Below are 144,179 nucleotides of genomic sequence, written 5' to 3'. Positions count from 1 at the left end.
TTCATGATGTTCCTGAGGTGCTGTGAGTCAGTCTGGCAGTTCTGCATTTAGTGTATAGTACTTTATAGTCAAAGCTACCAGGTTCAACTTGGAGGGAAATTTCAATTGGATCGGTCATACACCAACTCAGATGCGTCATCACACTTGGAAGTAGTGCAGAGACCTTTTCTTTCAGCTGTCTGTGAGCCAGATACTTCATAATAATCAGCCTCAAAGACACACAGAGCCTGATGGACAACCGGTAAACTGCATGCTGCAAGCAGCACAATGTCAGATGCTAAAAGAGAGGTGCCTTCCTCCTTCAACAAGTCCTTGTGTTTTAGCTAGCACTCTAGCATTAGCTGGATAGCTTGCTATTATTGGCTTTGTTCTGTGCCCTGATGTTGCAGAATGAACACAATTATACTGCAACACAGATAATTTGCAAACACAGCACTACAGGATCACTAACTCAATAATTAATAAAGCACAAAATTGCTAATGCTAGTTAGCTAACTGGCTAACATAAACCTCTTAGCTAAAAGACAAGGACTTGTTAAAGGAGAGAGGTTTTGGTCTTTCACCAGACACTGAATAAATGTCTCATCTCATCTCATTATCTGTAGCTGCTTTATCCTGTTCTACAGGGTCGCAGGCAAGCTGGAGCCTATCCCAGATGACTATGGGTGAAAGGCGGGGTACACCCTGGACAAGTCGCCAGGTCATCACAGGGCTGACATATAGACACAGACAACCATTCACACTCACATTCACACCTACAGTCACCAGTTAACCTAACCTGCATGTCTTTGGACTGTGGGGGAAACTGGAGCACCCAGAGGAAACCCACGCGGAGAACATGCAAACTCCGCACAGAAAGGCCCTCACCGGCCACGGGGCTCGAACCCGGACCTTCTTACTGTGAGGCGACAGCGCTAACCACTACACCACCGTGCCGCCCCTGAGTAAATGTAACAAATCATATTGATGTGCACAACAAAATGTTTAGTCTCATAACATTTCTCTAACATTTGGGAGACCTCGATAACAGCCACAGGTATAATAGCTTTAGGGTTGAGTCATATTCCAAACAATAAATACTAATAAGTGGTGTTAGTCCAGTAAATGGTGTCTATAACATTTTATGACATCCTATTTAATGTGTAGACCCTGAATTCTCACTGATTATGCATTACTTGTCTTTCAAAGTGATACAGCTGATGTTACTAAGTGTTCTACCACAAACAACATTTTTTAAAAATCTTGCAAACACCATGTAGCTTTAATGATGTTCCAGGAAGCTTTTTTTTTTCATGAAAAGAAATCGCATTGGCTAGACATGCACTAGCATTCATTTTGTCTGAACATTCTCGTCAGTGAAGTTCTCACCTGAAGTAATCCAGGTCATTCCAGCCATTGAGACTGAGTCCCAATGTATAGCGCTGCAGTCCCAGACTACTGAGCAGCTCTCGTACTGTCTCTGGAGCTCCATGCAAGACTGACACCTAAACACAACACATTATCACCTGTTCATACCAATATTATATATTATATATAAATAAAAGAATGTTATAGCACACTACACCAGAGGCACCGGGAGGAATTTTGGGCCCCAGAAAGCCTTTGTTAGAATGTCATAATCGCACCATTTCTTTCACCATGCTGTCGTCTCTGCAGCAAGCTGTGACTATGAATCTAAGCACCATGCATATCACTATATTGTGTCCAACATTCTATGTAAACCAGCCAATTTCAACTCTAGCCTTATTAGTCTGGATGTTAATTTAAACATTAACTAGGTTAATGTTAAAATGTGCTACAGTAATATCACTTGCTGTCATATTCAACAAAAAAAAAAGAAAGATTACATATAAATATCTGAAGAAGTCGTCTAACAAGAAGCCTTTCTGTTTCACTAAGCTCAACTTCTCCCTCGATTGTGATGTCACCTGGTGAATTTAATGGGGTTTGGGGGGGTTAATGTTGAATAAAAATGAAAACATTTTTTGGCTTAGAAAAAAAAAATAATAATAATAATTTGTCTTAAAAAGTATACAAGAACAGGGACCCCACTATGATGCTTGGCAAGCACCGGACACCAATCGTTGGTATCAGAGGCTCAAAGGTATGCTGAAGAGCTAGGCTTAGAGCTTAAGCTGACATTCCCCAATCCAACAGTCAGAAATGAAGAAGGAAAAGAAATCCCGTTTGTGAAGACACATAGCTACTTGAAGTACACTCAGTTGGGGCAGTTACAAGAGGTGGTGCGTAAGGAACGCTGGCAAGGAAAGTTAATAACTGCAAGATGGGACAACGATAGCATGAGTATCAAGAGCTGCTTTGCATGGCTGAAGGAGTGGGCGATCTGCCTTACTTATGTAGTAGCTGGTATGATGGAGTTGTACAAACAACTTTTACCAACTAAGGTGTATTATTCACAGAAGACCCAGACAGCATCGACTGGAAATGTTAACTGCAGGCTTTGTGGTAAGGCCCCAGTGTGTATCTCATCTGCTCGCTGGATGTCCTGCACTGGCACAGAACAAGTACCTTACAAGACACAACAACGCACTCAAGGTGATGTATTTTGAAATGCTTAAAAGATCTCCAGTTGGTGGAGTCGGTGCCACTGTGGTACTCACCAGAGAAACCCAAACCTGAGTATTGCTTAGCCGATGTGGAAGCATACTGGGACATCCCAACTTTTGGTGAACATCAGGAGTTGCCAGCGAACAGGATAGATGTAAAGATTGTGAATCATGCAACGAAGTCAGTCATCACCGTGGAGATGAGCTGCCCATGGATCGAGAACAGGATAAGGAAAGATGAAGAAAAGACCCTGAAGTATGGACCGTTGTGCTGGGAGTTAAAGGAAAGGTATCCAGGATGTGATGTCCAACAATACAACATCGTAATGGATGTGTTAGGAGGATGGTCAATGGACATGGAGGACTTTGTATGAGAGCTACTGAGAGCGAAGACAAAGGTTGTTCTAAGGAATATGCAGAAGTCTATAATATCCAGCACATTGAACATTGCTAGAACGTTTAAGATCATGTCATAAGCCATTCAAGTGAGATAAGCATGAGTTCGCAAATCACAAGCATAGTACATAGGGAGTCAAAGATAATGGTTTGTCTTATTTTGTTATTGTTTTTAAGCTTCTCTTTTTGAGATGCAATTTGGCCTTTTGTGAAAATTCATTATAAATATAGTATAACCCCGATTCCAAAAAGTTGGGACAAAGTACAAATTGTAAATAAAAACGGAATGCAATAATTTACAAATCTCAAAAACTGATATTGTATTCACAATAGAAGATAGACAACATATCAAATGTCGAAAGTGAGACATTTTGAAATTTTATGCCAAATATTGGCTCATTTGAAATTTCATGACAGCAACACATCTCAAAAAAGTTGGGACAGGGGCAATAAGAGGCTGGAAAAGTTAAAGGTACAAAAAAGGAACAGCTGGAGGACCAAATTGCAACTCATTAGGTCAATTGGCAATAGGTCATTAACATGACTGGGTATAAAAAGAGCATCTTGGAGTGGCAGCAGCTCTCAGAAGTAAAGATGGGAAGAGGATCACCAATCCCCCTAATTCTGCACCGACAAATAGTGGAGCAATATCAGAAAGGAGTTCGACAGTGTAAAATTGCAAAGAGTTTGAACATATCATCTACAGTGCATAATATCATCAAAAGATTCAGAGAATCTGGAAGAATCTCTGTGCGCAAGAGTCAAGGCCGGAAAACCATACTGGGTGCCCGTGATCTTCGGGCCCTTAGACGGCACTGCATCACATACAGGCATGCTTCTGTATTGGAAATCACAAAATGGGCTAAGGAATATTTCCAGACAACATTATCTGTGAACACAATTCACCGTGCCATCCGCCGTTGCCAGCTAAAACTCTATAGTTCAAAGAAGAAGCCGTATCTAAACATGATCCAGAAGCGCGGACATCTTCTCTGAGCCAAGGCTCATTTAAAATGGACTGTGGGAAAGTGGAAAACTGTTCTGTGGTCAGACGAATCAAAATTTGAAGTTCTTTATGCAAATCAGGGACGCCGTGTCATTCGGACTAAAGAGGAGAAGGACGACCCAAGTTGTTATCGGCACTCAGTTCAGAAGCCTGCATCTCTGATGGTATGGGGTTGCATTAGTGCGTGTGGCATGGGCAGCTTACACATCTGGAAAGACGCCATCAATGCTGAAAGGTATATCCAGGTTCTAGAGCAACATATGCTCCCATCCAGACAACGTCTCTTTCAGGGAAGACCTTGTATTTTCCAACATGACAATGCCAAACCACATACTGCATCAATTACAGCATCATGGCTGTGTAGAAGAAGGGTCCGGGTACTGAACTGGCCAGCCTGCAGTCCAGATCTTTCACCCATAGAAAACATTTGGCGCATCATAAAACAGAAGATACGACAAAAAAGACCTAAGACAGTTGAGCAACTAGAATCCTACATTAGACAAGAATGGGTTAACATTCCTATCCCTAAACTTGAGCAACTTGTCTCCTCAGTCCCCAGACGTCAGACTGTTGTAAAGAGAAAAGGGGATGTCTCACAGTGGTAAACATGGCCTTGTCCCAACTTTTTTGAGATGCCTAATTTTTCTCTTTAAATGATACATTTTCTCAGTTTAAACATTTGATATGTCATCTATGTTGTATTCTGAATAAAATATGGAATTTTGAAACTTCCACATTGCATTCTGTTTTTATTTACAATTTGTACTTTGTCCCAACTTTTTTGGACTTGGGGTTGTAGGTTAAGTTTTAGATTTTGACATTTTGGATTGTAAATTTGATATAGTCCAATAGGTTACGCTGGTCGCCCCGTTGGAGAGTTTTTGTATGCATTCTGAAGTTGAATAAACTGAATAATAATAATAATAATAATAATAATAATGAGAAGAATATACAAGCAATAACTGATCATGATATACTGATTATTATTATTGTTTCATTAAGATGTTTGTTAGCAAACCTAGGTCTTACACATATCATAGAAATATCATAGAAATGTCTTATTAGTTTTATTTTTATATTTTTGTCATATTGTCAAATAGATTCTCTTCCCTACAAGAGCCCATTTCATGCTTATTTTTATCCTGTTACCTTTGTTTATCATATATTATCCATATTCATATTGTTTATTCTTTTACTTCAATAATATTCTATGTAAAAGGACTAGACTCCATTGTGCACTCTCATCTTTGGATAAAGGAGTTACTCTTTTGTTATGAAGTTGCAATTATTGTCAGAGACCTAAAAGGACCTGAAGGTCCTGCTAGTCAGGTAGCAGATCTTGGATCCAGATGCTAGATCCTATGATTTTTTGAGAGGATGATGAGATCCAGATGATGGCAGTAACATTTACTTTGAGTGTAAAAGCTGATGTGCATAGAAAGAGGTATCTGTGTCTTTGGCTACCTGTTGTTGCACTTTGTCCTATATCCACTGAATGTAATTTAATGCACTTAGAAAACTATAAGTAGCTGCAATAAGTAAGTGCAACATGCAGTCTGTAATTTTTAATAAGTAGGCTTCTCTTTTAAGTTTTCTTATACATAAGGTTTCTTTCAACTCACCTCTTTTTCCCAACAGGAACCCTCTGGAGCTAAGGTATAATCATACCCATAATGCCTTGGTAGAGCAGACCTTTGGTTTGAGTGGTATTTCTTGCATGTTGGCAGGAAATCCACCTCACTCAATGATTTGGCAATCTGTAGAGCAGTGAGTGAGTTATCTCCTGAAGCTGCAGGTGTTTGATCCACCACCCAGGGAACTGATGCTTTGGCAAGGGGAACTCTGGTGGACATGTATGGGTATAGCTTTGGTCCATTACGCACTGGTATTGGTCGCTCCTGGTGAAACCTGGAATAGTCCTTCTTAACTGTCCCATGCACATCCTGTGTGAAGACTGAACTCTTCATATTGGCATTCCCTAATTTTGTGGTAGGCAATATTGATTCCTGAGTTATACTAGGCCTTTGAATTTGTGCCTGAAATGAAGGACATGAAGTCTTGGTTTTCTGGTTTTGGGAAGGATTTGATAGGTCTGGTCCAGGGAAAAGTTGGTATGAGGAAATTGGATGAGGGGTAATATGAGTGGGGCGGTCACAAGGGGGTGTGTAAGGTGGCAAGGATCCAGGAATTTCAATTTCTGCAAAATCAGACCTGCGGGCAGCTCTGCAGTCATGGCTATGTGCACCTGTTACTTTAGGAAGTTGAATCACAGAGTCTTTGGCCCACACTACATTGGGTTCTCTGGGGGAGAGGTCTTCTACCTGGCGCAACACAGGAATGCCCTCAAAAATGAAGTAGGCTGGATTTGTGTAGCTACTAGGAGCCACTGTGTGGGAGGATGATGATGATGATGATGATGATGATGATACACTGGAAGAGATCCAAATAAAATGAACTGAAACATGAATAAATGTTCAGTTGAATATGCCAAGTCGCAGAATGTCCAATCAAAGTCATAAAAAGGCTTATGATAAACAGTTTCACTTCCAATTAACAGCAAAGAAAAAGGTATATATTACTCACGGATTGTGGGATGCTCGCATGGGTGGGGGAGACCAGGGGTTCCTAACTAATCCCTTTTCATCCTTCTCAATACAGATCAATTCTATAGGGGGCAAAGAAAGACAAATTTCATGCCAGAGAGATTTATAAATAATATAGATATCTGGGGAAAGCCTGAGAATGGCACATTTCCTATAAGCTTCATGAGGTCACATGATGAATTTGTGCAAGTTCTGTCATCAGGAAATCAAAAGAGGAAACCATAAGAGATGAAAAAGAAAGAAGAGCAAGATCAGTAAAGGAACCAAAAGCAAAAGAGCCACAGATGATACAGTGTGACAAAGTCAAATATGAAAAAATTACAGAGAACTGAAAAGAATTCATGGAGAGTTAAGGCTTACCGTAGCTCCTTGCTCGTGACCGATACTTGTTCAGTGGTATATAGACCTTGATTTGGCCACGGATGGAACCCATCTCTTCACCCCTGTGGGTCAGGCATGTTTCAAATGACTCTGAGTTATTGGCCACTATAGACTGCAGAGCCACACAGCATTCACCTGGAATAACACGTGTCACGTGCAATTCATTATCACACATCTTCATTTTCAGTGAAGGTCATTATAAATGCAGAGATGCCTACTAGTACGGATTGGCCGTATTTTGTACGGAAAAGTTACGTAAATACAATGTTACGGCAAACAGTGTTATTCTGAATGGAATTATTATAAAGTCTTAAAAAATTCCAGTGAGTTGTTTTTAAGTGTCCAAGCGACTTTTCAATCCATGCGCGATTCACAGCTATTTATTTTTATGACAACCACACATGCTGTGTGTGACATGCGCAGACATAGACATATAAACATAGACGCCGCATTCTGCGTAGAATCATACGTCATCCTCGCCGCCATATTGGATGGGGCAAAGTGGAGACTCTTCAACTGTCTCTGGTATAGCGTCTAGACAGTAGCCGAGAATAAAGAAGCCTCATTCATGTGCTGCGTTTAACTGTACCAACAGGTTTACCGTCCAAACGAGATCACATGGGATTACCTTTCACAGGTGAGACTGGAAAAATACTTTTCAATACTGTTCCTTCAGTCTTCAGTTTCCCAGCTCATCTCCACCGGGTAGGTGTAGAGTTATAAGCAGTGAGAATTAGAGAATACAGTGCCGCACTATGATGAACGTTTTTGAACGTATGATGAATGTTTTTAACCTTTCTGAATGTGAAGGAATCAGTGATGAATTTTGTTTTGGTATGACGTTAGAACCTGGCCGAACTCAGTTTGGCAGTCATTCAGCTCACTTTATTCAACGAGAGTAGGTCTGTGTGGTGACTCAATAAATAAAACAGTACATTTTTATTTTCATTCACTATTTCCAGTTTTTCCACCATTTCCATCATTTATCATATTCAGTCTTGTAGGTTGGTTATTGTGGCCTCAGGTTTTGGTAGCTTGCTACGGTATGCTGACTGATTAGCTTACCTGAGCTATCTATCGCGTATCTGTCACTAGTTTGCAGTGTACAGGGTATTTCGCACACTATTTATAACCATCACATTAAAAGTTATATATGTGTTGTTTTGATGCCTGTTTGTTTCCCAAATATATACAGCGGTGCTTGAAAGTTTGTGAACCCTTTAGAATTTTCTATATTTCTGCATAAATATGACCTAAAACAACATCAGATTTTCACACAAGTCCTAAAAGTAGATAAAGAGAACCCAGTTAAACAAAGGAGACAAAAATATTATACTTGGTCATTTATTTATTGAGGAAAATGATCCAATATTACATATCTGTGAGTGGCAAAAGTATGTGAACCTCTAGGATTAGCAGTTAATTTGAAGGTGAAATTAGAGTCAGGTGTTTTCAATCAATGGGATGACAATCAGGTGTGAGTGGGCACCCTGTTTTATTTAAAGAACAGGGATCTGTCAAAGTCTGATCTTCACAACACATGTTTGTGGAAGTGTATCATGGCACGAACAAAGGAGATTTCTGAGGACCTCAGAAAAAGCGTTGTTGATGCTCATCAGGCTGGAAAAGGTTACAAAACCATCTCTAAAGAGTTTGGACTCCACCAATCCACAGTCAGACAGATTGTGTACAAATGGAGGAAATTCAAGACCATTGTTACCCTCCCAGGAGTGGTTGACCAACAAAGATCACTCCGAGAGCAAGGCATGTAATAGTTGGCGAGGTCACAAAGGACCCCACGGTAACTTCTAAGCAACTGAAGGCCTCTCTCATATTGGCTAATGTTAATGTTCATGAGTCCACCATCAGGAGAACACTGAACAACAATGGTGTGCATGACAGGGTTGGAAGGAGAAAGCCACTGCTCTCTAAAAAGAACATTGCTGCTCATCTGCAGTTTGCTAAAGATCACGTGGACAAGCCAGAAGGCTATTGGAAAAATGTTTTGTGGACGGATGAGACCAAAATATAACTTTTTGGTTTAAATGAGAAGCGTTATGTTTGGAGAAAGGAAAACACTGCATTCCAGCATAAGAACCTTATCCCATCTGTGAAACATGGTGGTGGTAGTATCATGGTTTGGGCCTGTTTTGCTGCATCTGGGCCAGGACGGCTTGCCATCATTGATGGAACAATGAATTCTGAATTATACCAGCGAATTCTAAAAGAAAATGGTCAGGACATCTGTCCATGAACTGAATCTCAAGAAAAGGTGGGTCATGCAGCAAGACAACGACCCTAAGCACACAAGTCGTTCTACCAAAGAATGGTTAAAGAAGAATAAAGTTCATGTTTTGGAATGGCCAATTCAAAGTCCTGACCTTAATCCAATCGAAATGTTGTGGAAGAACCTGAAGCGAGCAGTTCATGTGAGGAAACCCACCAAAATCCCAGAGTTGAAGCGGTTCTGTATGGAGGAATGGGCTAAAATTCCTCCAAGCCGGTGTGCAGGACTGATCAACAGTTACCAGAAACGTTTATTTGCAGTTATTGCTGCACAAGGGGATCACACCAGATACTGAAAGCAAAGGTTCACATACTTTTGCCACTCACAGATATGTAATATTGGATCATTTTCTTCAATAAATAAATGACCAAGTATAATATTTTTGTCTCATTTGTTTAACTGGGTTCTCTTTATCTACTTTTAGGACTTGTGTGAAAATCTGATGATGTTTTAGGTCATATTTATGCAGAAATATAGAAAATTCTAAAGGGTTCACAAACTTTCAAGCACCACTGTACGTGTGTGTCTTAATGGGTGAATAAAAGGCATCGAGTTAAATATTATTGTAGAAAGGGGCTTTATGAAGTTCAGTCCATTTACTTGCATTGGTTTACGGGGAAGTTTTGCCACATCCAATATGGCGAACACTCTGACGTATCCCAGCAACGGGGCCACCAGCTCAATGCGGCATCTATTGCTGCTTTTCCACTACCAACGCGGCTGAGTTGGGCTGAGCTGTGCCGTGCTGAGTTGGGCTGAGTCGAGCTGAGTGGGGCTGTTGGAGTTGCATTTCGACTATAACCGCGCTGAACCGTGCTGGCTGGAAGTGGGTGGACACATTGGGTGGAGTTAGCGAAAGTGGGTGGACGTCATGTGATGTCGCAAACAGTGACATCAGTGACCTTTTAAGCGGTAGTCTGACGACCCGGAGAGTAAACAATAAACATGGAGTCGTTAGTGTTGCTGGTCTTGGTGCTGTGGCTTGTTGTCACCGACAACACCAACAGATACTGGCAAGAGCGTATAGATGAGGCGAGGCGCATAAGGCTTCAGAAATTCTCGTAATTCGTAATTCTTCTTCCTCCAGGTTTACGGTGTTTACAGATCCCAGCGTGCTCGCGGGGCGTGTGTGGGCATGTGAGGACATGCCTCCTCACCAATCAGTGCACAGGGGAGTGTCTCCTCACGCCCCTAGCCTCACTCGGCTCGGTTTGGCTCGCTTCAGCCCTACTCCAAAACCGTGCGAGTTTTGGGTGCTGAGTAGGGCTGAAGCGAGCTGAGTCGCGCCGCTCTGAGGTAGTCGAAACGCGAGCCATGTCGGGCTGAAGTGAGCTGAAAAAGGGTAGTGGAAAAGGGCCATATGTTTATATGTCTATGTGCACAGATACCGCACATGCTGTGTGTGACATGCACAGATACCGCACATTTGTTCGGGCTATTTTCACAGGTCTCAGGTGTTCCTCCCACGATATACGGTAGAATGGCCGTGCATTACACCCAGTCAAAAGGGCAATGGATGCGCGCACTGCAAACTGTGTAGAACTGACATTAACATCACTCATGGTGGTCGCGATGACTGCACGCGGCATGTCAACTACAAAAAACATATGGAGTATGCTGAAATGGCGAGTCAGGCGGAAAGTAAATCTGGGGGTATCCAGCAGTTTTTTACGAAATCTGTGGATGAAAAGACACGGAACGTGACACGTGCTGAAGCGGTGATAGTTGACCTATGCTTGAAGTTGAACTTGCCAATTAGTGCCATGAAATGTGAGTTAAACTTATTCAGGTTCTTTTTACATGTATGATTTTTATTCACTGAAATATCAAACACTGGCTGTACTTCTTTAATTCAAAGTCTTTTCAGTATTGCAAGTACAAATGTACATGTAGTATGATCAAAAACAGAATTTTATGATTAGTGTTGTTGGGACTGTGGCAAAAAATTGATCATTCCACTGTTTTAAATACAATTATAAATGTCATTTTATTCAGTGTCTCTTCTGAAGCATTATGCTGAAGTATTTATATATATTGGGACATTGTTATCTTAATGTCGGACTCTGTTTGGCATGAAATAAGAAATTTTTAAAAAATTTTATTAGAATCCATTAACAAGTAAAACATTTTGCCAGGGAATATAAAATATTTTTGAGGAGTTACATTCAATACCAATGATTGGTAGTCAACCGTAATGTCTGCAAACAGGGAACACTATTGTATTTAGAAAAATGTGATATATTGTATGCTCTAGAAATTTGTTGAGTGGAAATTCAGTTGAGATGGCTGCTCATGTTTTGTTTATTCAATTCACACAAAACAGTACTTTTTAAGAATTTAAATGTTAAACATATTGGTATATACACCTCTTATAATGGAAATGCGCATAAATTAATGTTACTGAAAGTCATTCCAAAATACTGAAAAATGTTTTCAAGAATACTGAAATTTAAAATGTGGGGTAGGCATCTCTGTAAATGAGAAAAGAAAGAGTTTACAACATACCATATGACTCAAAGCCATCACATGACTTCACTGAGAGCAGCAAGTGTTGATCCCGCATATACTCCATATCTGAGACAATAGGCTGAAGCTGGAGAGAAAGAATCGTTGTTCACCAGATTGCTTTTTTTTTTTAAACCAGTAATACAGACCGAGACTATCTTTAGGATTTGATCATAGATATATAACAATACTATATATACACACATATACATCTTTATATTTCCAAGACTGTAAACTGTCACCAGTGTACTTTTTCATTCTTCAGACACAACATGTTATTTAATTATTCAGATCTAAACAGTCACATCACTGGTGTATCTTGGAACCTTGGGAAGTTGTTTGAAAGACCAGCTCATTTTGAGGAACCCCGGCACTTCACAGCTCTGGGAGTCATTCTCTGCAGAACGGCGTGTCTCTACACAGGAAGAGGACAAAAATAAAAAATGGAACTCCTATATGTATGTTAGGAACCATGAACAATTCAGGAGAAGAGAGTAAGACAAGCAGGCATTAGGGTTCCTCTTAAACTGGTGAAAATGATGAAGAAAAAGCACCTTCGAGACATCGAGAGTGGAACTCGATGAAGAACTTGGCCTTGCTGGCCGTCTTCACTATGGCCTCAATGGTCCCTAGTTCAATCCAGGACCGGTCTGAACATGAATCTAACTCCAAAGCAAAAAACGATATATGTCATCCACAAGAGAGTATTAAAAATGCATCATAGCATTTAAAAAAAAAAAAGTTTCTTTTCCAGAACCACTACATGCTGTAAAGACTAACACCATGAGTCATAACAACAAACAAGTTAGAAGAGAAAGTAGCCATTTCAAACAATTTACAGACCTGGTTTAGGGAACTGTGCAGCCACACCAACTTGAAACGTAGCAAAAACAGGAGAGTGATCACTGGTAAAAATGTCATCGGTACAACCTGCAGGAAATGACTAAAGTTGAACAAATCCACAATGAAAAATGTCATGACTTAACACATTTATGCGTCTGGCAATGTGTACTACAAGTTTACACATTAACAACACAACACTAATTTAATGCCATTCCTGCTATATAAAGTATTTATATTCTGTTTCAGACAACCGTAGCTGAATTCTTTATATACCCTAAACCATGAACTCAAAGCCATTTATTGTATTGTTAACAGAGTTTGTAGATATGGCCAGTTGCAACTGCAAGTCAAACAGGATATGACTCTGATGGTGGACCACAGACCAGTGTTGTGGTATCTACAAATACATTCTAGAAAACTTTTTAGTCCTTGTGCTTATCTTTGAGAAAGGTTTCTGAATTCAGTTTAGCTTGTTCTCATTTAAGTGAAAACTGTCACAGATAGAGAAGTCATTGCATATCTGTTCCATCAATACATGATTATTTGACATATATTTTCAATTTTGGCAGCTTCAGTTGGATGCTAGTGATGTCAAAGATATAAAAATAAATAAAAACTGCACAAAGGTCATATTCAGTGTTAGCTTAAGGTATTGTGAATATTATACTTGTACCTTTCCTGTATTAATGATCCATATTTACACTATTCATCAAAATGAGTTGGCGTTGTGTCAAGTTATTTAAGTTTCATTTGTTTTGGGAGAATTACTAACATACAGTAGTTTGCAGATGCTGTATTGTGTATTTTAGAAAATGCCCCCAAGAAATTATGGTTTGCTTGACAGGAGCCATTAGAATTGTGATAATACATGTATCTATTATTAATAATAATAATAATAATAATAATAATACACAGTATGTGTATCTAATGTATTTTAACACACCATATGAAGTACAGGTGTTGTAAGTCTCTGGATAGGATTTCCATAAGACACGATCACACCATGAAGGCCCATTCACACGCACCTGAGGACAGACAGAACTTAAATTAATTATGTGTATGTATTTGTGTGTATATATATTGTGATGAAGAAGATTACTCCTCATGCTACCGCTCTGCAGTGAGTTAACAATGCACTGCTCTCTACCCTCCAGCAGCTTCATATCTCTCTCTCTCTCTCTCTCTGTCTCATTCAGAACTTTTCTGCTCATGACCCTCACACTGACGCTTCTCTTCTGCCTTAGTTCCTGCTTTCATGAAGAGGTTTCGCCGATCAATGAGAGCACCTACAGCCTGCTAGCTCCGCACCACCTGACCAACATGTCCTACTGGCTGAGTTTCCCATGACCTGCATCCCTTACTACAGCGAAGCACTCTCCTGCACACTCTCCTTCTCCCCTCTTCCTCACTTCTCCTAAGAATTTAAACAAAAGAGCACTTGTTTCCTTCAGCTCTTTGGTTTGTTGTCTGTGTTCTGCCCACTGCAGCCATGACTTGCCACAGTGGTGGAGAATGCAGGCATGAGCATCAGCCCAAACCACACCTCTACTGCTCACATGGAACCCATGCTCCAACACCTCCTGAAGACCAGATAGCATCAGTAGCAGATCACGCAGAAACTGCTACACCACCGAGGTGTACAGAGGGCTTGGCCTTGCCATATCTCCCTGATCCCCTCCAAGAAGCCCACAGTCTGCTCAGCAAGCTTGGCCCCCATGTCAATGTTGAATCTTATCTCTACATCTTTAATCAGACCACACTGCAGGAGAACTGGGCTGAAAAGGAATGGGCCCAGATACTGGTGCTCCTGCTCACAGGAGAAACCCAGTAGGCTGATCACTCTCCCCAGCATCAGCTGACAATTACCAGAACCTCAAGGAGGAAATCTAACCTGGTGTGGTCCGTTTCCCTTCTTTCTATCAGCTTTCTATCAGTGAAGCTTCAACCCCAGCATCACCCCTGGGAGCCAGCTGAACACCCTGCTCTGCACTAAAAGACGGTGGGTCCAACCTGATCTTCTCTCAGCCACCCAGGAAATGGAGTGGGTGGCATGGACCACTTCCTCTGGGGCCTTCCCCCTGAAGAGGCTTGGGTAGTGGGTATGAGTGCTCTAATCAGTCCAGACAAAATGATGGAGGCTTTAGAGTGTGCCCATGCCATGCTGGGAGAGCAGACATCTAGCCACGAGGAAAGGTGGCCCAGAGACCAGACAATGCTCTCCACAGCCAACCTGGTTCAATGACGATGCTCTCTACGGCCAACCTGGTTCAATGCTCCCCAGGGCCCCTCAAACCCCGGACAATGAAGGCCCACTCAGCTGAACAAGCCTATGCCTACTGACCCTGAACCAGCACCCTAAATCCAGTCAGAAAACCCTGGCTAGCTGGTTATGCTGTCCAGGGACCTCCAAACACCAAAAGCCCCCAAGTCACAATGCAGCTGGTGAAAGCCTTCCTGGATGCAGGAAGTAGTGTGTATACACACACACACACACATACATACACATATATATATATATATATATATATATATATATATATATATATATATATATATATATATAAAATCTCTAGCCGCTTTATCTTGTTCTATAGGGTTGCAGGCAAGCTGGAGCCTATCCCAGCTGACTACGGGCGAAAGGCGGGGTACACCCTGGAGAAGTCGCCAGGTCATCACAGGGCTGACACATAGACAGAGACAACCATTCACACTCACATTCACACCTACGCTCAATTTAGAGTCACCAGTTAACCTAACCTGCATGTCTTTGGACTGTGGGGGAAACCGGAGCACCCGGAGGAAACCCACGCAGACACGGGGAGAACATGCAAACTCCACACAGAAAGGCCCTCGCCGGCCATGGGGCTCGAACCCGGACCTTCTTGCTGTGAGGCGATAGCGCTAACCACTACACCACCGTGCCGCCCCAGTTTTTTATTTTATATATATATATATATATATATATATATATATATATATATATATATATATATATATATATATATATATATAAAGACACACACACGTAGTCGTCGACTTACGACCTATGCGACTTATGACCAATCGACTTTACAACCGTCTAGTTATGACTGGCAAGTGTTTCCCAGCTGAGCTAGCTGAGTGTACGACAGTTTCCGCCCCAGCTCCCAGCAGTGCCTCTCGCCGCGTACAACAGTTTCCGTCCCAGCTCCAGGCACATGCACAGTCTCTCTCGCGCTCCCTCGTGCACTCCGTCATACAGTTTCCGCCCCAGCTTCTGGTTTATGAAACGAGCAAATCCTCCCGCCAGACCGAGCGCTGCAACAGCTGATGATGACGTAGACGACCCACAGCCAAGCACCAGTGATGCCAGCGGTCACTAAATTTTGTATTTTGCTATGTTTTACATTTGTATTTTGGTATGTTTCAAACTAAAATGTTTTCTATTTTTCACACCTGTATTTCGTATTTTTTGTTTTGCACATATTAAACGAATTGTACTGTACGCAGTGCAGTATGCAGTGTTTGACTTAAACCAAATAATGAGCCAAGGTAATGAAATAAGAAAATGTTGATAAAATAAGACTTTAAGATGATTACAATATCATTACACATCACAATATACTTACGTTCATTTAACATAGGCCGACTTACGACCAGATCGGTTTACGACCGGTCAGTCATAACCAAACGCAGTCGTAAGTCAACAACTACCTATGTGTGTGTATATATAAATAAAGCAGCCATGCCAAAAAAAAAAAAGTCACGCACTCTAATATTTGGTTGGACCGCCTTTAGCTTTGATTACAGCATGCATTTGCCGTGGCATTGTTTCGATAAACTTATGCAATGTCACAATATTTATTTCAGTCCAGAGTTGTATTAATTTTTCACCGAGATCTTGTGTTGAGGATGGGAGAGTCAAACCATTGTGTAAAGTCTTTTCCAGCAGATCTGAAAGATTCTCAATGGGGTTAAAGTCAGGACTCTGTGGTGGCCAGTTCATGTGTGAAAATGATTCGCCATGCTTCTTGAATCACTCGTTCACAATCTGACGCCCTAATTTTATACCCGTGCCATCAGGGAAGAAAAAAATCCATTGATGTGTTAACCCGGTCATTCAGTACAATCAGGTCATCAGCTGACTTCATTTTATTATCACATAACGTTGCTGAGCCTCGACCTGACCAACTGAAGCAATAACAGATCATAGCACTGCCTCCAGAGGCTTGTACAGTGGCCACTATGCATGATGGATGTATTGCTTCTTATGCTTCCCTTCTTACCCTGACACACCCATCACTCAGGAATAGGGTAAATCTGGACTTATCAAACCACAACATTTATTTCAGACCTTTTTCCATTGCTCCAGAGTCCAATCCTCATGCTCCCTAGCAAAATAAAGCCTTTTCTCCTGATTATTCTCACTAACAAGTGGTTTTCTTACAGCCACACAGCTGTTTAGTACCAATCCTGTGAGTTCTCATCACACTGAGTGTGGAAATGCTCTTAATTTCACTGTTAAGCATAGCTGTGAGTTCTACTGTCGATTATTTATTTATTTAACCATTCAACTTCAACAAAAGCATTTAAGTGATCTCTGATCATGGTCAGTCAGGATCTTTTTCCAACCACATTTTTTTCACGAAGTTGATGGTTCACCATTATTCTTCCAGGTTTTAATAATGTGTTGGACAGTTCTTAACCCAATTCCAGTAATTTCAGCAGTTTCCTTAGTTGTTTGCTTTGCTTGATGCAGGTCAATCATTTGACCCTTCTGAAACAGTAACATCTTTTCCTTGAGCACGGGATACGTCTTCCGACATGGCTGTTTCAGAAATGAGAGGCTGCTCACTGCATCAGTTAGGGTTAAAAGAATTGTTGCCAGCTGAAACAATTAATCACGACAGTAATTATCCAATCAAAGGCTCTTATGTATTTGCTTATTTAAATCAAAATGGTGACTTTTTTGATCGGGCAGTGTGTGTGTGTATGCACGGTGGTGTAGTGGTTAGCACTGTTGCCTCACAGCAAGAAGGTTCTGGGTTTGAGCCCAGTGGCCGACAGGGGCCTTTCTGTGTGGAGTTTGCACGTTCTCCCCATGTCTGCGTGGGTTTCCTCCGGGTGCTCCGGTTTCCCCCACAGTCCAAAGACATGCAGGTTAGGTTAATTGGTGGCTCTGAATTGACTGTAGGTGTGAATGTGAGTGTGAATGGTTGTTTGTCTCCATGTGTCAGCCCTGCGATGACCTGGCGACTTGTCCAGGGTGTACCCTGCCTCTCGCCCATAGTCAGCTGTAGAACAGGATAAGCGGCTACAGATAATGGAGATGTGTGTGTGTGCATGTGTGTGTATTTATTAGCCTCTTGTTAGAGCAGTTAGAACAGTTGTACTATCTGAAATTCTCATTATATTAGGACAATTCATCTATTCATCTGTTATTAACATCAAACAGCATACAGCACCTGGTGTTATAAAATGGTGCTATCATTTTACCACATTATTCAAGCCAATTTTACAGGTCACAGCTGACCTAACATGAGCCTTGGCCTCTCTTCGAGGAATGAATATGTCAAATATTTTCCTATTTAAATCATTGACAATGTTTCATGCTAGTGAAGGTGCAATAATGTAACAGTTATACAGGATGTTGGTTAAGGTCTGGCTGCAGTGCAGATTGCTTATGGGAAAGACGTGTACCACATGGCCACAGTCAGTAAAGGTTAAAATAGAAAAACATGTGGGGTGAAAAAGAAGTGGTTAGTAAGCTGAACTACCTGTTATTACTCTGTCCTGCTTCAAAGTAGGTCATATCTACAGTAAAAGGTATTCATGCTGTACCTAATATTCCATTTGGGTTAGGAAAGTTTCTATAAAATATGTTAACATGCAGTATATAACCATACGGTATATGTTAACATATCTAAATACCTAAACAAGCTCTGCAATATCTGAACATTGTAGTTAGTTGCAACATGTGTGCTAAAATGTAATTGGTGGCTCAAAATGCATTAGTAGATGTGAGTTAAACTTAAAGTAGCTGTAATAAAGAGAGCTCTACCCCACTGGTCTTGTATTTCTGCCATAGGTAGCAGTCTCTGGAGCCTCGCTCATACCGGTAGGTGGGTGGAAATGTGATCTTCTCTTCCTCTAAACAGTGAGCAAGAGAAAAAATAAAAAAATAAAAAAAAATATATATATATATATATATACATACACATACTGACAGAAAAAATATATAATGTCAGATCCCAAATACAATCATCAGCATTATTAATAAAACCAACTGAGTACAAAGCATGTGCATATTAGTTTATATTCCAGTTGGCTGTTGTTTACACCAATTCATGTGGGTTTTTTTTTCCTAGGTTATATCACATTTAAAAACAGGTTGCATGAACAAACCAACCACTGTCTTGTCTCGTTTTCCATCACAGATTATGATTTTGTATGATGTTAACACCTTTAATGCTTTAATGAAGATGAAGTCTTATTATTCAGCTATTCATCTTTCTGGAAGTATGTTTTACATACCTACAGTGAAGTGAATATAAAATGGAATGTATTGGCATTAATGGCATTAAGAGGAGTTTTGGTAGTCAGATGTTGCTTGAAATAATTCAAGTAATTTAACTGCCATTGTATATAATTTGGCAAAAAGGGGTCTGAGACTTTCTGAAGTTGTTGCAAATTTGGATCTTGATACTCAACGTGCATGAAACAGTCAAGCATAAATGTTATCTAGGCTGCGGCATGAACAATGGAGATCCATACTGAAGTTAAAGAAGGCTTTTCTCTTATGGCGCTCTCTGGTCAGCTGGTCTGAATACATCAGCTCATCAAACTCACGCTTTGACACATGCTTTAAAATGTCCTGCAGAAGAAAGAGACACCATCAATCAGGCATGAGAGGCCTTGATGTCTGAAATATAGTAAAGAAACTTAGTAAAAGAAAAGTAAAGTTTGCAATGGCCAGACCAAACCAGATACAGTGGTGCTTGAAAGTTTGTGAACCCTTTAGAATTTTCTATATTTCTGCATGGGCGGCACGGTGGTGTAGTGGTTAGCGCTGTCGCCTCACAGCAAGAAGGTCCTGGGTTCGAGCCCCGGGGCCGGCGAGGGCCTTTCTGTGTGGAGTTTGCATGTTCTCCCCGTGTCCGCGTGGGTTTCCTCCGGGTGCTCCGGTTTCCCCCACAGTCCAAAGACATGCAGGTTAGGTTAACTGGTGACTCTAAATTGATCGTAAGTGTGAATGTGAGTGTGAATGGTTGTCTATGTCTATGTGTCAGCCCTGTGATGACCTGGTGACTTGTCCAGGGTGTACCCTGCCTTTCGCCCGTAGTCAGCTGGGATAGGCTCCAGCTTGCCTGCGACCCTGTAGAAGGATAAAGCGGCTAGAGATAATGAGATTTCTGCATAAATATGACCTAAAACATCATCAGATTTTCACACAAGTCCTAAAAGTAGATAAAGAGAACCCAGTTAAACAAAGGAGACAAAAATATTATACTTGGTCATTTATTTATTGAGGAAAATGATCCAATATTACATATCTGTGAGTGGCAAAAGTATGTGAACCTTTGCTTTCAGTATCTGGTGTGACCCCCTTGTGCAGCAAAAACTGCAACTAAATGTTTCCAGTAACTGTTGATCAGTCCTGCACACCGGCTTGGAGGAATTTTTGCCCATTCCTCCGTACAGAACAGCTTCAACTCTGGGATGTTGGTGGGTTTCCTCACATGAACTGCTCACTTCGGGTCCTTCCACAACATTTCGATTGGATTAAGGTCAGGACTTTGACTTGGCCATTCCAAAACATTAACTTTATTCTTCTTTAACCATTCTTTGGTAGAACGACCTGTGTGCTTAGGGTTGTTGTCTTGTTGCATGACCCACCTGCTCTTGAGATTCAGTTCATGGACAAATGTCCTGACATTTTCCTTTATAGTTCCCTGGTATAATTCAGAATTCATTGATCCATCAATGATGGCAAGCCGTCCTGGCCCAGATGCAGCAAAACAGGCCCAAACCATGATATTACTACCACCATGTTTCACAGATGGGAAATGGCCAAAGTCCAATGAGACGGAGGAGTGGAGAAGGTTGGATGAACATCTGAGTGGACTGCTCCAGAATGCTCTGCGTGGATCAGTAGAATCGAGGCTGAACCTGTTTGGCGAGATTTTATATGAAGAATGTAACAGCAGGCTTGGCGAAGTTGTCAGCCGGAAAGCTGGCAAAAGGGCCAAGGGGAGGAGGGAGAAGGAAACCGAGGACCTGGTGGTAGATAGAAGGTGTCTCCGGAAGCATTGGAGGAAAGCAGAAGATGCAGAGAAAGAGGGTCTAAAGGCCCTCTGGGGAGACATCAGAAGAAAGCTGGCTGCCCTACGAAGGGCCGAGCGCATCCGACGATGGAGGAAAAGGAAGGAGAAGGAGAGGGCGAACTTCTTCAAGAATCCATTCCGGCATGCACGAGGCCTTCTGGAGGAAAAAACCAGTGGAGTGTTGGAGGTATCCAAGGAGGACCTAGAGAAACACATTCAGGCCCAGTATAGTGACCCAGCCAGGAGTGAACAGCTGAGCTCGCCAGGCTATGTGCCCAAGCCAGCTGAACCAACAACAGAATTCGATGTGTCTCCCCCTAAACTCAGCGAAGTAAGGCAAGTTGTCCACAAGGCAAGGTCATCATCAGCACCAGGGCCAAATGGAGTCCCATATAAACTTTATAAGAACTGCCCACAAGTGCTGAAACTCCTGTGGACACTGATGAAAACTGCCTGGACTAAACAGACCATCCCCGCTGAGTGGCAGAGGGCGGTAGCAGTCCCAATTCCTAAAGAGCAAAACTCTAGAACCCTCGATCAGTTTAGAAGTATAGCCTTGCTGAATGTTGAGGGGAAGATCTTCTTTTCAGTAATGGCGAGAAGAATGACCGCATACCTCATGGCCAATGGATATATAGACACCAGCTGTCAGAAGGCAGGGATTCCCGGTTTCCCAGGGTGTGTGGAACACGCCTCAATGATATGGGATCAAATCCAGACAGCAAAGAGGGAGAAGAAGGACCTGCATGTAGTGTGGCTAGACATAGCGAATGCATATGGCTCAGTGCCCCACCAACTCATTGCATTTGCATTGGACTTCTTCTATATCCCCACTAACATCAAGGCCATGATAGCAAGCTACTTTCAGAATATGCACATGTGCTTCAGACTGCAAAATTCTACCACCAAGTGGCAGCAACTGGAGGTAGGCATTGCCATGGGGTGTTCCATCTCCCCCATCCTCTTTGTGGCTGCGTTTGAGGTCATTCTAACAGGAGCAAGGCAGGTGGTGGGGGGAGTCAGACTGCCGCAGGGCTGACGGCTTCCCCCATTACGAAGTTACATGGACGACATCACATGCCTTCTACAAACGGCTCCATGCATGTCGAGGCTGCTCAGACGGTTGGACGAGCTGATTAGCTGGGCCAGAATGAAGTTTAAACCGGGCAAGTCTAGGAGCCTCTCTATGCGCAAGGGAGAACGTAACGACAGGGCTGTGTTCACCATAGGAGGAGAAAACATCACCCTCATTGCTGACCAACCAATCCGCAGTCTGGGAAGACAATATACATCCAGTCTCTCAGACAAGTCGATGGGGAGGACAATTCTGCAGCAGCTATCAGCAGGCCTGGAGAAGATCGACACCAGCCAGTTGCCCGGAAAGTACAAGGTGTGGTGTTACCACTTTATCTTGTACCCAAGAGTAATGTGGCCGCTGAAGCTCTGCGAGGTCACCTCCTCAGCTGTAACTCGGATGGAGACAAAAGCCAATGCCTTCATCCGTAAATGGCTGGGGCTCCCAAAGTGCTTTTCAGCAACAGGTCTGTATGGATGGAATGCACTCCAACTGCCCCTGAAGTCCATCACCCTTGGATATAGGCAGGAGAAGGCAAGGCTTGTAATGGAGTTGAGGGAGTCTTCCGATGCAGCGGTGAAGGACCAGTGGGCACGGGTTAAGACGGGGAGGAAGTGGAAGGTGGAGGAGGAGGTGCAGAGGGTAGTAAGCAGGATACAACACCAGGAAGTGGTTGGCATGGTCCAGCTAGGGAGGGCAGGCCTTGGATGGAGGGAGCCACCCCGTGTGTGGTCCAGAGCAAGTAAGAAGGAGAGGAAGGACCTGGTGGCTGCTGAGATGGCCAGGATGGAGCAGGAGGAGCTCAAAGTCAAGTCCTGTCAGGATGCAGGACAGCTCTGACACAGGGGAGGTTGAGATGGCGTCACGATCAGATCCTCCGAAAGCTGGCCGAGATCGTGGAAACAGCAAGGCATGAGGCGAGCAGAGAAGAGACAGCGGGAGCCCAACATCGCATCCACTTCCTCAGGCAGGGAGAACTGCCAGCCGGATTAGGAAGGATACTACCATCAAAGCTCCTCAATCAAGGTGCAGAGTGGAGGCTGGCAGTGGACGTGGGCAGGCAACTTCAATTTCCCCAAGAGATCTGCAGCACCTCCCTACGACCTGACATGGTATTGTGGACCACAGTGGAGAGAAAAGCACTGTTGGTAGAGTTGACTGTGCCATGGGAAGAGGGGTTGGCAGCTGCCCATGAGAGGAAGAGGGCAAAGTACTCTGACCTACTGGTAGAGTGCAGGGAAGCCGGATGGAGTACGAGGCTATACCCTGTGGAGGTAGGGGTAAGAGGCTTTGTGGCAGACTCGACAACCCGGCTGCTGAGAGACTTAGGCCTGCGTGGCACCAGTTTGCAGAGGGCCATTAGGGGGCTATCTGAGGAGGCAGAGAAGGCAAGTTTTTGGCTCTGGCTGAGACGGAGGGATGTAGCGTGGGGAGCAGGTACGATTTAAGAATGCTAGCTGCAGGGGGTGGCAGGGAGACGTCCCTGTTCACTGCCCCGCCACCAGGAGATGTTTTGGGGTAAGGGGCGAAACATCTATGAGCGGTGGTCCCCAGCTGACGACCCTGCAGCTAGCAAACAAGGCACCGGTGGAGGTGCTGCATGCCAAAAGGGAGTGCAGGAGAACACCTACCTGTATAAAGAAATGTTTCACAGATGGGATAAGGTTCTTATGCTGGAATGCAGGGTTTTCCTTTCTCCAATTATAACGCTTCTCATTTAAACCAAAAGTTCTATTTTGGTCTCACCCGTCCACAAAACATTTTTCCAATAGCCTTCTGGCTTGTCCACATGATCTTTAGCAAACTGCAGACAAGCAGCAACATTCTTTTTGGAGAGCAGTGGCTTTCTCCTTGCAACCCTGCCATGCACACCACTGTTGTTCAGTGTTCTCCTGATGGTGGATTCATGAACATTAGCCAATGTGAGAGAGGCCTTCAGTTGCTTAGACGTTACCCTGGCGTCGTTTGTGACCTCGCCGACTATTACACACCTTGCTCTTGGAGTAATCTTTGTTGGTCGACCACTCCTGGGGAGGGTAACAATGGTCTTGAATTTCCTCCATTTGTACACAATCTGTCTGACTGTGGATTGGTGGAGTCCAAACTCTTTAGAGATGGTTTTGTAACCTTTCCCAGCCTGATGAGCATCAACAACGCTTTTTCTGAGGTCCTCAGAAATCTCCTTTGTTCGTGCCATGATACACTTCCACAAACGTGTTGTGAAGATCAGACTTCGATAGATCCCTGTTCTTTGAATAAAACAGGGTGCCCACTCACACCTGATTGTCATCCCATTGATTGAAAACACCTGACTCTAATTTCACCTTCAAATTAACTGCTAATTCTAGAGGTTCACATACTTTTGCCACTCATAGATATGTAATACTGGATCATTTTCCTCAATAAATAAATGACCAAGTATAATATTTTTGTCTCATTTGTTTAACTGGGTTCTCTTTATCTACTTTTAGAACTTGTGTGAAAATCTGATGATGTTTTAGGTCATATTTATGCAGAAATATAGAAAATTCTAAAGGGTTCACAAACTTTCAAGCACCACTGTATTCATATATTTAAACCAATAGAATGCTTAGCATAGAAATGACAATAATCTAATGAAAAATAAGCAGTGGAATGCAAAAAGGATAACCACTGAAGGCCTCAGTGACCTCAACATCAAGATCCAGGCGGTAGTTCAAGTCACCAGACCAAAAGAGATGAGTAAAGCGCAGGCTGACGTCAAAGGCAGCAAGCTGCCGGTCACCCAGCGATAGCAGTCTGAGGATATCTTGAAAATTCTGGTTCCTCCTGGAAGGGGGTGAAGAAATAACCAGCAGTCAATCTCAAATATAACTACATTCTGTTAATACATTTAGAATACAAATGTGCAGGGCTAGAAGGTTGTGTTGCAGCAGGGAAAACATGATGCAGTCAATCAGAGCTGAAGTTTGTCATCACTTGACTTTGTCGTTGTTAAATAAGCAGGAAAGGAAGTTGGATAAAATCTACTGTCATGAGTTATGGTGTTAATCAATTACGTGGCTGTGGATGCATACCGAAGTGCTTTCTCACTGCCAGAGGTCAAGTGACAGTTCACAAAGCCCATGGATGTCCCGTTAAAGAGGAAGGAGATACTTACAGCGCCTTTGTTTCCTGTAACCATTCAGAAAAAATGCTGATCTGCATATATAAACTTAAGTTTCAGAACTTTCAGTTCACTTTGGTATATTTTATATTTGTTTGAGAGCAGACATAAATACATGATATACATGACTACATTCTATACTTAGACTGATCTCGATACACTGGTTGGGTAAAACTTTGTTTAGTAACAGCACTAACGTGTCTGTTGGATTTGAAGTCAATATCATTGGCATTTGAGACAGTAACTCTGAAATATCTTAGCCACTCTTGCTCTCTTGAGGGTTGTCTCATAGCCTGAGCTTAATCATTTGCTTCTCTAGATGACTTGTTGGATATTTGGTTGTAGGCCATGAAGAGAGAGAGAGAGATTCAAGTTTTATACCAAGTGTATTCCCCAATCCTGTCTTCACACTTGCTGTGTTTACTTGGCTGATACGTCCCTCATGCTCTGGTTTTACAAACACAGCCAGTCTGATGTTCCACAGAGACTGCAGTGCCACCTACAGGACATTTACAGGCAGCACAGGATCAAAACAAAGAAGAATCATGTTCGAACAATAATAATAAGTAGTCGTAGTATATAGTAGTATATATTAGTACGTCAACATGTATGTCAAAATGTCAACATTTTGATTTTACCATGTCAGCAAATGTCAGTCTCTAACCTGTTTGAAGTCAATATGGGTGGCATTTTTCAGTGTGGCTCTGATATGCTCAGTCCACTCCTTCTCTCCTTGAGGGTTGTCCTGAGTGCCAAATGCATAGATATCATGAGGCAGGCAAGCAATGGAGTCATCAGGAGTCAGTCCTAAACCACAGCATGTCACCCAGGACTGTAGTGTAGGGGGAGGGGGAGAACCACCTACGAAAATGTAACATCATAATAAACTAACTGGTTTTCACTTTTATGTGGTTACGTTGTCTTACAGTTGTCTTCCATGAATAAGGGAAAATGGCCTTGTTCTCTAAATCTGTATAAACATCATGCAACAAGGTATGACATCATTTACATATCTGCCACAGTAGTATGGTCTCAGACATCAAATTTAGATTAGATAAAACTTTATTGATCCCTTTGGGAGGGTTCCCTCAGGGAAATTAAGATTCCAGCAGCATCATTACAGATAAACAGAGAAAATAAATAGAGGAAACTTCTAGATAAATTAAAATAAATTAAGTATTTACATATACAAATATATAAAAAGAACAAGACACGGGGAAGAGAGGAAGGGGGGGAAGGAAAAAAAAACTAGATAGAACTCGACGCCAATGGCGTCGATGGGGATGCCTCCGCCCGGTAGATTACACGCCTTATTAAGTTGTGATTTGGGGATGGACATTTGACCTCACAGTCATCTTGACCTGGTGAAATTACTTGCATCAGCCTTGGAGACATTGTGTTCACAAGGCAGACATTTGACCTCACAGTGACCTTGACCTTAGACCTTTTGATCTCAAAATCTAATTAGTTTATCTTTATCCCCAAATGCACAAATGGTGAAAGTTTGGTGAAATTCCTTTCATCTGTCTTGGAGATATTGTGTTCACAAGGTTTTCGGACAGACATTTGACCTCACAGTGACCTTGACCTTAGACCTTTTGATCTCAAAATCTAATCCGTTCATGTTTGTCCCAAAGCGCACAAATGGTGAAAGTTTGGTGAAATTCCTTTTATCAGCCTTTGAGATATCACATTCACAAGGTTTCGGGACGGACGCACGCACGCACGGACAACCCGAAAACATAATGCCTCCTGCACCTTACGGTGGCGGAGGCATAAAAAAAAAAAGGGGGGGGATTTGTAACAATTTGTTCAATTTATAATTAAAAAAAAAAAGTAAGGTAAGTGTTATGGGTGGGGACAGGGTTCGTAACTTCTGACTTTGTATGAATTCTGTATGAACAAACTCCAACCAGAATTGCCATACAGACACAGCATGGCCATTACATCTTTTACACAATAGAATTCTGCATCAGCTAAATCCGCACATAGTGATAACCACACAGCTATATTTTATTCATAAGCACTGTATAAAAATATATTTACAAAAAGTATGCAATAGATTTCAAACCATAAATTCACAGCTTTACCCATGTTCCACGTGCCCACAAACACAGAGATGGCATCAGGCTCATTCTGTTGTGAGTATGTGTTCTTCATCAGCTGCAAAAGCTGGCAGAAAGCCTCTCTTTTCTGCAGGGAGGATGATTACATGTTAATATTATGCTCAAAACATCCATCCATCCATCCATCCATCCATCCATCCATCCATTATCAGTAGCCGCTTATCCTGTGCAGGGTCGCAGGCAAGCTGGAGCCTATCCCAGCTGACTATGGGTGAGAGGCGGGGTACACTGGACAAGTTGCCAGGTTATCGCAGGGCTGACACAGAGAGACAAACAACCATTCACACTCACATTCACACCCACGGTCAATTTAGATGCTCAAAACAAATTGTAATTCTGTTTATTGATTCTCTTTTCTTAAACTATGATTGTTCATTCTGTTTTCTCTTTCTTCTGTTTTCTGTACTATAATAGGATTTTGTGCCCTCTGCACCATGGCAAGTTGTGTTTGTGTGTTTTAAAAAAATGAGTGGTTACTGAGGGAACAACACTTTATACATTAGAGCTAGCTTTTTTCATAGAGGTGGCCCAATATTAAATGCAACTGTAAACTGTTTTTTTTTTAAATACATGTAGATCATGTAGATTTTGTAATACATGTAGATTTTGTAATACATGTAGATTAATGAAAAAAGTTATTGTGGACAAATTTCTGTGGCATCTACACAGAATGTCATATTTTATTCTCTCCAATATTTTTTGACTAACCTTTAAGCTCTCAAACAGTAGCTCTCTTGGAGGCTTGTGATGACTGTCCACTACCATCCTCAGTTTAGCTGGGCTGCTCTGAAACTTTACCAGCTGCACAACTGACATTCAAACATACATTAAAACAAAATGGTATCAGTACAGTTTTGTAATATAGTATAATTTAGTAGTATAATATAGGATGGTTTGAGACTCGACTATATCATAAGGTTATTTATTTATTGTGCAGGGATGTGGGTAAACTTACTCCTGTCATGTGTGATTGTCTCTATGCCAAATGAGCCAATCTTCTTGTCAAAGAGCAGCAAACCATTGTCCACGTCCACTGATACCATCTGCCTTCCATACCTGACCACCTTCACCTAAATATGTACAAATACACACCTGCATTTATAATATATACTCATGAGTATAGCAGATGGGTAGCCATGCTTCATGCTGTTAGACAGTAGTAGTAGTAGCGGTGGTGGTTACCAATGTCATATGATGTGAACTTCACTATGGTTGGCTATTTTGAATCATAACAGTACACCCACTACAATGAAGGTCACTGTAAATTAGAAAGATCTCTGGGAAATAACATCCCACAACATTTCTAGGAAATTTGAAAGTTCTTTTCATCCCTGTCCAACAGAGAGAACTGTCAATGAGTGGATGAGGAACAAACCAGTTTAGCTAGTTAACACAGAAATGTACTATTCCTGCATATAAACAAATAGGCATTTCTTTTGTTTGTTATTATTAGTTTCCATTCATACCATTAATAATATTTAATTTGTAATGCTAGAATGCTATGTAGCGTAATCTTATGTTAGCTATGACCTTTGAGCTTGCAAGGCTCCTTAGGCCATACACAGATACAGGTAGACACACCGTTACATTCTGTGGATACAGATTAGTATTTTGCCCCCACTCTAGCTTGCCACCCCATTAAAGCCATTATGTATAACCTGGCCAACCCATTGTAAAAGGTCTGGATATGCCCTGGATAGCCTGCATGGCTATCCCTAGGCTGACACTTGCACGACTTTTGGCCACGATTTTGTCGTGGCAAGTCGTGCCATTTTGGGGCACGAACTGGGAGGCTCCCGCACTGTTCACGACTAGTTCACGCATAGTTCACGACGAGTTCACGAATGCGTGCCCGTCCACATTCACGAACTGGCACGACGAGTTCACGCATAGTTTGCGCATAGTTTACGCACTTCCCGCATTGGCACGACGAGTTTGCGCAATTCAGACGGTGCCGTGCCGACTTGGGCACGCCTGTGTCATGCACAACCTCATCCTCATCAGATACCCACACGCAATTTCAGAAGTGGACCGCGAAGATCCGGACACACATGATCTGATCCCTGGTGGATGGAGGACTGACCGACACCTGGAGGGGCTGCTGCCTCTAACCGGCCATCATACCCAGAAGGATGTAAAGGATCAGCGAGACTACCTGTCACATTACTCCATGTCCCCTGCTGGTGCTGTCCCTTGGCAAGAAAGAATGGTAGTAGCTTCATGAGCTGCATCCATAGTTGTTCCATTTTTGAAATAAAAGAAACGAAACTCCCCCCCCCAAAAAAAAAAAGTCATGAAGGAATAGAAAATAAAAGACATTAAAGAAAAAAGCAAGAAAAAAATTGCGAATGGCGAGAAGTGTCCGGGAAGCCCTATATATACCCCCGCACCGACGCGAGCGCCACTGTCGCGCAGTAGCCGTGAACTGCTCGTGAACTCGTCGTGAACTGCTCGTGCCATGCGCAAACTGTTCGTGAAGTGCATAAACTAGTCGTGAACTGCTCGTGCCATCAATGCGTGACCGTGTCAGTGGGAAGGCACGGCCACGCTGCGACGCACACCAATTCGTGAACATGTCGTGAACTACTCATGAACTCGACGTGAGCTGTTCGTGAACTATTCGTGGCAGTTCGTGACAGTCGTGGCATGGCGCGCACTTCCACGCACTGGCACGCATCCTCCCGCATCGTCCCGACGAGTTCACGACGAGATCACGAACAGTTTGCGCATAGTTCACGACCCGGTCGCGAAATTTTGTCGTGACCAAAATTTTGAACATTTCAAAATTCTCGTCCCGACATGGCACACAGTCACGACGGGTTTACGCACACTTCACACCAGTTTACGACTAGTTTGCGCACTGGCACGACTCGAGTCGTGCCAATGCATGCCACGGAATCGTGCAAGTGTCAGCCTACCCCATGTTAGGGGATGAGGAACAATGATTTACCTGAAAGCTGTGAACAGGGACGACCTTGACAGGAGATTTTACAGGTGATACAGACTCCGGTACAGACACTGGCTGCACAGAAAGGTTGTGATTGGTCACAGCCTCTTGGAGGGCTGTGAGAACCTGTGAAAGTCATGGCACAGTTGAAATATAACAAAACAAAAGGAAATAAAGTAATAAACAGCTCTTATGAAGAATAAGTAATGCAACATGTGTGAATCATGACTGATGAATTTGTAGTGCTTTTGTATACCCTCTTCTCTAGAGAAGATAGCAGGTTGCACAGAGCTGTTATTTTGTAGAGCAGAGTATCAAGGTTCTCCTCTGGACACTTTCCCATATTCTGAAAAATGCAAAACAGGGTAGATAAATATTGGACATGATGAAAAGTATAGCTATTAGAGAGCAAAATAATTTTCTTTTAAAGCTACCAGTATGGGATTTTGTTTAAAACGGGGAAAAATTATGATTATTGAACCAGGGAAGACCAATATAATATGTAATGTGTGTGATATAATGTTCATGAGCTTCTGCGAGTTATCCTGACTATCAGGATAATCATCCTGACAATTAGCCTGGCAATGCTTGGGCATTGCTGCTTGATCAGGCTCACAGTAAGAGCTAACCAGCTGACAGTAGCATAAAGACAAGCTGTTGTTGAGAGGTGCTGCTGTTTTATCTGGTACTCAGTAACTTTGACAATCACATTGAGGCAAATAATAAAGATGTTTTATTACCTCTGCCAACTTTGTTGGAGGAGGTTATGTTTTCGCCTCCGTTTGTTTGTCTTTTCCCAACATAACTCAAAAAGTAATGAACGAATTTAGATTAAATTGTGAGGAAAGGTGAACAATTAATTAGATTTTGATGCAAATCTGAATATATGGCTTGGCAAAGGTACACACTATCAAGTGTCCTTCGAGTTTATTCTCATAGTATTTCTGGAACAACACATGAGCTTTATTTCGGCTTGTAGTTCTACATCAGAAGAAGAATTGCAAACTATGTGAGAGTTCTGCCCATAGTAGTGAAAATCAAATTCAGGCAATAACTACTTTACTTGCAGTCAGTTGTAGCACATTTTATACTAACTTGGGCGGCACGGTGGTGTAAGTGGTTAGCACGGTCGCCTCACAGCAAGAAGGTTCTGGGTTCGAGCCCAGCGGCTGGTGGGGGCCTTTCGGTGTGGAGTTTGCATGTTCTCCCCGTGTCTGCGTGGGTTTCCTCCGGGTGCTCCGGTTTCCCCCACAGTCCAAAAGACATGCGGTTAGGTTAATATGGGACGGCCTTGGGCTGAGGTGCCCTTGAGCGAGGCACCTAACCCCCAGCATGGCTGCCCACTGCTCTGGGTATGCGTGTGTGCTCATTGCTCACGTGTGTGTGTGTGTTCACTGCTTCAGATGGGTTAAATGCAGAGAGGAATTTCACAAGTGTGTGATGAATAAAGTTGTGTTGCTGCTGCTGCTAATGATATGGGCAATAGAGAAAATGTTTCAGAAAACACACAGATCTTCTACATGACACTCGTGAAGCTACCCAGTGTGAATAAAAAAAAGTGCCGCAAATTAAGGCTCGTCTTGCATTCTGTGTCGCTTCTGATATAAAATATTCTCAGCTGTGCACAGTGCATTAAAGTGAAAGGTCATGTTAGTGAAGGTAGTGATTTCCATGTGCAAATACACCTGTTAAACTAGGGAAATAAGTGACAAGGTCAATCAGGTGTTGATGTGGACTGGGTATTCATTGAGGATAGGACTTGGGCAGGGGTGCCCTTTGGTCTTATAAATGAACTTATATTAAAAATACAAAAAAGATGCAATTTTGCAATTTAAGGAATGTGCCAAAACTAAATACTTTAAATCCTCTATATTGTTTCAAGTCTAAATCTAAATAATTATTTTACATATAGTCACATGGTTTACCTGGATTTTAGCACAGGTCAAGGGACAACTGGGATGGTCAAAAACTTTAGCCAGGGTCTCCAGACTGGACATCGTCTGATCAATCTCACTGTAAATGCCAGAATTAAAGACAGACATTTTCCTCTTCTGTTTAATTGTATAGTATAGCAGTATTTTCTAAAACAGTTCTGGGGTCTGAAGCATGGTTGGTTGGTTGGTAGGTAGATAGGTATCTATCTATCTGTCTGTCTGTCTGTGGTAGCAATCACAACCATCCCTTATCAAAGCTATTATATTGAATATTAATTTCTCATGTCCATCAGGCCATGTATCTGGACACTTAAGTTGAATTTGTTTAATCCAAACCTCAATAACTCAACAAACAGGTAGGCCTATAAATAATGTCAGCTTGGCCCTAATGTATTCTCAACTATTTGTGCAAAATTGAACAACTGACCAGTCACACGCATATGTGCATGTTGAATATCCTATTCCAGGTGTAGTGTCCCTCCCCCCTTGCTATGATACTATCCTCCTCTCTTTTGGAAAGGCTACTAGATTCCACTTGATTTTGGAGCATGGCTGTGGAGATTTGCCCATTCAGCCACAAGAGCATTAGTGAGTTCAGGAACTAAGATCAGATGAGGAGGCCTGGCATGCAGTCAGCATTCCAGTTCATCCCAAAAGTTAATGCTGCTACAGCATACAAAGACATACAATTGTGTGCTTCCAGACTTGTAGTTAAAGTCTGAGGAAGGCCTACATAAGGGTGTGATGGTTAGGTGTCCAGATACAGTATGTGGCCAAAAGTATCTGTACAGTGGTGCTTGAGAGTTTGTGAACCCTTTAGAATTTTCTATATTTCTGCATAAATATGACCTAAAACATCATCAGATTTTCACACAAGTCCTAAAAGTAGATAAAGAGAACCCAGTTAAACAAAGGAGACAAAAATATTATACTTGGTCATTTATTTATTGAGGAAAATGATCCAGTATTGCATATCTGTGAGTGGCAAAAGTATGTGAACCTCTAGAATTAGCAGTTAATTTGAAGGTGAAACTAGAGTCAGGTGTTTTCAATCAATGGGATGACAATCAGGTGTGAGTGGGCACCCTGTTTTATTTAAAGAACAGGGCTCTATCAAAGTCTGATCTTCACAACACATGGTTTGTGGAAGTGTATCATGGCACGAACAAAGGAGATTTCTGAGGACCTCAGAAAAAATGTTGTTGATGCTCATCAGGCTGGAAAAGGTTACAAAACCATTTCTAAAGAGTTTGGACTCCACCAATCCACAGTCAGACAGATTGTGTACAAATGGAGGAAATTCAAGACCATTGTTACCCTCCCCAGGAGTGGTCGACCAACAAAGATCACTCCAACAACAAGGCGTGTAATAGTCGGCTAGGTCACAAAGGACCACAGGGTAACTTCTAAGCAATTGAAAGCCTCTCTCACATTGGCTAATGTTAATGTTCATGAGTCCACCATCAGGAGAACACTGAGCAACAATGGTGTGCATGGCAGGGTTGCAAGGAGAAAGCCACTGCTCTCCAAAAAGAACGTTGCTGCTTGTCTGCAGTTTGCTAAAGATCATGTGGACAAGCCAGAAGGTTATTGGAAAAATGTTTTGTGGACAGATGAGACCAAAATATAACTTTTTGGTTTAAATGAGAAGCGTTATGTTTGGAGAAAGGAAAACACTGCATTCCAGCACAGGAACCTTATCCCATCTGTGAAACATGGTGGTGGTAGTATCATGGTTTGGGCCTGTTTTGCTGCGTCTGGGCCAGGACGGCTTGCCATCATTGATGGAACAATGAATTCTGAATTATACCAGCAAATTCTAAAGGAAAATGTCAGGACATCTGTCTATGAACTGAGGCCAAGTTTACATTAGACCGTATCTGTCTCGTTTTCTTCGCGGATGCACTGTCCATTTACATTAAAACGCCTGGAAACGGGAATCCGCCAGGGTCCATGTATTCAATCCAGATCGTGTCTGATCCGGTGCTGTGTAAACATTGAGAATACGCGGATATGCGGATACGCTGTGCTGAGCTCTAGCTGGCGTCGTCATTGGACAACGTCACTGTGACATCCACCTTCCTGATTCGCTGGCGTTGGTCATGTGACGCGACTGCTGAAAAACGGCGCGGACTTCCGCCTTGTATCACCTTTCATTAAAGAATATAAAAGTATGAAAATACTGCAAATACTGATGCAAATACTGCCCATTGTGTAGTTATGATTGTCTTTAGACTTGCCATCCTTCCACTTGCAAGTGGTAAGTGACTTGCGCACAGCGGCTCAGTCCCGAATCACTGCTCGTGCACTACACTCGCGCGCTCTGTGAGCTGCGCAGGGCCGGAGTGCACACCCTCCAGAGGGCACTCGCTGTTCAGGGCGGAGTGATTTGGAGTGCAGCCGCTGAGGAGGAAGCGATGAGCCGCACTGACACATTTCAACTTACGTGCTGAATTAGTCATGTGATTAGCGTATCCGTGTATTGGGGTTGCTGTGTGCACGCGAATCGTGTATTGGCGTTGCTGTGTGCACGCTAATCGTTTTTAAAAACGTTAATCTGATGATCCGCTGATACGGTCTAATGTAAACCCCACCTGAATCTCAAGAGTAGGTGGGTCATGCAACAAGACAACGACCCTAAGCACACAAGTTGTTCTACCAAAGAATGGTTAAAGAAGAATAAAGTTAATGTTTTGGAATTGCCAAGTCAAAGTCCTGACCTTAATCCAATCGAAATGTTGTGGAAGGACCTGAAGCGAGCAGTTCATGTGAGGAAACCCACCAACATCCCAGAGTTGAAGCTGTTCTGTACGGAGGAATGGGCTAAAATTCCTCCAAGCCGGTGTGCAGGACTGATCAACAGTTACCGGAAACATTTAGTTGCAGTTATTGCTGCACAAGGGGGTCACACCAGATACTGAAAACAAAGGTTCACATACTTTTGCCACTCACAGATATGTAATATTGGATCATTTTCCTCAATAAATAAATGACCAAGTATAATATTTTTGTCTCATTTGTTTAACTGCGTTCTCTTTATCTACTTTTAGGACTTGTGTGAAAATCTGATGATGTTTTAGGTCACATTTATGCAGAAATATAGAAAATTCTAAAGGGTTCACATACTTTCAAGCACCACCGTAGAATGTTTAGCAATATAAAGCACTGTGGCTCTCATAACGATACAAATTATTTACATATGAATAATGAGCCTAATATTTAAATAGTGGTCAGTGGAATTTATCTTACAGCTAAAGGAGGCCTTGGCTGCAAAATGTTTGAGAACCCCTTCTCAAGAACATATAAGCATATATGCATGCACACACACACGCCATTTTCACCAACTACCATGATGAAGTCTAAATTTCTGTTGGATAAAAACTGGACTGGTACCTGTGCAGTTTATGGCAGGTGGTGCAGAGGATTCGTTGGAGAAAGTGTAGTCCTGAGCCTCCTTTCTTTAAACTCTCCAGATCCAGAGTCACATCACCACGCAAGTACTCACCAAGCAGAGCCACCATCTCAGAAGCCACACTACTATACACACACACACAAAAAAGTTATACCATTTGTAATGGTATAGCATACATGTAAATGTTATAGCATTCATTTCTAACTATGGTGTAGAACATTTCCCTGTATCTCTGTAATATCTTTTTCACACTTGGATTTGAAACTGGAACTCAAGTCCAGTTGACTAGAATGATATAATGTAGAAAGTTGCCTGTGTAATATATAAAGTCGTATATGTTCACCTGGTTGTGGTGATGCCCTGCAACCTTTGCAGCAGTAGCTGAGATGCTGGTGTTTGAGTTGCAGGAGGTGACTGGGCTGTAGGGGGCGCCTGGGCTGCAGGAGAGGAAGCCACAGGGTTCCACACTGAGCCTGGCTTCTCATCATCCCCGTCTACAACATGAGCCCATAACATTATGAAAACCACAATGATAGATTTGGGAATACAGTTCTGTTTATGCATTTAAGACATCTTCCCTCTATGAACTTTCAGTAGCTAAATTTTCCAAATATAAATGTTCCAGAGGACTGTGAACCAGACTAGTAAAGATTTTAATACCAGTCTAAAGTTACCAGGATGAATAAATAAATACAGTATATTTGAGGATTTAATATACTTTAGATGACCACCTGTCTTTTTATTCCTGAGTGACAAGTGTACTGCAATCAAATTATATTTATTATTTCTATTTATATAACCTGTTACATACTGTTGTCCTGTTATATAACATCACTGAGGACACTCCTATTTTAAGCACAGTCTGGCTTCACTGTGTATTGGGATTATTGTAGCATTACAAAAAGACAGAAGTGGTTACATGTAAATGCAGAGGATTTTAATCTTGATTGCACACATGACTGACAAAATCAAGAATGTGCATGTGTATCTTACCAGAGCTCTCATCCACTAGTTCTGTCTCTCGTACTACTGGATAAAGTAAAGGGATCACCAGGCCTTTATGAGGTTGCTGGTATCCTAAAACTAAATCACCAAGAGTTCGAAAACAGTTCACTTGCACTCCTTGTGTGGTCTGTTAAAAAAAAAAGCCCACACGTGCACACACACACACACACACACACACAAAGAGAGAAAGAGATCAAATTGGTGTCCCCCAAAGATATATAAACTCATCATGATCAGCACCTACTCTATCCATACCACTGAGTTTACACCTCTGCAATAATATGAAGGAGAGCAGTACCATGGAAACTTCACAGCGTTCACCGAAGTAGACACTACCTCAGATTTACTTTGCAATACTTTTGCCACTATTCTAAAAATGAAGACAGACCCCAGATGTAAGAATAGACAAAAATCAACCATATGCAGCTTCAATCAATTTCTTTCAGATTCCAAAATTCAAATTCAGGTGTGGAATTATATAAAAAAAAAATCCGTTGCTAAAAATATTGTATGTGCTGGAACACATATCTGCATGCCAGTGTGTATGTTGAGTGCATTCGTTGTTTGCTGCTGGAGCTTCGGATAACTTCTACAGCAAGCTGAGTTTTCTGTGTTTTGCCAGTTGTTTTTTGTGATTGAAATATAGTGTTTTTCTGCTGCTTGTACCTGTCGAATACTCTGCTTATCTGCTGCTTGTTAGGAGCATGCTACTCCTTGTTTACCTTGTTTACACATCTGGTTTGCTACTAGACAGGATTCGACCATCAGTTTCGATTGCGTGAGCAATCAGGTGTTTTTCATTTGCTAATTAGCTGGGCTTGTGTGGTTTCAAGCAGCTCCTTCCCAAAATCTCTCCCCCCTCCTACATCTTTCCATAACCTACTCATCATGTGTCTCAACTCCATTCCTGTTTGTTCTCTCAGCCGCAAGAGGTGCTTCTTTAGAAGAACTTTATTTAAGGGTGACACTAAATATCATTATAGATAATTTACACAGCTTCTGACGTTATGGCTCCTCGCGAGGACGTTGCCTCTCCAAACTCATCAACCCTTCAGCTACCTCCACTGATACCTTCTGGATTACGGCTGGACTATGGAACTGCCAGTTTGCCATACGGAAGGCTGACTTCATCTCTGCCCATGCCTCCCTCCTGACCCTCCACATCCTTGCATTGATAGAGACCTGGATTTCACCTGACAACACCACAACACTGCAGCCCTCTCCACCTCCTTCTCTCACACCCCTCGCCCGTCTGGTCGTGGTGGCACGATTTCTCAGTCATGGAAGTTCTCACGTCTTCCACTCTCCCACCTCTCCATCTCCTCCTTTGACTTTCATTCTGTTTCAGTCTCTTATCTTGTTAGCCTTTTTGTCATTGTTATCACCCTCCTGGCCCTGTGAGATGTTTATTTGATGAACTGGACATCCTACTCAGCTTCCTCCCAGAAGATGGCAACCCACTGATGCTCCTAGGAGACTTCAATCTCCACCTAGAAGTCTCCCACTCTGTTGCCTTCCTTCCCCTACTCCACTCCTTTGATCTCCCTGCTGAACTCTCCTCCAACCCATAAGCCTGGCAACCTTCTAGACCTAGTCTTCCTCCAAAACTGCTCTGTCTCAGATCACACAGTTACCCCTCTCCATTCGCCTGACCACCACTTCATTTCATTCTCCTGCCCTCTTCCTCTCCACCTATCATCCCCCCCTCCTACTCCCACTGTTACAGTCCATCAGAACCTCTGCTCCCTCTCTCTCTCCTCTCTTGTGCCTTGGTCACTGTCTCCTTCCCGCTTGAATCCTTTGCCAGTCTCCCCACTGAAGCTGCTGCATTCTCCCTGCTCTCCTCATCACTGGACACATTATCTCCTTTTGTCTCCAGGCCAGCAAGCTCTTCCTCTCCTAGTCCCTGAATGTCCGAAACACTTTGCGCCCACAGAATCAGTCTCCATAGAGCAGAGAGGAAGTGGAGAAAATCCAGGGCCCCTGCCAACCTGTCTCACTACCAGCCCCTCCTTACTGAGTTCTCAGCCTCACTCAAATCAGCCAAGATGAAGTTTTAGCACTCCAAAATTCACACCTCCATCTCAAACCCTCGTCAGCTGTTTTCTGTTTTCTCTTCTCTCCTCAACTCTCCACCACCTGCACCTCAGTCCTCCATCACTGCAGAGAACTTTGTGGTCTTTTTTGAGAAGGTCATGACCATCCACAGCTCCTTCACCATACCTGCCTCACCCTCCCACCCCCTCCCTGTCTCTTCCCCCTTGCTCTCTGCTTTTCCCCCCTCTTTCCACTTCTGATGTCTCCCAGATCCTGCTTTCTCACCATCTGACCACCTGTGCCCTTGACCCCATCCCCTCATCTCTCCTCCAGACCATCACTCCTGACATCCTCCCATTCATCACCTCCCTCATCAACTCCTCCTTGTCCTCCAGATACTTTCCCTTCAACTTCAAACGGGCCCACATCACCCCTCTGCTGAAAAAAAACACCTTAGACCCCTCTGTCATCCAGAACTACCGCCCCATTTCTCTTCTCCCATTCCTGTCAAAGACACTTGAATGTGCTGTTGCTAACCAACTCTCCTTTTTTCTCTCATAGAACAACCTCCTGGATCCTCACCAGTCCGGCTTCCGAGCCAGACACTCAACGGAGACTGCACTTCTCTCAGTCAGTGAGGGACTTCATGCAGCACGTGTTGCCACCCTCTCCTCGGTCCTGATCCTCCTTGATCTCTCTACTGCATTTGAAACTGTTGATCACTCCATCCTCCTGTCATCCTCATCAGCTCTAGGGATCTGTGGGATAGCCCTAGACTGGTTCAAGTCCTATCTCTCTGGTCACTCCTTCCAGATTACCTGGTCTGGTACTGTATCAGCACCACACCCACTTATAGTGGTGCTTGAAAGTTTGTGAACCCTTTAGAATTTTCTATATTTCTGCATAAATATGACCTAAAACATCATCAGATTTTCACGCAAGTCCTAAAAGTAGCTAAAGAAAATCCAGTTAAACAAATGAGACAAAAATATTATACTTGGTCATTTATTTATTGAGGAAAATAATCCAATATTACATATCTGTGAGTGGCAAAGGTATGTGAACTTTTGCTTTCAGTATCTGGTGTGACCCACTTGTGCAGCAATAACTGCAACTAAGCATTTCCAGTAATTGACCCACCTACTCTTGAGATTCAGTTCATGGACAGATGTCCTGACATTTTCCTTTAGAATTCGCTGGTATAATTCAGAATTTATTGTTCCATCACTGATGACAAGCCGTCCTGGCCCAGATGCAGCAAAACAGGCACAAACCATGATACTACCACCATGTTTCACAGATGGGATAAGGTTCTTATGCTGGAATGCAGTGTTTTCCTTTCTCCAAACATAATGCTACTCATTTAAACCAAAAAGTTCTATTTTGGTCTCATCCATCCACAAAACATTTTTCCAATAGCCTTCTGGCTTGTCCATGTGACCTTTAGCAAACTGCAGATGAGCAGCAATGTTCTTTTTAGAGAGCAGTGGCTTTCTCCTTGCAACCCTGCCATGCACACCATTGTTGTTCAGTGTTCTCCTGATGGTGGACTCATGAACATTAGCCAATGTGAGAGAGGCCTTCAGTTGCTTAGAAGTTACCCTGGGGTCCTTTGTGACATCACCATCTATTACACGTCTTGCTCTTGGAGTGATCTTTGTTGGTCAACCACTCCTGGGGAGGGTAACAATGGCCTTGAATTTCCTCCCTTTGTAAACAATCTGACTGTGGATTGGTGGAGTCCAAACTCTTTAGAGATGGTTTTGTAACCTTTTCCAGCCTGATGAGCATCAACAACACTTTTTCTAAGGTCCTCAGAAATCTCCTTTGTTTGCACCATGATACACTTCTACAAACGTGTTGTGAAGATCAGACTTTGATAGATCCCTGTTCTTTAAATAAAACAGGGTGCCCACTCACACCCGATTGTCATCACACTGATTGAAAACATCTGACTAATTTCACCTTCAAATTAACTGCTATTCCGAGAGGTTCACATACTTTTGCCACTCACAGATATGTAATATTGGTCATTTATTTATTGAGGAAAATGATCCAAGTATAATATTTTTTGTCTTATTTGTTTAACTGGGTTCTCTTTATCTAATCTTAGGACTTGTGTGAAAATCTGATGTTTTAGGTCATTTATGCAGAAATATAGAAAATTCTAAAGGGTTCACAAACTTTCAAGCACTACTGTATCAGCGGTGTCCCTCAAGGTTCACTCCTTTGTCTGCTTCTCTTCTCCCTCTACACCCAGTCTCTTGGCCCAGTTATCTCTGCTCATGGTCTATCATACCACTGCCATGCTGATGCCACCCAACTGTTTCTCTCTTTTCCTCCTTCTGACACACAGATCTCCCATCGCATCTCTGCTTGCCTGTATGACATCCAGAGCTGGATGGATAACCATCACCTGAAGCTCAACCCAGGCAAGACAAAGGTTATCTACATTCCTGCTCCATCCTCTTCACACCTGGACACTGTCTTCTCCATGGGGGGCATCTTTTTTTTTCTGGGTCCTTCACCCAGTGCGAAAAACCTAGGAGTCGTGTTCGACAACAAACTCTCTTCCTCAGCAAACATCACTGCAATGACCCGGACGTGTAGATTCCTCCTCTACAATATCTGAAAGATCCACCCTTTTCTTACCACCTATTCTACTCAGCTCCTGGTCCAAGCGCTGATCCTCTCCCACTTGGACTACTGCAACTCTCTCCTTGCTGGCCTTCCAGCTTCTGCCATCAGGCCCCTGCAGCTCATCCAGAACACTGCAGCTTGCCTGGTCTACAACCTTCCTCATTCTTCCCATGTCACCCCTCTGCTTGCCAACCTGCACTGGCTACTTATCACATCTCACATCAAATTTAAGACATTGGTGCTAGCTTACCAGGCTCTCAGGGGGTTAGGGCCAGCATACCTCCAGAGTCTGATCTGCCCCTCTACACCAGCCAGATCCCTATGCTCTGCTACTACTGGTCACCTGGCCCTTCCTCCTCTCTGCTCCTGCCCAGCCTGCTCAAGAATACTGTTTGTCCTGGTTCCCCATTGGTGGAATGACCTTCCCATCAAGGTCAGAACTGCTGACTCCCTGACCACCTTCAAGTGCAGACTGAAGACTCACCTCTTCAGGCTGCACTTCTCTCCTTCTTCCCCGCCCACTGTGTAACTGTGTTTTGGTCTTGACCAACTCAAACTGTGTACGGTCTACCCTGGGGTTAGCTGTTTTGCGTTCTCTATTTAGTTATACTTTATGGTTGGTTTGTTTCCTTGGCTGCTTGAGTATTGGTATTTCAACAGCATATTACACTAGGTATTGCTGTCACTTGTTCAGTTGGCACTAGAACTTTCTTGTCTAGAAGTTCAGTGCTTCATGTACCTGACTTTTGCACTTGTTGTACGTCACTCTGGAAAAGAGCGTCTGCTAAATGCCATGAAATGTAATGTATGTGGGTGTCTAGACAGCCACTGGGGTATTCTGACCTGTGTATTACTGTACTAAACCTCAACCTTAACCTCACTGCACAAAGAAAATGGCATGGCTTCTTTGGCCCTGTGTCAAAAAAAGGCTTTTCTTCACTGGAACCAGAAAAATATCAAAAGGTCTTCATCATTGTGATCACCATTTGATCATCATCATCATCATCATCATCATCATCATCTGACATACATGGGGAGAGCTGGGAGACATGGGACAGTTTGTATTCCATAAATTAATTTCAACCAGTCAGGTTTTAGATTAGCGGCACGGTGGTGTAGTGGTTTGCGCTGTCGCCTCACAGCAAGAAGGTCCAGGTTCGAGCCCCGTGGCCGACGAGGGCCTTTCTGTGCGGAGTTTGCATGTTCTCCCCGTGTCCGCGTGGGTTTCCTCCGGGTGCTCTGGTTTCCCCCACAGTCCAAAGACATGCAGGTTAGGTTAACTGGTGACTCTAAGTTGACCGTAGATGTGAATGTGAGTGTGAATGATTGTCTGTGTCTATGTGTCAGCCCTGTGATGACCTGGCGACTTGTCCAGGGTGTACCTCGCCTTTCGCCCGTAGTCAGCTGGGATAGGCTCCAGCTTGCCTGTGACCCTGTAGAACAGGATAAAGTGGCTAGAGATAATGAGAATGAGAGGTTTTAAATTACATCAGAAGTTCAATGTTGCCCCGGAGAGTAACCTACTTCCTTTGGAGCCACGAAGCTGGACACTGCAGTAAGGTTTGTGCGATTCAATATTTTTGTCAACCAAAACTTATTTCTACTTCACAGTTCACCTCCATTCAATGGTATAATGTATGCTGGAGAATTCAGGATTTGTTAGGAATTAAAGCATCTTGAGTTACCAGATACCGTACAGTATTATTTATTAAACTTAAATTCTGGGGGAAAAACATTGGATATATATGTGATAGGATAGATAAATTTTTTTTCAAAATGGCCAGATGGGGAGAATTGGGACAGTTCATGTTCCAGGTATTTTCTTGTGGTTTACAAATATAAAATTATTTACAATTTTTTGTTAAAAATGTGGGAGTGGACCTGAATGAGGATTAATCTTATTTAATTCCTTCTTGAGAATGGAACTGTTTTATCTGGTCAGGTTTTGGGTAAACTGACATTTTTCTGTAGCTGTATCAGCATTGTGTGTTCATACAGTTCATGTGTTACAAGTTGATGATAAATAAAAATTAAACATGTAGGCCTTGGTATTTTATTTTTGTTCAGTGTGTCCCCACTATGTCCCAAGTCTCCTAATATAATGTCCCATGGCTCCCCTCAGTGTCTCATGTCTCTCCACAAAAAAATAATGACAGAAAAAGTGAAGCCTGTAGGCCAGTATATGTGACAAGCTGAGAAAATCATGTTGAAGTAAGAGGGTGTAGTACATACTCTAATCCAGTATGAATATGACGCTACCTGCAAAGAATTTCACACAGTCTACAAAAGCTGAAAACCTGTCCCAAGTCTCCCTGCTCTCCCTTACATAGTTTGTTTGTTTTGAAACATGTATGTTCCTAGTATGGAAGACATCATTTTGGCATATTCAATCAAATAATCTACTGTGGTTGCCAAAAATATACTTCAAACAGCAGAATTTTCCTTCACAGTGGGGGAATTGAGCTTCTTGAAAAACGATTAAAAAGAACAGAAAGAGACAGTGGGAGAGACTGGATTGGAAAAAGTCTGCCACTTAAATAAAATGAACCGAGAAGCCCACAACTATTCTTACTTCGAAAGAGAGACTCAACCACAAAGCAGCTCTGACAGAAAACGAGAAAGTGTGTGTTGGGGGTTGTGGAGGGGCATTTATTTATATCTTGGTGGGAAACAAATTGCCGCACAAAGTTAGGAATATCTGACTATTTGACAATTTTGAACTTGTGGGGACATTTAGCTGGTTCTTTTTTTTACAGCTGCAACTTTTATTTTTAAAAAAAGCGAAAAGAATGAAATGGCTTCCTTTGGAATACTGAGGTTAAGGTTAGGGTTCTAGGTATACCGTACATATAGTATTAAATAGCTGCATTAATAATTATATCAGTGGTAGAGCCCCTTAAACATAGTAAAAAATAGTTAGACAAACGTGTGTGTTTAATTATAGATCTAACGTGTTTATGGTTTGTTTTACATGTGCAAATGTGTTTGTCTCCATCTGCCTTTAATTAATATAACAGCAAATGAATGGCAAAAATACAAGGTAAGTATGAGTTAAACTACATGAACATCCCAGATAGGACTAACATTGTATAAATGTACATATTAGATAGTATTATACAAAATAAAATTTAAAAATTATATTATCAAAATCCTCATAGTATAATCACAAACCCACACACATGCTCATGCAAAATGACCTATTCCAGCAATTCTGCATGGGATAGCTACTATGTGTGGGTGAGGAATCTGTGTGAAACACATCATTTACTCAGAAAACTACTGAACTCATTCACCAGACATGCAGCCACTTGGAGCCACACACACACAACAAACACTACTGGATCAAAAACAAAGCACACTGGAAGCACAAGAATTACACTGTTCCTCTTGTCCCCTTGAGTTCTTATCAGTTTATCCATTTCAGGAACTGAAAATGTTATTCTCACAAATTAACAAACTCCCAGTATTCATTTAATGTAAAAATTGCGAAACTGTCACTATATACACTACCGTTCAAAAGTTTGGGGTCACTTTGAAATGTCCTTATTTTTGAAAGAAAAGCACTGTTCTTTTCAATGAAGATCACTTTAAACTAATCAGAAATCCACTCTATACATTGCTAATGTGGTAAATGACTATTCTAGCTGCAAATGTCTGGTTTTTGGTGCAATATCTCCATAGGTGTATAGAGGCCCATTTCCAGCAACTATCACTCGAGTGTTCTAATGGTACAATGTGTTTGCTCATTGCCTCAGAAGGCTAATGGATGATTAGAAAACCCTTGTACAATCATGTTAGCACAGCTGAAAACAGTTGAGCTCTTTAGAGAAGCTATAAAACTGACCTTCCTTTGAGCAGATTGAGTTTCTGGAGCATCACATTTGTGGGGTCGATTAAATGCTCAAAATGGCCAGAAAAATGTCTTGACTATATTTTCTATTCATTTTACAACTTATGGTGGTAAATAAAAGTGTGACTTTTCATGGAAAACACAAAATTGTCTGGGTGACCCCAAACTTTTGAACGGTAGTGTAACTATTTCTGTTAAATGGCACTGCTGTCCACTGAATACAATTATTAGATTAGTATTATAGTCAGATTAAACATAAGGGCAATGATTTTTCTTCACAGTGTGTACCCTCACCTGAACAGCCAGCAACCCGTCTCCATCAGGAAGGATGCGGTAAGTGTGAACATGGCGCTGGAAACTAGAGACAGCATAAAAAGTTTATAAGCCATGGTAACAAAGAAAAGAAACTGCACAATAAATACCAAAGTGGCCACAACAACCAATATACAAACAACAACAGTGAGTGGCTGATGCCATACCACACAGTGACCCTGTTACTAGCCAACAGAATCTTGTTCATCTGTTAACTGGTTCTTCCTATCTTTCTATTTTCAGCCCTTATCAAGATATCATGATTGTCGTTCAGCCACATTTGGGTCATGATAGCTGAGCCTCCATAGAAAAAGGTTTGAATGGCTTTTAAACGAAAAAATAAAAGAAAATAAAAAAGCTGCTTTGGGTTAAATGTAAAAATAAAGAAAATGAAGAACAGAAATAAGCAGAAAGATGAGGCGAGTCACGTAAAACAGTAAGATGACAGTAAAAGGAAGTGAAAAAGAGAAGGATGAAAGAGAGGGTAAAGGGGAGACAGACTATGAAAAAATGGGTGAGTAGAAAAAAAAAAAAACATTGAATGCTGGAGGCCTCAGGCTTCAGGAATGTGTCTGGAATGGAGAGTAAAAAGGGAGCAGTGCAGTCTCTGGACCTCAGTCTTTCCCTTCAGAGGCCAGGCAGAGAAAGGGGGAGTTTAGCAGCTTGAACTATTCTGATTTAGTGGGGATCAGGAAAGGCTTCGTCTCTGACTAACACTTTCAACTTCTGTTTGACTCTTCCACTGAAATTTACCATAAATGTCAGACAATACTACAGAAAGCTAGGCAGAGGATACGCAGCACCCCCAACTGCTGACTGATGGGGTTCTCCAACATCTCACTCCCTTTTAGTCTCAAGATCAATGGTCTGAAAGTAGGCATGTTTCATACATGAGTGTGGTGAACACCCATGTTCTTGGAATTAAACAACTTCCAAAAAAATACCATGTAGGGTTACTGAAAGCATATTGTGTACTAAGTGAAAGAGTCACAACCTAAAGCTTAACTTCTGAAGGAGCCACCATCTGGTGAGGTTGTTGCTGATAAAATCAGCCTGCCAGCAAGCATGGATGAGGGTTGAAGTTGGTGTGCATAAATGTGTATGTGTGGGTGTTACTCACAGTAGACAAAGCGCGTAGGCACCAGGCACAGACTCACTGTCCCGCACGAGGAAACTGCCATCCTTTCCGGCTCGAGCCAGCAGCTCTTCTGCCTGAACCCGGCTAATGTCCCTGTGGTACCATGCTGGTGCTGTCATTATGGTCCAACAAGGCCACTATCAAACAACTTCTGAGTCCTTGTATCCACCTTTTAACTGCCAGGATAAACAAATCAGTAGTAGCTATCCTGAAAAATTATCCAAGGCAAGAAGAGGGTCAAAGAAGACCTCTGCTCATACAATTTTCTCATCCCTGCAAGACATAAATGTCTTCAAAGTACTTCCAACAAAACTAGTCCACCATCACCGAATGTCTTGACATAATAAAGTATATTTGCTTTCCTAGACGTCCATGCAATCCTGAGACTGTCTCCAAGACCGGTTCGTTCAGTATGAAGATTTGTCACTTGTTCAGATGGAGAATGATCTTCAGAGAGGTTCCTTCTCTGCTGTGTTACTCCCAGAGCAAAGTTGGTGAGCTGATACTGGAAGGTCAGCAAAACAGTCAACACTCATGTAAACACTAACAAAAGCATCGATTGTCCCTTAAACAAATGACCGGTATTAAAAACACTTCCAAGAAGAGGAACTAAGAGCAGAACAAAAAAAGAGCTGGTTTGATATCCAAGTGCACGTCAGAGCAGAGCCACCACAAAATTCAAATGATTTTCCACTCAGTCATTTTAGCCTTATAAGGAAAACAAAGGGGAGGAACCCCTCAGAGAAGTTCAGCTGATGTCTGCAACCTCCACTGAAGTGCAGTTCATTAAGAAGTAGTGTCAGTGCTGCAGACATATCTGGAATTTGTGTGCAGAGATGAGATGTGCATGATGAAAACAATGTTTTCATGTCCCTAAAACGGCTAGCACAGATTTGTAGGGTTGCAGCCAACAGCCCCCGCCGAGCACTGAGCAGACGTAGGAAGTGCTTCACTGTTTCACTGTTCCAGATGGCAGAAAGGAAGAGAGTTGAGAGAAGAAAAAAAAACACTTCAGAAAGAATTCCTCTGAGTGACTTCACTTGATCACTGGTGTGTGAAACCAAGTCCAACCCACTGTCGCACTCTCTTAAAGCACAAAAAGCTTGCTTTTACACACTCTTACAAACACAGACAGACACAACAAGATGGTGTACCATATCTCACTCACCTTTAAATCAATGTTTGTGCATACAACACTCACTTGTGTCTATTTCTCTGGTCTCATTTATGAAGCGTGCCATTTCCCTCCTTCCCTGTTTGCCTCGGTTGGTCTCAGGAAGTTGAGGGAGCAGCCTCCTCCTGCATATGGATATGATCATTCCCTCTCTGTCCTTCCACAGTCTTGCTCCTCCTTCATCCTTTTTCTTCTTTCGTTCTTTCTTTCACTGTATGGAGCTTTTCTGCCTCTCCCTACTCAGCAAAAATGTGCTGTACATTTAGTGAGCCCTCTACCACCAAAGCAAAACATCACTCTCTCACACACACTTACCTAGTTCCATCTTAATTCAACTCTCTACAGCCTGAAAAGTACCCCCCAAGTGTTAAGCATTATGATGAAGGAAGTGAGGTATGAGCTCCTATAGGATCCCACCTCATTCCTTTCTGTGTCATCTTATTTTTGGTCTGAATCCAATTGTGGAAACAGACCACAAGCAGTTAGATGAGGGCACAAGTTATTGGATACACAATCCACTGGTCTCACACAGCAGGATTTACCTTTCAGCACCCCCTGCTGTTGTGATGCAGTCATAAACAGTAAACACAAAATGAAAAACATCCTGATGTGTCACTGTGATGGATAATTTATGAACAAATACAACTTTTCCATGGTACTTTTCATGTTTTGTTTAGTCTGTGTATCACCGGTTAGTGTGGTGCTGCATATACATGTCATCTAGGGGCTAAATTTCAGCTCATGAATCAAGCTTTTTAGTTTTTTCGATTTTTAGTTATTCACAATTCTTGGAACTGAATGAAGCATTCAAGTAGTTTGCAAGCGTGAATGTCAACCCTGTCCTGAAGCCATTGTGAGTTTTGTTTAACACAGTAAGACTAAATGAAACTAAAAGATAAAGTTATTTTTATTTTAAAAGTGCAGTTAATCATATAATTGCAGATATACCTCAGAAAATTGCTATTGTCAAAATTGCAGTGGTATGGATCTGGCAAGCTTCATTGATTTAGGTTTGTGTATACATTTCTGTGAAACAGATATAAGGGTGGTGTTGATTAGAGAGAACGGGAAAGTTTGTCAATGTTTTAACTGATAGTTAAAGCAGTGTGTGATAAAAATGATAAACTGCTCCATTAATGCTGTCTGTTTTGTTCTTTTGTTCAGTGATCTAAAGCTATGGTTCTCAAAGTGGGATCTGTGATTTTTTAAATTTTGTTACAGTGATTAAAAAAAACACAATTTAATTAACCCATCCATGCATTTGAATGATGGCAAGTCCCTGGCTTGAATTAGCCAAAATCGTATTGTACAAATTTACATAATGTACCTAATTTTTTTTATAATACTTTGTTTGCCAAATGGGTGGCATGGTGGTGCGGTGGTTATCACAGTCACCTCACAGCAAGAAGACTCTGGATTCAAACCTCCTGACCAACTGAGGCCTTTCTGTGTGGAGTCTGCATGTTCTCCCTGTGCCTGTGTGAGTTTCCTCTGGGTTCTCAGGTTTTCTTCCACAGTCCAAAGATGTGAATTAGGTCAACTGGCAACTCTAAAGTGCCCATAGATACGACTGTGTATCCTACCTCTCACCCATAGTCAGTTGGGATCGGCTCCAGCTTCCCCAACGGCCCTGATGGATAAGTGTCACAGATAAAGGAGATATATATATATATTTTATATTTTTTTCCCAAACTGTGTGTGTACATACATAGAGAGAGAGAGGATTTTACACTGTTGCACAGCGCAAAGATGTCAAGTTTATATTCAAATGGTGAATATATTCATGAGTGAGCAAAGTGAATGAGTGAAAATATTTTCAACATGAGAAGATAAACTTCATATTTACATACCACCGTATAATGCTCTTTATATTATATGAACACATCCACAAAAAAAATAGGCAAGTTAATCAAAATAATTTTAATTTTGAATTGGTTCGCCATTTTGACAACGCACATCTTGTCAGTGGGAAAACACTGGGAGTAACATCATCAGAGTGAAATATCAGAAATTATTATACATACAGGCCACTTTTTCCATGGAATAAAAATATGTATTCTATTCCCTTCTAGCGGGTTTATTGATAGCATGCAATATTGTTATCATATCGCTTATCCTCCGTGTATTATGCCACTCTTCCCAATGGAGAATGGGCGTGCAATGCTGTTATAATATTGCACATTGTCAAGACAACATGACGTTACACGTCAGAGCTCATGCAAATATTCAGTGACAAAACTTTTCTGTTGCGCATGCGCACAATCATTTCTTTGTCAGCCGGGAAAGAGAGAAGATGGGGTTAATCCAGTGCTACTGCTAGGATTAAGCACTAAATAAATAAATGAACTAAAAACTGAAACCGAAGACGCGCTGAACACCCGAAAGGCTACCAAAATTTAATTATATATTCTTCACGCATATTTACAAGAGAAAAACATACCAACGGACATCGAAAAACTGGAAAAGAGACACGTCGCAGATGTAAAACTTCCATGCTAGCGAGTGACTGTGACAGTTTGTAAACAAACATAGCTGAAAGGTTTGCTTCATTAAAAGGAGTTTTTGAGAAAATTTTGGCTGCCAGGTCACTCCATTGTGTGTAGTTGTCGATGTGGATTTTAATAGTAACTAATAAATTACACAGGGAAATTAATACTTAAGTCTGAGTGAAAAATGCTGTGGCAAGTGTGCGTGAGAAAAGAGTCTTGGAACAGAAATCTTAGTTTCTCGGTTGTTAGCCTGTGTTACTGATGAACGCTACAGAGGCTGTCGGTGACTTCACTGCCACGCTAACAGCTCCAACTTGCGGGGAAGCTAAAGTTGGCCTTCAAGAATGCTGATATGAAAAGAGTGTATATGCAAAATAATAAACAATATTAGCTGGCTTTTTTGTGGTATATCAGATATATTCCATTCAGCTTGTATAATATTGAACAAGTCTTTGACTCTGATATATACCTGATATACCACTCAAAGCCAGCCAATATTATTTAAATATGTCACTCAGACCTGCGATGTATTTCAAATGAAAAATGCTAGTTTTTCAACACAAGAAGATCAACTTACATTACATTAATGGCATTTAGCAGACACTGTTATCCAAAGCAACAAACAACATACCCAGAGCAGCCTGGGGAGCAGTTGGGGGTTAGGTGCCTTGCTCAAGGGCACCTAAGAGCCATTCTTGCAAGTCCAGGGAATCAAACTGGCAACCTTTTGGTATACCTTAAAGCCAATTTCATATCTTCAGCATGTGATGTTCTTTTTATTATATAGACATATTCACAAACAAAAAGTACACAAATTTATCAAAACAATTCATTGATTTCCTCATGAGTGACACAGAGATTTATGTCACGATTTTGGTCCTCCATTTCCCAGATGTAGCTCATTTGAAAAATACAAGTGGCATATTTCCCAGGAAAACGCTTGTATCCATATAATTTGTGTATATATATATATATATATATATATATATATATATATATATATATATATATATACACACAGTGGTGCTTGAAAGTTTGTGAACCCTTTAGAATTTTCTATATTTCTGCATAAATATGACCTAAAACATCATCAGATTTTCACACAAGTCCTAAAAGTAGATAAAGAGAACCCAGTTAAACAAAAGAGACAGAAATATTATACTTGGTCATTTATTTATTGAGGAAAATGATCCAATATTACATATCTGTGAGTGGCAAAAGTATGTGAACCTCTGCTTTCAGTATCTGGTGTGACCCCCTTGTGCAGCAACAACTGCAACTAAACGCTTCCGGTAACTGTTGATCAGTCCTGCACACTGGCTTGGAGGAATTTTGCCCATTCCTCCGTACAGAACAGCTTCCACTCTGGGATGTTGGTGGGTTTCCTCACATGAACTGCTTGCTTCAGGTCCTTCCACAACATTTCGATTTGATTAAGGTCAGGACTTTGACTTGGCCATAACAAAACATTAACTTTATTCTTCTTTAACCATTCTGTGGTAGAACAACCTGTGTGCTTAGGTTTGTTGTCTTGCTGCATGACCCACCTTCTCTTGAGATTCAGTTCATGGACAGATGTCCTGACATTTTCCTTTAGAATTTGCTGGTATAATTCAGAATTCATTGTTCCATCAATGATGGCAAGCTGTCCTGGCCCAGAAGCAGCAAAACAGGCCCAAACCATGATACTACCACCACCATGTTTCACAGATAGGATAAGGTTCTTATGCTGGAATGCAGTGTTTTCCTTTCTCCAAACATAATGCTTCGCATTTAAACCAAAAAGTTCTATTTTGGTCTCATCTGTCCACAAAACATTTTTCCAATAGCCTTCTGGCATGTCCACGTGATCTTTAGCAAACTGCAGACCAGCAGCAATGTTCTTTTTGGACAGCAGTGGCTTTCTCCTTGCAACCCTGCCATGCACACTGTTGTTGTTCAGTGTTCTCCTGATGGTGGACTCATGAACATTAACATTAGCCAATGTGAGAGAGGCCTTCAGTTGCTTAGACATTACCCTGGGGTCCTTTGTGACCTCACTGTCTATTACATGCCTTGCTCTTGGAGTGATCTTTGTTGGTTGACCACTCCTGGGGAGGGTAACAATGGTCTTGAATTTCCTCCATTTGTACATAATCTGTCTGACTGTGGATTGGTGGAGTCCAAACTCTTTAGAGATGGTTTTGTAACCTTTTCCAGCCTGATGAGCATCAACAACGCTTTTTCTGAGGTCCTCGGAAATCTCCTTTGTTCATGCCATGAAACACTTCCACAAACATGTGTTGTGAAGATCAAACTTTGATAGATCCTTGTTCTTTGAATAAAACAGGATGCCCACTCACACCTGATTGTCATCCCATTCATTGAAAACACCTGACTCTAATTTCACCTTCAAATTAACTGCTAATCCTCGAGGTTCACATACTTTTGCCACTCACAGATATGTAATATTGGATCATTTTCCTCATTCTAAATTCTAAAGGGCTCACAAACTTTCAAGCACTACTGTAATATCTCATCTCATCTCATTATCTCTAGCTGCTTTATCCTGTTCTACAGGGTCGCAGGCAAGCTGGAGCCTATCCCAGCTGACTACGGGCGAAAGGCGGGGTACACCCTGGACAACTCGCCAGGTCATCACAGGGCCGACACATAGACACAGACAACCATTCACACTCACACCTATGGTCAATTTAGAGTCACCAGTTAACCTAACCTGCATGTCTTTGGACTGTGGGGGAAACTGGAGCACCTGGAGAAAACCCACGTGGACACGGGGAGAACATGCAAACTCCGCACAGAAAGGCCCTCGCCAGCCACGGGGCTCGAACCCAGACCTTCTTGCTGTGAGGCGACAGCGCTAACCACTACACCACCGTGCCGCCTACTGTAATATATATATATATATATATATATATATATATATATATATATATATCCCTCCTCGATTATTGGCACCCTTTGTAAAGATTTGGAAAAAGGGTTAGAAACAATCCACCTTTTGATGAATTAGCTTCATCTTGCACTGAAAAAAAAGAGGAAAAATCCAACATTCCATTTAAATAATTTTTTTCAGAGAAAAACAAGTTCTTTGTCAAGAAATAATGATTTTCAACAAATGTGGCAATTGGCAATGTCTGCTGTTAAAAGCGCTATGCAAATAAAATGGAATTGAATTGAACTGAATTGAATAAAGGATTCTAACACCATATGGGATTTCCAGAGTACATACAAGCTACTTGTCATGTCATGAGTTCATTGTACCTTTTTGAAAGTGCTATCCTAGTAATAAAAGGCAATGTCACACCATTATATGCCAGATGAACAGGGACTATAAGCTGCCTGCAGACCATCTGTTCAGAAAATTTCCCAGGAAAAATCCAGAAATCAATGGTCATGAGCTTCTCCCACTCATCTCATGTACTACACCTACAGTGCCTTGCAAAAGTATTCATACCCCTTGAACTTTTTCACATTTTTCCAACTTACAACCACGAACTTAAAAGTTTTTCTTGAGATTTTATGTGATAGACCAACACAGAGTAGCACATAATTATGAAGTGAAACGAAAATGATAAATGGTCTTCAAAATTTTAAACAAATAAAAATCTGAAAAATGTGATGTGCATTAGTATTCAGCCCCCCTGCGTCAATACTTTGTAGAGCCACCTTTTGCTGCAATTACAGCTGCAAGTCTTTTGTGGTATGTCTCTACCAGCTTTGCACATCTAGACACTGAAATTTTTGCCCATTCTTCTTTGCAAAATAGCTCAAGCTCAGCCAGATTGGATGGAGAGCGTCTGTGAACAGCAATTTTCAAGTCTTGCCAGAGATGCTCAATGGGATTTAGGTCTGGACTTTGACTGGGCCATTCTAACACATGAATATTCTTTTATCTAAACCATTCCATTGTAGCTCTGGCTGTATGTTTAGGGTCATTGTCTTGCTGGAAGGTGAATCTCCTTCCCAGTCTCAAGTCTTTTGCAGCCTCCAACAGGTTTTCTTCCAGGATTGCCCTGTATTTAGCTCCATCCATCTTCCCATCAACTCTGACCAGCTTCCCTGTCCCTGCTGAAGAAAAGCATCCCCATAGCATGATGCTGCCACCACCATGTTTCACAGTGGGGATGGTGTGTGCAGGGTGATGAGCAGTGTTAGTTTTCCGCCACACATAGCACTTTGCATTTAGGCCAAAGAGTTCAACTTTGGTCTCATCTGATCAAAGCACCTTCTTCCACATGTTTGCTGTGTCCCCTACATTTCTTATGCCTGTCTTTCAACAATGGCTTTCTTCTTGCCATTCTTCCAAAAAGGCCAGATTTGTGGAGTGTACGACTTATAGTTGTCCTGTGCACAGATTCTCCCACCTGAGCTGTGGATTTCTGCAGCTCCTCCAGAGTGATCATGGGCCTCTTGGCTGCTTCTCTGACCAGTGCTCTCCTTGCTCCCTCTGTCAGTTTAGGTGGACGGCCATGTCTTGGTAGGTTTGCAGTTGTGCCATACTTTTTCCATTTTTGAATGATGGATTGAACAGTGCTTCTTGAGATGTTCAGAGCTTGGGATTTTTTTTTATAACCTAACCCTGCTTTAAACTTTTCTAGATCTTTATCCCTGACCTGTCTGGTGAGTTCTTTGGTCTTCCTGATGGAGTTTGTTCTTCAGTGTTCTCTAACAAACCACTGAGGCCTTCACAGAACAAGTGTATTTATGCTGAGAGTAAATTACACACAGTGGGACTCTATTAACTAATTAGGTGACTTCTGAAGGCAATTGATTGCACTGGATTGTATTTAGAGGTATCAGAGTACATGGGGCTGAATACTAATGCACACTACATTTTTCAGATTTTTATTTGTTTAAAATTTTGAAGACCATTTATCATTTTTGTTTCAGTTCACAATTATGTGCTACTCTGTGTTGGTCTAGCACATAAAATCTCAATAAAAAAATTTTAAGTTTGTGGTTGTAAGGTGGAAAAATGTGAAAAAGTTCAAGGGGTATGAATACTTTTGCAAGGCACTGTACATCATCAATTACTTGCAGTCATAAAAACTTATGTATTGATGGCTGAAAAAAAATAATTCCACAACAGACAAGTTGGCATTTTGCTTAGCTGCACATACTGCATGTGGTGGGTTTCTTACTTACTGTCCACACAAATGGGGTCAAATAAGATCTAAAGTTGTCTTTTTATCATAGCAACAGTGTGTTGTACCCCACTGGTATTTTGGGTTAGAGTGGAAGATCAGACAGCTCAGTGATTTATGGCTTCTGTATCAAGGCTAGAGAGGAGCAAGGCTATAGTTGGGAAGCTCTGCTAGGAAGCAGAACATAATGTTAATAGGGACAAGACCTATTCCATGTAATCCAGCTAAACACACCCAAATTATGACACCTTCCTATTATATGATATGCTGATACGTTTGTAAACTTTAAGTCAAATGCCATATTTATTTTTATACATGCACTGTAAGAAGAGTAATGAAGTAATAGAATTGGCATTAAATAGGAGACTCTGCTGTATACTGGTCTCGTGACAGCAGGGAAATGAGTATAATGGATAAAGGCAGAGAAGCCAAAGTGACTGAGGCACTCTCAAAGCAGCTGGACTGCAGAAGGGTTACAGCAAGAGCAGAAGAGCAAACACCCAGCCAATAAGGTAAGAGTAGACTATGCACAGCAAAGGGGTTGGTGGTCACTGAACAACAGTGGTTGTGAAGGATTTTGGATACAGGAAAGGTAGCTTGTTATGAAGCAGCAGCTGCTGTAAGTATATATTGTATGGCATATTTCTGGTGCATTTGTCTTTGTTTTGTTTCTGTCAGTTACTCATTACTAATGCATTTAAACTCTCTTTTGGCATTCCTATTAGTGATGAATGCACCATTTCAGAAACAGTTGTTATGTGGATATGAACCAAATTAGAAATGCTAGCTCTGGCTATCGTGGAATATGAAAAGCACATTGAGATGCATCACTCAGCAGTATAGACATTAGAGTTCTGATTTTAAGGAAGCATCAGCAATCCAGTGCATAAGTGCATAATAATCTTGGGCTTTAGGAGCAGACATACACTACTAACAGCTGCAATCATAATGTGCAGCTCCTCAGCTCGGATTATTTTTTTCTTATATTTTAATGAAGGGGCAGCACGGTGGTGTAGTGGTTAGCGCTGTCGCCTCACAGCAAGAAGGTCCGGGTTTGAGCCCCGTGGCCGGCGAGGGCCTTTCTGTGCGGAGTTTGCATGTTCTCCCCGTGTCCGCGTGGGTTTCCTCCGGGTGCTCCGGTTTCCCCCGCAGTCCAAAGACATGCAGGTTAGGTTAACTGGTGACTCTAAATTGACCGTAGGTGTGAATGTGAGTGTGAATGGTTGTCTGTGTCTATGTGTCAGCCCTGTGATGACCTGGCGACTTGTCCAGGGTGCATCCCGCCTTTCGCCCATAGTCAGCTGGGATAGGCTCCAGCTTGCCCGCGACCCTGTAGAACAGGATAAAGCGGCTAGAGATAACGAGATGAGATGAGATGAGATTTTCCACTGTAGAAACTCTCAGCAGGGTAAACACAATGATGACAAAGTAAGTTCCAGTGAATATGTACTGTATATGCATTCAGGTTCATAAGTATTTGGACATGGAAAAATTATTGTTTTTTTCAGCTGTCTATCACATAATATCTGTCCATTATCTATACTGATTATCCATCAAGGGCACCGGGGAAGCTGGAGCCTATCCCAGCTGACTTCGGGCAAGAGGTAGTGTATACCCTGGGCAAGTTGCTAGTCTATCACAGGGCTACCACAGTATATTGGAAATTAAAGTAAATATTTATGTTAAATCAAATGAATGGTGAAGGAATTACCTTTTTAATGGACCAAAAGTAATTGGACAAACCAACAATCATAAATTAAATTGACAATTTAAATATTTGGTTGCAAATCCTTGCAGTCAATGGCTGCCTGAAGTCATCCACATCACCAGATGCTGGATTTCTTCCCTGGTGATGCTTTGCCAGGCCTTTAATGCAGCTGTATTCAGTTTCTCTTTGTTCTTGGGGCGTTCTGCCTTCAGAAAGTGAAATGTAGGCTCAATTGGATTCAGCTCAGGTGATTGACTTGGCCATTGCAAACCATTCCACTTCTTTCCCTTAAAAAAAAGTCTTGGGTTATTTTCAAGGTATGCTTCGGGTCATTGTTTATCTGCATTTGTGAAGCATCATCCATTGGATTTTGAAGCATCTGGCTGAATCTGAGAAGATAACAAAGCGTTGTACACTATAGTATTCATCCTGGTGCTTTTGTCAGCAGTCACATCATCAATAAATACAAGGGAGCCAGTTCCTTTCGCAGCCATGCAGTCCCACACCATAAGATGAGGTGCTATTCTTCAGATCATGAGCAGTTCTTTTCCTTCTCCATACTCTTCCCATCATTTTGTTATGAGTTAATATTTGTCTCGTCTGTTCATAAAATGTTCTTCCAGAACCATATCTGGGTTTAAAGATGTTTTTGGAAAACTCTCATCTGGTCTGGTTTTGAGACTTATCAATGGTTATATCTTGTGGTTAACAGTTTGTATTTACTCTGGCAAAACCTTATCTTGATTGCTGTAATGTGATTGTGCCAAACCAGATGCTCGCGGATGTAAAATGAAAACAAGGCTTTAATGAGAGGACAATCCAAAATCAATGTACAAAAGCCAGGCCAGGTCACCTCCGAGAAATTCAAAACAGTAACGGGCTAGACAAATCATGGTCAAAAAACAGGCAATAGTCGAAAACCGGGAATCAAGAGATACGGGCAATCAGACACAAGGGCTAGGCAAATCGTAGTCAGAAAAACAGGCAATAGTCGAAAAACCGGGAATCAAGAGAGACGGGCAATCAAAACACAAGGGCTAGGCAAAATGGGAAAAAAACAGAAGGCAAAAAGGGTCATACACAGAGAAACAATTGATATAATAATGCTCAGTAGGCTTACGAGAAGTGAAGACAATACTGCACAAAGGACAAGACAGACAAAGGGGTATAAATACAGACACAAACAAAAGATATAGGTGATGGTGATTAGAATTCAGGTGAACCACTTCTATGAAGTGGTTCCGGATTGGTTGACAGAGTGCATGTGGTGGTAACTGGTGTGTGAGGGGGATTATGGGAAATGGAGTCTTGAGGGTTGAGGCAGATGGAGGGTGAGCCCGGAAGCATGACAGTACCCCCCCCCCCCCAAGGAGTCCAAGGAGACTGAGGGACGAGGACGACCACCGCCACCCACGCTGTCAGGAACACTCCTGAGCGAGCCATCAGAACTGCCGCGATGCTGGACAGAGGGCCATCACCGTGGACGACCTCTGGAACCACCGTTGCGCAGACTGCCAGGAGGGCTGGACACATGGTGCCTGGGACTGCCCCTAGGCCGAGGTGCAGACTTTTCTGGGTGACGCTGATGGAAATCCTCCACCAACCCTGGATCCAGGACATCTCGTGCAGGAACCCAGGTACACTCCTCAGGCCCATAGCCCTCCCAGTCCACTAGGTACTGCAGAGTCCCTCCTCTTCTGGAGTCCAGCAACAGATGGACAGCATACACCGGGGCACCTTCCGTGTACACCGGAGGTGGGGGCACAACTTCAGGTGTGGCCTCGTCCAACGGACCTGAGACAACAGGTTTCAGGAGAGATATATGAAATGAGTTGGAAACACGGTAATGCACAGGAAGATCTCATTTGTAAGTAATCACATTGATTCTCTGGAGAATCTTAAATGGACCACTGTACTTGGGTAATAATTTTCTATACTTCCCTCAGGAAAACCTGAAGTCCTGGGTCGACAGCCACACTCAGTCCCCAGGGAGGTAGGTAGGTGTGTCACCTCTATGGCGATCCGGCTGCCTCTTGTGTCGGCAGAGAGCGTTCTCGATGTGCTGGTGTGTATCTGTTCCCAGACCTGCTCACTCCATTGCATCCAACTGTCAATGGCAGGGTTGTCAGAGGGCGTGGCAGACCATGGCATTAAGGGGGGTTGGTAATCTAGCATACATCGGAATGGTGTTAGACCCGTAGCAGAGCTAATCAATGAATTTTGCACCATTTCTGCCCAGGGCAAATATTTTGACCAGTCGGCTTGATTATCGTGACAATACATTCTCAGAAACTTTCCTAGTTCTTGGTTGACTCTTTCGCATTGACCATTAGACTGGGGATGGTAACTGGAGGTGAGACTTACATTAACTCCCAGTCTCTCAAAGAATGCTGAACACACATGAGAGGTGAATTGAGGCCCTCAATCTGATACTATATCCTCAGGAACACCAAATATACGGAACACATAGTTGAAAAGGGCTTCAGCTGTCTGAAAGGCTGTAGGTAGGCTAATGAAGGGGATAAATCTAACTCCTTGTGAGAACCTATCAACAATGGTCAGAACAACCATGTAGTTCTGTGAGGGGGGCAAATCAGTAACAAAATCTACCACTACATGTGACCATGGATGAGAAGGGACAGGCAAGGGCATAAGTTTACCGGCAGGGAGAGTTTTGGGTGTTTTGCATTTGGAACAGGTGGTACACGAGGAGACAAACCTATGGATATCTGACAGCATGTCCTCCCACCAATATCTGCCAGACAATAACTGGTGAGTATGTTTCTCCACCGGGTGGCCAGAAGTTAAAGAGGAGTGAGCCAACATAATTAATTTGTCCCTGCATTGAATAGGCACATACTTCCTTCCTATGGGGCAAGATTCAGGGGCAGGAGTGACAGTTAATTCCTGATCTATTTCCTCGTCTATCTCCCATCTAATAGGGACAACCACATCTGACGGGGTAGTACATTGACAACCTCAGTAGAAGACTCGGGACTGGGATATATATGTGAAAGGGCATCTGCTTTAGTATTACGGGAGTCAGGATGATAAGTAATGGAAAAATTAAATCGTGAGAAAAATAAGGACCACTGGACCTGACGGGTTGAGCCGTTTAACTGAACGTGAATATTCAAGGTTTTTGTGATCTGTTAAAACTAGGAATGGATGTGTAGCTCCCTTTAGCCAATAGCACCATTCCTCAAAAGCTAGCTTCATGGGCAACAATTCTCTATCTCCTATACCATAATTGCATTTGGCAGGGGTTAATTTATGGGAGTAGAAGGCTATCGGATGTAATTTACAGGGACCATCTGTGCGCTGGGACAACACAGCTCCAGTGCCTACCTCAGAGGTGTCCACTTCTACTATGAAAGGCTGTGTGGGATCGGGATGCTTCAGAACGGGGTCTAAGGTGAAAGCTACCTTAAGGGTTTCGAATGCTTCTTGTGCCTGGGGGTTCCATGTTAGTTTTTTGGCATTTCCCTTCAATAAGGTGGTAAGAGGGGCTGCTATGCTGCTGAAATTACAGATAAATTGGCGATAGAATTTAGCAAACCCAAGAAATCACTGGAGTTCGTTTATGGACATGGGGATGGGCCAGTTCACTACAGCTTCTACCTTCCTGTCATCCATAACAACACCCTCCGGACTGATGATGTAACCTAGGAAAGAAGTGGAAGGGAGATGAAATTCACACTTCTCTCCTTTGACATATAACTGATTATCAAGCAGACGTGTCAGGATGGAACGAACATGTCGAATGTGAGTTTCGAGATTGGGGAAATAAATCAGAATATCGTCAATGTAGGCAATAACATAATGACCAAGCATATCCCTTAGAACATTGTTTATGAATGCTTGGAATACAGACGGAGCATTACGCAGCCCAAAGGGCATTACTAAGTATTTGTAGTGCCCCCTAGTGGTAAGGAATGCAGTTTTCCACTCATCACCTTCTTTTATGCGGTCTAAATTATATGCGCTTCTTAAGTCGAGTTTTATGAAAATGGATGCTCCATGAAGTTGTTCTAGCACTACAGGGACCAAAGGCAAAGGGTAAGAATAGGGTTTGGTGATTTGATTAAAGCCACGATAATCAATGCAGGGCCTAAGCCCTCCATCCTTCTTATTAACAAGAAAGAACCCTGCAGCTGCAGGAGATGTAGAAGGATGGATGAAACCCTGGTCTAAAGCCTCCTGAATGTACTCCTCCATCGCTTTCTCCTCTGCTTGTGTGATTGGATAAATTCTAGATTTAGGTGGAATAGCATTATCTGCCAACTCAATGGAACAGTCACATTCTCTGTGAGGAGGAAGTTTGGTAGCACTTTTCTTGTTAAACACTTCTAAGAGGTCACTGTATTAGGGGGGAACGGAGACTACAACATTAGCATTGGGACTTTCTATAGTAGTTGACAATACCATAACTGTGGGGAATGCTAGACAGGTGTCATAACAATAACTAGACCAAGAGAGTATTTCTTTATCGGACCAAGATATGACTGGGTTATGTTTTCTAAGCCAGGGCAAACCTAAAATGATAGCATAATCAGAAGAATTTAATACAAAAAAAATGGATCTCTTCAGAATGTAAACACTGACAGGTTTCGTGACCCAGTTAACAAGTCCCTCTCCAACAGGATCCCCATCAACAACAGTCAGTCTCAGCAGTGTTTCCAGTGGCTCCACAGGAATCTGGAGTTGCTCCACCAGCTCGGCGTGAATAAAGTCCCCTTCAGCTCTGGAATCAATTGACACTGAGAACACAGAGATAGACTGCGGGCAGTTAACTGTCATGGGTAGGAGAAAGGACTTTGAGACCAACCCCCTATTGGGTGTACTCACCACATTAGTGCATGGAGTAGACTCCACGCACTTCCCTGGGGTTGGCGCCGGAGTTGTGTCGACAGGTTTGACAGTCACATAGAAAGTGACCGGCAGTTCTGCAATAGAGACACAAAGCATTATGGAGACATCGGTGCCTTTCTTCGACAGACAAATGAAATGTGTCACACTGCATAGGTTCCAGGGGTTCTGGATCCTCATGAGTCCGGGTCGTTGGTGGATACGAGCGGCAAGGGGTCAATGTAGCAGATGAAGCTGTAAGAGATTTACATGGACCTCTCCCATGTTTCAGTTGGTCTAGGCAAATGCCCAATGAAATCAGCTTCTCTAGCAAAAGACCGTCATCCTTACAAGCCATTTCAGCTAGGATGTCAGAGTTCAGTCCGTTGCGAAATGCCACTAATAATGCAGGTTCATGCCAACTACTCCCAGCTACAAGAGTGTGAAATTCCAAGGTGTAATCGGAAACTGAGCGATTCCCCTGACGCAGTTGGGTGAGTAATTCCCCTTGAGAGCGGCCCTCATTGACGTGATTGAAAACTGCTTTAAATTCTCTAACGAAGTGATCGTGTTGAATTGGACTGTGGGCCAAACTGTGGTAGCCCAATCTAATGCCTTGCCTGTAAGATGAGATATCACAAAAGAAATACGAGCCTTGTCTGAGCTCAGAGGGGAATTAGCAAAAAATATGGAACATTGTAACAAAAACCCTTTACACTGATTAGGCGTGCCATTAAATTTATCTGGTTTACTGACAACGAATGAACTGGTAACAGCCATAGAGGGAGCAGCTTGGTTGGAAACCACAGGAAAGCCAGAGGAGCTGAGTTGTTGGAGTTGGGTGGTGATTTCTCTCATGTTTTCAACAATTTAGGCTAACTGTTTCTGCTGCTCACCTTGCTGTTGCATGAGTGTATGGATGGACTGAGTCACAGAGTCAAAACGCTGGTAATGTTGTCCAAGCATCTGACTTTGGCTGCTAATCGCTACCTGTAGCTCCGTGTAATCCATCGTCTGCATGATGGCGCAGTATTCTGTAACGCAGCTGTGCCACACCAGATGCTCACGGATGTAAAATGAAAACAAGGCTTTAATGAGAGAAGGGCAATCCTAAATCAATGTACAAAAGCCAGGCCAGGTCAAAACCAAGAAATCCAAAACAGTAATGGGGCTAGACAAAGCGTGGTCAAAAAACAGTCAATACTTGAAAAACCAGGAGTCATGAGGTACGGGCAATCAGAACTCAAGAGCTAGGCAAATCGTAGTCAGAAAAACAGGCAATAATCGAGAAACCGGGAATCAAGAGAGACGGGCAATCAAAACACAAGGGCTAGGCAAAACGGGTCATACACAGAGAAACAATTGATATTATAATGCTCAGCAGGCTTACGAGAAGTGAAGACAATACTGCACAAAGGACAAGACAGACAAAGGGGTATAAATACAGACACAAACAAAAGGTACAATTGATGGTGATTAGAATTCAGGTGAACCACTTCTACAAAGTGGTTCCGGATTGGTTGACAGAGTGCACGTGGTAGTAACTGGTGTGTGAGGGGGATTATGGTAAATGGAGTCCTGAGGGTTGAGGCAGACGGAGGGTGAGCCCGGAAGCATGACAGTTGTTGACTTTAAAGTGCATATTACGGGTAAATTCAGGAGTGAGATCAATGTAATTCTCCTATTTTATATTAAACTTTGGTCAAATGTCTGTCACATTTTGCATTTTGTGCAATTTTTTTACCTTGCGCAATACCAGAAAAATTCAGTTGAAATGAAGCCATTTGAGGCGAATTGGTCTGCCTCTGAAAAAACTTGGCATTTGGATTTCCCAGCAAACATTGATTTTCGTGACATCACGTGCGGGACGCCTCCTTCTGAATCCTATGTCAGCGCTGGTTTGTTTATGAGAAAACGACCGTATTATTTACATCCCTGGTGTTGTCTCCGTTGTCTTCACTACTTGAATCATCATCAAATCCAAACAGATGAAGCCCCAATTCTGACATCTCATTATATTCTTCATCCATAGGTGAAGTAACATTGCGCTCAGGTGACAATTCCATATTTCAATGCAAAATTGCTAGCTGCTAAACTTGGTCTACACAGGCTGTGCACTGAAACCGTGCAAGCTCTCGCAGCCTGCTGGCGCTTCCGCAGGTGATGTCACGAATCTGGCTCCAGACTCCCTTGGGATTTTTCCAGACATGTTTTGTTATTTTTTTTTTCTGCTGTAGACAGATGGCCTTGTGCAAAATTACCCTTCTGGATGAGTGTGTAAAGGGACATACTTTCATATATAAAAAAAACAGAAATTGGTCCAGGATATGCACTTTAACACAGATATGCCTATTACTTGATCTGGACAGGGTTTAAAGGTCTGGAAGGTTGCTTTGTTGTTGTTGTTGTTTATATTTCCCAGGAAAATAATTATTCTGTTATTCACCACAATTGTTTTCTGTGGCCTTCCAGGTCTTTTGGTGCTCCTGAGTAGACCAGTGCATTTTTTTAAAGATGCATCACATAGTGGCGGCACGGTGGTGTAGTGGTTAGCGCTGTCGCCTCACAGCAAGAAGGTCCTGGGTTCGAGCCCCGGAGCCAGCGAGGGCCTTTCTGTGTGGAGTTTGCATGTTCTCCCCGTGTCCGTGTGGGTTTCCTCCGGGTGCGCCGGTTTCCCCCACAGTCCAAAGACATGCAGGTTAGGTTAACTGGTGACTCTAAATTGACCGTAGGTGTGAATGTGAGTGTGAATGGTTGTCTGTGTCTATGTGTCGGCCCTGTGATGACCTGGCGACTTGTCCAGGGTGTACCCCGCCTTTCACCCATAGTCAGCTGGGATAGGCTCCAGCTTGCCTGCGACCCTGTAGAAGGATAAAGCGGCTAGAGATAATGAGATGAGATGTATCACATAGTTTATTTGTCTATACTTTCAGTTCACATGTGGACTTCATATTGAGAGTTAACAACAACAGATTCCAAATGCAAATGTCAGAATTTAAATGAATTATAAACATTTTATTTGCTTACTTATGAGTGAAACAATGAGGGAATAACACAGCTGGGCATGGAACAGTTGAGTATCCAACTGCCTAATTACTTTTGGTTGCTTGAAATATAAAAAGTGCTGCAATTCTGACACTGTTTGCCCAATTTGCCTGTAAATACCCTCAAATTAAAGCAGGTCTTTAAGCTCATATTCTTAGTTTTCAACTCCAATATCATGCGACAGACAGTCTCGTCTCGTCTCGTCTTCTTCCACTTATCCGGGGCCGGGTCGCAGAGGCAGCAGTCTGAGCATGGAAGCCCAAACTTCCCTTTCCCCAGACACCTCAGCCAGCTCCTCAGGAAGAACACCGAGGCATTCCCAGGCCAGCCGAGAGACATAGTCCCTCCAGCGTGTCCTGGGTCTTCCCCGGGGCCTCCTCCCAGGGGGACATGCCTGGAACACCTCCCCAGGGAGGCATCCAGGAGGCATCCAAAAGAGATGCCCGAGCCACCTCAGCTGATTCCTCTCGATGTGCAGGAGCAGCGGCTCTACTCTGAGCTCCTCCCGAGTGACTGTACTTCTCACCCTATCTCTAAGGGAGCACCCAGCCACCCTGCGAAGGAAACTCATTTCAGCCACTTGTATCCGTGATCTTGTTCTTTCGGTCATTACCCAAAGCTCATGACCATAGGTGAGAGTCAGAACATAGATAGACCGGTAAATTGAGAGCTTCGCCTTTTGGCTCAGCTCCTTCTTCACCACGACGGACCGGTAAAGCAACCGCATCACTGCGGAGGCCGCACCAATCCGCCTGTCGATCTCACGCTCTATCCTTCCCTCACTCGTGAACAAGATCCCGAGATACTTAAACTCCTCCACTTGAGGCAGGGCTTGTCCACCAACCTGGAGAGGGCAAGCCACCCTTTTCCGGTTGAGAACCATGGCCTCGGACTTGGAGGTGCTGATTCTCATCCCAGCCGCTTCACACTCAACTGCAAACCACCCCAGTGCATGCTGAAGGTCCTGGTTTGCAGAAGCCAACAGGATAACATCATCTGCAAAAAGCAGAGATGAAATCCTGTGGTTCCTAAACAGGATTCCTTCCGGCCCCTGGCTGTGCCTAGAAATTCTGTCCATAAAAATTATGAACAGAACCGGTGACAAAGGGCAGCCCTGCCGGAGTCCAACATGCACTGGGAACAGGTCTGACTTACTGCCGGCAATGCGAACCAGACTCCTGCTCCGTTCGTACAGGGGCCGGACAGCCCTTAGCAAAGGGCCCCGAACCCCATACTCCCAAAGCACTCCCAACAGAATATCACGAGGGACACGGTCAAATACCTTCTCCAGATCCACAAAGCACATGTGGACTGGTTGGGCAAACTCCCATGAACCCTCGAGCACCCTATGAAGGGTATAGAGCTGGTCCAGTGTTCCGCGACCAGGACGAAAACCGCATTGTTCCTCCTGGATCCGAGGTTCGACTATCGGCCGAATTCTCCTCTCCAGTACCCTGGAGTAAACCTTCCCTGGGAGGCTGAGAAGTGTGATTCCCCTAAAATTGGAGCACACTCTCCGGTCCCCTTTCTTAAAAAGAGGGACCACCACCCCAGTCTGCCACTCCAGAGGCACTGTCCCTGACCGCCACGCGATGTTGCAGAGGCGTGTCAGCCAAGCCAGCCCCACAACATCCAGAGACTTGAGATACTCGGGGCAGATCTCGTCCACCCCTGGTGCCTTGCCAACAAGGAGCTTGCTAACCACCTCAGTGACTTCGGCTTGGGTAATGGACGAGTCCGCCCCTGAGTCATCAGTCTCTGCTTCCTCAATGGAAGATGTGACTGTGGGATTGAGGAGATCCTCGAAGTATTCCTTCCACCGCCCGACAATGTCCCCAGTCGAAGTCAACAGCTTCCCTCCCGCACTGTAAACAGTGTTGGCAGAGTACTGCTTCCCCCTCCTGAGGTGCCGGACCGTTTGCCAGAATTTCTTTGAGGCCAACCGATAGTCCTCCTCCATGGCCTCACTGAACTCCTCCCAGTTCCGAGTTTTTGCCTCTGCAACTGCCTGAGCTGCGGCACGCCTGGTCTGCCGATACCCGTCAGCTGCCTCAGGAGTCCCGGAGGCCAACATGGCCCAATAGGACTCCTTCAGCTTGACGGCATCCCTTACTTTCGGTGTCCACCACCGGGTTCGGGGATTGCCGCCATGACAGGCACCGGAGACCTTGCGGCAACAGCCCCAAACAGCCACGTCTACAATGGAGGTAGAGAACATGGTTCACTCAGACTCAATGTCCCCCACCTCCCTCGGAAGCTGGGAGAAGCTCTCCTGGAGGTGGGAGTTAAAGACCTCCCTGACAGAGTGCTCACCCAGACATTCCCAGCAGACGCTCACCATACGTTTGGGCCTGCCAGGTCTGTCCGGCTTCCTCCTCCGCCAGCGGATCCAACTCACCACCAGGTGGTGATCAGTTGACAGCTCAGCCCCTCTCTTCACCCGAGTGTCCAAGACATAGGGCCGGAGATCTGATGAAACGACAACAAAGTCGATCATCGACCTCTGACCTAAGGTGTCCTGGTGCCATGTGCACTTATGGACACCCCTATGCTTGAACATGGTGTTCATTATGGACAAACTGTGACTAGCACAGAAGTCCAATAACAAAACACCACTCGGGTTCAGATCAGGGAGGCCGTTCCTCCCAATCATGCCCCTCCAGGTGTCACTGTCGTCGCCCATGTGAGCGTTGAAGTCCCCCAGTAGAACAATGGAGTCCTCAGTCTGAGCACCTCTCAGTACCTCTCCCAGGGACTCCAAGAAGGCCGGATACTCTATACTGCTATTCGGCCCGTAGGCACAAACAACAGCAACAGCCCTCTCCCCAGTCCGAAGGTGCAGAGAGGCGACCCTCTCGTTCACTGGGGTAAACTCCAACACATGGTGGCTGAGCTGGGGAGCTATAAGCAAGCCCACACCAGCCTGCCGCCGTTCACCATGGGCGACTCCAGAGAAGTGGAGAGTCCAGCCCATCTCGAGGAGCTGGGTTCCGGAGCCCAAGATGTGCGTGGAGGTGAGCCTGACTATCTCTAGCCGGTACCTCACAACCTCCCGCACAAGCTCAGGCTCTTTCCCCCCCAGCAAAGTGACATTCCATGTCCCAACAGCTAGCCGCTGTGTCCGGGGATCAGGTCATCGAGGCCCCTGCCTTCAACTGCCGCCCAATCCACACTGCACCAGCCCCTTACGGCTACCTCTGTGGGTAGTGAACCCACAGGAGATCGGGCCCACGTCACCACTTCAGGCTGAGCCCGGCCGGGCCCCGTGGGCAAAGGCCCGGCCACCAAGTGCTCGCATACGAGCCCCAACCCCAGGCCTGGCTCCAGGGTGGGGCCCTGGCTGCGCCATACCGGGCAACATCACGGCCCTTGATTGATTATTCTTCATAAGGGGTTTTGATGAACTGCTCTTGGTCTGGCCTGTCCCCTAGGACCTGTCTGCCTTGGGAGACCCTAACAGGGGCGTAATGCCCCTGACAACATAGCTCCTAGGATCATTCAAGCACACAAACCCCTCCACCACAATAAGGTGGCAGTTCTAGGAGGGGGCGACAGACAGGAATTTTGTCAAAGTCCAAATATTTATGGATTTTATTGTATACTTCTTAATATTTACCTTCTGTTATAATTAATAAAAGTAAAGGTAATAATGCAAAGCTTAATGTATGTGTCTAGCTGTTCACTTTTTTAAAAAGCAGCAAGTGCTATGCTATAATTTGAACTTAGGCTATTCTTTGTTAGAAATATAGGGTAATATCAGTGTACTGTGTACATTTACAATTATCTCAGTACTATAGCTGAAAAACTATATAAAAGCGTATTTTACTAAATTGGTTTTAGGTATACAAAATAAACAAAATTATAATTGATCCTTTAAAAACCATGATACCATAAGTATAAATCATGCTGAGTTAAGCAATGTAGAATAGGGGCTTACAAAGATATAATTTTATAGCATATCCAATTATTCTTTTTATCAGTCCTTATATGAAGAACAGTAAAAATGGCTCGGAAAAGTTTCCCATATTCAATGGACAACAACTGCCTCCACAGGTGTTCATAACACAATGTGGCTTTTTTTTTTTTTAAGATTCAAAACACAGGTTTTCATGTTTGAGTAGCAGCCTAATGAATCATCTAATTTCAGATATGTCTTTATTTGGGGAAAAGAGACTTTGTGGATCATGTGGACCATGTTGATATTGTGGGTAAGGTCTTATAGAATGTACTGAACAATGTAAATATCAAAATATCTTTCAAGACATGAGTATGTTTTTAAAAAATGTGAAATTTTTATTTACAGATGGGGTGCTTAAGGTGGACACATCGGAACTTGATGGAAGAAAGGGTATCTAGAACCCACACCTGAATCCAAGTTTTGGGAACTAAGAATATCCTTTAACACAGCCTAGCATAGGGGCAGTAGGCAAACCAGGGACTGTTTGTAATAAATTTACAGATGTATACAAAGTGTCAAACCATGGCTTTAAAACACTGTAAATAACATGCATAAATTAAAATAGCAGAAGCACTATGACTTAAATAGTGAACTAAAGTTTGTGATTAAATGATTTCTTCTTTGTTGTAGTGTTTGTGGAGCTGGTTTGTTTTTTTTGACTATGGGAATGATGGGGATGCAATTGGTTTGATCTTCTGCAAAGACATTTGGATTCAGCACATTCAAATTTATCCTCCACCTGTTGAAGACAAACCAGTTAACACACCTTTGCAGGATGCACTCATGAAGAATGCAGGGGAGGGAGCACACCCCTTCACTTTTAATGTATGTTAATCTGTACAGTGCTGTGTACATCAAGAGTCTTTCACAACTCCCCTGAAATCATGAATTCTGTGTTCCTTGCTTTCTAAGAGTCCAACAAATCTGCCATGCTCTGTATTTCTTCTGTCAGCAACATGGGACAAAGGCAAGGTACTGTGCCCCTTTCCTCCTTTACCTCCCCTATCGCCCAAGATACTCTCTCTCTCTACTACTGTATACACAAAAGATCTTTTAATTTCTTTCCTTATAATTCCATATAATCTTTTTATTACTATTGCAGGCTTGTGGTCATCTCTAGTTCCTTTATCCTGTTCTACAGGGTCACAGGCAAGCTGGAGCCTATCCCAGCTGACTACGGGCGAAAGGCAGGGTACACCCTGGACAAGTCGCCAGGTCATCACCATCACATTCACACCTATGGTCAACCAGTTAACCTAACCTGCATGTCTTTGGACTGTGGGGGAAACCGGAGCACCCGGAGAAAGCCCACGCGGACAACATGCAAACTCCACACAGAAAGGCCCTCGCCGGCCACGGGGCTCAAACCCAGACCTTCTTGCTGTGAGGTGACAGCACTAACCACTACACCACCGTGCCGCCCCAGGCTTGTGGTGTTGAGTTTAAAATAAAGCCTACATTGCCAACGAGGCTGATGATCCAGATGAGAAAATTGACAAGAAGTGTGTATAGGCCTAATTTATCTTCAGCAATAACTAAGGATCATGGATGATTTATGTTTGGGTTCATTTTCCAGTCTTGTCTGCTTTATAGGGACACTTGTCAGTTGAGCATTTGTAAAATCCAGTATGCACTAGACAAGTTGCTACCTGGGCCTGAAGTGAAGATCTACAAGCTATTCATGCTTTCAGGAAAAATGATCCACCTGATGGTCTCCATAGAGAAAGAGGTATCTAGATGATATGGATACTATTATCAAATGTAATTCCAGATGGAGGGCGGCACGGTGGTGTAGTGGTTAGCGCTGTCGCCTCACAGCAAGAAGGTCCGGGTTTGAGCCCCATGGCCGGCGAGGGCCTTTCTGTGTGGAGTTTGCATGTTCTCCCCGTGTCCGCATGGGTTTCCTCCGGGTGCTCCGGTTTCCCCCACAGTCCAAAGACATGCAGGTTAGGTTAACTGGTGACTCTAAATTGACCGTAGGTGTGAATGTGGGTGCGAATGGTTGTCTGTGTCTATGTGTCAGCCCTGTGATGACCTGGCGACTTGTCCAGGGTGTACCCCGCCTTTCGCCCGTAGTCAGCTGGGATAGGCTCCAGCTTGCCTGCGACCCTGTAGAACAGGATAAAGCGGCTACAGATAATGAGATGAGATGAGATGAGATGAGATGAGATGAGATGAGATGAATTCCAGATGGGTTTTTTTCCAGTTCAAAAATAGGTAAAGATGACCGTCCAAATCTTCAAAAACTGTTTTCCAGGTTTATTACCATGGAGCAGTGGCGGCTGGTAGTCTTTCAAACAGGGGAGGCTGGTCGGTTACGATATTTCCAGATTTTAAAAGAAAAAAGACATCAATTTTGCCCATACTCTTGCCTCTGATCTGGCTGATTGTTGGCAGGGTCACAAACTGTGAAATAACAGGTTCTTTTGGCCCATTAGCCTACTGTCCAATATACATGATGGTGGTGTTGGGGGGGTATATTTTAACATTTTATATTTGAAAATTGTGGCATGTTGTTTAAAAATTGATCATTATTGAAAGCAGCTCTTTGTCAGGAACCTCAGCAGTAACAGCAGAGTGTTCTGGAATAGGCACAAGCACTGACCTTGGGGAGCCAAACATGGAGCTGGGTGCCACACATTTCATTCAATGACACTTTCCCTATATTTTACTTATTTTGACTGAGAAATGTTTTATTGACAATTTTGATAACCCTTCACTTTTAATCCAGGTCTGTAGTGTGAAATGTTCTCGACTGTGTTTTTGTTTAAAATGTTTTCCAAATTGTAGCTGTGTTTAATTCATATCCGGAAAAATATATATTCCAATATAATATACTCAGCATAAACATTTTAAATAGATTCTATATTTTTGGTCCATCCATGACATATTACTAAAGTAGCCTATTTACTGTTGTTGATGTGGGTCACTTGCTGTTAGCCAATTCACTTTCTCGTACCAGGAGAGCTGAAAGGAACGAGTATTATTCCCTACCTTTTTCACCAAGTCAATTTGAGGCGTTGGTCTACCTTGCTCTTTAATTTTAATTTTTTCCTCGAAAGGAAGACTGGCAAATGGCTTCGCCAAAATTAAATCAACAATGCTTGGCATCCGTGCGCAGCTTTCTTGCTAGCTGACTAGCCCCCTCAAGTTCAAGTTCAGTCACTCAAATAAACGAAATTTCTGGAACTAAGATAGCAAACTTGACAACACTATATTTACACTTTATTTACAATGAAAATATATACAAACTAAAAAAGCTGGTAGAAACCGTATGTAATGAATGAAATCGAAATGTAAGCTGATCTCTTACAATACACCACAGCACTTGCGAATCCGCATGGGACTGAACTGAAATTCACCGCTGCCTGTCTATATTTGAAACGAGCTGTCAATCAAAGAAAATATCCGGCCACTTTCACCAATCACCAGTCTCCTCGCGGAAAGCTTTGCCATGTCCCTCCCACTGTGAGGCTGGGAGTCCGTGGGCGGGTGTTTTCGCAGTATTTGTCCAATAATCATCTTGCATTTTGAGATTGAAAAGCACATAGCTCCCAAATGCCATTGAAGTCCACTGAGGCTGGGCTGCATTGCGCTGTCACGAGGGGGAAAAACTCACGCACACATTAGGTGAACTGGGGAAAGTTATAACGGAATGATTTCGCACTGTAGTTGGGTTGAGCACATATATTTCTATGATTCTGGATCTGAAATAGCAATGTTATAAGGTCGGCTATAACATAAGCCTAGCGCAATTCATCCTACACGATTTTTGTCATTTTTAGAGGAGGCTGAGCCTCCCTCGTTGTTTTAGAGCAATCGCCCGTGCCATGGAGAGCCAATCCAGGTCAGAGTAAAAATAAACAACAAGACCAACAAAGTGGTCCAAAAAATCTAAATTTCTAGTAAGATGGGATTCATTGAAATATGATTAGCAAAATAATTGGAAAACTATACTATTACATAATAATTTATTGCATTATTTTGGTGCATATCGCTTACAGTTCACCAGATAGTCGATGCTGTGCTGTACTCAACTGACAAATACACCAGAGTTGTTCTCTGTGAGGAATTTCGGTGAGTCCAGATGACACTAACATGTACTGTATATAGGCAGATAACAAATTAAAAGAAAAACCAGTATCGAGTCACCATGAGTCACCAGAACAGCTTCAGTATGTCTTGGGCAGCAGTGGCTCATGACCATAGATTTTGGTGGGGCAGGACAACATTAATAACAACATAGTCACTAACCTGACTTGTGCTATAGTCTACTATAGTGATTTTTTAGAGTAAGCCTGTAATAGGCAGTCAACAACATATAATCATCCAGCATACAGTCTAGCAGCTCATTTTGAATGGTGTTAGATGTATGTTTGTTCAATTGTGTCTAATACAGTAGGTGTGTTTCTCATCGCAGTATGCACACAGAAAAGCTAATATCATTCACCAGGGTTGGCAGGTTTCAGCAGAGATTCCAGCTAAAATGCATATCAAAACCACACAGTAGACCTAAAACTAGCCCAAAAAATTAAGCACTGAAAAGGGGAATCACCCTCCGGGTGCTCTGGTTTCCCCCACAGTCCAAAGACATGCAGGTTAGGTTAACTGGTGACTCTAAATTGACCGTAGGTGTGAATGTGAGTGTGAATGGTTGTCTGTGTCTATGTGTCAGCCCTGTGATGACCTGGCGACTTGTCCAGGGTATACCCCGCCTTTCGCCCGTAGTCAGCTGGGATAGGCTCCAGCTTAAAACAGAACAGGATAAAGCAGCTAGAGATAATGAGATGAGATGAAATTTCAAACTTTCACAAAGAGAAAAAAGATCCAGACTGTGATCTATTCAAAGACAATCTCAATGCCTCCTGTTTTCTTACTGTATTGGTGTTGATAACTCTATCTGGGATGCAGCAAACTTAGGTCTCCCTCTAGTGATCAGCTTGGGTTCAATCAATGTGCACTGTTGCACCACCATTCCACCCTATTCTAATTCTTCTAAATACTAATTAGCAGATTTGAAAATGTGTTGAGAATGAGGCCATGATGAAGATTAACATTTGTTTAAAAGGCTGATATACTGTATATTGTGGGTCTCTGCCACACCTGTCCTGATGAATGAGTTGTGCCAGAAGTGTGCCATTCGTCATGCCAGAGATTCTACCACCAAATCATTCAGTAAAACCTTCTGGATATATGTCACTGTTGTGTAATTGCACTTTATGTAGTTTGGTATACTGTACTACTGTATGATGTGTTGCGCCATGGTCCTGGAGAAACAACATTTTCTCATCTCATTATCTCTAGTCACTTTATCCTTCTACAGGGTCGCAGGCAAGCTGGAGCCTATCCCAGCTGACTACGGGCGAAAGGCGGGGTACACCCTGGACAAGTCGCCAGGTCATCACAGGGCTGACACATAGACACAGACAACCATTCACACTCACATTCACACCTACGGTCAGTTTAGAGTCACCAGTTAACCTAACCTGCATGTCTTTGGACTGTGGGGGAAACCGGAGCACCCAGAGGAAACCCACGTGGACACGGGGAGAACATGCAAACTCCACACAGAAAGGCCCTCGCCGGCCACGGGGCTCGAACCCAGACCTTCTTGCTGTGAGGCGACAGCGCTAACCACTACACCACCGTGCCGCCCCAAAACAACATTTTGTTCCAATGTATTAAAGCTGTATAGAGGCATGAAAATAAAATCCCACTTGACTTGACATGGAATGGTACATTGTTGTCCTGGAAGGGACTATTACCATAAATATAGAAATGTTTCATCATAAGTTAAAGCTGGTCAGTCAGGATAACTTTGTACTGATTTTCAGTGATGCTTCTCTCTGATGGTGATGATACACGGGGCAACTTTTTGGGCAACGTTGCCGAGCAATGTTGCTGGGCAATTGCGTTTTGACTCTTTTCTATTGAGATTGGGCAACATTGTTTCTTTCTGAATGGTTTTGATAATCTCTGGCAACTTTTTGAGATAAGCCAATCAGAACGTGAGTATCGAGTCATGTGACCTCCGGTGAGGTTCGGATCAGAAATTTCAAACAAATATGGCGGCCGCTCAGTGTCAGTGGAGTGAAGAGATGGAGAGACTCCTCATCTGTTTTTACGCCGGTAAGTTGTTATTTTAATATTCTATATGGAGGAATTTACCTCACCAAAGCTCTAAAAAACAACAGATAGCTTGATTAAATGGTCACAGCAAAAATTAAGACATCGATTTTTTTTAGCTAACTGTAAACTGCCGTTGCTAACTGTTGTTGCCCATTGTTAGTTGCCCTGAAAAGTTGCCCTGTGTCTCACCTAGTTGCCCGTTGCCAGCAACATTGCTCAGCAACATTGCCCAAAAAGTTGCCCCGTGTATCATCACCATAAGAGGACAAGCAGAGACAAGTGGACCCAAATCATGCCTGCAAAATGTCCCCACAGCATAACAGTGTGACCTTTAACAGTTCCATCTTTTTCTTTAATTGATCACCCATTAGTATGTACAAAAATATGCATTAATCATTATGTTTTTTTCATCCATCAGGGATCAAGTAAATGGTCAAACCACATTTGAGAAGGAATACATAGTCACTCCTCTACTGGCCAACAACAAAAAGAAACATGGTCTGGCAGTGGACGGCAGACTAAAAGATGAAGACACAAACCTTGCATCATCCACAATGTGAGTAAAGGCCCATCTTAATCCAAGAGCCCTTTATGTCTTAGCTAAACATGATCTCACAAAATGCAAATATTTTACAATACACTGTATATAAGAAAAAGGACTTCATAATACAAACCCCATTTCCAGAATGTCACAAACATCAGGCATGGAATGAGAGGATGCAAGTGCAGATAAATGGTGTTTTAATAAAAGTTTGACAAGGCAAACAAATCCAAAACAATGAGCAGAGGTATAGTCAACAAACAGCTAGAGTTCAAGTGATGTGCAAACAGACATAAACAGGATAATCCAAAAGGCAATATCAATGAACCAGCACAGCTCATGCACGAAAATGGCAAACAAACAATGGCTTGGTAATGAACAGCATGAACCAGAGCAATACTTCGGAAAGTTTGTCGTCTGAGTGCAGAGTCCTTAAGTAGTTTGGGGGGGGGGGATTGACAACAGATGTCCATAATTAGTATTCAGGTAACAGGGAGTGATGCAAAGCATGATGAGAGTTCTAGTACAAGGGGTGTTGTGCAGTAAATGAACATGCAGGTGACAGATCGGGCAGTAGATATGACAGAGCCCCCCCAGTGAGCTCCATCTGGGAGTGGAACGAGTGCAAGGGTGGCCTCTGGGACAGGGACAGGTTTGTCAGGTGTGTGGCATGGAACTCCCTGGTGAACATAGGGTCGAGGATTTGGGTGGCACGGTGGTGTAGTGGTTAGCACTGTCACCTCACAGCAAGAAAGTTGAGGCTCAGGTGGATAAGGCGCCATACCATAAATCCGGGGACCTGGGTTCGATTCCAACCCGAGGTCATTTCCTGATCCCTCCCCATCTCTCTCTCCCGCTCATTTCCTGTCTCTACACTGTCCTATCCAATAAAGGTGAAAAAAGCCCCAAAAAAATCTTTAAAAAGAAACATGGAAGGAGGTTGAGATACAACTGTGACAGGGTAACTCTAGGCGGTGGGTGACTTCATTGATTTTTTTTAGGATTTTGTAGGGTCCGGTGTAATGGGGCCTTAGCTTTCTGCAGCCCAGTTCTGAAGGTCTTTGGTGGCTAGCCACATTGTCACTGGGTTAGTACTCGAGGGTTTCACCCAAATGACAATTGCCATTTGAGGTATAAAATAATCCTACATTTCCGCGGCCCGAGGTCATTTCCCGATCCCTCCCCGTCTCTCTCTCCCGCTCATTTCCTGTCTCTACACTGTCCTATCCAATAAAGGTGAAAAAAGCCCCCCCCCCAAAAAGTGTGCATAGGTAATACAAAGTCAGTGCACTAATATAGTGTGTAAACTAAAAAAAAAAAAAAAAATAATAAGAATATTGAGTCCATCCAGTCGATATCCAGTCGATTTCCAGTCGCAGAAAGCACTCAATCAAATCAGTCCCATCTTTCATGAGTTGTTACTTCCTCTTGGTCTTCCAGGTACCCTTCTGTCCCATGTAACTTTGTGCCATGTAGAGGGACAGTTGGGAACCCAGAGAGGTTACTAGCACTTCATCTGAGCTCCACTCATCAATACACGAACACACTTTGTCTCCAAAGATTACTCAGGCTTCTTTGAACAAGTCCCACAGCATCAAAAGTCTCTGAGTCACAACTTTTCATGTCAACACAAAATCATCAGTTATAACATAATACATCAATATCCAAAAATACCTAACTCAAGGTCAGAGAGGGACACTCATTCACGAGGTGTGGGCAAAAACCTCCATTTTCTTTTCAGATCAATTAGAGGACAAAATTCCCCACACTACCTGTAATATCATACACGATAATGTAATCAGTATCTGGGATCAGCAGCACCCCCAGCTGACCTTTACAATTCTAAAACTAAAATCCTAGAAATACTACAAATACTAGAACTAGCATTTAAATTTAAGCAATACAAAAATACATTCAGATATTACTTCCACATTACCACATGACAAGATTTCATGAATACATTGTCACATGAACATCATCTTCTAACTGAGACTCTCCTTCTTCCCTTTGATTGAGAACAATCAGAATACATATCATCAGAGTCATGGTCACTCAAATCTCCAGACACTTCATCCCCCAATAACCTATCTGCCTCCAATATGGGCAAAACAGACATTTGTCCAGACACAATCTTATTTATGGTCCTGGTCACATGTGACTTAAAAGCAGGTATTACACATCCCACGACTAAACCCAATGCAATTAAAGTGGTCAAAACTGTTATCCCCATTTTTGCTAGCACAGCTCCCCATTTCCCCAATGTCACATCGAACCAGTCCCAAGCATGTCAGTCACGTCCTGCATTCTCTGTCACCTCAGTCCTTAAGTTATGTAACTTAGTCATGGCTTCTGTGAATGAACCTCCTGGAGCTATATTATTAGGTATGTACAACATTGATCCCCAAACATGACACACATTCCTCTTTTTCAGCTAACAACCAATCTAAAGCTTGTCTATTTTGCCATGTCATCCTGCTAGTAGCATCTAATTGTTCTCCCAATGCACTAAGGGCAAAATCGGTGTAATTAATGAAGCTCTGTTGGTTATAGTAAATGTAATTAATCCACTCTACATTCTTATTAATGGTAGGCCATACAAAGATAGACTCAAGTCATGCTAAAATCTCACTTCTGGCCTTTAATTCCTCTGGAATACACCTTGGCTGGCCTATTGTATCCAAATAAACTTTAGGATTTGGTTTATAGTCTCTCTTTCATCTCCTTGGCTTAGTCTCAGTCAACTCATCTGAATCCTTTTCCCAGTTGAGAACTGAAACCCTCTGTACAGCTCTGACTCTTGCACAAATTCCCTTCCAATCTATTGGCAGAATTGCTCTAAGTTTCCTACCCCCATACAACCAGTAAAAATCTGCTACTACTTTGGTCTGCTCCATATGGGGATGTTTAAAAAACAGTTCTGTCTTTCACAGTCTTCTTCTGGAAGAGCTACATTTTTTCTACCCCCTTCAGACACAAGGAAAAATGCTATGGAACTTCATGTGTACAATTGTACACATTATGTCCGAAGGGGCTATACTGCCAAGTCCCAGCTGCTTGGTTTGAGGCCCTCATAGGGATGTCTCCATTCCATGACCAGGCAAACTCTAACTGCCATATTACCTCACAATTACCATGAAATTCTCCCGTGTCATGAGTACCTCATGATTTGTTAAAACACTCATATATAATGTTCCACTTTATTATATAATTTTGTGGAATTTCTACAAGCATCAGAGCTATACTTACATTCATCATCTTATAATACCCCGCCCATTGTGATCTCTTAAAATATTCCTGATATTCTGGGTGACACATAGGTCAAATAAACAGCTGGACAAAACAGTCTGTCTCTCACACCTAAATGCCAATAGTCTCTACTGAATGTTGCACACTCCTTGTAACTATTACCCCTTTTCCACCAAATCAGTTCCAGGGCTGGTTCGGGGCCAGTGCTGGTGCTGGTTCACAACTCGTTCAACTTGCGAGCCAGCTGAGAACCAGTTTGCTTTTCCATAGCTCGCGGTGCTAAGGGAAGACACGTCATTACGTCACTGTATACGTCAGTTACGTCGTTGTATACGTCATTACGTCGCTGTATACGTCAGTTACGTCGCTACGTTTGCATAAACCTTGGCGCGAATATCGAAGCAAAAACAACACAGAAGCAGCAACAGCAACAACAATAATAATGTAATAATGCATGACTTCGCGTTTGTACAGCTGCTGCTTCTCATCGCTTAAAAATGGCGATCTTTCGCAGTCTTGTTATTGTTGTTGGTCTTAACAACTCCGCCTTCCCCCCCACTGACATAAGCGGTTCTTTCCTCTGGCCCAGCAGAGAGTTGGTGCTAGCCTGGAACTGGTTTTTCTGGCCCCGGAGCCAGTTCTTTGTCAGTGGAAACAGAAAACCCGGTTACAAACTAAGCACTGGCCCCAAACCAGCCCTGGAACTGCTTTGGTGGAAAAGGGGCATATGAGGATTTGGAACCACAACTACTTTTGTCAGAGGTGAATGAGTACACACTATACAGTGTAGTGGAATGCTACAAATTCCTTGCTACACCTGTCATTTAATTTATTCCAATTAATTATTCAATTTATTGTTGCTGTTTTACTTTAACAGGAGAGTGGTTCATGATATGACGTCACTGAGGAGCTCTTCTTAATGATCAGAGACGCCCTCCGAAAATGAGGAAGCGTGTTGCTCAGGTGGAGTGTTAGTGCCGATGGCGGAGTACAGTACAGCGGAAAAGAAGAGGCACAAAAGAAGTCAAAGTTGCTTCGTGGTGGTGTTATACAGATGCTTGCTCTGGTTTCTCGGATTTACAGTAAATCCAGGGAGAAACGGCTGACGGTAACTAGACTTCATGGGAGTCAACGACTGACCTATTGAACTGGTTCTGCCTTGTTTGATCAGTGGAAATCAGACAAATTCAAGACTCTACGGATACGGTTTGAAAATAATTATTTTCGATTTACCTCAGGCTGGATGACTTGTTACTAGCTGATTATCTCAACTTACAACCCCGATTCCAAAAAAGTTGGGACAAAGTACAAATTGTAAATAAAAATGGAATGCAATAATTTACAAATCTCAAAAACTGATATTGTATTCACAATAGAACATAGACAACATATCAAATGTCGAAAGTGAGACATTTTGAAATTTCATGCCAAATATTGGCTCATTTGAAATTTCATGACAGCAACACATCTCAAAAAAGTTGGGACAGGGGCAATAAGAGGCTGGAAAAGTTAAAGGTACAAAAAAGGAACAGCTGGAGGACCAAATTGCAACTCATTAGGTCAATTGGCAATAGGTCATTAACATGACTGGGTATTAAAAGAGCATCTTGGAGTGGCAGCGGCTCTCAGGAGTAAAGATGGGAAGAGGATCACCAATCCCGCTAATTCTGCGCCGACAAATAGTGGAGCAATATCAGAAAGGAGTTCAACAGTGTAAAATTGCAAAGAGTTTGAACATATCATCTACAGTGCATAATATCAAAAGATTCAGAGAATCTGGAAGAATCTCTGTGCATAAGGGTCAAGGCCAGAAATCCATACTGGGTGCCCGTGATCTTCGGGCCCTTAGACGGCACTGCATCACATACAGGCATGCTTCTGTATTGGAAATCACAAAATGGGCTCAGGAATATTTCCAGAGAACATTATCTGTGAACACAATTCACCGTGCCATCCGCCGTTGCCAGCTAAAACTCTATAGTTCAAAGAAGAAGCCATATCTAAACATGATCCAGAAGCGCAGACGTCTTCTCTGGGCCAAGGCTCATTTAAAATGGACTGTGGCAAAGTGGAAAACTGTTCTGTGGTCAGATAAATCAAAATTTGAAGTTCTTTATGGAAATCAGGGACGCCGTGTCATTCGGACTAAAGAAGAGAAGGACAATCCAAGTTGTTATCAGCGCTCAGTTCAGAAGCCTGCATCTCTGATGGTATGGGGTTGCATTAGTGCGTGTGGCATGGGCAGCTTACACATCTGGAAAGACACCATCAATGCTGAAAGGTATATCCAGGTTCTAGAGCGACATATGCTCCCATCCAGACGACGTCTCTTTCAGGGAAGACCTTGCATTTTCCAACATGACAATGCCAAACCACACACTGCATCAATTACAGCATCATGGCTGCGTAGAAGAAGGGTCTGGGTACTGAACTGGCCAGCCTGCAGTCCAGATCTTTCACCCATAGAAAACATTTGGCGCATCATAAAACGGAAGATACGACAAAAAAGACCTAAGACAGTTGAGCAACTAGAATCCTACATTAGACAAGAATGGGTTAACATTCCTATCCCTAAACTTGAGCAACTTGTCTCCTCAGTCCCCAGACGTTTACAGACTGTTGTAAAGAGAAAAGGGGATGTCTCACAGTGGTAAACATGGCCTTGTCCCAACTTTTTTGAGATGTGTTGTTGTTATGAAATTTAAAATCACCTAATTTGTCTCTTTAAATGATTTTCTCAGTTTAAACATTTGATATGTCATCTATGTTCTATTCTGAATAAAATATGGAATTTTGAAACTTCCACATCATTGCATTCCATTTTTATTTACAATTTGTACTTTGTCCCAACTTTTTTGGAATCGGGGTTGTAGTATTTTCCCCATACCCCTCTTTCTATGCCAGCAAACCACTCCATAATATCACATTTCTCTCCACAAATATTTCGCACTTCTGCAACTTGCTTTCCTTTTACTCACAAGCAGTTTATTTTTTGTTTCCAATAATTTTGTTTTGATATTTGGTGCATTACTTTGTTTCTGTCATCTGATTTGCTTCATTCAAAGTATAAGTTCATGTCAGAATCATCAGAATCAGAATTACTTCATTAATCCCCGGAGGGAAATTCAAATTTGCTACCAAGCTCCTGAATCAGAGAAGTAAATATGTCTAAAAGATAGAAGATAAAATCATCTGAAAAAAGAATAAATAAAATAAATTTAAATAAGTTCAAGAACTTAAGTAAAAGCAAAATGAAGTGATTTTATATACGGTGATTCCTATATACATATATTGCACCTGAGTTAAGGATACAGTATACATGGTAAGACAGTGTACCACAGTTATACAGTGGCATTGTACAGCTTGACAGCTACACGTAGGAATGATTTCCTGTGTCTCTCAGTTGTGCAGCGTAGAAGAATCAGCCATTTACTAAACGTGCTCCTGTGGCTGATCAGCTCCTCATGTAGAGGGCGGGAAGGACAGTCTAAGATTGTTTGTTTTTATTTTGGACAGTGTCCTCTTCTCCAACACCACTGTCAGAGAGTCCAGTTCTACGCCTACAACATGGCCGGCCTTCCTGATGATCTTATTGAGTCTGTTAGTGTCCTTCACCTTCAAGCCACTGCTCCAGCAGAGGACAATGTACAGGATGGCACTGGCCACCACAGACTCATAGAACATCTGCAGCATCGTTCGGCAGATGTTGAAGGACCTCAGCCGTCTCAGAAAATAGAGACGGTTCTGGCCCTTTTTGTATACCGTGTCCACATTTTTGGACCAGTCCAGTTTATTATCCAAGTACACCCCCTGGTACTTATATTCCTCCACCACGTCCACACTGACCCCTTGGATGTTAACACGGTTCACCGGAGCCCTGATTCTGTTCAGATCAACCACCCGTTCTTTCGTTTTCGTCACATTGAGGTGGTTCTTCCTGCTCCATGTGACAAAGTTGTCCACCACCGTCCTGTACTTGCTCTCATCACCACCAGTAATACGTCCAACCACTGCAGAGTCCTCAGAAAATTTCTGGAGGTGGCAGGTCTCCGTGCAGTAGTTGAAATCAGTGGTGTAGAGAGTGAAAAGGAAAGGAGAAAGGACAGTCCCTTGCGGAGGCCCGGTGTTGCTGATCACCCTGTCCAACACACAGCACTGCAAGCGCACATACTGTGGTCTGCCAGTCAAATAATCCACAATCCAGGACACCAGTGGGGCATCCACCTGCATCGCTGTCAACTTCTCACCCAGCAGAGCTGGCCAGATGGTGTCAAAAGCACTGGAGAAATCAAAAAACATGATCCTCACAGTGCCGGCTAGCTTGTCCAGGTGGCTGTAGACTTTGTTGAGCAGGTAGATGATTGCGTCCTCTACTCCAAGATGGGGCTGGTAGGCAAACTGAAGGGGGTCAAGAAGTGGTTAGACCATAGGCCGGATCTGCTCCGGGATGAGTCTCTCAAGGGTCTTCATGATGTGTGATGTCAATGCCACAGGCCTGTAGTCTTTGAGGTCACTGGGATGTGGCTTCTTCGGTACAGGGACGAGGCATGACATCTTCCATAGCATGGGGACCCTCTGAAGACCCAGGCTCATGTTGAAGGCATGCTGAAGTACTCCACTTAGCTGGAGGGCACAGGTCTTCAGGGCCCTGGGGCTAACACCATCTGGGCCTGCTGACTTTCCTGCATGGAGTCTCTTCAGCTGTCTTCTCACTTGCTCCTCGCTGATGATCGTGTGGGGGAGGGAAGAAGGTGTTTCTTGGGGGGGGGGTGCTCAGCCAGGGGGTCTGTTGAGGAGGTGCGAGCAAGGTCCTGAAATGGGGATGAGATTGGGCAAGAAGAGGCGGGGGAGGGGAGAGAATGTGAAGTGTGTGGTTGTAGCCATCCCGCAGAAGAGTGGTGGTGGTGGGTTGGGGTCACGCCATCGAATCTGTTGAAGTAAAGATTCAGCTCATTCGCCCTTTCCACATTGCCATCCACTCCTTCACTGTTGGTTGGCTTGTAACCAGTGATGGTTTTCATTCCACTCCACACCTCTCTCATGTTGTTCTGTTGGAGTTTCCACTCCAACTTCTTCCTGTACTTTTCCTTGGCCTCCCTGATCATTGCTCTCAGTTCCCGCTGTACTCCTCGCACCTCCTCCTTGTTGCCAGCTCTGAAAGCCCTCTTCTCATTTAAGAGGGCTTTGATGTCCTTCGTTACCCATGGCTTGTTGTTGGGGTAACAGCTGACAGTCCTAGCTGGGACAATGGTGTCCACACAGAAGTTGATGTAACCCGTGATGCACTCTGTGAGCCCATCAATGTCGTCTCCATGGGGCTCACACAGTGTCTGCCAGTCTGTCACCTCGAAGCATCCCTGCAGTGTCTCGTTGGCCTCATCTGTCCATCTCCTCACTATCTTTGATGTCGTGGGCAGTCTCTTCACCAGAGGCACATAGCAGGGGGAGAGGTAATTCAGGTTGTGGTCTGACCTGCCCAGTGGGGGGAGGGGGGAAGAGCTGTAAGCCTCTTTAACATTAGCATACAGCAGGTCGATTCTTCCCTCTCTGGTAGGACAGTTCACAAATTGGGTGAAAGTGGAAAGTGTTTTGTCCAAATTAACCTGATTAAAGTCACCTGAGATAGCAATGAATTCACTCGGGTGTTGAGTCTGTAGCTCGGCTACTGCAGAGTGAATAGTGTCACAAGCAAGTGATGTAATTTCTACAACTACTGCCTTTTCCTTATTTAATTACTTGATTTAGAAGCTGTAGCGTTCTTCCGCAGACTTCAATTTGGCAGACGCCTGGCACCCAAACAATAAAAACAAACTAACAGTTAATTGTGTGAACTCCTGGTTGAGCTACGTTACAGCAGTCAGTCAAATTCATATCTTTTATAGTGAATTGGGCCCACTTATATCATTTATTTGATAGTGCTTCTACCCATTGGGACCAGTGGCGGCTGGTAGTCTTTCAAACAGGGGAGGCTGGTCGGTTACAATATTTCCAGATTTTAAAAGAAAAAACACATCAGTTTTGCCCATACTCTTGCCTCTGATCTGGCTGATTGTTGGCAGGGTCACAAACTGTGAAATAACAGGTTCTTTTGGCCCATTAGCCTACTGTCCAATATACATGATGGTGGTGTTGGGGGGGTATATTTTAACATTTTATATTTGAAAATTGTGGCATGTTGTTTAAAAATTGATCATTATTGAAAGCAGCTCTTTGTCAGGAACCTCAGCAGTAACAGCAGAGTGTTCTGAAATAGGCACAAGCACTGACCTTGGGGAGCCAAACATGGAGCTGGGTGCCACACATTTCATTCAATGACACTTTCCCTATATTTTACTTATTTTGACTGAGAAATGTTTTATTGACAATTTTGATAACCCTTCACTTTTAATCCAGGTCTGTAGTGTGAAATGTTCTCGGCTGTGTTTTTGTTTAAAAATGTTTTCCAAATTGTAGCTGTGTTTAATTCATATCCAGAAAAATATATATTCCAATATAATATACTCAGCATAAACATTTTAAATAGATTCTATATTTTTGGTCCATCCATGACATATTACTAAAGTATCCTATTTACTGTTGTTGATGTGGGTCACTTGCTGTTAGCCAATTCACTTTCTCGTACCAGGAGAGCTGAAAGGAACGAGTATTATTCCCTACCTTTTTCACCAAGTCAATTTGAGGCGTTGGTCTACCCTGCTCTTTAATTTTTATTTTTTCCTCGAAAGGAAGACTGGCAAATGGCTTCGCCAAAATTAAATCAACAATGCTTGGCATCCGTGCGCAGCTTTCTTGCTAGCTGACTAGCCCCCTCAAGTTCAAGTTCAGTCACTCAAATAAACGAAATTTCTGGAACTAAGATAGCAAACTTGACAACACTATATTTACACTTTATTTACAATGAAAATATATACAAACTAAAAAAGCTGGTAGAACCCGTATGTAATGAATGAAATCGAAATGTAAGCTGATCTCTTACAATACACCACAGCACTTGCGAATCCGCATGGGACTGAACTGAGATTCACTGCTGCCTGTCTATATTTGAAACGAGCTGTCAATCAAAGAAAATATCCGGCTGCTTTCACCAATCACCAGTCTCCTCGCGGAAAGCTTTGCCATGTCCCTCCCACTGTGAGGCTGGGAGTCCGTGGAGCGGGCGTTTTCGCAGTATTTGTCCAATAACCGTCTTGCATTTTGATATTGAAAAGCACATAGCTCCCAAATGCCATTGAAGTCCACTGAGGCTGGGAGTCCGTGGGACTCCGTGGGCGGGCGTTTTTGCAGTATTTGTCCAATAATCATCTTGCATTTTGATATTGAAAAGCGCATAGCTCCCAAATACCATTGAAGTCCACTGAGGCTGGGCTGCATCGCGCTGTCACGAGGGGGAAAAACTCACGCACACATTAGGCGAACTGGGGAAAGTTATAACGGAATGATTTCGCACTGTAGTTGGGTTGAGCACATATATTTCTATGATTCTGGATCTGAAATAGCAATGTTATAAGGTCGGCTATAACATAAGCCTAGCGCAATTCATCCTACACGATGTTCGTCATTTTTAGAGGAGGCTGAGCCTCCCTCGTTGTCTTAGAGCAATCGCCCGTGATTGGGACCCAATGTCTACTGCACATGCTGTCTTTCTGATTCCGTTTTTACCCTTCATTTGTGATTGTCTAAGTCTCTGTTAGTCATTATGTTAGTCAAGAATGAAGAAGTCAATCGTAGGGCACTCTGGTTCCCTTGGCTCTTCTGTGTATGTGCATACTGTATCTGTGTATCTGTATACTGTACCCCCATGCTCATCAACAGAAGTAGACATATTAAAAGACCCCATTTCAGGAGCCCCTTGTCTGTCAATTGCTTCTTCCTTCTCTCACTCTGAACTGTCTGCTCCTTGGGTTGATCTGTGTCCTTTCTGCACTTTTCTGTGATTCTCCTGCAGACACTGCTCCCTCTTCCTGTAGAACCCTGGGGAGAAAATTTCCAAATACCCTTATACAATGATTAAAATTATATGTTGTACTGTTTTTTACTTGGACAGTGGTAGGGGTTGCTCTCATCACCACATGAGGACCAAGTCTCCTTAACTCATTCCCTTTCTCCTGAAGACCTTGAGATATACCTGATCTCCTGGAACAATCGAATTGTCCTACTTCTCTTCCAGTTTGGGTACTCTTAACTGTTCCTGTGAATAGATAACTTCATGTGTAGGAGTTACTTACTTTTTTAAAGCTCCACTTACAGCTGTTTGAACAGTAGGCCTTAAAAAGGACTTAAATGTGGTGTTAGCATGGATTAACCCGTAAACATTTCATGCAGTGTTAGATACATATTTCTGGTAGTTTGCATGTGATAATGCATTAGTATCAAGAATAGTAATAACACATTACTGATGCAATTTAACCTTGAATGTTCCCCTTTCCAATACTTGCCACAACTAAAGATGACACACAACTCACTCTAAGCTTAAACCCTAATTGTTACAACACTTGTTTACTGTTTCCTGAATGAACACCAATCTACTGTCTAAATTCATTACTAATAGAACACCATACCTTGGAATCACTTCCCTATTTAAACCACCACTGTCCTACCCATCTGCTGAAATGCTCAGTTATCACCAGTAAATGCTTATAACCTTGTACTCTTGATCATGTCCACATAATCCACCACCAGATGTCTAAATGGTTCTCCTGGTACTAGCATGGGCCCTTGTGTAATTATAATGTCCTTCCTTACATTATTCCAAACACAAATTTCACCTATATTCACTGTTTTATCTACCACAACTCAACACTAATCCAAACGAAGAATGCATGTGTTTCCACTTAAACCCTAATGCAGATTAAAGAATACATAGAAACAGACAAAAACACAATTCTGCTGAGAAAAAAAAAACAACCTTGGGAGTGGACAGACACAGTGAGAGCTCTATGCACTAACCCAAATGTCTAAAGCTACAAATTAATATTTCCATTTTTCTTATGGTCTATTGAAACCTATTGAAAGTCTTTTCTTTTTACTTTTGTCAGTTAAATAAAGGTTCACGTGAATCAACAAATCAGATTTTTGTTTTTATTGAAACTTTTTATCCCAACTTTTCTGGGAATGGGCTTTTATTGCAACTTTTTATCCCAACTTTTCTGGAAATGAGGTTTGTACTTTGCAGAACTACCACTTTGTAGTGTATCCCCAAATTAATCAGATGCCACTGATGTCTTTAAACTGAATCAAGTGAATTAGATTAGGGTTGGAAATAAGCCATGTGCTTCTAGACTGAGATAGGTCAGCATGATGTGTACAGTAATACATTGAAATCTCTTATAGCATTATTTAAAATAACCTTGTGATATAAATCTCTGAGTTACTTTGTAACATATAAAGTCATTTTGCAATAATCAGAACTTTCTCCTCCCGTAGTCTGCAAGCTGGCATATACAAAGATGTACCGAGCATTCTGGTGTCTTACAAAATCAAAGTCAACCTCATGGTGGTCAGTGGTGGTGTCTTGGGAAGCCTTACATCCAGGTTAATAATTTTAAAAAATGTTCGCTGTTGAATCTTCATAATGAGTTTGCATGCTCTCCCCGTGTCCACGTGGGTTTCCTCCGGGTGCTCCGGTTTCCCCCACAGTCCAAAGGCATACAGGTTAGGCTAATCGGTGGCTCTAAATTGACCGTAGGTGTGAATGTGAGTGTGAATGGTTGTCTGTGTCTATGTGTTCGCCCTGCAATGACCTGGCGACTTGTCCAGGGTGTACCCCGCCTCTCGCCCATAGTCAGCTGGGATAGGCTCCAGCTTGCCTGCGACCCTGTTGGACAGGATAAGCGGCTACAGATAATGGATGGATGGATGGATGGATGGATGGATGGATGGATGGATGGATGGATGGATGGATGGAATCTTCATAATATTAAACAAGATTCAATACCAGTCAAAGGTTTGGACACACCCTTTAATTCAATAGATCTTTTTCTTTATTTTTTATTAATTAAAAGACACTTCATATCTTAAAGTAATGATGGACTGTCATTTCTCTTTACTTACAGTAGTTGAATGGTTCTTGACATAATATAGAGTACTACAGTAGTGGAATAGAGCTATTTACTGTTATTAGTTTTTAAATATACTATTCACTGTTTGTCTCAAACGCATTAAGAAGGCAACAAATTGCACTAATTAACTTTTGATGAGGTATACCTGTTGATTGAAAAGCATTCCAGGTGACTACCTCATGAAGCTGGTTAAGGCTACATCCACACGACAACAGCAACGAGATTTTTTTTTAAAATATCGCGTCCACATGGGCAACGGATCAGTAAAATATCATGGACATATGGCAATGCAACGCTTGCTGAAAACGATGCAATACATATGCCACACCTCTACGTGCGCTGTAAGATGGTCCCATCAGAGACACCGGAACAATAGAAGAAGTAGACGCATGCGCATAAACCCCTTCTTCTGTAGCATCAGCCACATAAAGTTTTGATTATTAATCAGTAGCGTAAAACGAAAGACGCAGAAAGAGGAATGAATGGGGGTAGATGGAAGCCGGTACGCCAACATTCTGATATCCTCCAGAATTCTTTAATGGTCCGGAATAAATTGAATGCTACACATTGATGGATTACTTTGTTCTTCTATGCCCTTTTTGAGGAATGTATTGTCGGACTTAAACCAACATCTTAAGAGGTGAGATCGCTCCTTTTTTTTCCCTATTTTTGCTGGCGGGATTGTTTTTGTTTTTAGAAAGCAGTGAAAATATTTTGTAAGCGCGTTTCATGAACCAAGTTATAGGATTTGTTGACAACTCGCATCGAGTTCGTTACACTTCTACCCGGCGTGAAGCACTGACAGTCATGTGGTTGTGACGTCATCGTAAACAAATCCATTCTACTCATCCAGACGACTTCGCAACGGCGCCATTGCCAGATTTTTCCACTCTGGAACCCATTCTCAAAAGATTTCGTTTGGGGCACCCAAAACGCCGGTGCCGTGTGGACACCAGGCCGAAACGATAAACAATTTTATCAGATTCACCTGAATCCGTTGCCGTGTGGACAGGGCCTAAGATAATGTCAATAGTGTGCAAAGAGTCGTCAAGGTAAATGTGGCTACTTTGAAGAATCTAAAATATGAAACATATTTTGCTTTTTTTAACACTTTTTTGTTTACTACATAATTCCATATGTTATTTCATAGTTTTGCTGTCTTCAGTATTGTTCTACAATGTAGAAAATAGTCAAAATACAGAAAAAACTATGAATGAGTAGGTGTGTCCAAACTTTTGACTGGTACTATAAATGGACCATATCTATAACAGGCCTAATCTACTGTTTTACTGTTTCCATTTACAGTTACTGCCGAAATACCTCTGATCTTGATGTCACCAAAGCCAACAGGTGATGTTTATATTAGATATTAAATAAAGTGTATTATGCACAGGACTTATCTATATGTGTATTCTTCAGTAATCTACTAATGAGTATAATTTTTTTCTGCATGCATCTCAGTTGGAACAGATGTGTAAGTAGAAACCTTACATCTGCATTATAATGAAATGCTGCATTATAAAGCACATTTTTAGATTTATGGTGATGCAAATTGAGCTTTCTCAGTAAGTTCAGTTACTATCACTCAGAATAAATATTCAGTTAAATACTACAAATTCTACTGGGGAAGCTCAGTATGATAAGATGAAAAAGCCGAGTAATCTTGGCTAGAATTGCCAAAAGCATTACGAAACAAACGTTGAGAATTCTTTCTACAAGCTTTGATTATGTTAATTTTTATAGCATTTTGGGAAACTAAATTATTTATGACATTATTTTTTGAGATTAAAAATGTCATTATTTTAGTTGGCAGCACGGTGGTGTAGTGGTTAGCACTGTCACCTCACAGCAAGAAGGTCCGGGTTCGAGCCCCGTGGCCAGCGAGGGCCTTTCTGTGCAGAGTTTGCATGTTCTCCCCGTGTCCGCGTGGGTTTCCTCCGGGTGCTCCGGTTTCCCCCACAGTCCAAATACATGCAGGTTAGGTTAACTGGTGACTCTAAATTGACCGTAGGTGTGAATGTGAGTATGAATGGTTGTCTGTGTCTATGTGTCAGCCCTGTGATGACCTGGCGACTTGTCCAGGGTGTACCCCGCCTTTCGCCCGTAGTCAGCTGGGATAGGCTCCAGCTTGCCTGCGACCCTGGAGAACAGGATAAAGCGGCTAGAGATAATGAGATGAGATGAGAAATTAATTACCCAGTAGTAAATATAGGCTACACAAAACTCTTACATTTTACTCTTAGTCTTCACTTCTTCAGGGCTGCAGAGGCATCAGTTGAGGAAATATGAAAAAATAAAAATCATGGATTGCAATGTGCATCAGACAATATTACAACCCCGATTCCAAAAAAGTTGGGACAAAGTACAAATTGTAAATAAAAACGGAATGCAATGATGTGGAAGTTTCAAAATTCCATATTTTATTCAGAATAGAACATAGATGACATATCAAATGTTTAAACTGAGAAAATGTATCATTTAAAAAGAAAAATTAGGTGATTTTAAATTTCATGACAACAACACATCTCAAAAAAGTTGGGACAAGGCCATGTTTACCACTGTGAGACATCCCCTTTTCTCTTTACAACAGTCTGTAAATGTCTGGGGACTGAGGAGACAAGTTGCTCAAGTTTAGGGATAGGAATGTTAACCCATTCTTGTCTAATGTAGGATTCGAGTTGCTCAACTGTCTTAGGTCTTTTTTGTCGTATCTCCCATTTTATGATGCGCCAAATGTTTTCTATGGGTGAAAGATCTGGACTGCAGGCTGGCCAGTTCAGTACCCGGACCCTTCTTCTACGCAGCCATGATGCTGTAATTGATGCAGTATGTGGTTTGGCATTGTCATGTTGGAAAATACAAGCTCTTCCCTGAAAGAGACGTCGTCTGGATGGGAGCATATGTTGCTCTAGAACCTGGATATACCTTTCAGCATTGATGGTGTATTTCCAGATGTGTAAGCTGCCCATTCCACATGCACTAATGCAACCCCATACCATCAGAGATGCAGGCTTCTGAACTGAGCGCTGATAACAACTTGGGTCTTCCTTCTCCTCTTTAGTCCGAATGACACGGCGTCCCTGATTTCCATAAAGAACTTCAAATTTTGATTTGTCTGACCACAGAACAGTTTTCCACTTTGCCACAGTCCATTTTAAATGAGCCTTGGCCCAGAGAAGACGTCTGCGCTTCTGGATCATGTTTAGATACGGCTTCTTCTTTGAACTATAGAGTTTTAGCTGGCAACGGCAGATGGCACGGTGAATTGTGTTCACAGATAATGTTCTCTGGAAATATTCCTGAGCCTATTTTGTGATTTCCAATACAGAAGCATGCCTGTATGTGATGCAGTGCCGTCTAAGGGCCCAAAGATCACGGGCACCCAGTATGGTTTTCCGGCCTTGACCCTTACGCACAGAGATTCTTCCAGATTCTCTGAATCTTTTGATGATATTATGCACTGTAGATGATGATATGTTCAAACTCTTTGCAATTTTACACTGTCAAACTCCTTTCTGATATTGCTCCACTATTTGTCGGCGCAGAATTAGGGGGATTGGTGATCCTCTTCCCATCTTTACTTCTGAGAGCCGCTGCCACTCCAAGATGCTCTTTTTATACCCAGTCATGTTAATGACCTATTGCCAGTTGACCTAATGAGTTGCAGTTTGGTCCTCCAGCTCTTCCTTTTTTGTACCTTTAACTTTTCCAGCCTCTTATTGCCCCTGTCCCAACTTTTTTGAGATGTGTTGCTGTCATGAAATTTCAAATGAGCCAATATTTGGCATGAAATTTCAAAATGTCTCACTTTCGACATTTGATTTGTTGTCTGTGTTCTATTGTGAATACAATATCAGCTTGAGACTTGTAAATTATTGCATTCCATTTTTATTTACAATTTGTACTTTGTCCCAACTTTTTTGGAATCAGGGTTGTATGTAGTTCTTATGCTCAGGAAAAAATTTACTTTTTCGAGCACATTTAAGTATATTTTTCCGAGGTAAGTTTTGGGGTAACTACTTACTATTTGTTTATTCTAGATGAGTCTTACCCAGTGAAAATGAACAGAGCTATCACAAAAAAAATTTTGCATTACATTGATCCTTTGCAGTTTCATGTGAGTCACAAAGTCACCCACAGGAATATTATCTTGGGATATTATGTAAACTCAAGCACTTTTAGAACCAAATTAACAATGTGTTCTTGTCATCTTCTATGACCCAAGTATCTGCTAGGAGGAACAATATGAAAAACATTGATCAATTGACTGTTTATTTCATCAACCCTAGCATGGACTTCAAACCATAGTAGATTATCAAATACCACCAGTGGAAAACAACTGAAGAAGATCTCTGGTGCCTACTATTCAGAGAACATCCAAATAGGCAATATAAATTGTCCAGAGAAGTTTCTCAAAGCAAAGCATCACTGATCTTCAGGCCTTGGTGATCAGCATATAACAACACAAATTTTATTTTCTTTGTTGTTTAACTGTCATTAACATGAACTTGGTGTAAGTGTTTTTGTACATACACTATATTGCCAAAAGTTTTCGCTCACCTGCCTTGACTCACATATGAGCTTAAGTGACATCCCATTCCTAATCCATAGGGTTCAATATGCCATCGGTCCACCCTTTGCAGCTAGAACAGCTTCAACTCTTCTGGGAAGGCTGTCCACAAGGTTTAGGAGTGTGTTTATGGGAATTTTTGACCATTCTTCCAGAAGCACATTTGTGAGGTCACACACTGATGTTGGACGAGAAGGCCTGGCTCTCAGTCTCCGCTCTAATTCATCCCAAAGGTGTTCTATCGGGTTGAGGTCAGGACTCTGTGCAGGCCAGTCAAGTTCATCCGCACCAGACTCTGTCATCCATGTCTTTATGGACCTTGCTTTGTGCCCTGGTGCACAGTCATGTTGGAAGAGGAAGGGGCCAGCTCCAAACTGTAAAAACAATCTGCATGCCTAGGTGCTTGATTTTATACACCTGTGGCCATGGAAGTGATTGAAACACCTGATTCCGATAATTTGGATGGGTGAGCAAATACTTTTGGCAATATAGTGTATATTGGGTCAGTATTATGTAGATTAAAAATAAATATAACTACTTCCCCATGTCTGAGTGGTTTTCCTGTGGATTCTCCAATATACAATGAATGTGTGAAATGTTTTTAAAAATGTTACATTGTGACAAATCTTTTATCACATACTCATACATATCTCATACAGTCATTACTTCCTTGATTACCTGTTCATTTTTTAAAGCAGTAAACAAATATACTCATATATGCATCTCAAACAATTAGAATATTGTGAAAAAGTTAATTTTTTCATAATTTAATTCAGAAAGGTAAACTTTCATATCTATATTAATTACACAAAGTGAAATAGTTCAGGCCTTTTTTTCTTTTAATATTTATGATTATGGCTTATAGCTCATGAAAATCAAAAATCCAGTATCTCAAATTATTAGAATATTTCCTAAGATCAATCAAAAAAGGATTTACAGTACAGAAACGTCCAACTTCTGAAAAGTATGTTCATTTATACACTCAATATTTGGTTGGAGCTCCTTTACCACAAATTACTGCATCAATGCAGCATGGCATGGAGGCGATCAGCCTGTAGCACTGGTGTGGTGTTATTGAAGCCCAAGTTGTTTTGATAGCGGCCTTAAGCTCATCTGTATTTTTGGGTTGGCTGTTTCTCATCTTCCTCTTGACAATACCCCATAGATTCTCTGCGGGGTTCAGGTCAGGCGAGTTATCTGGCCAATCAAGCACAGTAATATCATGATCAGCAAACCATTTGTTCTGCTGGAAAAGGAAATCGGCATCTCCATAAAGCTTGTCAGCAGATGCAAATGTGAAGTGCTCTAAAATCTCCTGGTAGATGGCTGCACTGACTTTGGACTTGATAAAACACAGTGGACCAACACCAGCAGATGACATGGCACCTCAAATCATCACAGACTGTGGACACTTCACAGTGGACCTCAATCATCTTGGATTTTGTGCTTCTCCAATCTTCCTCCAGACTTCTAGGACCTTGATTTCCAAGTGAAATGCAAAAGTGACTTCCATCTGAAAAGAAGACTTTGGACCACTGAGCAACAGTTCAGTTCTTTCTCTCCTTAGCCCAAGTAAGACGCTTCTGACGTTGTTGCTGGTTCAGGAGGGGCTTGATATTAGGAATGCAACAGTTGTAGCCCCTTTCCTGAAGACGTCTGTGCATGGTGACTCTTGATGCACTGACACCAGCCTTGGTCCACTCCTTGTGAAGCTCTCCCAAATTCTTGAATTGACTTTTCTTGATAATCCTCTCAAGGCTGTGGTCATCCCTGTTGCTCATGCACCTTTTCCAGCCAGCCTTTTCAGCAATGACCTGTGGCTTACCCTCCTTGAGGAGAGTGTCGAAGATCATCTTCTGGACAATTGTCAAGTCAGCAGTTTTCCCCATGATTGTGGTTGTGTGTACTGAACTAGACTGAGAGATACAATATTTATACTGTTTTACTCAAACTCTAAATTAAATATGCTAATATTTTAAGATGTGTTTTTTTATATTGTTTGCACTGTAGGCCATAATTATCAAAATTAAAATAGAAAACTGCTTGAAACATTTTAGTTTACATGTAATGAGTCGGGCGGCACGGTGGTGTAGTAGTTACCACCGTCGCCTCACAGCAAGAAGGTCCTGGGTTCAAGCCCAGCGGCTGGCGAGGGCCTTTCTATGTGGAGTTTGCATGCTCTCCCCGTGTCTGTGTGGGTTTCCTCCGGGTATTCTGGTTTCCCCCATAGTCCAAAGGCATGCAGGTTAGGCTAATTGGTGGCTCTAAAATTGACCGTAGGTGTGAAGGTGAGCGTGACTGGTTGTCTGTGACTATGTGTTAGCCCTGCGATGACCTGGCGACTTGTCCAGGGTGTACCCCGCCTCTTGCCCATAGTCAGCTGGGATAGGCTCCAGCTTGCCTGCGACCCTGTAGGACAGGATAAGCGACTACAGATAATGGATGGATGGATGGATGTAATGAGTCTAGAATATATTAAATTTTCACTTTCCTCAATAACTGATGGAAAATATTGAACTTTTTCATGATATTCTAATTGTTTGAGATGCACTAGTACAGCAGGTTATTGGAAATGGCAGTACCATTGGTGTTCAAAATGCTATTAAGACATTTTTGCTGAAATTCCATATGCTGAAAGATGTATCAACATTATACAATGTAGCATAATGTAAGAGAACAATAATTAAACACAATCACATGAGCAAATGTGCTATTGTACTGAATATCAGCATGGCTGTGATTACCTGTGGCACTCAGGCTACATCCACACGACAACGGCAACGAGATGTTATTAAAAAAAAATTGCGTCCACATGGGCAACGGATCAGTAAAATATCAGGTACATATGGCAAGGCAACACTTGCTGATAACGATGCAATACACATGCCACACCTCTACGTGCGCTGTACTGTGTGAATGTGTGACTTGCCATGAAGCTACAAGCCTGTGTCTGTCTGAGAAGGAGCCGCCCCTCCCTCCTGTGTGTCTGTCTGAGAGGGAGCATCCCCTCCCTCCTGTGTGTCTGTCTGAGAGGGAGCATCCCCTCCCCCACCCGCGTGCTGCCAGCACAGACACAGAGAAGCACACAAAAAGGGCAGTTTTTCCTCAGAGGGCACCCTCCAAACAACGGGGATTTACACGAAAACGGAAGGAGATATTCACAAAATTCTTTCACATTGAGTGCCACAAGGCTTTCCTGAACACACTGATATAATTTTTTTTTGTCTGTAGTGTAACAATAGAAGAAGTAGGACGCATGCGCATAAACCCCTTCTTCTACCCGGCGTGAAGCACTCACAGGAACAAGCACACAACAACAAGAAGAAGATGGCTGCGACTACGCGAGGAAATCGTGCCTTCTGTGTGTACAAATTAGTTTTATTAGTGTGCATAGTTTTATATAACTTAATTTTCTTATTGTGTGTGAACATTTTGAAAAGCAGTGTTATCCAATGAAAAAAAGAAATTCAAGAAATGGTTCAGTTACTTGTTTATTTAAAAGAAAAGCTGTATACAAAAGTGAATGCAATGCAGTGGTTCATACAAACCAGCGAGAGTGCTGCTTGTTCTAGTCATGTGGTTGTGACGTCATTGTAAACAAATCCATTCTACTCATCCAGACGACTTCGCAATGGCGCCGTTGCCAGATCTTTCCACTCTGGAACCCGTTCTCAAAAAATTTATTTTTGGGGCACCCAAAACGCCGGTGCCGTGTGGACGCCAGGCCGAAACGATAAACAATTTTATCAGATTCACCTGAATCCGTTGCCGTGTGGGCAGGGCCTCAGTCTGTGGCCTTGTAACTATAGCTGAATCACAGCCATTAGTACAACAGTTCAACAGCACTCTTGCTGAATTCTTGAGTCTGATGAGTCTTATCTGTTTATTAATAATAAACTAATATTATAATAGTATTCACAGATAAGTTCAGACAGCTAAGGTTGCAAAAGGAAGAAGCATTCAGAAGTGGGGACAGGAACGGGTTTAAAGAGTCTAGGAACAGGTTTGGCAAGGTGGTGAGAGAAGCTAAATGACTGTACTCTGAGAAACTCCAACACCAGTTCTCAGCCAGCGACTCTACATCTGTCTGGAAAGGGCTCAGACAGATCACTAACTACGAACCTTCAACCCCCCACTCTGTTAATGACTTGCGCCTGGCCAACCAACTGAATGAATTCTACTGTCACTTTGAAAAACAATGAGACTGTCCTGATAACATCCCCTGTGACTCCATACTCCAGCTTCAGCCCACCACCCTCACCTCTACTGCTGCCAGGGCCTCTCCATCCACCCACCACCACAGCCTCAACTCTCTCCATTCTGGAGAGGGACTTCAACAAGCTCTTCAAGAAGCTGAACCCCGCAAAGTAGCAGGTCCCAACTCTGTCTCACCATTTACCCTGAAGCACTGTGCTGTCTCCAATGTTCACAGACATCTTCAACACCTCACTGGAGACATGTCATGTGCCAGTCTGCTTCAAGGCCTCCACCATTATCCCTGTCCCCAAAAAGCCAATGATCACAGGAGTAAATGACTACTGACATCACTCTGACTGATGTGCTTATGAAGTCCCTCGAGCACTTTGTGCTTTACCACCTTAAAGCCACTGCTGACCCACTCTTGGACCCCATGCAGTTCGCCCACAGACCCAACAGATCTGCAGACGATGCTGTCAACATGGCTCTTCATATCATCCTCCAGCATCTGGACTCCCCAGGAATGTATCCTGTTTGTGGATTTCAGTTCCACCTTCAGCACTATCATCCCAGCTCTTCTGCAGGACAAGCTCGCCCAGCTAAGTGTGCCTGACCCCACCTACAGGTGGATCACTGACTTCCTGTCTGACAGGAAGCAGCACATGAAGCTGGGGAAATATGTCTCTGACTCCTGAACCATCAGCACAGGATCCTCCCAAGGCTGCATCCTTTCTCCTCTACTCTTTTCCCAGTACACCAACAGCTGTACCTCCAGTCATCAGTCTGTCAAGCTCCTAAAGTTCACAGATGACACCACCCTCATTGGACTCATCTCTGATGAGGATGAGTCTGCCTACAGGTGGGAGATTAACCATCTGATGTCCTGGTGCAGGCAGCACGGTGGTGTAGTGGTTAGCGCTATCGCGTCACAGCAAGAAGGTCCGGTTTCGAGCCCCGTGGCCAGCGAGGGCCTTTCTGTGTGGAGTTTGCATGTTCTCCCCGTGCACACAGGAGAAGTTTGTCTCCGTATTAAAGTTTGAATCATGTCTCTAGGTGAAAGCATGCCAGAGCAGCACATGTTTGAAAAACATTGAAAATGTGTGATTTTTTTCAATTAATTCCATAGAAAATGAATGGGAAATTGTGTGTGATAGAATGCTGAACAAAGTAATAGCATAGCGAGTCCGATCGAGCCGCACGTTTTGATGTATTGTTTGTCTGTGTGCGATGTACGATTATTGGGTTATTCAAAATTGAAATTTGTACGGAAGATGAAAAACGGAAGAACAAGAGTTTGCTGTGCTTTGCACTGCAAACTATTGACTCCCTATATGGGAGTCAATAGTTTGCAATGCATAGCACTGCATCACTAATAATAAACTCCTGTGCACGCAGTTCCCAGGATTAAATGTATTTTCCACAGACCATTTATTTATTCACTTTACTCAAATACAAAGTAAAATGGCAGTAAATCATCTTTCTTTTCTTGCGTATTGCATCATGAGGCGTTCCTGGCTTGTAAATCTCTTATTTTCGTTGCATGACACATTCACGCAGCTGAGCATGCTATGAATTAACAACGACAACGATCTGCAGTGGTGGCTACACAATTAAACACTCAGTGAACATTTCTCCATTTGTGTATGAAAATACACTCCAACCACTCAGTTTGGCTTCATTTACAACCAACGGTGTCTTTTGATGCCAGCATGTAATTGAACAAGAGAAGACTGGTTTACCGGAGACAAAATAAGCGTTATCTCTGCTTCTGTTCCCTCCGACGGCCCCGACACACTACTGCCTCCGCCGAGTGCGCGCGCACACACCGCATGTCGGGGCCGCGGATGAGTTACTCTCCCCTGATCAACGAAGTCGGCGGGGAATTTGTGGTTATTATCGGTACAAACAGCGCGAATCACAACTTAAATGAGTGCGGTTCAGTTTGACATTATTGTCAGTCCGTTAGATAAACATTTAATTTTATTAAAATTGAAAATTAATATTTAGAGCCTGTGGGCTACAAAAATAATAGTCATTAAAGTAGCCGGTTGGACTTAATTGTGTAGTCGGCTGTATGGCCGGCAGCCGGCGCTTGTGGAAAGCCCTGTCGAATCAGCTCTGCGCATGCGCCGTGCGGCACAGAAAAATGGCAGCCACCATGAAGGAAGGAGATCCGGAGTTTTCAAACATTTGCTTAAGTGTGAAATCGCAAAATGGTATTCTAGCGAACAACAACATAGTAAAGATTCAGAAAAACAAATCATTCAGTAATCATTTTAATAGTGTAATTTCATCCGAACTCGGCCTAACGCTCGATTCAGAACTACAAAAAGTCCGTGTGTCGGACATTTTAAGTACCTTTGTAAAAGTTTTGCAAATGTTGCAGTCAGCATTTAAAATGCTAACTTAGTTTTTGTACAAGTTTCAGTTGATTTAACTGTCATATTTTATTAAATGTGTCTGCTTTTGTAATAAAGTACTGAAAGAAAAAGCAAACACAGCATTGCGATTTCTTATCCATCCATTAAAAAAAAAATAAAATCCCTCCCTCCCGACTGAAAATTTTTTTGCTCACCTGGTGGACAGGAAACTGATTTTTTTAAGGATGGCCTCACATTGTTTAACTGTTGTTTTCTGCATTGTTGTTTGACCAAAGATGGAATTGAACAATTCTGCTTACAATGTAACTCCCCAAGCAGAGAAAATAATAATTTTAAAAAACTGTTGCATTGGATTCTGTGTGTGAGACTTCATTCACATTTTCACATTGTTACATTGGATTCAAAGGTTGTGACTGCATTCTGATTGTCACATAGTTACAAGTTTATCCGATCCTTATTTTGTGTTCTGAGTGTGTGAATGCCTGTCAAGGAAAAGAAATGAAGTACTTGTACTAGAATAGTGTTTTCTGGTGAATGTTTACAAGAACAATAAGTTACATTAAATTATATAGTTGGTTTTTTTTTTCAAAAGAGTACGTTTTTGCGTGACTTTAGATTTGGTCTTAATTTTTTTGGGAACATGGTATGAAAAAGTCTTAAAAAGTCTTAAATTTAACTTGGACAAACCTGTAGACACCCTGATACATCTTTATTCTCATCTCATTACCTCTAGCCGCTTTATCCTGTTCTACAGGGTCGCAGGCAAGCTGGAGCCTATCCCAGCTGACTACGGGCGAAAGGCGGGGTACACCCTGGACAAGTCGCCAGGTCATCACAGGGCTGACACATAGACACAGACAACCATTCACACTCACATTCACACCTACAGTCAATTTAGAGTCACCAGTTAACCTAACCTGCATGTCTTTGGACTGTGGGGGAAACCGGAGCACCTGGAGGAAACCCACGCGGACATGGGGAGAACATGCAAACTCCTCACAGAAAGGCCCTCGTTGGCACATCTTTATTCTGTGAACTTTTATTGCACATTCCGGCACACACTGTACAGCTTGGCTATTTATTTAACCCATTACACATATTCTTTTCCTTTCATATCATGACTCTTCTCAGTGTTCATCATGTGACCATCATCATTTCTGCACATTCCAGGACATCCTGTCCAGCTTGGACTTCAAAACAACTCATGCACATACCCCTTAAATATGTCCACTTTTCAAATTTGTATATTTTAGATTTTTCTTAATTCTATTCAATAGCTACTTTTCTCATCTCACCTCATTATCTCTAGCCGCTTTATCCTGTTCTACAGGGTCGCAGGCAAGCTGGAGCCTATCCCAGCTGACTATGGGCGAGAGGCGGGGTACACCCTGGACAAGTCGCCAGGTCATCAAAGGCAAAGGCAAAGGGGAGTCCCATATACGATTCGTACAATGGGGGAGTGCCTGTTAGAGAGCGCACTTGTCCTGGGCCATCGGCATAGTGAGGTAGGGTGGCCAGTTCCTTTCCTCGCCGCCTTTAACTTCCCCAGTGTTTCCACCAGGTCCCCATTCACTGCTGGGTGGACAGGGAGCGAGCCCCAGATCCCCGTCGAGCTGAGGCTCGAACCAGGGACCGTTCGCTTAGCGGTCAAGCGCTCTAACCACTTGGCCACCTGCGCTCCGTCATCACAGGGCTGACACATAGACACAAACAACCATTCACATTCACACCTATGGTCAATTTAGAGTCACCAGTTAACCTAACCTGCATGTCTTTGGACTGTCAGGGAAACCGGAGCACCCGGAGGAAACCCACACGGACACGGGGCTCGAACCCGGACCTTCTTGCTGTGAGGCGACAGCGCTAACCACTACACCACTGTGCCACCATAGCTACTTTTGTTTTTGCTAAATTATTCTATCTTAACTGTTCAAGCGGCACGGTGGTGTAGTGGTTAGTGCTGTCGCCTCACAGCAAGAAGGTCCGGGTTCAAGCCCAGTGGCCAGCGAGGGCCTTTCTGTGCGGAGTTTGCATGTTCTCCCCGTGTCCGCGTGGGTTTCCTCTGGGTGCTCTGGTTTCCCCCACAGTCCAAAGACATGCAGGTTAGGTTAACTGGTGACTCTAAATTGACCGTAGGTGTGAATGTGAGTGTGAATGGTTGTCTGTGTCTATGTGTCAGCCCTGTGATGACCTGGCGACTTGTCCGGGGTGTACCCCGCCTTTCGCCCGTAGTCAGCTGGGATAGGCTCCAGCTTGCCCGCAACCCTGTCGAACAGGATAAAGCGGCTAGAGATAATGAGATGAGATGAGATGAGATGAGATGAGATGAGAACTGTCCAAGCACCAGTCACCAAAGCAAATTCATTGTATGTGAGAACGTACTTGGCAATAAACTTGATTCTGATTCCGATTCTGAAAATGTGGTGATGTTTAACAAAGAAAAGCCTATAATTGTTGATGTACAGATTGTTTGATTGGAAACATTTACATAGCATTTATCAAAGGAGTCTTGAGTGTCAACACAATGGAACGGTTTTGGTGATTTGCAAAATTTCCAAGCAGAGGACAGGTGAGTTTATGCTTTCTGGTTTCTCTATAAAATGAAAAGCTGCAGTTATTGAAAGAGAGAGAGAAAGATGCTGGTGAGGGAATAACTATTTTTGCCTTTTTTAAGTAACAGGTAGACATTCCATGACATTAACTCAAAAACACTGTAAGCATTAGCAACTTGCTGTGGTGGAAGAGCAATACTACACATCAAACTTTGCTGTTAAACAAAAATACACTTTTAAATCAGCCAGCGTATAAAAATTCAGTCCAGTAAAAAGTAAAAAAAAAAAAAAAAAAAAAGTGGCATAGTGGTCGAATGATGTAAAGTGGGCTGCAAACAAAGGTGTAAATCATCAAAATAATTATTTAGTTAATTGTACAAAAATGATCATTTTACTCAGGGCTGCTTCAGAACTGTGTGGCCGAGATGAAGGATTATTTGATTCTATCTGATTATGAGGACAAATTCTTGCATTTCTTTCTTTCAAAAGTCTTGTGTCATTTTCAGAAAGTGGATTTTTTTTTCTTACAAAGGCAGGCGTTTTACAAAGTGTAAAATGATAGCAGGGGTAATATTAATAGTGTTGTTGTTGTTATTATTAACCTGAATAACTGACTGGGCTGGAGTTTAGCTCTGTGTTGCTAAGGGTTAGCATTAGCCTGCTGGAGTCTCAGTGTGAATTGTACAGTGTACCGGAGACGCGGTGCGACTGCAGACTGGCTTCATCCTCAGCGGCACACAAACACACGGAAATTCACCAACATCAAGGTATCTCTCTCAGCTGTATTTTGGTACAGGCGTTATCTAGAACCCATAGAACCGTATATAAGTCAATCTATCAGTTGAAATATGTTTAAATGGTTAGATTATGGATGTTTTGACTGCGTCACCCTATTGAACGAGATTGGCTAAATAGGTTAGCATAACTAGCTAGCATTTCGGTGAGTTTAGCTATGGGCGGTTTTTTTTTTTTTTTTTCATTTTCTCTCTCTCGCTTTCTTTAATCCAGCTATTTTGCTCACTAAACCTATGTTCGTGTTGAAGCGGTTTCTGATATAACTGTGAACCTGTTGTATCAAAGAAATGAACTGCGCTTTAGTACACGTTGAGCTTTTGGTGTTAGCTGAGGTATTTGTTAGCCTGCAGATGTGTTTGGTTTATTTTTTTAAATGTATTATTATTATTATTTCTAATCCGTAAACGTGTCGTGTGTGAGACAAACGCTGTGATTTGATAACAGTCGAGCTGTCTTGCTTTGCAGAAGTGCGGTGATGTTGAAATAAGGATTGTACAGGAGTGAAGTTGCTAGCTGACTATTAAATGCAAAGCTAACACTAGCAAGCAGAAGCTCCAGACACGGGCCATGTTTCAGCTTCCCCACAGTGCTTTGCTCAGCACAACCGGAAACTGACCTGGCAGAGCCATCATGGCGATAGTGAAGGCTCCTTTGTGAAATTTAACACGATGAATAGGGACTTTAGACAAATATTCGAAAGTGATACGTAGTGGTTGGACAGAGCGGTTTATAATCAAACGTATATTGCAAACTATGACCCGAGTGACTGAGATCAGCTGCTAGCTGTGTCCTTGGTGTGGGTCAACCACGTGTTCATGGGATGCAGGTGGGTTTGCATTAGGGTTGTTTTACAATCAGGGTCCGCAAGCTACAAATCACATTTAACACTTATTATCTTCAATATCAAAAGGCTTGACTAAATAAACTCGGTTGTTTATTGTAGCCCTGTGATAGCTCTATTTACCATGCAAAAAAAAAAAAATTGGTGATAACGTTATTTTTGGTGAATGTATGGCAATATGTGTCATATTTAGCAAAATTACTCGTGTCATTTAGAAAAAGTGCTTTTTTGGCCACAGGTAGCTCCAAAAGGGATGCACTTACATCATTCTTTATACCATAAAACACATATTTGGTTCCATATCATTGGAAACATAATTAGTTAAGTTTTAATGTTGAATGCCAGTAAGTTTTCAGACTATTTTGATCAAATTAATATGGAATTGTGTCAAAACAAATGTCCTCTCCGAGACAGCTAATTTTTCAATATAAAATAACATATATCTAAAATGATTATTTTCATCCTAAAATGTGGTCAAGATATTGGGACATAAATATTAGCGACAACTAACACAAAGCTTACAGCCTTATATTTAAAAGCACTGTGGAAGGAGTGGATTCTGAATTGTCAAAAAAAAAAAGTCCTCTCCAAGAATCACTTCGTTTCTCCCAGCCCTGCTTAAAGCTACACTTAATCTTATAATACAAACTATTACACACTAAAAACTGGTACAAGAACCAGTTTGAATCAATTTGAATTTTGGACCCCTGTGACACAAACTTTGTACCCTGATTGTAAAACAACCCATTACGCTTTTCATGTCTTCACTACTGTTTACAAAATGCATATTCATGGGAAATAAATAAATAAATAAATAAATATAATTAGGGTGCATCAGTTGCCCTCACTTTCATAAAATCTGATGCATTTTTGTTGGGGTGTTCCTTTTCACCAATAAAGACATCCTGTAAAATTTTTTGACCATATTCAAAAGTCTAATGGTGGCACCATGAGGTTTATTTTTTTTGCCAAAAACGCTTATGTTTTCGTATAAGGTTTGAATCACAATGTTGGACTCCATTTATTGATTTCTTGTGACCCAGAGATCATGTAAAGCCTAGGTCACAACCGGATATACGATTTTTTGGCCGTGCAATTTTTGGCGTTTCCCAAATCACTGCATTTTTTTTTGTTCATGGAGAAAGATGCACGTTGGCCGTAAGTTTGTCTTGCAACCTGAAAAAAAAAAGTAAGCGCCCATAGAGTTTGTTTGACATGACAAAGAACCTCTGCGGCCAGTCTACGGCTCAAAAATCAGCACGTCACACGCGCACCCTCCGTGCGTTTCTTGCGTTTTTTGCACGTAGACCGGCCGTAGGAGCACATACAGCCGGTTGTGACCGAGGCATTAATAACCTTTGCAAGGGATTGAGAAGCATTAATGTGATTCCTAATGCATTTGTATTGTTAAAAGTAGTTGAACAATGATTCAATGAACAGATAAAACTCAAACTGTGCTTGATAATATATTTAGAATATGTACTAAAAATGTGTATCTAAGATATTTGGTATACTCTATAAGGTGCCATAATGTTTCATGAAAAGTGATCAAAATTTTGTCATAAAAGTCATAAAATAGCAGCTTTTTCCAAAACTTTGAGCTCCTGGTGCCACCATTAAACTTTTGAATTTTGTCAAAATATTTCACCCAGTGTGTTTTCTTACCAAAAGGAACATAAAAACAAAAATGCATCATGATCAGAGGAACTTTTCATTTTTAGGGGGCAACTGATGCACCCTGATGTATATATTCATTATGTGATACTCTCCATGAAATATCAATAGCAAATTAACATGCCGAACTGAGGCAGTCCAGACATCTAATTTGTTTTGTTTTAAAAAGTTAAAGACTTTTTGGTTTATGTCTTCCATGCCAAAAGTTGCAATGAAATGAACAAATCCTTCGTCTTTATATGCAGTTACTTGCAAATTTATGAGGGCATATATATATATATATAAAAAATATGAGTGATTCCACGCTTATGGGTACTGAAATGGGAACATGAACTTATTCACCTAAAACCATTTCTTTTTTTTACCATCAGGTCACAAAACATGTAATCTTTAATGAATGATATGTTAAAAGATAACTTTAATTTTCTGAGATGTAATAAAAACATATTTATATGCCAAAGTCAAGCCTATGAGTTCCAAAATGATGTCTGTTACATTACTTCTGTTACGATTGTCCATCTCGCGTCTGTTACAAATTAATTACAATCTAGCTCTATACCATGTTAATCTTATTGAAAGAATGTGTATGTTTATTCTACTACACATGTTTATTAATTATATTTGCTAAAACATCGCCTTCCTATGTTTCAAAAAGTAATTCTACATTGTTAAAATTGAGAATATATATGTCCACAACACTTCTGTTACGTTCTGACTTTGGCATATAAATATGTTTTTATTACATCTCAGAAAATTAAAGTTATCTTTTAACATATCATTCATTAAAGATTACATGTTTTGTGACCTGATGGTAAAAAAAAGAAATGGTTTTAGGTGAATTTTTAAAAATAAGTTCATGTCCCCATTTCAGTACCCATAAGCGTGGAATCACTCACTCATATATAATTTTTTTTTTTTAATCTGCCTTTCTTCTGTTTTGTTTCTTTTCTTTGAGGTAATGGATTTGATGGACAGTCCGTGGCCTTTTCTGTGGTTAAAGGAGATACGCAGAACCTTTTGTTTTTAAATATGTTTCTGAGTCAATAGTATCTCCATCCTTGACTCTTGTGTGCTGCATAAATAGAAATTTAAAAAATTTATTTATTTATTTATTTATTTATTGAGAGTTAAAATCGACCACAAAGTTGGCATTCGAGCTGAGCCAGCCAGCCCTGAGTGCGTGACGTCACAGCAGGAACCGGTTGACAGCTATAGACCAAAGTCATATATAAATAAAATTTTATGGTGAAAGTAAGAAATACCGTTACTGATTTGGCGTCATTGATTGTGGGTTGACTCTCATTAAAACAGGATAGGTGTTATGATTTACGCGACATGCATGCGTTTTCACTGATAAAACGTAAAAGGCTAATTAAATAATGAGATGAACTGAGACAGATTCTGAAACAAATTAAATAATCTTATACTGGTAACTTAAACGCACATGTATTAATCTAAATGCAGGTAAACAACGAGTAGTGTTGTTTTGTATCCAAATGAGAGTCGCATCTTACCCGTCTGTGTTCTCGCTTCTTGTGGCCGATTGTTTTGAAACAGTCCGACTTTCAGTTGTTCAGTCAGTTCTCTGTTCATTCACTTCTTCCACGTAAGGGCGAGATATTGCTGCTGAGGCAAGCATATCCAGCGGAGAAATCAGGTGGCTGGTCCACTCATTCTCCATTTTCTCCATACTGAGTACTCTGCCGTTACTGCTCGGCTCAGGCAATTACTAAAACCCAGGACAGGCCATCACCGGTTTTAGCAACAACCGTGGGGAGGTCACTGCCCGAGCAATAATGCGTCACATCCCGTTCCGTCCTGGGTTTTACCAACAACCCTCGGCTCACCCTCAGGGAGAACTGGTGCAACTAAACTTACTTTCCTTTTCTTATAGTTTCATGTAATTGTTGATACTGCACCCTCTTTCAATACGGGCTTATAGCCAACGCTCCTCAACAGATCAGAGGTCTCGTACGAGTCTTCAGTAAAATGTGTAGAGCAGAGCAGAGGAGAGACCACTTCGTAGGCGCCCAATGTGCCCGTGAACTTCTTGCAAAACGCATCTAGATCTTTGCAGTTTGAACATTCTTGGGCCATGAATGCAACGTAAATCCACCTTCTGTCGTGTTGCTGCACCCGCCATCAACACATCTACGTGGCATGGTGATAAATTAGCTCAAAATGGAGGATCGAAGTTGCAGTTAGCTCTGTGTTTTAGTATAGCGGAAATGGCGATGGGAGACCGATAGACTTCCTACTGTGACGTCAGAGACGTCAAGGTCATTCACTCGGACCGCTACCTATATGAATCACCTTTAATTGTAAAAATTACTATATTAGATTTTATTGTTGAGGCTTAAAACTATTCCTGTGCCATTTTTGAGGTCTCAAGGCATTTATAAACAAAAAGTGAGGCCATGGTTCTGCGTATATGCTTTAAGGACAATTTACAGGCACTTCGGTCCGTGTCGCTTTTTACCGGCACCTCCATCTTTTTAATGACCGAAGGCTTTGGTCTTACAGATATGTTTGTTTGCATTATGCTATTTCTGTGTGCCTTCAGTTTAGAGATACATTACATCGGTGATGAATTTAACACTGCGGTGTTCATAAAGTTTGGCGACAATGGGATGTAAACTTATTTTCTACATCGGTCTTTGGGTGAAATCCGTATACTACTTCACTCCCTTTTGGCAAAAATGGCATTTCAGAGTTGGGTTCTCTGTATATTATTGGATGTTCTACATCTCTTTATCGAAAGACTCATCTGATGATTAGTTAGCATTGGCTTGACTTTATCTAGCGCTTCTACCTCCGTCATGTAGCTACCATCGGCAGATAACGTCACCATGGAGACAAACTTTGCGACGTTTGTGTCGTTGTTGGCAACATCTGTAAAATTAACTATCCGTGATGCATCATCCGTAACCAGTCTGTCACATACTGAAACATCCGTGACCAGTCCGTAAATTACTAGCATCTGTTTTAAAATCCGTACCCACTCTGTATTTTGCATCCTTTATTTAAAAAAAAAAAATATTTCTGTAATCCATAGTCTGTGACCGATCCATATTTTATCAACCACCTGTCTTCGCTATGGACACATCAGCATGGATTAGAATAAAATCCAAAGGAGGAAAAGCTGTTCTAAGGTATTTTGCTGAATCAATTGACACCACTAGCTCACCCATATCAGTGTCTAACAGGCAGACAGTCGTCAGTATTTTTACTGTTGAGGTGATAACTCTGTAGGACTTTACCAAAGTTCTCCAATTTATATAAATGCATATTTTTGCTCTATCTGGCAGCTATGGCCCACAACTGATGCAGAGGGTGCTTGAGATGGCAGAGGGGATTGATGTTGGCGAAATGCCCTCATATGAACTAGTCTCAAGTGCTGAAGCAAAAAAGAGGCCAAATTCATCGGATGGAAGTAAGTCGAAAGGGCTCCCTGATGTTACTTCTACAAATTTGCACTCTCAAACACACTTAAGAAAATATTAAGAAGGTTGATTGTCCAAAATGATAGTTGATTTGTCTGGGTTTTTTTTTTACTCTTAGGCAGTCTACGCCATGAATAGCACATTATTAAACACTAAAGATGCACCACTCAGGATTAGGTCTCTAGAGGTTAAGTAGGTGACGCACAATGATTATTGGGACTTTTTTTTAAAAAACGTGTTAAACTTCCAGTTCCTGCCCATATATATATATATTACAGTGCACACCCCCAGAATCTGTAGCTGCTAGCAGAGTTCAATTAGACTTTTATCAATGATTGTCATAACCACTGGTGACTCATCCATGAATCAGCCATTCAACAAATTATCAATTATTTTGAGTGACTTTTTTTTTTTTAAATGTTGCAGTTTAACCAAAAAAAGGTTCCGTTTATTTGCTCGCATTTATAGATGTTGCACAATTGTGGGGCGGCCTGTTCACTCTCCCTTAGCTCCATAGACCTACTGCATCTAGTGATCAAAAAAGGGAACCAATATAAGTGCCAATAGAGGCTCATTAGACCAGAAATCATAGCGCCCCATGTTTAGGGAAGAGCATTTATTTACGTGATTTCGGACCAGAGGAACTTTTTCATAGTTCTTCAAACTGTTTGAGGAAGTTCCCACTTTTTTTATTTTTAATTTTTTTTTATTTTTTGCATGTCCGCATTGCAGGAGCTGAGAATGACCATAGTTCTTAGAACGCTGATTTGAGGGACTTTTTTTAGCTCATGCTTCAGGGTAGGTACTCTCCCAGCACAAGATGTAAATGTATGGTGATTGGTCCAGATGGTTGGTTGAACACATCAGCCAGCGTAGGCTGCGTTATGCAGCACCAGCAACCGCCAGTTTTAAAAATCTGTGTAAAATGTTAATCAGTGGCTCTCAATATTAGTATAAAAATTTATACAGACAAATGGACCAACAGTGAAGTCAGGCTTTGAGCCTGGAAATATGAAATGCATCACAATCTTGATGCATCTAAGTGTGAAATAAAAACTTTAAATGTTCTTGTTCATGTTTTTTTTGTTTGTTTGTTTGTCTTTTTAAAAAGCTATCACGTAAGAAAACCCTTAGCCTATAAAATAATCCACACTAACATGTTAGGTAAAGGTATTTTAAGCAACCACTAACTATTTTCCACAATGAATTTGCTCTTTCTGTTGTAATATAAAGAATTTTATTGTCAGCATGTAACACTTGCTGGTCTCCTCCATTCTGCGGCACAGTAGAATGATCCATTTCTATAGAAATAATGCGACCAAAATATGACACACACAAGTGGACAAGTTTAAATCCTAATGTTGCTAGTTTGCTGTTTTCACAGCAACACAAGAACATTGGTGGACAAGACGCACATTCGTATGAAAACAACAAGCTAGCGATGTCGCTATAGCAACTGTTGGCCAGCTTACGTCACTTCAGCGTTCCTACTGGTGGTGCGAATGCAAACAGAAAAAAAGCCCTTGAAGGTATGTAGTTCTCAGGGGAGCTCCCTAGGGGGTAGTTCCTCTCAATAAGTCCCTAGAACTGTTTGGTCCAAAAACATCTTTAGACAGGACAGTTAATGGCCCTGTTCACACTCGGCATTAACATGGATCCTGAGTGATCTAATCAACTGCGTCATTGCCCTAGTCAGAAAATATGTAATTAATGTGAGATCATTAGGAAGTCACGCTGAACAGTAGATCGCCCCACCACTAAGCTAGTGGATAAAGTACTGAAGAGTATGCTAAATTCGATTATATGAATAAAAAAAAAGGAATTTGATTGTGAAAATTAATATTAGATTGTTTAAGAAAAATAAAAGCAGCGTTGCTGCTACTCTGCCTTGTGTAGGCCTGGGCACTTTATTTTTTTGGGCAGGGCGGCTGAGAAAACTCGTGAATGTTCATTAGGAAAGTGCTACCGGATTGGTTAGGGCCCGAAGGCATTCACCAGCCAATCAGGTAGCAGTTTACTCATAAATATTGATGAGATTTCCCCAGCCATGTTTTGCACAGCTCACTCGGAGTGTTCAACGTCTGTTCTATATACTGTAACCCAATTATTTTATCTCTTTATTTTGTATGTAGATATTTTAAAAAGACATGTTTAAATATACAAGTACCGGTAGTTATGTCTCTCGTATTGGTTTGCCCTCTTAATGCGCAAAAATAGGTTCAAACCATTCAAATATCCGTGTGTTGTTTTTTTTTTAAGAAGGAATAATCAAACGTCATTTTTGGCCATTTTTGACAGCACTAGGATAAAGGCAATGCTATATCATCTGAGAGAAATCAGCTGATTTTTATGGACCGTGTGCCTGTGAAGTACAGAACAATTTATATTGTCAGATAAAGTGCGAAGGTTGTTAGAGGGAAAGGGGATAATGGAGTGGATCGTGTTTGTACATCAGAAATGCATGTACAAACATTTGTCCATAAAAGTGGTTACAGATTTCAAAAGTCAAACTTTCATTTTCAGAGACCAAATAATGTTTGAGAAAAAAAAAAAGAATTTTCTTTAAAACGCCAGACGGGCTCCCTGCGGTGGTGACGTATGTAATGACGTTGTGTAGGGGTCGCTTGCAGCAACTCGGCTGTTTAATATTCTCTGTTTACATTATAGTTTTGCAAGTATTTAAATAAGTATGCCTCATTGTGTAGCATATAAATGCCACGATGATGCTAAAAAGAAAGCACAAGCTGGAACTAGACTGCATTTCTATAGAGAAAATGCCAAGTGTGCGTGATCAGCTGGAACAGCGCGTCACTGACAGAAATAGGTTCTGGGTAGATTAATAGTGTGTGTATAGTGTGTATGGCTGCGTGCTCTAAAATCTTGGTTTAAAATGGCTCAACTCGCAGCGTGACATGACACTTCACACTCTAATCTTTTTTTTTTTTTTTTTTTAACATGATCTACATGGTGCTGGGTAGATTAACAGAGAGTGTATGTGACATGGTTCAGGACAGATGTGTCAGTAGAGACTGTTTCTCTCAAAAGCTGTCAGAGGGGTAACGGTGCCAGAAATGGGTGCAATCATAATAAACTTTAGAACAGTAGTGTGCTTCATGCTGCTTTGTGCTTAGCAAGCACGCTAATAACTCTCCTTACTGTTTTCCCCAAGTAGCCATGAGTCCACTGAGTGACTTGTCTGTAAGTGGCATAGCACAGAGACCTGTAAAATGAAAAGTCTGTCTTAAAAAAAATATATATATATTGACACCATTCCAATTCTGACACCGGTGTGGTGGCTTGTAGACAGCTTTTGGATAGACGCACCTGTTCTCTCATTCTTGTCTCTCTCTCACACACACACACACACACACACACACACACACACACACACAGAGAAAGAAAATGAGTGGGGCTCACGAATTGAATTGTCCTGCTTGGACACGCTTCATCGGAGATCCAACAAACTTCATGTGATACCTCAGACCAACTCCCCCGACATACATGCAATCAGTTCTGGCCCGCACTCGTTTTTTCCTTTCTTTTCTCTGATCCCTTTCCCCCATTCAAATGAGTGGCGTTTCGAGAGGAAAACTTAGGGTCATGTCACACTTTGCGCTCTAAAATCTGTTTTAAATCATGCCTCACACACACACACACACACACACACACACTGTTAATCTACCCAGCACCATGCAGATCGTGTGTAAACAAATAAAAATAAAATAAAAAAAGGGGTTTAGAGTGCAAAGTGTCATGTCTTGCTGCGAGTTGAACCATTTTAAACTGAGATTTTAGAGCGCACAGCTACATACACTCTTGTGCCCCTTTTCCACCAAAGCAGTTCCAGGGCTGGTTTGGGGCCAGTGCTTAGTTTGGAACCGGGTTTTCTGTTTCCACTGACAAAGAACTGGCTCTGGGGCCAGAAAAACCGGTTCCAGGCTAGCACCAACTCTCTGCTGGGCCAGAGGAAAGAACCGCTTACGTCAGCGGGGGGGCGGAGTTGTTAAGACCAACAACAATAGCAAGACCGCGAAAGGTCGCCATTTTTAAATAAGTGACGAGATCTCATGGATGCAGTAAAGCAGCAGTCATCCATTATTGTCGTTGTTGCTGCTGCTGCTTCTCCGTGGTGTTGTTGCTTCTATGTTCGCACCAAGGTTTATGCAAACGCAGCGACGTAACTGACACATACAGTGATGTAATGACGTGGCTCCCCTTAGCACCCCGAGCTATGGAAGAGCAAACCGGTTCTCAGCTGGCTCGCAAGTTGAACGAGTTGTGAACCAGCACCAGCACTGGCCCCGAACCAGCCCTGGAACTGATTTGGTGGAAAAGGGGTATCAGTCTACCTGGAACCAGCACCATGTAGATCATGTAAAAAAAGATTTTGCAGGGTGAGGTCTCAGGTCTGATCCAGTTTCTGTCAGTGACCCACTGTTCCAACTGATCAAGCACACTTGGCATTTTCTCTGTGGAAATGCAGTCTAGTTCCAGCTTGTGCTTTGTTTTTAGCATCATCGTGGCATTTATATGCTACACAATGAGGCATACTTATTTAAAAACTGATAAATTTGGTTAAATATTTGCAAAACTACGATGTAAATAGAATATAAACAGCTGAGTTGCTCCAAGCGAACACTACACAACGTCACCACTGCAGGGAGCCCACCTGGCATTTTAAAGAAAATTTCATTTCTCTCAAACACTATTTGGTCTCCGAAAATGAAAGTTTGATTTTTTTTTTTTTAAATCAGCGACCACTTTTACTTAAAATAAGTTTGAGAATAAATCTGCTGGAGGATCCCTTTAAAGATAGTGGAGTCAGACACGCATTGATTTATTTCCCATTCACAGTGAACTTAAAATATGTCCATTTTCCCTGACTGAACTCGAGAGAGCCGCGTCAGTGCACCTTTCAATCAGAGTTTTCAAACCACCTGTGTAGTTATTACTAATTCCAGATGTTTGATTGGGGATTTTGACTCTCCTCATATTTTTGTGGTGGTCTGTTAAAACGCGAAGCTCCTACTCAAAACGCGTAAAGTTGGGCAGGTCTGAAACAGTTATTTAACATGGATGCAAACGGCGCGCCTTTTGGCGGATGCCGCCTTTTTCACGGCTGTCTGGGGGATTTGTGTGAATCGCGCAGATCCGATGAGGTTGTTTTTTTTGGGGGGGGGGGCTGTTGGAGTGTCTGATTATAATTTCATCAGAGTAAATTCTGTATTAAAATTACTAAATAAGCAAATGCCGTTACAGTCCATGAAACATAGGAAGTATAAGTATGAGAAGAAAACGGTAAATCAGAAAGCTGCGCGCGTAAAGCCAAGTGGCTGCGCGCCATTATCTGCTGCTGGCTGCACTTCACTGCACGCGCAAGGATTTCCTTTGGCTTTACGTGCGCAGCTTTCTGATTTACTGTTTTCTTCTCATACTTATACTTCCTATGTTTCATGGACTGTAACGGCATTTGCTTATTTAGTAATTTTAATACAGAATTTACTTTGATGAAATTATAATCAGACACTCCAACGCCCCCCCCCCCCCCCCCCCCAAAAAAAAAAAAAAACTCATCGGATCTGCGCGATTCATACAAGTCCCCCAGACAGCCGTGAAAAAGGCGGCATCCGCCAAAAGGCGTACTGTTTGCATCCATGATTTAAACACACACACACTTTTCCATCTCACCTGCCTCACAATTTGAATACCTCTGGTGCAGTGTGATTTTGCTGTCCTGTTTGTCTTTGTAATGAGCTCCCATTTATTTTTCAACTGGCTGCCATTACTGGTGTTAGTATCACTATCTGCACAGGAATTAGCTGCGTCACAAACATTTTTGTAAAGGTGGTTCACCCAAAGACTCTCCTTAACTGGGTGTCTAAGTGATAACGAATCAAGTATAATATATAAAATGTAAGGCAGACCATTCAAACAGTTCAACCCTTTCTGCAGATGTATTTATAGACCTGTTCAGGAAGTATGTCGCTAATTCCACATCCAACGTCATCCCCTTCACCAATAATGCATTACTCTGTTTTAGAAACTTGCTGCCAGTATTTATTCTAGTTTTACTGCAATATTTTATTTTTTTGGAAGCACAATGTGATCGCTCACAGTACAAGTATCTGGCTGTACTGTGCGTGTTATGAGATTTCACCATATTTTCCTTTCTGAACAGGTTAAGATTGGGGTAGGTGAAGGAGCTTTGGGGAATTTCTATAAAATGGCTGACATGAAGCTCATATAAATACAGTCAAGCAGTCTGCATTGGACTGCGGTTTTCTAAGTTACACTTATGCTATTTTATGTTCTGTAGATTTTTATGTATGCATTTTCATAGTCTCATCTCATTATCTCTAGCCGCTTTATCCTGTTCTACAGGGTCGCAGGCAGGCTGGAGCCTATCCCAGCTGACTATGGGCGAAAGGCGGGGTACACCCTGGACAAGTCGCCAGGTCATCACAGGGCTGACACATAGACACAGACAACCATTCACACTCACATTCACACCTACGGTCAATTTAGAGTCACCAGTTAACCTAACCTGCATGTCTTTGGACTGTGGGGGAAACCGGAGCACCTGGAGGAAACCCACGCGGACACGGGGAGAACATGCAAACTCCACACAGAAAGGCCCTCGCCGGCCACGGGGCTCAAACCCGGACCTTCTTGCTGTGAGGCGACAGCGCTAACCACTACACCACCGTGCCGCCCATTTTCATAGTAGTTTGGTTAAAATCCACCACTGAAACTTTAAAACATCAGTAACCCAGAGTGGCGTAGCGCACATGTACACACTTCCGTTTACATACACTACTACACATTAGGGATGGTAAGAGTCACCAATAGGCCATTTGCAGGAATTGGTCACGTGTCAGTTTTCCCCATAGCAACAAGCCTGTGGTGGGCAAGCTAACTTGACGTTCCTTGACAACCATAAGAGTTTGACTGGCGATGCAAAGCAGTCCATTTCTATAATAGCTGTTTTTACCTTTTCGCGCTGTCGCCTCACAGCAAGAAGGTCCGGGTTCGAGCCCCGTGGCCGGCGAGGGCCTTTCTGTGCGGAGTTTGCATGTTCTCCCCGTGTCCGTGTGGGTTTCCTCCGGGTGCTCCGTTTTCCCCCACAGTCCAAAGACATGCAGGTTAGGTTAACTGGCGACTCTAAATTGACCGTAGGTGTGAGTGTGAATGGTTGTCTGTGTCTATTGCTGTGTTCACACTTATACCGGTACGAAAGTGGTATAACTGTATCGATACAAAGTATACCGGTACAGTTTAGTGCGTCTGTCCACACTAGCGAGAAATGTTTGCGGTTTTCTTTCACAGCAGTTGAAATGCGCGTGCGCGAAATGTTTCCGTGGTTACCGAGTAATTTCCTTCCGAGAATATATGGCATCCGTTATTTCGAGATCTCGAGAAAACAAAACCATTATTTCATGATCTCAGCTGGATCACTGTATCTCCGTCGGTAGAGACGAAGCCGGGCCAGTCTTCTGCGGAGGTGCCGCGGACTAATTTTGAAATTATCCCTTATTAAAAGACTTAATGCAATCTCTCCCTGTGTCAACCCCTGATCAAAATATTGCCTTATTAGGTGATCGATTATTCCAGACATTCTAATGACCAAAGTTGCATCTATACAGAATGAGAAATAGCCCCAAAGTCAGCATATCACAAGTCTCTTGGCGCACCTGAATGAACCATTTCTCAGCTGTTTACTCGAGATCACGGAATAATTGTTTTGTTTTCTCGAGATCTCGAAATAACGGTTTTGTTTTCTCGAGATCTCGAATTAGTTGTGTTGTTTTCTCGAGATCCTGAATTAATTATGTCGTTATCTCGGGATAACAAGGTGAATAAAAAAAAAAAAGGATTATATGAAGGGCCTCTCTCGGCTTCCGTACGGATGAAACGACGTGCGAGCTTTTTGTTGTCAATGTACAGTCTGTATTTCTGGTGGTCATTTATTCAGTCGAATCGTATAAAACGCGCGAGGCAGTTGAGAAAGAAACAAACGAATCTCCGTTCTTCACTATTTTATTCAGCGAAGACATTGATTGAGGTGTGTGACTTTGCGCATGCGCATTATATTTGTATTGATACAGAGCCGCTTCATCTGTCCACACTACAGCGAAGCGCTACTGTACCGGTACGGAACCCATACATTTGTGGGTTTCGTACCGATACAGTTATACCGCTACAGTACCGGTATAGTTGCTAGTGTGGACAGGTGCTGCGGTACGAAAGTAGTTTCGTATCGGTACAGAATCCCTAGTGTGGACGGGGTATATGTGTCAGCCCTGTGATGACCTGGCGACTTGTCCAGGGTGTACCCCGCCTTTCGCCCGTAGTCAGCTGGGATAGGCTCTAGCTTGCCTGCGACCCTGTAGAACAGGATAAAGCGGCTAGAGATAATGAGATGAGAATGAGACCTTTTCTACTGTCTCTTTTTTGACCCGAATTTTCATGTGTACTTGGAAAAAGTTTGTGGTTTTAACTTCTGTCGTAAGTTAAAGCGAATCATTGGCCGTAAAAGAGTTTTTTGGAGTCAAGTTGGTTGCCGCCAAAAGAAATTCACGTGCGAAATGGCAGATATATCTGTATTTATATATCTGTATTTATTTTTAAGAATCTTCACACATTAAGTGAATGATAAAGGTAGAAAAGGAGAAATTATAAGTTATAAACATACCAGAGAAATCTGCCATTTCGCACGTGAATTTCTTTCGGCGGCGACCAACTTGAGTCCAAAAAACTCTCTTACGGCCAATGATTTGCTTTAACTTTGTCAAGTTAGCTTGCCCACCACGGGCTTGTTGCTATGGGGAAAATTGACACGTGACCAATTCCTGCAAATGGCCTATTTGCATCAGTGTACCAATTTAAAAGTTCACAATGTGATTGCCTTGATTAAAAAAGTGCAATACTTTCCAAAATTGTATTAGGGTCATTTAAACTTTTAGTAGTTTCATACAGAGAAAAATTAGCTTTGGGCGTAAATGATACAAATTTACACGTTTTAGTATATTTAGTGAAGGAGATGGTATGGTGGGGAATTAGACTGTGTGAAGTCCAAATTGATGGTCATGAGAAATGAACGCTAATTTGTGTAAATTTTAAAAATCAGTTTGCAACTAATGAACATGCGTGTAGTTCACTGATGTCAGCGACGCTCACTCAACAGAAGTAGGGAAAATGGGCAAAAATTAAACTTTCATATTGTGATATAAATACAATGTATTATAGTGCCTCGGGATCACAGTTTGGAAAATTATTACGTGACCATCTTGATTTTCTCATGCATTCCTTGTCTTGACTAGCGTTGTCTTATGTGCTGGTTGTGACGCTACGGATTTGCTTATCAATAAAGTAGACTCAAAGAACTTTCTAATGGTAGGTGAAATTTGATATTTTAATTGCTGATCAAAAGTTTCACATTGGATTCAATGCGGCTTTTTTTTTTTTTTAATTGAGAAGAAATTAACGTGAGTTAGGCCAGGTCATTTTTGAGACTGAGCTATGAAATTGGTTCATTTTAATTTGTGAACTTAAATTTGAATGACAGGTTAAAAATTGACACTGTACAAATGAATAGCTGTTTCTTATTACCATTGATTTGGACTATACACAGTCTACACTTGAATTTAATAATTTTTTAAAAACTATTCTTATTTTCCGTCGTCCACACCATACTAAAACATGCATGCATACAGTCCTGAACAAAATGAATGTATTCACAGCAACATTTAAATCAATTTTCATGTAGGCCCTGTCCACACGGCAACGGATTCAGGTGAATCTGATAAAATTGTTTATCGTTTCGGCCTGGCGTCCACACGGCACCGGCGTTTTGGGTGCCCCAAAACGATATTTTTTGAGAACGGGTTCCAGAGTGGAAAAATCTGGCAACGGCGCCGTTGCGAAGTCGTCTGGATGAGTAGAACGGATTTGTTTACAATGCCGTCACAACCACATGACTAGAACAAGCAGCACTCTCGCTGTTTTGTATGAGCCACTGCATTGCGTTCACTTTTGTATGCAGCTTTTCTTTTAAATAAACAAGTAACTGAACCATTTCTTGAATTTCTTTTTTTTATTGGATAAGACTGCTTTTCAAAATGTTCACACACAATATAAAAAGTTATATAAATTATATAAAAATGCTTTTCAAAATGTTCACACACAATAAGAAAATTAAGTTATATAAAACTATGCACACTAATAAAACTAATTTGTACACACAGAAGGTACGATTTCCTCGCGTAGTCGCAGCCATCTTCTTCTTGTTGTTGTGTGTTTGTTCCTGTGAGTGCTTCACGCCGGGTAGAAGAAGGGGTTTATGCGCATGCGTCTACTTCTTCTATAGACCCCTTTCACTGACGTCACCCGAAACCGGAAGTAAACAGACCCTGCGCCATTTTGGAAGACCAACAAACTCGTGATAACGGCAGCGGTATGTGAACCCACGAGAATAAAGTGGAGTGGCAAACGACTTAAACAAATCTGAGCTGTTTTATTTATGATTTATTGGCCCAACAGTAGACTTGAAAGAAACCTGTGTGAGACTTGGGAAAAAACTGTGGATATAATGGATAAGTCTGTGCATGATCTGCGGACACTTTGAGGTAAGCAAACGCAAGAAATTCAGATTTAAAACATGCTAAATTGGCCCCAAGTTGATAACTGTATGAGGAGCAAGCCTCCCAGACTTCAACAATTTAATAATAATAACTATGTGTAGGTTATTCTTAATAACAGCTGTAATATCACGAACCAAGCCACTAACAACATAATTGTAAGCCTGTAGCCCTTTGTAGGCTTTCAAGTCATCAGCAGTGTAGGCACTGGGTGTAAACAACAAATAGTTTACAATGTCTGGGTAGCAAACAGATGGCAGAATTGGTGTCCGGTCCTCCTTATGTATCTGACACGGAGAAATAATATAAATCATGCTGCCTACCAGATTACAGTCGTCTGTTTTATTGTATCAGTACTAGTATCACTTACTATACTCATCAGTCATAGATTAGTCCAGTACAACATGACCAGCTTGCTTTTTTTCCATTTGACTGTCGCAAGTTTTTTCAGGCTGGTACAGTCAAAAATTGAAAAAAGTTTTGGCCTACTAAACTAGTCATCGATTCTACTAGTGTATTAATTGGAGTCGACATGAAAACGTTAGGTAAAAACTTTAAACCAGTACAATCTCTTCTTCAAAGTTTCACCAAATGGTTTTATTTATGCAATTTAAAGCTCATAATACTGTATAACTTTGGTCGAGTAAAAGCACGGAGCAAAAACATGGCTGAATCCTGAATGACTCCTATTTGTTTAAATAGGGGACTACATAGGCGGCAAAATGTAGTTTCTTTTTCCCTGCCATGGAAGCGCACTTGTATACCGAGGAGGAAAGTAATTTGAATTACAGCCGTGAGGCGGCTCGGCTCAGTTTTCCCTTTCGGGCGCTCTCGTTTTCTGTTAGAATTTGGTAAAGAAAAAAAATAAATATTATTTACCAGCTTACCGGGTCCATTAACATAAATCTGACAGCTGACAAGGTCGGGATATAAACGAACTTTTGCGTTAAACTGTGTGCTTGGATTCACATAATTTTTTCTGAGTCTTATCATATGGGTCAAACCCATCAATCACAGCCAGTTTCTCCACATACCGTGCCCTTTCTGCAGCTGGTAATGTACTCACATAACCCGAATTATCATCCATCGTGTCACTTTACTCTCGCTCGTACTTTGTTTTATATTGTGAGTGCATGTACTTGGTCTTCCTATATGGCGCCTAACAAAATCTCGCGGCGCGGTGACGTCATGTGAAAGGGGTCTATTATTCTGGTGTCTCCGATGGGACCGTCTTACAGCGCACGTAGAGGTGTGGCATGTGTATTGCATCGTTTTCAGCAAGCGTTGCATTGCAATATGTACCTGATATTTTACTGATCCGTTGCCCATGTGGACGTGATACTTTTTTTTTTTTTACTCGCTAAAAAAAAATCTCGTTGTCGTGTGGATGTAGCCTTAGTTTCACACTTGCATAAAAGCAGTTATTCTTACACCATCTGATACTGATGGCGCGTATATGCGCCCAGTTTTTTCCCTTTCTCAGGTGCTGCTTTGTTCAAAGTGACCCACTCTCAACGTTTGCATAACAATGAAAAGTCGCATAGGTGATAACTGCGCTGAAAAGGGAGGGGGGAGCCTGTATGGCGAGAGAGGGGCAGGGCACCCCCTTTGGCTTGTGACAAATAAACGGAATTCCAGTGTTAAACCTTAACGATGTCTAGTTCACTGCCAAATATATTTTCCTTGCTTTTGCCTCAGCCTAATTTCCTTCATGAATGTTTTTGGACACCTGACCTTTTGTGCATTTTTGAACTATCCAGTCCAGATTTAGTCCTCCTTTGCTGTTATAATAACCTACAGTCTTCTGGGAAGAGTTTCCACTAGATTTTGAAGTGTGGCTGTAGGGATTTTCCCATTCAGCCACTGGAACGTTAGTGACATCAGACGCTAATGTCCGACAAGGATTCCTGGGGCACGGTTTGCATTCCAGTTCACGGTTGTTTGCAGGCCAGTCAAGTTCTTCCACTCCAACCATGGCAAAGCATGTATTGAAGACCTCGTTTCATGCACAAGGGCATTATAGACCATTGTGTTTCCAACCAATAGTTTGGGGAAGGCACATGTATGGATGTGATGGTCAGGCGTCCACAAATCTTTGGCCATTGAGTATATAGGGGTGTTCACACGGCAACTTTTACTCTGGTGTAGCACCAGGGCTGCCCCGGTAGAGCGTTCACACGGTACAAAGTTATACCGGTGTAGCCCCTGAAAGCTGCTTAAACCGGTGCAAATCTAACCCTGCTCGGGAGGTGGTTTAAGAAATTTACTCCGGAGTAAATGCTAGTTTGCGGGGCAGCACCGATATAAAATGGGACGTCTGAACGCTACAGGGGTAGACTCGCTACGCGTGAGGAGAGTTGATTACATACAGGCATTGCATAATTTGCATCCTGGTATTTTGCGCTTCCAAAATGGCGAATATCAACAACAACAACAGAACTGCGTGTCTTCCAGTGTTGCCAGATTGGGCGGTTTTAAGTGCATTTTGGCGGATTTGAACATATTTTGGGCTGGAAAACGTCAGCAGTATCTGGCAACACTGGTGTCTTCATCCACGTTGTTTTCCCGGCGCTTGGTGATGCCATGACAACCGGGAAAAGGAAGTACATTTTCACGCATGCGCATGTTTCATTTCCGCATTATTACTATCGTATAGCGCGGTCACAAAAACTGCCGCGTGAACGCAAGTGGGGCTGCACCGGTGCTAACACGCTTCTCTCTAGTAAGCAGGGTTGTGATGTGTGAACGCTCCACAAAATTTACACCGGTGTAAGATATATCGCAACAAAATACATCGGTGCAGCATTGATGCAAATATGTGCCGTGTGAACACCCCTTATGAGAACCAAAAGTTGTCCTGACCCATCATGCCATAATCAGTAATGGAGCATACTTAATCACCTTTTTTTTTTTGAGGAAGAGTTTGGAAAAAGACAGTGTAATATCAAGATCAGCAATGTAGAATTACTTTTTGAAACATAGGAAGGCGATGTTTTAGCAAATATAATTAATAAACATGTGTAGTAGAATAAACATACACATTCTTTCAATAAGATTAACATGGTATAGAGCTAGATTGTAATTAATTTGTAACAGACGCGAGATGGACAATCGTAACAGAAGTAATGTAACAGACATCATTTTGGAACTCGTAGGCTTGACTTTGGCATATAAATATGTTTTTATTACATCTCAGAAAATTAAAGTTATCTTTTAACATATCATTCATTAAAGATTACATGTTTTGTGACCTGATGGTAAAAAAAGAAATGGTTTTAGGTGAATAAGTTCATGTTCCCATTTCAGTACCTATAAGCGTGGAATCACTCAAATAATAGTCCAAGGCTTTAACTTTTGGTATTTACAATCTCTTATTGATGCTACCACACTATAGTCACTAACATAATTGGTGAAAATGCCCATATGCGTAAATTTGTGAGGCTTATTTGTTAAAATCAATTAATGTAGCTTTACTAGGGTGTTTGAGTTTGGTTATGTGGCTGAATTAAAAATCAATGTATGAATAGAATGAAAGTTGGATTTGTTTATATTGGTATTTTGTAGGGTTTTGACTAGTACTTCTCTTGACGTTTGTTTGCACGTGCTCTGTAGTCATGCTGGTTATTGTTTGTAGTAACTTGGCTGAAAATGAATCAGGATCCCCAGTATATTGATTGATTGCACGTGGCCAATGAAGCTTTGAATCTTGAATTTCATCATTCCTGGTTTGACACGAGACAAAGTTTATAGGTAAAGATATGAACTGAAATAATTTCTGTTGTTCGTTATAGGAGAGGAACCCATGAGGAAGATGCCTGTGTCCAAATTTGGCCCAAGGCCACGATTCGAGCCAGTACACTTTGTCAGTGGCAGCAGCAGTGACACCAGTGGATTAGGGCTTGCTGACGAAAAAGAAAATGAGAAGGAGCGTAGGAGGGGAGAGGTGAATAACATAAGGCAGAGGGAGCCAGACCAGCCACACAGCAGTAGCCATGGTTATGGCCCTTCATCCTCCTCATCATATGGTTATGACTCTTGGTCTGATCGTAGAGGCAAGGACATGTCCTACAACAACAAGAGCGGTTTTGGTTATGGCAGCAGAGGGTCTGCCTCAAACTTCATGGGAAAAATGCAGCAGGAATACACAGCAAGATACGAGGCACACGGTGCAAGACAAGCAAACTCGCCTCCTCAATCAAGCCGATTTGATAGCTACACAGGGAGGAGGCCTGGACGCTGGGATTCTGGAAGGCACGGCTTGGGCTTTGGGCATAAGGATAGACCGTCCTCCAGTAAAGGTTTGACTAGAGCCTATGACAGCCCAAGCAGAGCCAGTCCTGGCCTACTCCCTACACCGTGTATGCCAACCCCAGTTCCTCCAGCTACCCTGGATGAGAAGCAAAGGTTAATCACAAGGGTTTTATCTGCTGTAGCAGTCACACTTCGAGACCCTGCGTTTGTGGGCGGGCCTGATGGTCCAAATTACAACTTCATTCTCAGCCGCAGCATTCAGGCTTGCAAAACTAACCCCGAGTACATTTATGTTAATTTAAAAGATATTCCTCCATCTGACCTCCCCAAGAACAAGAAAGTACCACCTGAGGGCTATGCATGTGAGCTAAGATGTTCAGGTGTGTACCTTGCAACAGGCTACTCTGGCAGCAAGAACGGTGCCAGGGATCGTGCGTCCGAGCAGGCTGTGAAACTTTTCCTGAAACCAGTGGAGGTCCGTGTAGTGCAACGTCAGTATAAACGCAATTATGTCAATGACTTGGTAGTGTGCCAGTTAAACACACCCACCCCAGCCTTAGTTCCACCTCTACGCAACCCAGAGGACAGCCCACCTCCTAGTACCAAGGGTCAGTATGTGCCTGATAAAAGTAAACATTGGACAGAGTTCGTCATCATGGAAAATGCCCACGATGCCATTTGCATCCTCAACAATTCTGCTGCCTATAACCGTATGAAAATTGACTATGCCTTTGAGCCGGTACCTAACAGCAGTGCATGGGTGTGTAGTGTATACTTGCAAGGAGAACTTTTGGCTCAAGGCAGAGGGACAAAGAAGAGCTCTAAACACACTGCGGCTGAGGAGGCTGTAAAAAAGTTACGAATGAACCAGGCAGTTCGCCAACAGCATGAACAACAGGAACAATACCACCAGCAACAGTTCTCTCAAGGACACCCCAACACTGATCAGCCCGTTGCCAGTTTTGGCCAGTATGGGGGACGAAAGAAACAACTCAGTGAACTGGTTATTCTAGAAAACTCTGATAATGCCATTTGCATCATTAACGATACAGCGCAGTTCAACAAAGTGGCTGCAGACTACAAATTTACAGTGCTGCCAGACCATCGCTGGAGGTGTGAGGTCTATATTGAGGGTCAGTTTGTAGCAGAAGGCATTGGTCCTAAAAAGACTGTTAAACACATTGCAGCTGAGGAGGCCATCGCTACGCTGAAACGTACACAAGCAGTGGTGAAGTCAAACCTTAGGAAGGAGGGCAACGTAGACGCCATTTCCCGAAATCAAATTATGGCGCGTTGTGGGGAGGAGGCCACACGGCAAGAAATAAAGGAGGACAACATTGGTAACCAGTTGCTCCGCAAGATGGGCTGGACAGGTGGTGGGTTGGGTCGAGAAGGCGAAGGCATCGCTGAACCCATCGTAGTTAAGGAACAGTTTAGTAGGGAAGGACTTGGTATGGATATGGATAAACATGGTCACCTGACAAAGCGTGATATTGAGGAAATCATACGCACTTATGCTTGTTCAGAGCGTCAGGATGACCTGCGATTCTCCACCGAGCTCAATAACGAGGAGCGTAAACAGATTCACCAGGTCTCCCAAAAATACGGGCTGCGGAGTAAATCTTACGGCCAGGGCAGACACCGCTTCCTTGTGGTTAGCCGGAGAGTGCAAAAGGATCAACTGATTGGTCAACTGCTGCAAGAGGGTCAGGTGGGACGATACGAGCTTGTAAAACCTCAGGCATTTGAATGACTGGACTCTAAAGAACCCTACATGTCACCATGACGGAGGAGAGCAGATGTACTTATGCTTATTGGTTTCAAAAACAGTTTTAAATGTATTTTTCAAAAAAAAAGTGTCCACTAACATCAGTTGCTTCTGCCTTCCTGGCAGACTGATCATTTTCTATTTATGGCATACTCCTTCCCCCTCTCATGTATTGCCATAGATTTTGAGGATTATAACTAATTTGAGCAAGGCACTATGTTGTACACAAGCTACTTACTAAAATTAGTCATATCTTGTAGCTGGTAATTTTTATGGACATAAATGTTGGTAGTGAATTCGCTGGCAGCATGTGCCATCAAACATTCCATTTTCACGATGGACAGTACATCACGGTTGGGTGCTGAGCAGTTGAAATGCTAAATGTAAACAGACTAACAACTCATGAAAAGAATTACTGTTTCACATTTGTCACATTACAGTCAGGTAAGTATTGTCAGTGGTATCGTAAAGCCCTATGGCATCATTGAAAGCTAGTTAGCTAAGCCACTTTCCCTAGACCAATGCCTGAGCAGCAGTTGTGCTTTGCTCCCAATATTTTTTTGTGAGATCTCTTGTCTGCTTGTTGTATATTAAAGGACTTAATCTGGTCAATATCTCTTACTGGTTTGTTTAATTAAATAATATTCTGCACTCCCTCAGGTTAAGAAAGTAACGGAGATTAATTTACTATTTATTTACAAGTGAGAAAATGTACAGTTTCTTACACTGAGTACAAATGCAACTCTAGAATGTGCATTTAAAAAAAAAAAAAAACTAAAGAACTCAAATATTGCATAAAAACACACATCATGCCAAAGCACTGACAAGTAATCTAGAGGTGGCCATTATATAAAAAACAAACAAACCCTGCACTCAAATTAGAATTGAAGAAAATGGCCATGTAATTGGGATACAAGTAAAAAAATCAATAGTTTGAAAATTACTATTGTTTCACATTTCAGATCCTAGACCTCTTATGGTCAGCCTTTTATAGAAAAGGGAAGGGGGGAGAAGAGAAACCAAACACTTGTATTCTAGGTTAAAAGGTGACCAGTATTTCCCCCCCCCCAAAAAAAACAAAACAGCCTCAAGCTTTTCAGGTCAAGTGTGATATCTAAATTTTAAAAATACAGAAATTTCTATATAAATCTGGGTTCTTCCTCCAAAACCATCTTGACAGTAAAGCTGGACTGAGGCCAATAAAAAAGTATTTTGTAACAAAATATAAAGAAGCCAATAGATGCAAGCAGGGACCTTCGATAAAGCTTGATACACTGGAACCGCCAACCTGAGCATCCCTTCATATCCAGTTAATAATCTAATGCAATCAGCTCACAGTACAAGATCAACCCAAAACTAGACAGCATCTCATCACAAACTCCTGAACAGAGATCAACACTCTCTCTCACTCGCACACACACACACACACACAAAAAAAAGCTTGTAACTTTGAGATGGCAAGGTACATTTGGTTAAATTAAGAAACATCCTTGTCCACGAGTAGGACTCAGCATGAAGAGGGAGACCAGGACACAACAGCACTAACTTTGCAACAGCTACAGAACAGAGAACTCTAGAGCAAGAAGAGTATTCAAAACATGGATATAATTTTCTGTGCGAGATGGTTTTCCTCTCAATAGCTGAGGCAGAATATTGTCCGTACGCTGTACTGTTTGGGGTCAACAATCCCGCCAGCTCTGTTCCACAATGGCAGACACGCGCTTCTCATATTCTCGTTTGTTCTCCTGGTACAGCTGGGCAGCCTGGCTGTTGGCAGGACTGTTTGGGTTTGGCTCATCCAGTAGAGACTGCAGGGGGGGGGGGGGGGGAATGAACATGTAAATCTTGAACGCAAACCAACCTTCGTTAATTGAAAGTCACATTTGGCCAGGTTTATACTCGCTTTTGATGGCTGCCGTGTTCACTCAACATGCTCAAGCGTGGAAAACGTGCATGTAGTGCAGTACCAATATAAATAGCATAGCAGGGACAGCATTACGCAATCTGACAATGTCCCCAACTATAGCAGTCTCTCAAATTACATATCACGAGCACTAACCAAAATACATGTGCTGGATCTTCTAGATTAGGAACAAACACGTATCCCAGAATAGCTGGCATGAAGTTGCTAGACATTTTACAGGTTGTAATGGAAACCTGTGGAACAAAAGTTCTTTTGGTTCTGATGTGCCAATTACTGGATTTTTTTTTTTTAAATGTACAAAAGCTGTGCAGCAAGAACACAGGCAAGTATATGAGCAGTGCCACTCACACTGCTACCTCTACATGCACACGTAGTCACACATGAAGTACAACTCTGGCCTTTTGTGGTAAAGATGATTTTGCCTTGTAAATACCTGTATAGATGTCAAAATTGAAGAAACGTCATATGTTGGACTCCACCGGTTCTGAAGAATGTCCAAACATATACTACCATCTGCATAAACTAGAAAGAGCAATTTTTTTTTAAAAATACAAGAGTAACACTTATGAAACGTGTACCCCCCCACACACATTCCAGTAAATGTCTAAAGCATTAAGAATGCAAAAAATATCTATAGAAAAAATTTCATTGTATGAAATTAAACTTACCATTGGGGTGAAACATTTTGGATACAAATCGGACTGTAGGTGGTTTGTTCGGATACTCTTCTGTGAATTCTATTGTTAGTTTGAAAGTTCCTGGGAAAAAAGATGATGAAAATAAAGCTTCATCCCAAATCATCACACAAGCAAATAAAAAAAAAAAAACATTACTGAAAACGTAATAATAATAAACGTAATAATAAGTTGAATTTATATAGCGCCTTTCAAAAAAACCAAGGACGCTTTACAATTATAGACAAAGAAAAAATAAATAAATAAAGGGAAATAAATAAATAGAAAGTAAAAAGTCCACCAAGTAGGGGTCAGGATGTAATTCCCGTAGTGTAGCAGCCACAGTCCCACCAAAAAGCGCATGAAAACGAGTCCCACATCTCCAGCACAGCCGCCGTCAGCAACATCGCTCAAACACCACGCCGTGGATCCGCAGAGCGCTGGTGTCCCCCAAACCGCCTGCACAGCCGCCGCGACGCCACCAAGCAACATCACTCGGAACATCACGCCAAGCGTTAAAGTGCAGAGTGCTGGACAACCACGATGTTAAAATGAGCAATGAGCTCACTGCAGTCCACAGCTGGGAGCACAGGCATCACCCACAGCGAACCAAGGCCTGGAGGGAAACCAATGCCCAAAACTGGGTCCAGAGCTACACCACAACCGGCCGACAAAACACTCAAACAAACATCAAACTACACAGAAAAAAAAAATTAAAATTGAAAAAGAAAAAAATAAAATTAAAAAAGCTCTGGTGAGAAGCAGCAGCCAGAATGCGCACGACGTATTCTCAACGTAGCTGTGAACAAAATGCTATTGCGAGCTATATGGAGAAGAAACTTGCATAACGTGAACTGTGCTACACTCTACAATTCAAATTAATTTGCCGAGGTTTAACTTTACTGCCCGTCCAAAAAAAGTTGCACGCATTTCATTGGATAGCCTCTGGCTTTGATTATGCCACAAATTCACTGTGGTATTGTTTTGACAACCTTATGCAACGTCAACATTTCTGTCCAGAGTTGCATTAATTTTTTTGCCAAGATCTTGTATTGACGACAGGAGAGTCGAACCACTCCATAAAGTCTTCTCCAGCACGTCCAAAAGACTTCCAATGGGGTTAAGGTTAGGACTTGCTGGTGGCTAATTCATGTGTGAAGAAAATTCTTCATGCTTCCTGAACCACTCTTTCACAATCTGAGCCCTAATTTTATACCCGTGCCATCAGGGAAGGGGGGAAAAAAATCCATTGCTGTGATAACCTGGTCATTCAGTACATTCAGGTCGTCAGCGGACTTCATTTTATTACCCCATATCGGTGCTGAGCCTCGACCTGACCAACTGAAACAACCATAGAGCATAACACTGCCTCCAGAGGCTTGTACAGTGGCCACTATGCATGACGGGTGCATCACTTCATGTGCTTTCCTTTTTACCATGTCACAGCCATCACTCTGGAACAGGGTCAGTCTGGGCTCACTGGACCACATGGGACTTTCTCCCCCCATTGCTCCAGAGCCCAATATTTATGTTCCCGAGCAAACTGAAGCCTTTTCTTCTGATAAGGCTCATTAGCAAGTGGGTTTCTGAAGGCCACACAGCTGTTTAGTCCCAATTCTGAGAGTTCTTGCCACATCTCATTATCTGTAGCCGCTTTATCCTGTTCTACAGGGTCGCAGGCAAGCTGGAGCCTATCCCAGCTGACTACGGGCGAGAGGCAGGGTACACCCTGGACAAGTCGCCAGGTCATCACAGGGCTGACACAGACAACCATTCACACTCACATTCACACCTACGGTCAATTTAGAGTCACCAGTTAACCTAACCTGCATGTCTTTGGACTGTGGGGGAAACTGGAGCACCCGGAGGAAACCCACGCGGACACGGGGAGAACATGCAAACTCCGCACAGAAAGGCCCTCGCCGGCCACGGGGCTCGAACCCAGGACCTTCTTGCTGTGAGGCGACAGCGCTAACCACTACACCACCGTGCCGCCCCTTCTTGCCACATTATGTGTAGAAACAATGTCACCTTTTCAAAGATGACCCAAAAAAAAAAAACCCCACACACTTCACAGTACTGTTGTCATCTCTTAGTCAAATGGCCACTAGCGAAGAACTAATAGTAACCCAACCTCCTTGTGTTATATACCCCATTCCCACTGAAAACCGTATACATTTACCATCATTATGCTGTAATGGTGTCCTGCAGGAATGGGAGCCAAGTCAAAACGTTAATCTATCCCCTGGCAACCTAGTAACATTTACAGAAATATTTTCCTATAGCGCCAGCGAGAATCAGAAACAATCAGATATACAGTGAGAGTAAAAAGTATTTGATCCCTTGCTGATTTTGTTGGTTTGCCCACTAATAAAGACATGATCATTCTATACTTTTAATGGTAGATGTATTCTAACATGGAGACAGAATATCAAAACGAAAATCCAGAAAATAACTTTAAAGAATATATTTTAATTGATTTGTATTTCATTGAGATCCCTCTAGCCAAGAGCACTTAATACTTGGTGGCAAAGCCGTTGTCTGTCCGCTGTGCTTGCAAACGTTTGTTGTAGTTAACCACAAGGTTAGCACACACATCAGGGGGAATTTTGGCCCACTCTTCTTTGCAGATCCTCTCTAAATCATTAAGGTTGGTGGGCTGTCGCTTGGCAACTCGGACCTTCAGCTCCCTCCATAGATTTTCGATTGGATTGAGGTCCGGAGACTGGCTGGGCCACTCCATGACCTTAATGTGGTTCTTCTTGAGCCACTCCTTTGTTGCCTTTGCTGTATGCTTCGGGTCGTTGTCATGTTGGAAGACCCAACCATGGCCCATTTTCAACTTCCTGGCAGAGGGGAGGAGGTTGTCCCTCAGGACTGCACGGTACATGGCTCCATCCATTTTCCCACTGATGCGGTGAAGTAGCCCTGTGCCCTTGGCAGAGAAATACCCCCAAAACATAATGCTTCCACCTCCATGCTTGACGGTGGGCACAGTGTTCCTGGGGTCATAGGCAGCATTTTTCTTCCTCCACACATGACGAGTAGAGTTTAGGCCAAATAGTTCAATTTTGGTCTCGTCTGACCACAGAACCTTCTCCCAATCACTTTGTACATCTTTGAGGTGATCATTGGCATACTTTAGGCGGGCCTCTACATGTGCCTTCTTAAGCAGGGGTACCTTTCGGGCACTGCAGGATTTTAATCCATTGCGGCGCAAAGTGTTGCCAATTGTTTTCCTGGTGACTGTGGTCCCAGCTGCCTTGAGGTCATTCACTAACTCCCGCTGTGTGGTTGCAGGCCGATTTCTCACAGTTCTCATGATCATTGCCACCCCACGAGGTGAAATCTTCTGTGGAGCACCAGACCGAAGTCTATTGATGGTCATGTTATACTTCTTAAATTTTCTCACAATTGCACCAGTGGTTGTTACTTTAACACCCAGCATCTTGCTAATGTTTTTGTAGCCCATTCCAGATTTGTGCAGGTCAACAATCCTGTCTCTGAGGTCCTGAGAGAGTTCTTTGGTCTTACCCATGTTGGAGAGTTTGGAATCTGTCTGATTGTCTGATTCTGTGAACAGGTGTCTTTCATACAGGTGATTAGTTAGAACAGGTGTCTTCAATTCAGGTAACAAGTTGATTGGGCGTGTCTAACTGGTCTGTGAAAGCCAGAACTCCTAATGCATATTAGGGGATCAAATACTTATTTCCCTCAATGAAATACAAATCAGTTAATATATATTCTTTAAAGTTATTTTCTGGATTTTCTTTTTGATATTCTGTCTCTCCATGTTAGAATGCATTTACCATTAAAAGTATAGAATGATCATGTCTTTATTAGTGGGCAAACCAACAAAATCAGCAAGGGATCAAATACTTTTTACTCTCACTGTATGCACTGTGACTAGCTGCTGGCAGTGACGTCAACGATGCAGTGATACTGCAACTGAACTACTCACACCACCTCAATTTAAAGCAACTGGCAGCTAAAACTCAAAACAACAAACAAAAAAAACAGTCAGGTATAAGCAAAAAAAAAAAAAAAGTGTTAGAAATAGCCTTTGCTTAAACAACAAAAAAAAAAGTGTTCAGAAACAGAAGTCTCAGAGCCATAACGCAGCTCGACTTGTGCCACGATGCTAACCAGCTAATGTCCCAGCTTGGGATTTTCACAATGGCCCTGCCAACTCATCGCACTCTGTAGCAGTCCTTTCACAGCAGTCAGGTGGGAATACTTTTGCTGTTACTTTTCTATTATGAACGACAGAGTGGGAATAAAAATTTGTTGCCTGCTTTTTACCTCATACAAGGGGCTTTGGTAGTGTTTCCACTATAGTGGAATATGTTAACCTTTTTTTTATTATTATTTTAAAAAGTCACTCTGTCCAACGTAGCAAAAGGTTCTCTCCGATTCCATCAGGTGCACATTTCAAAAGGAGCTGTCCCTGCTGCATAAATTTAAAAAAATAAATGATAAATATGCATTACATAACCGGTCTAATCAAATGCCCCAGAGGATAGAAGATCCTGCCTTTAACGAACAACCACTGTCAGTCATTTAATTTTAAAGCGGGATCCTCACAGAGCCCGTAGTTCTATCACAAATTAACTGTTTGAGTTTCATAACTTTATTTTGTCTACATATTTCACTCAGAACCAGAGATTTGCTCCTTTCTATTCAATAGATGAGTGCAGTTATCACTTCAAAAATCACTCACACACACACAATGATGAACTGGTTAAAGTAGATATGCAGAACCTTTATTTTTAAATACATTTCTGAGTGGATAGCATCTCCATCCTTGACTCTTGTATGCTGCATTACTGGGAATAAAAAAAAAAAAGTTAAAATCGATCGCAAAGTTGGCATTCAAGGTGCCCCACTGAGCCGGCCATTCCTGAATCCGTGATATCACGGCGGTAACCGGTTTTAAGGCCGAGGCCTTTTACAGCTACAGCCCAAAGTCATATAAATAAAAATTTATGGTGAAAGTAAGAAATACCATCACCGACTTGCTCAACTAAGACTGATTTGACTTCACCGATTGTGGGTTGACTCATTAAAACAGGATCGGTGACATAACTTACGCAACATACATGTACATGCATGCATTTTCACTGATAAAACATAAAAGGCTAATTAAATAATCAGATGAACTGAGAATCACATTCTGAAGCAAATTAAATAATCTTATACCGGTAACTTAAACACACAATACAAGTTACAGGTATTAATCTAAATGCAGATAAACAACGTGTTTTTTTTTTAATCCAAATGGAGAGTCGGAGCTTACCCGTCTGTGTTCTCGCTTCTTGAAGGCCGATTTTGTGGCCAATTGTTTTGAAACAATCTGACTTTCAGTTGTTCGTTCAGTCCTCCATTCATTTACTTCCACGTAAGGGCGAGATGGCAGCAACATCCAGTTTAGAAATAAGACGGCTGCTACACTCATTCTCTCCATAGTGTGTATTCCACCATTACTGCTCAACTCAGGCAATTACTAAAACCTGGGACGGAACGGGATGTCACCGGTTTTAGCAACAACCGTGGGGAGCTCACTGCCCAAGTGATCGGTCCCGTCCCGTTCCATCCCGGGTTTTACCAACAACCCTCAGCTCACACTCTGGGAGGACTGGTGCAACTGAACTTACTTTTAAAAAAAATAAAATACTTTACTTGTTTTATTTTTCTTTATTTGTTGGTACTGCACCCTCTTTCAATACAGGCTTATAGCCAACACTCCTCAACAGATCAGAGGTCTCGTACGAGTCTTCAGTAAAATGTGCAGAGCAGAGGAGAGACCACTTCACAGGCGCCCAATGTGCCCGTGAACTTCTCGCAAAACGCGTCCAAATCTTTGCAGTTTGAACATTCTTGGGCAACGAATGTAAAATAAATCCACCTTCTATCGTGCTGCTGCACCCGTCAGCAACACATCTATGTGGCATGGCGATAAATTAGCTCAAAATGGAGGATCGGAGTTGCAGTCAGCTCTGTTTTAGTATAGCGGAAATGGCAATGAGACCGATAGCTTTCCTGCTGTGACGTCATTCACTCAGACCACTATCTATATGAAATCACTAATTGTAAAAATTACTATTAGATTTATTGTTAACGCTTAAAGCTCATAGGCAATGATTTTCATTTTATGCACATTTGAAACTTTATACGTTAAAAAACCCAGTGTAATTTTCTTCTGGTCCCAAGAAGTATTGTTAATAAGTAATAATTAAAATAAGTTAGCGCGGATCGTGGCGAATCTCTCTTCAGCTATTTTCGTGACCACTCAGTGCATGACGTCATTTAAGCCAAACAAACCGCTTGAGTTGAGTCCACTTCCGTTTACTTGCATTGCCGTTCGGCTTGAGTGCAGACGTGCGTTCGGGAATTTCCAAAGAAAAACCCCAGGCCTTACTGTTGGGCAGTGAACTGTAACAACGGGACCGGTTCAGGAAGAAGTGTTTACCTTTTTCCGAGAGAGGAGAAGAGGCGGACCGAGAGAGTCAGCTTTTTCCGAAAAAGGAGAAGAGGCGGAGCGAGAGGGTCTGCTTTTTCCGAAAGAGGAGAAGAGGCGGAGCGAGAGGGTCGGCTTTTTCTGAAAAAGTAGAAGAGGCGGAGACAGTGGATTGTGTGCATGAAGCCAGAGGGCTGTTTTTTTTTTCCAGAAGAGGAGACGAGGCGGAGAGAGTGGATTGTGCGTGTGAAAAAGTCAAGCAGTCAAAGAAGAAACGGAGCAGCAATGCTCAAGCTAAAAGGAGAATATTGGAGGTAAACATTTTTACTTGCAACTGACAAGTCAAGAATCCTGAGGGATCCTGTACAATCACTGTGGAAATGAGACAAAAGGGATGGTTCCTTGCTTAGAGTCGGCTATAAATAGTATAATGCCGCGGATGGCAGGCTAATGTGGCCTACCGGCACACTGTCAAGTAATCGTTACCTATATCCGCTAGGGAGGGCGGTTTAACTATTCTTCAAAAGGGCTCTTATTTAGTATTACGATGAAAGTAGGAATTTATCATAACTACCAGGATAAATCGTTTGAGCGCGAGTCTTGTTGAGGTCCGGGGTCACCGCGATCAGAGTCGGCCGAGTCGCTGTCCGATTCCGAGGCCGCACGGTCAAACCAGTGAGCCACATTCACCGATTGCTTCACAACGGCCAGAGGTTCATACATACATGGTTTCATCTCTCGATATTCAATGTGGAGAGTTCCGACTTCAAAATCACTATCAGACATTTTACACAACCTCTCACGACCAAAGTCCGTACACGTGTGCTCGGTTCGCAGGTAAACACAGGGCTGCTCCCGGTCTGTTTGGCTTAAATTATGTCATGACGACGGTCCCCTGGCGGTGGAAGTGCGCTTAAGTGAGATGTAAACAAACCTTCGGAACTTGCGCAAAACACTATATTTTAACCGTTTTATTCAATTTTAGGGTGCAAATTAGACACTCGGAAAACTGAATTCGCTTTCTGGGTCGTTCTTCTAAACAATAAAGTTGATATTCTATGTTTCACCTCCGACCCTTGCCTATGACCTTTAAAACTATTCCTGTGCCATTCTTGAGGTCTCAAGGCATTTATAAACGAAAGTGAGGCCATGGTGCTGCATATGCGCTTTAAAGTGCATATTCTGGACCAATTTCATTTTTTGTTTTTATATGAAAGTATGTCCTTTTACACACATCCAGAAGGGTAATTTTGCACAAGGCCATCTGTCTTCAGCAGAAAAAAAAAAATGCATCTGGAAAAATCCCAAGCGAGTCTGGAGCCAGATTCGTGACGTTACCTGCGGAAGCGCCAGAGGGCTGCGCGAGCTTTGCACGGTTTCAGTGCACAGCCTGTGTAGACCAAGCGCTCCCATTTCTCTCTCACTATCCGGTCTTTTGGGAAACGATGAGTACTAATCCCATCATGATTGGTGCTGCTACACCCTCCTACGGTACATCTGTTAACCATTTTAATAATTACGGGATAACGTTGAAGAAATTTGCAGAAAACCACCAGGTCATTTTCTCAAACAAACCAACGCTGACGTAGGATCCAGAAGGAGGCGTCCCGAACGTGACGTCACGAAAATCAATGTTTGCCGGGAAATCCAAATGCCAAGTTTTTTCAGAGGCGGAATTTTTCTGATATTGCGCAAGGTAAAAAAAAAATTGCGGAGAATGCAGAATGTTACAGATATTTGACCAAAGTTTAATATAAAATAAGAGAATTACATTGATCTTGCTCCTGAATTTAGCCATGATATGCACTTTAAGCCCTCTAGAATGACTGATTAGTAAAGAAGAAAAAGAAAGCACAACTTTATTCATCACACTTGTGAAATTTCCTTTCTGCATTTAACCCATCTGAAGCAGTGAACACACATACCCAGAGCAGTGGGCAGCCATGCTAACAGTGCCTGGGGAGCAGTTGGGAGTTAGGTGCCTCGCTCAAGGCCGTCCCATATTAACCTGTGTCTCTTTGGACTGTCGGGGAAACCGGAGTACCCGGAGGAAACCCACGCAGACAGACGCTCATTATCTCTAGCCGCTTTATCCTGTTCTCCAGGGTCGCAGGCAAGCTGGAGCCTATCCCAGCTGACTACGGGAGAAAGGCGGGGTACACCCTGGACAAGTCGCCAGGTCATCACAGGGCTGACACATAGACACAGACAACCATTCACACTCACATTCACACCTACGGTCAATTTAGAGTCACCAGTTAACCTAACCTGCATGTCTTTGGACTGTGGGGGAAACCGGAGCACCCGGAGGAAACCCACGCGGACACGGGGAGAACATGCAAACTCCACACAGAAAGGTCCTCACTGGCGGCTGGACTCGAACCCAGCACCTTCTTGCTGTGAGGCGACAGCGCTAACTAGTGATGTTTGATACCACCGATTTCCTTTCCGATCCGATACTGAGTAAAATTCAGGCTGGTATCGGCGATACCGATCCGATACTTTTTGCAAATACACCAAATATGTCTGGTAAATCTAAAAAAAGTAGTGTATTTCAAATCATAGCTTCATAAAGAATACAAGACATCAGAGTAATGTATTTATTTATTTTAAACTCGGAAGTATATTGAGGTAGCGGCCTCATTTACAATATAGCCGAGCTAATATAACAGAAAAACCAAACAGAGGACACAAAATATGTGAAAATGGTGTTTCAAACACGAAAAAAAGAAAATAAGTAAAATAATAAAACCATTAAAACAAATTGTTTAATTAAGAACTATAAAAATAAAAACTTGCTTAATTCACGTTACATGAACATGTTAACATACTGAACTGATGTAAATAACACTTCACTTTCCCTCATTCAAATGTTTTTGTTAAGGAACAATAGCATATTTACCGTCTTCCCCTTTAGTCTGTTACGTTTTTTGCTCAGAACCTCTCCTGCCTTGGAAAAGACCCTCTCTCCCGGTACAGAAGTGGCAGTAATTCCCAGGTATCTCACTGCTAGTTTGCTCAGGGCTGGGAAGGTTGGTTCATGTTCTTGCCACCAAGTCAGTGCATCCCTATCTCGGGGAATCACTTTTTCTTCCGAGTACCGACGTACTTCAATAAGCACATCACTGGCAGCTGACCGGTGATGATGTCCTAACGAAACCTGCATCTCAAAAATCAGTCCATATCCCTCCTTTTGATACAGCTGAACCTGAGGGGGCAGGACTCTGGTTTGGCCCTGAGGCAGAAGGCCGTAAGATAGAAGGCTCTGAAGTAGAAGACCCTGAAGTAGAAGGCCATGAGGTAAAACTAACAGTAGATGTTGAGCTTGGAGCTAGAGTGGGAGCTGCCTCTCCTGTCTGATAGACTTCCTGCATTTCAGAGTAGGGCTGGGCGATTTTACGATTACGATGTTATTCACGATATAAAATCTCTACGATTAGAAATTAGACACGTACGATAAGCCTACGCCTTCAATAAAATTACTTCATCCGAAGTTTTGACAGACACGCGAATAGCCAATCATAACTAAACAGTACCGCACGTAGCCAATCAGTTGGAAGAGAGCCACGTCAAGTTAGGTTGCGTGCACACACAAACACACACGTGTAGCAGCAACGCACAGCATGGCTGTGGTGAAGTTTGCAGGAGCGCAGCATTTCTCCAACAAAGCGTGAAACAAAGCGATTATAAAAATGAGCGAGAAGCCGACTGACCGGAGTTCTGAACAGGAAAAAGTCAGAGCACTGCCCTGGAGGACATCGTTGAAAAGAAGGGCCAGAGATCTTCGGTTGTGTGGAGGTATTTTGGATATTTAAAATCGGACATACAACAAAGTGTTACACAAAACCTTAAACACACTGACGTACAGGATTGCACTTTTTTTCTCCTTGCAGCATAAGGTTTACACGTCAATATGTCTTTGTTTATTTGAAAGCTGCTAGAATTTGCACAAATAATTAACAATGGTATATAGTTTTTATTTTTCAGTTTATTCATTTGAATAAAAAGAACAAAAGAATGTGCATGTGAATGTTTGTTTTGGTTCTGTGAAACTTGAAGGCTTGTTAAGCTATTTTTGTTAGTTAGGAAGGAACTACTAATTTGTAATGTTCATATTTTGAGCAGAAAATTAAAGAAAATACAAAAATGGTGATTTGATTTATATCGTGATATCGTTATCGAAAATTTTGAAAAAATATATCATGATATAATTTTCTCATATCGCCCAGCCCTATTTCAGAGAGGAGACGTTTTTTCATTACTTCCACATTGTCTGTCTCGAAAACCAAAATGTTTAAACCTAACATCCAGAAATGTACTGGCAGCTAGACAGTGAATGCTCTCAATACCCCTGAATCTGCGCTGACATTGCTGTGCCAGTTGCGTGGCAAGGGAGCTGCCTTGACGTTCACAGGCTGCGACAGCCCTGTGAATGAGTGACACGAGCAGAATCACTTTGGAGACTGAAACATACTTTTCAGCTGAAACTTCCCGTGCCACTTCTTCAAATGGCCGTAGTGCATCAACTGTTTGCTTGATGAGGGATAATTCTCCCTCATTTAAGCACAATGCATTCCTCCCCAAAAGGCAGAGGGCTGTGGTCACAGCTTCATTTTGCTCACAGAGTCTCTCCAGCATGTAAAAAAACTGAATTCCAGCGAGTATCTACTGACTGGATTAGCTTGTGCTCTGCCACTTTCAACTGTTGCTGAATACCCCTGAGCTTCTGTGTGGCCTGTGTGCTGTGGTGAAAAAAGGACACGATCGCACTGCATTTCTCCAGCACTTTCACAACTTCCGGGGACACTTTTTAAACTGTCCTTTACAATTAAATTCAGTGTATGTGCAAAACATGGATGATGCCTCCATCCAGCCTTGTGCACTGCAGCAACCATATTTGCACCATTGTCTGTCACAACTGCAACAACCTTGTCAGTTATGCCCCATTCTTCTGTGATGCGTTTAAGCGCTAAACTGATATTATCTGCTGTATGCTGCCCATGGAAAGTGTGGGTTTCCAAAACAAATTCCCTCATTTGCCAGTTTTCAATGAGATGACATGTTACAGTCAAATATGCCTCTGTGGACACTGAAGTCCACATATCAGTGGTAAGTACAACACTGGAAGCATTTTGCAAAGATGCCCTTACTTTGCCTTTGCATTCATCAAACATCTTTACAAGGTGAGTCTGTCAGTTTTTTTCTTCCTGGGAGTTTATATTTTGGGTCAAGAGCTCTCACAAATCCTTGGAAACCTTGGTCTTCTACTATGGACAGAGGCTGGAGATCCTTCACAATCATCTCTCCCAGGCATCTTGTGAGTGCTGCTGCTCTTGGGGAATCATCTTCAAACGACATAAAATCGCAGAGCAAAACAAATGATGGGGCTACTCTGCACTGAATGCTTAATCTTATTTAGATTCAACTATGCATGTAGTCTCTCCAAATAGCCCACAGTAAGGGGATACAAACACTTACTGTTTTATAATACTGGGTGACTCAAATTGAAATTGCCAGTAAAATATTTAATTAAATAAATAAATGCCACAGTAATTGCACAAGTTTGTCAATACCTAGATTTTAAAATATTCATTTAACAGTTAAAGCAAATTCGACTGATTGTAAATAATAGACATATTTTAGAGATAAAATGTTATTTTTATCCATCTTTTCTAGTATACAAGTTCACCATTGCTGTTTTATTGCAATTGCTCTGTATAATTTAATGACACCTAGTCTATGTAATACACTTTAAATGATCAATTCTTTAGGAAACCTTACCTGAATAAATCTAGGCTTTTTTGCCTATGTGAGATTATCTCAGTGATACACATATTATTACTCCAAGCTGAACTCATGCAGCTATTTGTTGAAGCATGTATTTATTTTGTTACTTATTTCATGACCATATTTATTAATTTGAATAACTCCAACAGCAACGGGGCTTAGTGCCACTCAAAGCTCCGCATTTTCTCCCTCTGTACCTGGATATTGCCTGCCTGCAGCACCGAAGGACTCCGATAGAGACGTCTGTCTTGCCCTAGCACCAGCACCTGACACTGTGCTCTCCTCTTCTGTCCACCTCATATTCTGTTTTGTGGTTTAACCTGAGGTGTTTCACCAGGTTTGTTGTGTTGCCACAACTCCTTACTGTTTTTCCACAAACATCACAAACCGCGTCTTGGCTGTTTGTGGAGCTGAAATAGCTCCACACATGACTTCGTTTATGTTCTGCCATTGCGTCTACAGACTGAGTGACTGACGGACTGAGCAGCGTGTCGCAGCGCTTACGCATTAAGCACTTACCCAGGCGGAAGAAAAAGTAGTTCCCACCACCAACCGCGTATCATTTAGACAAGATCTCAATAGTTTAGTTACTTTCCACTGTGTTCCTGTTAATGATATACATTACCTCAAATGACTGAAGTATCAAAAGTATCCATCTTGATTTGAGGATCGATTTTGGAGCATAAAGATCTGGTATCGGAGGTATCGATGTTTCAGTATCGATCCGCACATCACTAGTGCTAACCACTACACCACCGTGTAAACCTCATCTCATCTCATCATCTCTAGCCGCTTTATCCTGTTCTACAGGGTCGCAGGCAAGCTGGAGCCTATCCCAGCTGACTATGGGCGAAAGGCGGGGTACACCCTGGACAAGTCGCCAGGTCATCGCAGGGCTGACACATAGACACAGACAACCATTCACACTCACGCTCAATTTAGAGTCACCAGTAAACCTAACCTGCATGTTTTTGGACTGTGGGGGAAACCGGAGCACCCGGAGGAAACCCACGCGGACACGGGGAGAACATGCAAACTCCGCACAGAAAGGCCCTCGTCGGCCACGGGGCTCGAACCCGGACCTTCTTGCTGTGAGGAGACAGCGCTAACCACTACACCACCATGCCTGGCATTCATATTTGTTAAGTCTCATTTCATCTCATTATCTGTAGCCGCTTTATCCTTCTACAGGGTTGCAGGCAAGCTGGAGCCTATCCCAGCTGACTACGGGCGAAAGGCGGGGTACACCCTGGACAAGTCGCCAGGTCATCACAGGGCTGACACATATGGCCCTTTTCCACTACCCTTTTTCAGCTCACTTCAGCCCGACACGGCTTGCGTTTCGACTACCAAAAACCAGCACGACTCAGCTCGTTTCAGCCCTGCTTAGCCCCTAAAACTCGCACCGTTTTGGAGTGGGGCTGAAGCGAGCCAAACCGAGCCGAGTGAGGCTGGGGGCGTGAGCAGACACTCCCCTGTGCACTGATTGGTGAGGAGGAGTGTCCTCACATGCCCACACACGCCCCGCGAGCACGCTGGGATCTGTAAACACCGTAAACCCGGAAGAAGAAGAATTACAAATTACGAGAATTTCTGAAGCCTTATGCGCCTCGCCTCATCTATACACTCTTGCCAGTATCTGTCCGCGTTGTCGGTGACAACAAGCCACAGCACCAAGACCAGCAACACTAACGACTCCATGTCCTCCATGTTTATTGTTTACTCTCCGGGTCGTGAGACTACCGCTTAAAAGCTCACTGATGTCACTGTTTGCGCTGCTTAATGACATCACCTGACGTCCACCCACTTTCGCTAACTCCACCCAATGTGTCCACCCACTTCCAGCCAGCACGGTTCAGCGCGGTTGTAGTCGAAATGCAACTCCAACAGCCCCGCTCAGCCCGACTCAGCACGGCACGGCTCAGCCGCGTTGGTAGTGGAAAAGCGGCATTAGACACAGACAACCATTCACACTCACATTCACACCTACGGTCAATTTAGAGTCACCAGTTAACCTAACCTGCATGTCTTTGGACTGTGGGGGAAACCGGAGCACCCGGAGGGAAACCCACATGGACACGGGGAGAACATGCAAACTCCACACAGAAAGGCCCTCGCCGGCCACGGGGCTCGAACCCAGGACCTTCTTGCTGTGAGGCGACAGCGCTAACCACTACACCACCGTGCCGCCACTATTTGTTAAGTAAAACTAAAAAACAAATAATAAATTGGGCCCTGGTAAAGTTTAGCATGAAGCACAGGGGCCCAGTAGTTTAATTTGATTTTTATAATAGATTAAAAAAAAAGTGTGGTCTTATCTGTTTTACAAAATCAAAACAGGAATAGACAGGCTAACTTACCATCTTCAAAAGGTGTCCCCTCCGGGCTAAAAGACGAAAGGAGATGAACAAGGTTAGTTTAGAGCAGCAGTCAAAAAGACCAACATGTGCTAACAAGTTCAATGCCCAGTTCAAAAACGTCTGGTCGCATACGATACGATACATTACAGTTAACCACCGTGAATCACCAAACTATGGCCGGCAACCTTTTGGCTTGGACATGGAGAACATTTGCCAGCTGCTAGATAAACATCTGACAGCAGGTCCGGTTAATTATAAGTTGATGAACGATGCTTACCCAAAAATGACAGCGTTCCAGACCATTATATTATTTTCTGAAGGCGCTCCGCTAACTCCTGCAGGCGGATCCTCCTGCAGCCTGAAAAACAAGTCGGGAAAGAAATCCAATGACACTGAACATAGCGATTAGATGATTTATAAAGGGTTTACCCTTATAACTACAAACCTTTAGCGCGCCGACATACTACATTACCTAAACAGCGTTTCTATTTCGTGTTATTAGAAAGCCGCCATGTTTAACCCACCAGGAAACGCTGCTAGCAAGCTAAAGCTAGCGACAGCGCTCAAAACAAGAGGCCCTGTAAAAATAAAACATCCTTTCACAACGCTTACCGTTTAAAATCCCTCATTAAACGCCGTCGTGCTGGGGTAGACATCTTGTTTAATTCGAAAACAAAAACTTAACCATAAGGTATCGCCGTCCGTGGTTTTAAATCCGGATAAACTGTGGAGTTTCGTGGCGCTCAGGCGGCTGCTGTTAGCATTAGCTTCCTGCGCGCGAGCGTCGCCTCGCTGTCTGCAGTGCGCTGAACTTGTGCGAGGTAGCGGCTGAGGAGCGGATCATACCATTTCACTCGGAGTTTAGGGGGGAACGGCCGGGTTAGAAAGAGTTAGCGCAGATGTAAAAAAAAAAAAAAAATGGACAAACTATCTATACTGCAATAGGTGAATGAATGGTGAAGTGCCTTATTTGTTTTGTTGAACAAACAAACTAAAAATAAATTCACAGATGC

At 42.4% G+C, this 144,179-nt stretch overlaps 4 protein-coding genes across 10 annotated transcripts in view; 2 read left to right on the top strand and 2 right to left on the bottom strand.

The window, feature by feature from the left end:
* inppl1b (inositol polyphosphate phosphatase-like 1b) overlaps window positions 1-48,067 on the bottom strand; it is a 50,024-nt gene extending 1,957 nt beyond the window's left edge. Inside the window, exons 1-27 of one of the 6 annotated variants that reach the window (XM_060927767.1) lie at window positions 47,681-48,067; window positions 46,495-47,598; window positions 45,357-45,420; window positions 36,524-36,662; window positions 35,874-36,024; window positions 35,512-35,655; window positions 32,110-32,197; window positions 30,441-30,530; window positions 30,188-30,310; window positions 28,193-28,307; window positions 27,946-28,046; window positions 27,202-27,304; window positions 25,776-25,972; window positions 25,493-25,610; window positions 25,023-25,119; window positions 24,636-24,774; window positions 19,342-19,441; window positions 18,629-18,717; window positions 13,532-13,613; window positions 12,589-12,675; window positions 12,300-12,407; window positions 12,072-12,160; window positions 11,746-11,833; window positions 6,933-7,088; window positions 6,553-6,634; window positions 5,592-6,399; window positions 1,369-1,484 (exon numbers count right to left, since the gene is read on the bottom strand). In XM_060927767.1, coding sequence (XP_060783750.1) covers window positions 1,369-1,484; window positions 5,592-6,399; window positions 6,553-6,634; window positions 6,933-7,088; window positions 11,746-11,833; window positions 12,072-12,160; window positions 12,300-12,407; window positions 12,589-12,675; window positions 13,532-13,613; window positions 18,629-18,717; window positions 19,342-19,441; window positions 24,636-24,774; window positions 25,023-25,119; window positions 25,493-25,610; window positions 25,776-25,972; window positions 27,202-27,304; window positions 27,946-28,046; window positions 28,193-28,307; window positions 30,188-30,310; window positions 30,441-30,530; window positions 32,110-32,197; window positions 35,512-35,655; window positions 35,874-36,024; window positions 36,524-36,662; window positions 45,357-45,420; window positions 46,495-46,631 — 3,611 coding nt within the window. In that variant the 5' untranslated portion in view covers window positions 46,632-47,598; window positions 47,681-48,067. Of the gene's footprint in view, window positions 1-1,368; window positions 1,485-5,591; window positions 6,400-6,552; window positions 6,635-6,932; window positions 7,089-11,745; window positions 11,834-12,071; window positions 12,161-12,299; window positions 12,408-12,588; window positions 12,676-13,531; window positions 13,614-18,628; window positions 18,718-19,341; window positions 19,442-24,635; window positions 24,775-25,022; window positions 25,120-25,492; window positions 25,611-25,775; window positions 25,973-27,201; window positions 27,305-27,945; window positions 28,047-28,192; window positions 28,308-30,187; window positions 30,311-30,440; window positions 30,531-32,109; window positions 32,198-35,511; window positions 35,656-35,873; window positions 36,025-36,523; window positions 36,663-45,356; window positions 45,421-46,494 lie in introns of all 6 variants that reach the window. The other 5 variants (XM_060927766.1, XM_060927768.1, XM_060927764.1 and 2 more) reach the window with 5 other exon arrangements.
* A 15,374-nt stretch (window positions 48,068-63,441) lies between these two features.
* Window positions 63,442-97,967, top strand: arr3b (arrestin 3b, retinal (X-arrestin)). Its single transcript, XM_060926723.1, is given in 19 exon segments — window positions 63,442-63,479; window positions 68,904-68,933; window positions 69,070-69,131; window positions 69,227-69,271; window positions 69,512-69,531; window positions 69,533-69,706; window positions 69,794-69,853; window positions 70,308-70,326; window positions 70,329-70,383; window positions 70,475-70,610; window positions 71,139-71,156; window positions 72,720-72,786; window positions 72,886-72,958; window positions 75,429-75,566; window positions 88,221-88,328; window positions 90,161-90,205; window positions 90,317-90,329; window positions 97,667-97,799; window positions 97,858-97,967. Coding segments are annotated over 19 exon segments (1,344 nt in total).
* Window positions 97,968-103,183: 5,216 nt separating this feature from the next.
* On the top strand, window positions 103,184-126,576 carry nkrf (NFKB repressing factor). Of its 2 annotated transcripts, XM_060927760.1 has the most exons (4): window positions 103,184-103,322; window positions 108,921-109,017; window positions 109,174-109,298; window positions 123,737-126,576. In XM_060927760.1, the coding sequence occupies exons 2-4, from the start codon at window positions 108,962-108,964 to the stop codon at window positions 125,947-125,949; spliced, it is 2,394 nt and encodes a 797-aa protein (XP_060783743.1). In that variant the 5' UTR covers window positions 103,184-103,322; window positions 108,921-108,961; the 3' UTR covers window positions 125,950-126,576. The 2 variants fall into 2 exon arrangements, with proteins under 2 accessions (XP_060783743.1, XP_060783744.1); XM_060927761.1 differs by lacking the exon at window positions 108,921-109,017 and having other exon boundaries at window positions 103,186-103,322.
* A 66-nt stretch (window positions 126,577-126,642) lies between these two features.
* Window positions 126,643-143,972, bottom strand: ube2a (ubiquitin-conjugating enzyme E2A (RAD6 homolog)). Its single transcript, XM_060927762.1, has 6 exons — window positions 143,779-143,972; window positions 143,444-143,524; window positions 143,167-143,192; window positions 128,557-128,646; window positions 128,322-128,410; window positions 126,643-127,772 (listed from the first exon to the last, which is right to left on the bottom strand). Exons 1-6 carry the CDS (start codon window positions 143,820-143,822, stop codon window positions 127,644-127,646), a joined length of 459 nt encoding a protein of 152 aa, XP_060783745.1. The 5' UTR covers window positions 143,823-143,972; the 3' UTR covers window positions 126,643-127,643.
* Window positions 143,973-144,179: the final 207 nt, after the last annotated feature.

This window comes from Neoarius graeffei, chromosome 8, assembly GCF_027579695.1.
Source record: "Neoarius graeffei isolate fNeoGra1 chromosome 8, fNeoGra1.pri, whole genome shotgun sequence".
NCBI lineage: Eukaryota > Metazoa > Chordata > Actinopteri > Siluriformes > Ariidae > Neoarius > Neoarius graeffei.
The sequence above is the reverse complement of the archived record's forward strand: the minus strand, read 5'-3'. Positions and strand labels throughout refer to the sequence as shown.

Excerpts from the sequence above, each read along its gene's own strand:
- nkrf (XM_060927760.1), top strand. The coding sequence starts at position 108,962 with ATGGACACATCAGCATGGATTAGAATAAAATCCAAAGGAGGAAAAGCT. Across the intron at positions 109,018-109,173 it reads GGAGGAAAAGCTGTTCTAAG|CTATGGCCCACAACTGATGC; the intron begins GTATTTTGCTGA and ends TCTATCTGGCAG. Across the intron at positions 109,299-123,736 it reads GCCAAATTCATCGGATGGAA|GAGAGGAACCCATGAGGAAG; the intron begins GTAAGTCGAAAG and ends TGTTCGTTATAG.
- ube2a (XM_060927762.1), bottom strand. The coding sequence starts at position 143,822 with ATGTCTACCCCAGCACGACGGCGTTTAATGAGGGATTTTAAACG. Across the intron at positions 143,525-143,778 it reads TTAATGAGGGATTTTAAACG|GCTGCAGGAGGATCCGCCTG; the intron begins GTAAGCGTTGTG and ends CTTGTTTTTCAG. Across the intron at positions 128,411-128,556 it reads CAAAATGTTTCACCCCAATG|TTTATGCAGATGGTAGTATA; the intron begins GTAAGTTTAATT and ends TGCTCTTTCTAG.